Source organism: Pseudorasbora parva, chromosome 23 (assembly GCF_024679245.1).
Source record: "Pseudorasbora parva isolate DD20220531a chromosome 23, ASM2467924v1, whole genome shotgun sequence".
Lineage (NCBI taxonomy): Eukaryota > Metazoa > Chordata > Actinopteri > Cypriniformes > Gobionidae > Pseudorasbora > Pseudorasbora parva.
The window spans coordinates 22,711,759-22,855,937 of record NC_090194.1 but is presented as its reverse complement, the minus strand read 5'-3'; the positions used below and the strand labels follow the sequence as shown (position 1 = coordinate 22,855,937).

At 39.4% G+C, this 144,179-nt stretch overlaps 1 protein-coding gene across 1 annotated transcript; it reads right to left on the bottom strand.

The window, feature by feature from the left end:
• Positions 1-27,417: 27,417 nt before the first annotated feature.
• aldh7a1 (aldehyde dehydrogenase 7 family, member A1) lies at positions 27,418-128,302 on the bottom strand. The gene is made up of 18 exons (XM_067432737.1): positions 128,070-128,302; positions 109,623-109,676; positions 109,438-109,503; positions 104,228-104,308; positions 100,642-100,765; positions 100,420-100,552; positions 100,279-100,323; positions 95,267-95,344; positions 94,989-95,086; positions 77,402-77,443; positions 76,664-76,758; positions 76,455-76,539; positions 57,872-57,978; positions 30,807-30,923; positions 30,625-30,722; positions 30,184-30,257; positions 27,813-27,888; positions 27,418-27,690 (listed from the first exon to the last, which is right to left on the bottom strand). Exons 1-18 carry the CDS (start codon positions 128,271-128,273, stop codon positions 27,636-27,638), a joined length of 1,632 nt encoding a protein of 543 aa, XP_067288838.1. The 5' UTR covers positions 128,274-128,302; the 3' UTR covers positions 27,418-27,635.
• Positions 128,303-144,179: the final 15,877 nt, after the last annotated feature.

Below are 144,179 nucleotides of genomic sequence, written 5' to 3'. Positions count from 1 at the left end.
TCACCGCAGGAGAATTCTTGAGCGCAGGATTGACCGGGCAGGTGGCTCTCAGATGTCCCGCCTCTCCGCAGTACATGCAGAGATTATTACGCCGTCTCCTCTCTCGCTCCACCATGGAGAGACGTGTGTAGCCAATCTGCATGGGCTCCGGCTCCGCGTTGGGGAAAGCACCCTCGACTGAGCTGGGTCTGAGAAGTGTGCGTCGGGAGCGAATCAAGTTGTCAAGGCGGATGGCGAGCTCCATTAGTTGATTCAAGGATTTCCCGTCGTCGCGGCATGCCAGCTCTCCCTGGAGATTCGAGTTCAATCCCTTGCGGTACAACAGTTTGAGAGGTCCCTCCTCCCATCGAGTCTGGGCTGCCAGGGTCCGAAACGAGAGTGTGTAGTCCGCTGCAGTAGAGTTTCCCTGACGCAACGTGAGCAAATAGTTCTCCTGGATCCCTTCCTCCCGCAGAATGTTCAAACACCTCTCTAAATTGAGTTAGAAATTCATCATAAGAGGGAAAGGAGAGCTGACCTCCATACCAGAGTGCAGTAGCCTACTCCAGAGCCCGGCCGGTGAGTAGGGAACATATGAAGGATACGCGACTTGCATCCGTGGTGTAGGACTGTGTCGGCTGGTCAAAATACAAGCTGCACTGCAACAGAAATCCCTTACAGGCGGAAGGTGAGCCATCAAATTTTTCGGGAAGGGATAATTTAGGGTGGTTGGAATTGTTACTCACGGCTGGTGGCACGGAAGCCGGTGCGGTAGGATTTGGAGCTTGATCCTCGGCCGCGCTCGGCGAGGAGAGGGCTCGGACAGATCTCACAAGCTCCTCCGTGAGAGAGGTTAGTTTCACCAGCTGCTGTTGATGGGCAGTCAGTACCTTAGCTTGAGCGGAAACCTCAGATGCCAGGCGAAGGAAATCTGCTGGATCCTGTTGTGGTGAAGTCTTCTGTGACGAAGAGACTGAGGCTTTCGGATCCATTTGCAGTAATTTATTAATACAGCAGTCAAGGGCAATCCAAGAAACGTAGGTCAAACAGGCATAGGTCAGAGGCAGGCGGCTTAGGTTCAAAAACGATATCACAGTCCAAGTCAAAAATACAAGAGCTAACACAAGAAATAAGCTAGAGACAGCGTGTAGGTAAATCAAGACTTCACAACTGAACAAAGAACCTAGTAGTCCATATAAAGGTGAGCTGAGGGTACACAGGTGAAAATGATACAGAGATAATGAGTTAAATGGGAGCATGCAGTCCTAATACGCAGGAGAGAGGGATCTGGTGAAACCAGGAGGAGGCGCAGTTGAGCGTTCTGTGACAATACTTATAATAAACGGTACTTCTAAAGCATTTATTAATCTTAGTTAATATAATAATATCAACATCTACTAATACATTATTAAAATCAAAAGTTGTATTTGTTAACATTAGTTAATGCACGGTGAAGTAACAAGAAATGATGATCAGCTGTATTTCTATTAACTAAAGTAAGCAAAGATTAACAAATACAGTAACAAATGTATTGCTCATGGTTAGTTAATACTACAGTTAACTAATGAACCTTATTTGGAAAGTGTAACCAAATAATGTCCTAAAATACTTAAATACTTAATACTTTAAGTTACTAAACACAGTTACAAATTAGATTTAGATTTATGCATTTGGCAGACGCTTTTATCCAAAGCGACTTACATTGCATTCAAGGTACACATTTTTACACATTAAAATAAAATAAATTTTTTTACAAAAGAACTACATTTACCTTGTTAAATGTTAATGTTAAAAAAAGCCAATTAGTATAGTCTTTTTTTATTACTTAATAGTATTTTTAAGGCAAGTTATTTTAAGAAACCTGACTGAACTAATTGTTACTAAACAAAGTTACAATTTATCATTGTGCATAATGTTTTAAAATAGCAAGGCCCACAGGGTTAACACTCTACTATTTTTCCTTTAAGTTAGCTCAGCAAAAAAAAACTTTTACCACCTTTACTAGTGTTGTTACATAGCTTGTTACATAGCTTTACATAGCTAGTATTGTTACTTCAACTAATTTGTTTAGCATGGTTTCTAAAAATATATTGACCTAAACATTTTTACGTTACTAAAAACAATTACAACTTAATTGTGAATAATGTTTCTTTTAAAAGCAAGACACTCTACAGTAGTTCAATCGAATATACAACCCATATTTAGTGTTAACTGAGTCAAATTGCATGTAAACTTTTTTTAACTTCAAATTGTTGAATTGGTTTCTTAAAATATCTTGAAGTTAGCAATTACAATTTAACATTGTGAATAATATAAAATAGCAAGTCAGTATCAACAGTAAATCAAGTAGTAAAAAGAGTAAATCAAGTAGTAAAAAGCCTTACCTTTGCGATTGAAATCAGCGTTGGCTACGGAAATACGTCATCATTACGCAAGATTTGAAATTTGCCATGTATTGCTCTAGATGCTATAGGCCTATATTATACATTGAATAAATATTTATATTAAATAAATAAATAGTTTTAAAGCCGTCATTGGAATAAAAAAATCGATGTGTGCAACTGGTTTATCTGCATATGGCCATTGGAACAATTTTTTGAACACTGCTATCACTTATGCGATTTAGCTTTAAAACATTAAAAAAAACAACAGTATAACACTAGAATAACAAATCGTTCTAAAACTTTGATAGACCTGGTGTTTTCTAACAAACCAGATTGAATAATAAAACCTTACAATTTCCTGACTGGCTTGTCTGACCACAATGCCATATTCTTTTCTAGAAAGCTGACTAATAAACGATTGAGAAGTGTCAGTAAAAACATTAATATAAAACAAACGTTTATTCCAAAGAGCCAAGAACAATGCTTAATTGCAGCTCTAAATACTTTTGATTGGTCTAGTTTAGTATTATGTGATGACACTAATCAATGTTGTGATTTAATATACTCTACTATTAAAATGGTTCTGTCTCAATTTCAGAAAGTGGGACATTTAAAGAAACGAGTTTATTCCTTGCCTTGGATCAATGAGTGTAAACAGCTTATGATACATAGAGATAAATTACTAAAAAAACCATTACAATCTGGATTAACTACTGATCGATTACATTTTGTATCCGCAAGAAATAAAGTCACACAAACCTTGAGAATGGCAAAAGCAAATTTCTTCATGTCTGTAATAAATGGTGCCAAAGGAAATTGTAAGTTGATTTGGGAAAATATTAACAAACTCCTGGGTACAAGTAAGCATATTGCTGATAAAGACTTTGAACTGAAATTTGCTAATGAATTGGAATCAGAGGCTCTCAACCTAGCAACTAAATTAAACTATTATTTTCAAAATACCATTGATGAGATCACTCAATTGTTTTCTAGCTCTTGTGACTCTCAACAAAATATGGCCCACATTGACCTGTAACAAAAACGACTATGTGAGTTTAATGTCTCGGGGAATAATTAACTCAAAAGGGATTTAATATTCAATATTCATGAATTTATTAATATAATTTGCTAGTCGTTCATTACGTATTAAAATTTTCCGATAAGGAAAAATGTTTAATTAAATACAAGTAACCCTTTACGGAATTGCTTGAAATTATCTTACTAAGTTTGTCCTGCAAATTAGTTATAGACTTTCAAATCAATTCTCAATAAGGGATTACTGCTTTACGAGCGCATAAGAAACATTAACTTTACTGATCAGGACAAAATCAGTATTTCAAATGGTCGTACAAGTTACTTTACTAGAATAGTAGCATAAGCAGTTACGTAACGTTAGATCGTAAGTTTTATTGACTTCGTGCATGTGGAAGAATAACAGATTCAATTTATTAAATGTCTTTTGGAAGTTTAATAAACACAGACTAAAAGTAACACTACAATTCACACAGAAAGTACCCACTAAATATGCATCAAGAGAGTAGAAATATAGATAGTAAACGAACGAATATGGTACATAAACGAAAATAATGAATAGACTAAAATTAGAGAGATAAAGAGAGATAGAAAGAAAGATAGAGAGAGAGATAGGGAGAGACAGGGAGAGACAGCGTCACTTCAGTTCATCACACAGATCTCAACGGAGTTAACTTGTCCCAACGGGAAATAGCACAACCCTTTTAACAGCAGTTTGGATTTTAGAAATAAGAATACTTGCTTTAGTTTTGGCTTCTCGCGTGTGTGCGTGTGGGTACGGGTATTGCTGAGCATAGGTTGCAAACCGCAGATTCCCTCCGTGTTGTCTCGGAGGAAAGGTTTGCTTGGGCAGAGATAATGAATGTCTTTGGTCAGGGTGCACATGTGTAGGTTTGGGGCTAGGTACAGCTGTGTGTCGCTGTCATGGTACGCGACTACCTGAGGAGTGCGCACCTTGAGGTGAGTGTTACCTTTCCAAAAGCCCACATTAATAATGTCTTTGAGTCGGTAGATTCGGCTTGACTCGATGATGGCTAAATTGAGGAGGAAACCCATTTCTTTCTGCTCGGGATCCACGTGAAGGGGAATGGCGCTACCCAATGAGTAGGCTAGGTGTATCTGCAGCGGGTCAGTGGGTGCGTTGATCGCAGATGCCAACACGTTTTGCACAAGGCTTAAGGGTATCAGGTACGGTGGGATTTTACCCATGGCTAAGCTGTCGATGGACGAGCTTATTTCCCGTAACATGTCCGTCATTAAGGCGGTAACTAGCTGCGTTTGGGCAAAGTCATTTTGGAAGACGGTGAATAACTGTTTCATGGAGTTCACGGTCTGGTTTAACAGGACACTGTGAGTGTTTAGAATTACCACAGTTCCTCTCAACGTCTTGCCGCTAGTCTGTAGAGCTGCACTCTGTGTGGTGAGTTGCTCTTTGAGCTGTTGAAGTTCAGATTGGACACTGGACATACCAATGTTAAACAGAATCCCGACTGCGGCAGCGGCTCCGAGCAGCGCTCCCAGGAACCATTTGGGGCGGCGGTTGTGTCCACCTAATTCTGCCTGGGTGACGGTCATCTTCTCTAGTTGGTTGAGCATGTGCGTGATATCAGCAGAGTATAGTACGTGATATCAGCAGAGCAGAGTACAGAGTATATCAGTGAGAAAGTACTTTTTGCCTTTTGTGGACCTGGGCAGGGATTCTACCCGGTCGATTTGTAGGTTTGACCATGGGAACGTGATCCCTCTGTGTTGCAGTGGGGCTCTGTGGTTCGGGTTTGCTGGTTGGAACTGGCAGCGAACTAGCCATTCTCTAACATACTCTGCCGCATCTTGATGCATCCCAGGCCAATATGCCACCTGTTTCAGTGTGGCTCTGGTGCCGTGGTGTCCAGCACATGGTGTGTTGTGGGCATACATTAGCATCACCCCCCTTTGTGACCGTGGCACCACAAGCCGTGGCGCTGTGTTGCCATCGGGTGCAAACCAGAGAATGTTGTCCAGAATACGCATCATGTGTCTGGAGTTATGTAGATGTCTGTGGCTAGAGTCATCAATGAGCTCAGAGTCAGTGATAGGGTGGTTGGAGGGGTCTGAGAGGTGGTCAAGAATTGTCTTTATTGCAGTGTCAGAGGCTTGCATATCTGCAATATCGTTGTTGGAAATCTGCGGAGTTAGCGATAGCAGCTGCAAGGCAGGCATTGTAGCCTGTGTCGATCACTTGCTGTGGGTTAGCACTGCAACAATGGGGCTGGATGTGGGTTTTGGAGGTGCCCACATGTCGCCGTGTGGTGTGTCTTTACTGATTGCATTGCACAGTGAGAGACTTTTGGCTGAGTTGTCTGCCCACAGTGCAGGGATACTGTTCGTTGTGGTGATGTCATTCAGCTGTAGGTCATTCATGACCTGAGGGCAGAAGGCATCAGAGTCTTTGGTTAGCTGAAATGTGCAGAGTAGCGAACTTGAACTTGGCTTTGGGGCTGAGGCTGTGTTTTCACAGTGTGCTTCAGGGGGTCCTGTGACCTTTGTGACCTGGCAGTCTGGCTCTGTGGGAGTTCCCGTGACCTCTGTGACTTGACACTCTTGCTCAGACGATGTGTGTGTCTGAAGGGGCAGAGGGTCACGCACTTGAGCCCAGACTTTCAGCTGTTTGAAGTCCAGTACGGGTTCGAAGCGGTCCAGCAGGTCTTTTCCGATGAGAAATGGATAAGTGTTCATAGGGGAGACATAGACGGGGTGTATAAGGCTCATAGGTCCAATTGTCAGGTGGATGGGAGCTACGTGCTTGAGCTGGATGTCGTTTTGGCTATACGACTGCACATTTAGCTTACAAGTGTGAAGGTTAAGGGTGCGATTTTGCCTCTGTGCTTCAAATCTGAGTTTTTCAAACAGTTGGGCGGATATAAGCGTGAGGTCGGAGCCAGTGTCAACTAGGGCTTCGAGCTTAATTTCCCTTTCCATAGTGATGGTCAGATAGAGTTTTCAAGCCATTCCCTTCTCGATCAGGTTTCCCAGGAGTCTTGGTGTGGGGACCTGTGTGTTGCTTGATAAGCCGTCGGGATATGTTTCGAGTGTCTCATTGTGAGTGCAAATAATCAAAACAGCGCTTTCTGGTATGCTGGGCTGCCCCATGATGCTGTCTTGATCAGAGGCTGTTGCTGTCAGCTGTAGTGTGGGTGTGCTGCTGACGTGTGGGGGTGCAACAGTTAGTTCACTAGTCTGTGGTTGGGGAACAGTGTTCAGGGTGGATGATTCAGTTGCAGGAGGGTCGGGAAGGTTGATTTCAGGTATCATGTCTAGTCATGCTGTACCTGGTCCGTCCTTCTTGTCTTCCTTGTGAGGTTTCTGTCGGAGGAACTCTTTCAGGGTTTTTATGAGCTCTGTAACCTCAGAAGCAGCTGCACTTTCTTTGCCAGATGTGGGTTCAGGTCTGGGCCTACCATTGTCCCGTCGAGGGTGGCCTCTTCGCTGGCTTTCTGGGCTGGGTGGTCCCGGAGGTTCGTTTTGGCTCCGTCTGGGTTGTCGGCCAGCTTCCCAGGCCCCTTTTGGTTGTGAAAGGAGCGAGGCGGGTCCCAGGATCCTTCAGAGCGATCGCTCTGGTACCGTGGACGGTCGCCATTATGACCACGCTGCCCTCTGCTGGCTTGGACTCTCTGTTGACGGGTCGGTAACTGTTGTTCTGTTGGGCGCCCTCTAGGGTTAGCTCTGGGCGGTGCTCAGAGACAGGGCAGATGGTGGGCTGTTTTACAGTCTTTTCAGAAATGGTTTTCTGTTTGACGTAAGCTTTGTGAGCCAAGTCTCTTAACTGTTGCGTGTCCATGCTGCGCGGGCACGCCAGCACCCCCAGGTGGTGACTGATGGTAGGGTGCAGGTTTCGGAGGAAAAGAGTTTTGAAGTTGATGTCCTCCTCCATGCCTGGGTCGTTACGTGCCCCAAAGTAAGCACGTCGCAGTCTGTTATAAAAGTTTTGTGAGGTCTCGAGTAGGGCTTGCTTGAGGTTCATGGCAGTGATGAGCCCCTGGTCTGACTCAGGGTTGGAGTACTCACGAATTAGAGCTTGTCGTAGATGCCAGTAGTCCGCTTTGATGGCCTCTGGTTGTCGATCCAGAAAGCGCCGTACGTCACGATTAGACATGGCCCTGAGCAGGTACAGTCTGTCCCAGTTGTTCGCGTGAGCGACAGTTTGTAAGTAAAAGTCTATGTCTTTTAAGTATGCGTGGACGTCGTGTCCTCCTGCCGGGTCTGGGCTGAAGGTAGGAATATTTCTAGCCAGCTTGTCAAGGTTCTTTGAAGCTTCGTGGCTGTTGACCTTGACTTCCTGGAAGGGCGTCCTTTCCTCTGCTGCTGACGGGGATTCGTGGAGACTGGCGGGTGACCTTTTAAACAGGGGGCTGTCGTCTCCCTTTGTAGCTCTTGCTTCTTGGTAAAAAGGTGCGGAGTAATCGGTCAGGGGAAACTCTGTGTTGTGTGTTTCCCCCTTCCGGTCACATTGCACTTTATATGATTGTCTCAGTTCTCTGTGCACCATGTCAAGTTCATCTTTGAGCTTGTGTCTTTGCTGGATGAGCTCGTCGAGCTCGGCTTGTGCCGACTGCAAATGTTTTGCATAGGCTTTAGCTTTAATGTCTCTGTCTTTAAGTGCATCATTGGCTCTCTCCAGGAGGGATTCGCCACGCCGAAGCTGTTCATCAAGGTTTTTCCTGGCGTCTTTCTCTGACTGTACTCGTCGGTCAGCGTCATGACGGAGCTCCTCCAGGGTCTTTTGAAGTCTTTCTATTTCTTTTCTTTGTTCTTTGTCTGTTTCGTCATCTTTCTCTGTGTCTAGAAGCTGATCTAGACGAATCTGGGTGAGGGCTTGGTCTCTCCGGGCCTCCTCGGCTTGAAGCTTTAGCGTTGCTGCCTCCTGTTCCCGATTGGCGTAGCTCCCTTCGCTTAGACGTGCCTGCGCGATGAGGACGTGGGCGAGGCTTCCGAGGATCTTGGCCACTTCCTTGTTAGAGTAGCTTTGCGTGGGATCATGTGTCATCAGCTGGTCTAGCTCGGTGTCCAGTTGCTCCTGGCTCAGCTGCCCCAGACTTCCTTGACTGGTGGCCGTTAGCGCTTCCAGCCATGTCGTTAGGCGATCCCACGGGACGGCGGGATTGGATGACCGGGACATTACTGTGGACGAGAGAAACACAGCACACACACACACAGAGAGAGAGGCCAATGCAAGCTTGTTCTAAAGCTGACGAGCTATCGTACGGATAGCTGGGAATTTTGGCTAACTGATGTAGACAGTTAGATAATTAGACAATTTAGACAATTAGGTGGACGGTAGCCCTGGGGGGTCACTTGGTGAACCGCTGCTCGGTCGCCCCGGACTATCTAATTCTCCTTGGGGTCTCTTGGTGAACTGAAAGAAACACAATCGTGATAGTCCAACAGTGAGGATAGGAAAGAGCACAGTGAAAACAAACACAAGATGAATTGGTCTGTAATGAAAGGAATGTCAGCGTGCGCGCCGGGAGTGTTAGGGAAATTAATAGGCTAAATGCTCAAGATATACTAAAATTCGGCTTGTACTATGGGTTATCCCATTTAGCTCATCCGGGGTGAATTGAGGTCGCTCAAGTGGAAAACCCAGCGGTGTGGTCGGCCTTTCAGACGTTTCCAAACACCCAACTGCCGTGTCCCCGGTCCCCTGCCACTCTGTGTCGCGTTGCGCCCACTCAAACAGCTTATGACTTTAAACACAACCCGACACACCAGTCCATCAACCGCCAGCCCGCACAGCAAAATCGGTACGTTCCCCAGAACCCTCTCTTTCGAGAGTGGCCCCCTATTAGGCCCTGGTTTGAGTATTGGTCCCAGAGATTGCCTTGCGTGCGTGAGCTGGACTGGTTGACTTCTTTGGAGTGTCGAATTGCTGATGTCGCCACTGCGTGCCGCAGCCGCGGACAGAGATACAAGAAACCGAGACTCACACACAGCCGGTACTGGTTACGTCAGTCGGGCCACCACCCCTCTGGAGACCAGCCTAAGACGATTCTAATGCACCACAGACGCGTGAGCCCTACAATGGATACACAAAGAGGGTAAACAGGTGGAATTAAAATGAATTAAAACTCTCCTGTTCACCGGATCAAAGGCCTTTTGATCGTAGGCGAGAAGGAAGTGGAAGATTAAATATCAAGAGCAATTTAGAAAAAGGCAAAAGTTTCTGTCAAGTAATGATAAAACAAAAAGCACTTTTGATACCATTTGTAATTACCAGACTGAGCTTTATTCCCAATGGGAGGGGAAAAGAAAAAAAAAACTTTTGCAGAGAAATTTTTTTTAATTAAATAAATAAATAAATAATATATATATATATATATATATATATATATATATATATATATATATATATATATTTTTTTTTTAATTAAAAAAACAAAATTAATTGAAATAAAAAAATTAAATAAAATAAAAATCATAAATAAAAATAAAACCATAAATAAAATAGAAAATTAGAAGCTCAACTTAATTCAAATTACATTCAAAGCAAGTTTAAATGAAATTTAAATAAGCCTGTAAGGAAAATCAAATAAAAGAAAGCAAATCAAAAATCCTATCCTATAACGATTAATCTCTAAGTGGGAGTTATCCAAATAAAAGAATTAATCAGAAAGCGAGTAGGGATTTAGTGTTGCGCTGACTTAACAGGGTATAGCCACACGGTGGCGTCCTTCCTTCCAATTGGACTGTCTGTGATTTAAACCTAATTTCACTTTGAGTTAGAGGAAGTTATGTTTCTTTTTAAACTTCAAATTCGAATAAGGGTGTTTAATCAGCGAGAAAGGAGACTTGGTTGTTGCTAGAAAAATTGTATAAATGAAACTGTGTACAACAGTAAGCAATAAACAATTTATAGGCTCAAACTTATTTTGTTAAGGCAGAATAAAATAGCGGCGAGTGAAACTATCCGAATTTATCCACACGATGGCGCTGTTGCGCCCGTCCTAGACTAGAGTTAGTTAGGCGGAAATGCTCACCAGATGGCGTTGTCTGGTTTTAGAGTCGCCCTCTGGCATTCTGCAAGCGGCGTTGCAATTTTTGAGTCGCCCTCTGGCGTTCTGTAAACACTTTTCTTGGTCACAACCACTCAAAATGACTTTGGTGCTGGGCACGAGAAACGAAGCGGGTGAAGACAGGAATTTACCGTCTGTCTATTCACGCATTTACAAGGACTCCAATAGACATTTATCAATATGGCTGATGGTTTTCAGCATCTTTGATTCAAATGTTTTAGGTCTCAGGTCTTTGGTTAGCTAAGCCAGACTTAAACCAGGAGTTATCGTTTATCTTAACGATATAATAATTATTCTTTAGGCCTATTATTGTGCAGGAGAGTCTCGTCCTGTTACAATCTTCCGCAAAGATAGAAACTTTTTCGTAGTTCAGATCAAGCGGGATAACGTACGTACATGTCTACAGACTTCATCAAAATCTCGTTATTTTGATGGAATATGTAATATAAATCACGCGGATAACCCTATTGCGCCTACGGCTGCAGAGGTTTCGTTTCAATATTGGATTTACTACCGTTTATACTTTCATTAATATAATCCGGCTCCTTGTTTCAATATTGGATTTACGTGCCGTTTATACTGTCATTAATATAACCCGGCTACTTCAACATTTTTCAGCATCTGTTTATGCTTGGGTTCGCTTTGCGCGGTACCTCACAATTCACAAAACAAAAACAAAACAAAAACGCGCGTGCGGGTTATTAATACCCCAAAAATACACAATGAATAGAATATGAATATCGTTCACACATACACAAACGTTTGAAACTTGCTCAGTAATTTCTCCACCAAATACTGTAACAAAAACGACTATGTGAGTTTAATGTCTCGGGGAATAATTAACTCAAAAGGGATTCAATATTCAATATTCATGAATTTATGAATATAATTTGCTAGTCGTTCATTACGTATTAAAATTTTCCGATAGCGAAAAATGTTTAATTAAATACAAGTAGCCCTTTACGGAATTGCTTGAAATTATCTTACTAAGTTTGTTCTGCAAATTAGTTATAGACTTTTAAATCAATTCTCAATAAGGGATCACTGCTTTAAGAGCGCATAAGAATCATTAACTTTACTGATCAGGACAAAGTCAATATTTCAAATGGTCGTACAAGTTACTTTACTAAAATAGTAGCATAAGCAGTTAGGTAACGTTAGATCGTAAGTTTCATTGACTTCGTGTATGTGGAAGAATCACAGATTCAACTCATTAAATGTCTTTTGGAGGTTTAATAAACACAGACTAAAAATAACACTACAATTCACACAGAAAGTACCCACTAAATATGCATCAAGAGAGTAGAAATATAGATAGTAAACGAAAGAATATGGTACATAAACGAAAATACTGAATAGACTAAAATTAGAGAGAGAGAGAGAGAGAGAGAGAGAGAGAGAGAGAGAGAGAGAGAGAGAGAGAGAGAGAGAGAGAGAGAGAGAGAGAACAGCTTCCACTTCAGTTCATCACACACCTTCTTGAGGCCTCAAGAAGTTAACTTGTCCCAACGGAAAATAGCACAACCCTTTTAACAGCAGTTTGGATTTTAGAAATAAGAATACTTGCTTTAGTTTTGGCTTCTCGCGTGTGTGCGTGTATTCTGAGTTCAAATGTCCTGCGTGTCCGGCGGTTCTTTCCGAGGTCGGTGTGGAGAGGCTGGTCGCTTGAAGTGTGCTGATTTCTCCTCCCTGAAGAATATGCCCTCGGGGGGGCTAGGTAGATCGCCCTGAGGCGTTGGATGCGATGCAAAAGTGAGGAGAGAAAGGAAGAGAAGAGGGCCAAGAAATGTTTCCACTTGTCTTTTAAGACAATTAATCCACGCCCCTTCTGGGTTAGTTTACCCAATCCAGAGGGTGAATTCTGAGCGGGAAAAATTCTCTTTATCTCAGTTTACGACCTGCTTTGCATGTTTTTTGAGGTGTCGTAAAGGGTGTCGATTTTGTACAGTTTTACTCCCAAGTGCTAAACATATTAATGATACATTTCATAATCCCATTTTGTGCATCATTGAGTAAGGCAAAGAAATAGGAATATTTAGATATCAAACACGTTATGGCTGGGAGATATTAAAGCAGAGATACATTCTTACACAGGAATACAAGCATTAAAAATGAACTTACATTGTTTCTACATCATGATAAAGTGGGTATGAAATAAGGAGCATGCATACACACAAAGGTACATCGTATACAGTCTAGAATAGTCTTAATTAAAGCTTCATAAGGAATGTGTGTGTGTGTGTTTGTGAGTCTGTGTGTATTGAGAGAATCTTGGCGTCTCTCTGTCTGGGAGAATGTGAGGGGGGGGGGGGGGGGGGGGGGGGGGGACAGGGTTCAAGTCACGTGACCAGATCACTGCCTGTTTCATTTCGACTGGGTCATAAAAGCTGTCTTAGGTGTCACTTGCCCAGACTCGTTGGCATCGGGCCCCTAATTTATATGCGGCTAAAAGCTATCCCCCCTTTACATCAACATTGACTCATCTTTGATCCTCATTGTAAGAGACCACAGATGCTACATTATTAATTTTTTTACAGTCTATATTTTTCACTATGTAAACAACCTGACCGATTACTTTTAAGTGTTCGTCCTTACATGACGTGACAGCGCGCGCCGCGCTCATGTTGACAAGAGAGGAAAGCACATTTTTCTGAGGGGTAAACTTTTTATTTTGTGAGTTATGAAGATAATGTTGGAATAATGACACAGCGTATATTGCCCTAGGCAGTTTTTACTTTAACTGCGCCTGACAGAAGATTTTTTTTCTGAGATGATTATTACACTTTACAACAAATAAATATTATTATATAATTATATAATACTGTATTGGTCCTGGTGGCCGTTAAGAGTTGCTATGGCTACAGTTAACACATTCCAGCTGCTGGAGAAAACAGCGTTGACATTTTTGATGCGGCAGACAAACTGCATGTGACAAAATGATTCCGATTGAAAGTCATCACATGTAAACACGATCGGTTTAGAAAACATCTCATGTAAACAGTCCACTAAATCTTTCAATCGGTACACACAAAAATTACTTTCCGTCAGTGACTTGGAGGAGCAGTCACGCAGTCCTAAATCACCTGACTGTAATTTGCCTAATCTTCACGGAACTTTATCGCGGTGGAAACGCAGACAGTTGCAGGTCTGGGGGAGGGGGAGGGGAGAAAAGTTCCTGGTACAAAATGTTCCGGGTAATTTTGGTGGAAACGGGGCTTTAGTGTTGAAATCTGATGGCTCAGAAAGGTCTTCATTGGCAACAATGTCATTTCCTCTCTCAAGACCCTTAAGGCACTAAAGACGTCGTTACAAAGCCCATCTCGCTACAGTGGCTCTACAATAGTTTTATAAAGCGACAAGAATTTCGTTTTTGTGCGGAAAAAGAAACAGAACACCTTGTATAGTGATGGACCAATTTCAAAACAAAGCTTTGACCCGTTATGAATCAGTGTATCGATTCGGATCGTATGTCAAACCGCCAAAATCACGTGACATTGGCAATCCGAATCATGACCCTTTAAGTCTTGATAGGAAAATGATAATGGTTATTTAATTTTTTAAATTTTTTTGGTAAAGCCGCAGGTCACTTGTCATAGTCGTCCTGACATGCAGCATTTTGCACAACTTCTAATTTCCTTAAAGGGGGGGTGAAATGCTGTTTCATGCATACTGAGCTTTTTACACTGTTAAAGACTTGGATTCCCATCCTAAACATAGACAAAGTTTCAAAAACTAATGTTGGACGTTTGATGGAGTATTTCTGTGTCAAAAATACTCCTTCCGGTTTCTCACAAGTTTCGGCGAGTTTTTTCGAGTATGGGTCTACTTGACGTTAATAAGAGCGGAAGGTCCTTGTATGGGCCGTACGGGCTCTTCTCCCAGTAGGGTGCGCGCGCGCGTGACTAGAGCACGGCGTAAACAGTCTCTCAGATGCAGATCCAGTCGTCCGTGAACACTTATGTGGCGCCGCGCTTCTCTTTATTCCTATGGGTGACGTCGAGCGACTTCAACGCTTCAGCACAGCATTCTGGGAAGGCAGCGCTCCATTTGAACCGATTTGAATGCAGAAATGACGGGAAGCTTCACAACATCGTTTCAGTTGCGTCTCAAAATGGATTTACACGCCACTGCTGTCAGGACTTTACCAAATCATACCAAAGAAGTGTGTTTTTGACGGAGCAGTCCCAGCGATAAAGCATGGTCCTGCTTTGGAAGCAGCCGGTGAGTTAACTTAAACTGCTTCAAATGTCTCTGCTTTTGGCTACGGACGCATGAGTAAACATCAGTAAACGACACGATCGCGTGCTTCGTCATTCAAATGCGCTAACGGTTACTCCATTGTTGTTCTCTGTATAACGTTACAGTATTCTGACGTGCAAAACCGTTTTGCTTGCTACTTCTAAGGTCTAGTCGCATACAATAGTCCATAAACCGAATCATGTCCTCATAAACTGCGAGTAAACACACAGAAATGTGGAGAGGCCATTAAATACAGTAACTTACATACCACAGAGACGGACAGTTGAGTTAAAAATCTTAATTTGTGTTCTACTGAAGAAACAAACACACCTACATCTTGGGTGCCCTGGAGGTAAGCAGATAATCAGCACATCTTCATTTTTGGGGAACTATCCCTTTAATCATTGGTTAATTTTATATAAATTATTTTTTCACTTTCACAGATCCTGTGATAAAGAAGTCTTCAAACATTAGTGTCTGAATCGCAAGCCCTCAGTTACATAAAATGCAAGTCGTACTCAAAGAAGTGATCGTCCACTTGAAGATGATGCGGGGTGGCATTTAAACTATTCTGTTTCTTTGTTTGGTTAAGACATTTGCAGGCTTGATTGTAAAGACAAAATGCACACCTCTACACTCCCAGGTGAAAAAGACATGCTTTTAAATGTTTTAAAAGTGTACTTAAGTATTCTTTTAGTACAATTCAAATATAATATTAAAGCTGCGAGCAGCGATGACGGGCCCAAGCCGGTGGCACCACCACCCCGGTGGCTTCAGGCAAATTGTGCAAGACAGGCAATATGCATTTAAACAGGAGAGTATTTTAAAATCGCTCAAATATGCCACATTTACCGCAGCAGCTGGTGCCGCTATGACCACAAGCCACACCGTGGAATTTAAATATAGATGAATTCTAATGTAATATGATATAATAGGTAATTTTCAAATATGTGCAAAGTTATCTTTTGCAGCTCAAAATTTTGTAAGTCCAGAAGGCCAGTATTTAATTCATGGTCTTTTTATTTTATTAAAACAATTGTTAAACGAATTATATAAAACTATATTGTTAGTGCCTTACAAATGAAGTTGGATTCACCACATTAACTGCAGCAGTTGGTGCTGCTATGACTACGAACCACAACAGTCACATCTATGAGATCAATTCAATTTAATGAATCAGTTTCATGTCAGATGATGTCACATCGATTTTAAATGAGCGCAGAATACCGTCCGAATGGTGATATTGTATTATCCTAACACTTCTCTACATGTGTTTTTGACCTACCTTAGCTATTTACAATCTTATGCAATTAAGCATGCTTTCCTTTCAATATTTGTAGCATCCAATAAAAAAATGTTAATTACAAAATTACCAATTGGAGCCAAATCACAGAAACTGCAGCAATAATTTTAATATTAGTGTCAGGTAAGAGTAAGATGCGCGTCTAAATTTTATGGAAGTTTATTATAAACTTTATTATAAAATTTACTTAGACTGACTGGGTAAACCCAGCCTGATCTGCCAGCGATTTGACTTCGCCCTGCAACACAGTCTGAAAACCTGTACATTCATTTCTACTGCTTCTGTTACACTTTTGCGGGAACAAATCACAGACTAACTTATTCACCTGGCACGCTATTGGCAAGTTTAGTAGTCTGTTTAGTTGACTATCCAATTGCATACAGAGTCATTCAAATAATGCTCATTGATCACATCTTAAATTGAGCTTGGTCTGGTGATACCCAGACAACTTATAAACTAGAAAATCATGTGAAATTTACTTTTTAAATCAATTTGATTTTTATCAGTAAATAATTAATTTTAAGACATGTGTCTTTTCAAAAACAGAATGACCTTCTGTAAAGCCCATGTATAGAAAACACGCACGCACGCACGCACGCACGCACGCACGCACGCACGCACGCACGCACGCACGCACGCACGCACGCACGCACGCACGCACGCACGCACGCACACACACACACACACACACACACACACAATTTCAAGCATGCTAAGTCTCAAAAACACCCAAAAAATAATTAAAATGACACTTTGCCATAGCAACAGTTTATAAAATATCAGGAATCCATTCGTATGTCTATATCTGTCATGTTTTCACATTATACTGATGAAGTTTGAAGTAAATCGGGTGAAAGTAAGACAGTGGTTTAAATTTTTTTCAAAAAGTGACACATCCTGCTGCCAGTTGGTGGCGCTATAACTTTGACTGAATATTGGAATGTAGATGTCTTCAGGCCAGGACTCTTGTCAAACATGTGAAGTTTGAGGCAGATCGGACATTGTATGCCTGAGGTACAACAAATTCCTGTGTCATGGCGAAACATCAACATTTGTGAGGCCGCCACAGACACACCCTTCAGGGAAAACTCAAGATCTTCCCAATTTAACACCACAAAGGCCTTTAGATTAGACTGTGCAAATACGATGTTGATATGATTAAATCTCTAGGAGGAGTTTGTTAAAATACAACGTCTGGCAATGGCAAAAACTGCACCAATTTACCAAAGAAAATTCAAAATATCTCACTTCCTGTTGGTTTTTCAGATTTGGCGCCTTGGGTCTTTTTTGTAGGTATTGGGCTGCTGAATGCGTCTACTGAATTTTCATACTCATACATAAAACGTAGCGTGAATGACGCTTAATTTAAATTTTGTAGGTGGCGCTATCGAACCATTTTGCCACACCTAATTCTGAAACCCATATCAGATGTATGTTTTCACCACTTCTGATGCGTGTGCAAAGTTTCATGAGTTTTCATGCATGTTTAGGCCCTCAACAATGTAATTCATTTGGGAAAAGAAAAATTATGGTTTTAGCAATTACAATAAGGTCCTCACACCTTAAGCCCTAAATATCTGAGTTCCTGTTCGTCGGAGCTAATGACTGTAAATTAGAAAGTTGTTCGGCTCAAAGAGAACAATATATATACAGAGTTTGGTGACTGAAGATAAAACTAACCCCCCTACTTTTGACAAAAGATTGCATTACTTTTGTCAAAAGATGGCGCTACTGAGCTCCTCCACCATGCCCGATTTTAAGTCTTTGCCCATATCTACTGGACAGCATGTCTGATGTGTGTGTTGAGTTTCATGTAATTTGAAGCATTTTAAGAGTCTCAAAAGCAGCGAAAAAGAATGTTATAGTTTGATGTGTTGCCGAAGAAAATTCAAAATATCTCACTTCCTGTTGGTTTTTCAGATTTTGCGCCTTGGGTCTTTTTTGTAGGTATTGGGCTGCTGAATGCGTCTACTGAATTTTCATACTCATACATGAAACGTAGCGCGAATGACGCTTAATTTAAATTTTGTAGGTGGCGCTATCGAACCATTTTGCCACACCTAATTCTGAAACCCATATCAGATGTATGTTTTCACCACTTCTGATGCGTGTGCAAAGTTTCATGAGTTTTCATGCGTGTTTAGGCCCTCAAAAATGTAATTCATTTGGGAAAAGAAAAATGATGGTTTTAGCAATTACAATAAGGTCCTCACACCTTAAGCCTTAAATATCTGAGTTCCTGTTCGTCGGAGCTAATGATTGTAAATTAGAAAGTTGTTCGGCTCAAAGAGAACAATATATATATACAGAGTTTGGTGACTGAAGATAAAACTAACCCCCCCACTTTTGACAAAAGATTGCATTACTTTTGTTAAAAGATGGCGCTACTGAGCTCCTCCACCATGCCCGTTTTTAAGTCTTTGCCCATATCTACTGGACAGCATGTCTGATGTGTGTATTGAGTTTCATGTAATTTGAAGCATTTTAAGAATCTCAAAAGGAGCGAAAAAGAATGTTATAGTTTGATGTGTTGCCGTGGCAACAGTATATACAATATCAGGAAGTGCTTACCAGCTTTATATCTGCTATGGTTTGACATTATACTGATGAAGTTTGAAGTATATCGGGTAAAAATAAGATGGTGATTTCAAAGCATTTTGAAAGTGACACACTTCCTGCTGCCAGTTGGTGGCACTATAACTTTGACTCACAAAAGTCATATCCATGTGATCAGCCTCTTACAACGAACACACAGCTGAAGTTTCATCAAAATGAATTAATGAATGCAGAAGTTATAACACACTTCCTGTTTCCCTTTTCTCGCCATAAATTCGTCTCCTCGCCACAGCCTAACCGTTTGAGATATCAAAAAGTTGCTCGCAATTTAGCATCCTCAGTGTCTTGACTTCATGCTGACCGAGTTTGGTGCTGATCGGGTGAATCGTCTAGGAGGAGTATCGCAAATTCCAGAGCATGCGTTTTCCGAACAACCCATAATAGCTCACTTCCTGTTGGGCTGACACATAACTTAGAGCACGAAAGTTGTTCGGCCCGATGAGCTCTATATGTGTACCGAGTTTCATACATGTGCGTGCAAGTGTGTTTGATTTATAGACCATGTTTTCAGACCCCACTTTAGGGGGCGCTGTCGAGCCCCCCTGCCACGCCCAGGTACCAGCCTCAGCCCGGCCCTGATGGCCGCAGATTCCGATGTGTGTACAAAGTTTCAAGAGTTTTCGAGCATGATAAGGGCCCCGAAAGTGCCCGAATAGTCGAAAAAGCTAAATTGTCCTTAGAAGAACAATAGGGCTCTGCGCCCTTTCAGGGCTTGGGCCCTATTAAACATACTACTTGAATTTCAAGTGCATTTTTTTATACATTTAATAGTACATCCTTTTCAACCTGGGCTTTGTTCTCCAGTAACTTTTATTCAATGTCATATTCCAACACAATCACATGAGTTCAAATGAGTTGAGCTATATTAAGTTCAAACATTGTAAAATTATCATCCAATGCAAATAAACCATCCACCCTTTTCAGCTTTATATTCATATTCCCTCTGAGTGCAAGGTCTTTCTGTTGTTTATGAGAATCAGTAAGGTGATCACCACTGTGCACTTCCACAAAAGCCCTACCTAATACTGCTGCCTTTTCTTTGTCAGACACTACCATATTTCAAACCTGGAATTTTCAAACCTGGAATCAAACCTGGAATTTTAACAGCTTTCCTTTTTCCACTCATTCGCTTAAACATAGACCATATATCCCCTAACTCTACTCCTCTACCAATGGTGGAACAAAACTTTCTTCAGTTACTCTTTTTAGTATATTTAATTATCATACACTGTAAAAAAGGACAAATTTTGAACTTTTGCAGTACAATCGACTTGGATGTTTAAGTTATTTCAACTGTTAAACTGACTTAAAAAAATGAGTTACATCTTGTTTAACTAATAAAAACAAGTTTAACATTTCTTAACTTATTTTGATGAGTTAAAACAATGTAAAAACATGTTGTCATAACTTATTGAACATATAATTTTTTACAGTGTACATGCCACTTGCCATAACATTCTCTTGTGACAGAATCTTCTTCAATATTCGAAACGCCTTGTTTCACTCTTTAAACTGCTCTTCTACATTCCTCATTCCACCAAGGAACTACTTTCTTCATACTATTTGTTGTTCTTTTTGGAATACTCCAAATTGCTGCATTTAAAATGTGTTCAGTAATTTTCTTTGTGGATTCCTCTATGTCTCCTTCTAAAGTAACAGAGTTTACTGACTTCTCACAGCATGCCCTAAAATTTTCCCTGTCTGCTTTCTCAAAACACCATCTGTTTATTGTACTTTCTTCTTGTATACATACATTTATATTTATTAAATATTTTAACTAAATATTACCTATATTCACATATATTCTTGTACCCTGTCCATTATTAATGCAGACCAAGCATCTTTCTTCCATCATTTCCTCAACTATGTTCCCATTGATGTCTGTATGGTTGCTACCCCATAAGCTGTTGTGCGCATTAAAGACTCCACACCATATTTCTTTTATGTATACTTTTCCTTCCATTTCATTTAATATGTTAATACCTAAGCTTGTGCATGGATTATAGAAATTAATCGACCTAATATTTCCCTCTTTCCTTGTGCTGTATAGATCTCAACTATTACACACTCTGTGTCTTCTGGGCAGGGAATGTCCCTATAGGCCAACCCATCCTTAAGAAAAGTGATACACCCTCCACCATTTTGATTATTAGGCCTATCATACCTTATAGAAGCTGGTTCTGGTATCACAAAATCTAACTGGGCTTTTAGCCAAGTCTCTTGTACACATACTACATCTGGAACAACATCTAATTCATGAATGTATTTTTATATTTATTATATTAACTAATAATTAATATAGTAATTATTATATTAACCCTCAACTTATGTTTTCTCCATTTTCAGTTCATTTACAATGCATGAATCTGATCTGCTTTGACATCTCTCATGTCAAGGAATTTTCCTGCTGCTTCAACTATAGCCTTAATTCTGTCACTTTTCTTTTTAAACTCGGATGCTCTGATTAATAGTGTAACAAATGAAACCCACAACATTTACCTTCTTCACTATTAAAGTATCATCATCAACAACTTTACATTTGTGTTCACAACCATTCTGTGTATGGTCTGGACACTGAACTTGTTCCTGTTTATCTGGTGTAATGTTTCTTTGTACCAATCCACTGGACTTTCTGTCATTTGGTCCTGTTTCTCTTACTTTCTTTAATGCTTCTGCATATGATACTTTATCCAAGTACCTAACTTTCTGGGCTTCTCTCTGCACTTCACATCCTCCAAACACAGCACTAAGCTCTCCTCCACAATTACAGCATTTAACCTTTGCATCTTTTTTACATTTGCCATACTCATGTTGACCTCCACATCTTGCACAGCGTATATTTCCTTTGCACTGCTGTGCCGTGTGCCCCAATCTTTGACATGTAAAGCACCTTAGAGGTTTAGGTATGTACTCTCTCACATTATAATTTATGTATCCCATTTGGACTGACCTGGGGAGGGTTCTCTCAAATTGTATTACCAGAGATAACGTTTCTTTTAATAATTCATCTTGCTTAGTTTTTAGCCATGTAGCCTCAACTGCTTTGCCTCCCTGAATCTCATTTTTGATATTTTCCATTGACATACTTAATGGAACTCCTGAGATAACTCTCACCTTTGCCATTGCTCCTTGGATGTGTGCCTTCATCCTTTCCCCTTGAAGTGATGTCTATTGTAACTTTCCAGTCATTTCCTTGTGTTTTCTCTGTACTCTCAGGTTTCTGTTTCTCATGTTGATTAGCTCTCAGTTTTTTACTAAGGTTTTCTCACCAGACTCGCTATTCTCTGACCAACTTTTCCCTCTACTTCTTTCTCTCAACACCCTTTTTAGTCTTGTAGATTTTGACATTATCCAATCCATTTCATCCCCATCTGAACTATTTGACATATTGTTACATTCACTGCATACTATATACAGCTGAGTGGGGACTCTATTAACTGTAATAACTCGGTGTTGCAAGGACCAATCCGGTTCGTTTTCTTTCTATAGACTGTATTCACAAAGGAATAACGATCAAGATAAACGTAAAAATTCACTGGAGTTGTCCTTTAAATGTGCTAAGGTTTAGTTTGATGACACCATGAGCGTAGCATCTTGGGACATGTGGTCTTGGACAGCTGGTGGAATTATAGCTGGTGGATAATTATTGGGATACGACTTTAGCAGAAATCATGTTGATGGATGGATTTATTAACATTACTGTAGTATGACGCAGAGCAGGATCGAGTGTTGTGGAGCTGATCAAGGCCGCTGGAGCGATTGTTAATGAGATGAACAACACACTTTGGACTTTTATTATGACGGGACAGTCACCGGAAGCCGGCGCCATTTTCGCTTTTCCGGTCATTGGTATGAGGAAACTGGAACTGGAAACTGAGGGTAACGCAGATACCTAAGACACTATGCTCAGATGTTCCGGATCCTTGGTTAAAATAGCAATTCAAATCAGGCCAAACTGTCTACAACATGTTTAAACGTGTATATACGTATACGTTTATCATTTACATACATGTTTATCATTTATCATTATCATCTTTTAGAATCGTTGTATGTAACTTCAAAGGGTTTCCTGTACACCAAACAACAACAAAATGTTGAACTTAGACAACTGTATCACTGTTGAACCCATGCTTCCGCATGGTGCGAAAGCTTTAAAGACATCTGATCTGGATACGGGCCGTATCCAGATCAGATGGTGGACCTGCGCCTAGGCATGTCCAACGCATCCCTGAAATGTCTGTAGAGGCCGTGTCAATTAAACTCCCCCCTGTAAATGGCGCATCGACACAAATTCCTCATTAAAACCGTCTCTGGCGTGACAACTCCGATCTTTCGATCTAATATGGCTTCTGACCCGTAATGTTACCAGAATCAAAATCATACACTGTTTGTTCACTGGCCAGAAGGAGGTTCCTTGCAACTGTCGCCTTTTGCTTTTGGCTTGCTCCGTTGGGGACACTACATTTTTCTTTAAAGGGGTGGTTGCATGCGATTTAACTTTTTTATCTTTAGTTAGTGTGAAATATTGCTGCTTGAGCATAAACAGTATGTGTAAAGTTACAACGCTAAAAGTTCAATGAAAACAGAGATATTGTCTTTTAAAGTTATGGCAGTTTATTGCCTACAAAAACATCTGGTTTGGACTACAACAAGCTTCTTCCCAGGTTGGTGACATCATAAACCCTTGCTATTAACATAAACACTGCCCCAGGTGTGACTTCTGCCTGTAATGATAAGGGGTGTGGCGTTTTCGGACAACCTGTGCTTGGCACTTCAGCCAATAAAAATACATGAAACTACATTTGGCCATCTAACCAATCTAAGACCATTGCGTTTTTCGGAGGGATGGGCTTCATAAAAGCAGGAAGCAAATGAGCAGTTCAAAGGACAGTGCAGGCAGCGGTGTGGAATAAAGGTAAAATAAAAAGAAAAATTTTATAAGTATAAGTATTAAGACATGTTATACTGCGCCCCATAAACACAACCAAGCCTAGAAAAAAAACAGAACCACCCCTTAAATTATATTACTGATCTGCCCGCATTGTCACTATAATTGAACTGAGCTGAATGAATTTTCTCCAGAGCAGCTGAACAGCCGAATTAAATGCCATTGCATTATTCTGTTGCTTAACAGTGTGAAGCTGCTTTGGAAACATTTGGCACTGTAAAAAGCACTATATAAATAAAGGTGACTTGACTTGCATATATATTCTGCTCATTCTGCTGCTTTTGACACCGTTAAACACCAGATCCTACTGTCAACACTTAAGACGACAGGGATCTCAGGAACTGCTCTCCAGTGGTTCAGGTCTTACCTCTCCGGTAGGTCCTACAGGCTGTCATGGAGAGGTGTAGTGTCTAAGTCACATCATCTAGCTACTGGGGTTCCCCAGGGCTCAGTCCATGGACCACTTCTCTTCTCCATCTACAGTCTTGTTCAAAATAATAGCAGTACAATGTGACTAACCAGAATAATCAAGGTTTTTAGTATATTTTTTATTGCTACGTGGCAAACAAGTTACCAGTAGGTTCAGTAGATTGTCAGAAAACAAACAAGACCCAGCATTCATGATATGCACGCTCTTAAGGCTGTGCAATTGGGCAATTAGTTGAAAGGGGTGTGTTCAAAAAAATAGCAGTGTCTACCTTTGACTGTACAAACTCAAAACTATTTTGTACAAACATTTTTTTTTTCTGGGATTTAGCAATCCTGTGAATCACTAAACTAATATTTAGTTGTATGACCACAGTTTTTTAAAACTGCTTGACATCTGTGTGGCATGGAGTCAACCAACTTGTGGCACCTCTCAGCTGTTATTCCACTCCATGATTCTTTAACAACATTCCACAATTCATTCACATTTCTTGGTTTTGCTTCAGAAACAGCATTTTTGATATCACCCCACACGTTCTCAATTGGATTAAGGTCTGGAGATTGGGCTGGCCACTCCATAACATTAATTTTGTTGGTTTGGAACCAAGACTTTGCCCGTTTACTAGTGTGTTTTGGGTCATTGTCTTGTTGAAACAACCGTTTCAAGGGCATGTCCTCTTCAGCATAGGGCAACATGACCTCTTCAAGTATTTTAACATATGCAAACTGATCCATGATCCCTGATATGCGATAAATAGGCCTAACACCATAGTAGGAGAAACATGCCCATATCATGATGCTTGCACCTCCATGCTTCACTGTCTTCACCGTGTACTGTGGCTTGAATTCAGAGTTTGGGGGTCGTCTCACAAACTGCCTGTGGCCCTTGGACCCAAAAAGAACAATTTTACTCTCATCAGTCCACAAAATGTTCCTCCATTTCTCTTTAGGCCAGTTGATGTGTTCTTTGGCAAATTGTAACCTCTTCTGCACATGCCTTTTTTTTTTAACAGAGGGACTTTGCGGCGGATTCTTGAAAATAGATTAGCTTCACACAGACGTCTTCTAACTGTCACAGTACTTACAGGTAACTCCAGACTGTCTTTGATCATCCTGGAGGGTATCATTGGCTGAGCCTTTGCCATTCTGGTTATTCTTCTATCCATTTTGATGGTTGTCTTCCGTTTTCTTCCACGTCTCTCTAGTTTTGCTCTCCATTTTAAGGCATTGGAGATCATTTTAGCTGAACAGCCTATCATTTTTTTGCACCTCTTTATAGATTTTCCCCTCTCTAATCAACTTTTTAATCAAAGTACGCTGTTCTTCTGAACAATGTCTTGAACGACCCATTTTCCTCAGCTTTTAAATGCATGTTCAACAAGTGTTGGCTTCATCCTTAAATAGGGGCCACCTGATTCACACCTGTTTCTTCACAAAATTGATGACCTCAGTGATTAAATGCCACACTGCTATTTTTTTTAACACACCCCTTTCAACTAATTCAACTAATTGCCCAATTGCACAGCCTTAAGAGCGTGCATATCATGAATGCTGGGTCTCATTTGTTTTCTGAGAATCTACTGAACCTACTGGTAACTTGTTTGCCACGTAGCAATAAAAAAAAATATACGAAAAACCTTGATTATTCTGGTTTGTCACATTGTACTGCTATTATTTTGAACAAGACTGTACATGTCATCATAAGGTTCTCTCATTCAGAAACACGGCTTCTCCTATCACTGCTATGCTGATGACACTCAACTCTACTTCTCATTTCAACCAGATGATCCTACAGTCAGTGTTCGTATTGCAGCCTGTCTGACAGACATTTCTGACTGGATGAAAGAGCATCATCTTAAACTCAATCTTGGAAAGACAGAATTACTTGTTTTCTCAACCAACCCAGCACTTCATCAAAATTTCTCCATTCAGTTTGGTTCATCGACCATAACTCCATCAAGGACAGCCAGAAACCTTGGAGATGTGATTGATGACCAGTTAAACTTCTCTGACCACATTACTGCAACAGCCCGGTCCTGCAGATTTGCTTTATATAATATTAGAAAGATTAGACCCTTCCTATCAGAACAGGCTGCACAACTCCTGGTTCAAGCTCTTGTTCTCTCCAGACTGGACTATTGTAATGCTCTTCTGGCTGGGCTTCCAGCATGCACTATCAAACCCTTGCAGCTGATCCAGAATGCAGCGGCGAGAGTGGTCTTTAATGAGCCGAAGAGAGCGCATGTTACGCCTCTCTTCATCAAACTGCACTGGTTGCCAATGGCTGCTCGCATCAAATTCAAGGCACTAGTTCTTGCCTACAAAACAACCACTGGCTCTGCACCAATATACCTAAACTCACTTGTTCAGACCTACACACCCTCCAGAAGCTTGCGTTCTGCGAGTGAGCGGCGCCTTGTGGTTCCATCCCAAAGAGGCATGAAATCGCTCTCACGGACATTTTCCTGGACCGTTCCCACCTGGTGGAATGACCTGCCGATCTCAATTCGTGCTGCCGAGTTTGTAGCCATTTTTAAAAAACATCTTAAGACACATCTTTTCCAATTGCACCTGACCAATACAGAATAGCACTTACTGATCACCACAGCAACGACCAAAAAGCGCACACTCCTGGATCATATCTACATCTCTCATCCGGATTTGTGCCTTCAGGCGGGTAAGTTACATGGTTATCATAGCTATCAAAATCCAGTGTTCGGTATTTTGCGTACGTGAGTTTTTGTTGTAGATGGCTATTGCTGCGCGTTTAGCTAGAATGCCATACAAAACCAACCCATTGGGCCACTGAATCTGCATTAACGACATTGCATTAACGACATCTGCATTAACAGCAGGGGCAACAGCCTTAGTCCTAATGGGTTGTTATCATGGCTATCAAAATCCAGTGTTCTGTATTTTGCGTACGTGAGTTTTTGTTGTAGGTCGCTATTGTAGATGGCTATAAAAAAAAAAAAAAAAATAGTGTACTGTGCTAATTAATTGAGACTTCTTACAGCTCTTACAGGTTGTTGGCCTTGTTTGTTTCGTTGCTTCTATTGCTCTCCCCTTTTTTGTAAGTCGCTTTTGATAAAAGCGTCTGCTAAATGATTAAATGTAAATGTTTTACATGGAACATATTTTTCTCAAACAGGACTTCTCAAACTAGCTTGTATCAAACTTTGCTTTCTTTGATATAATTTGGAAGCATGGCATTAGTTTTCTTTTTTATGCATACAATGCAGCTCTAAATGTCATGCAGACCAGATGAAATCTTACCATTTCCACAATGGGGATTTGCATAAAATACTTTACATTTTTCTAAGTTACAATTTAGCATTGCAAGTGATTTGAATAATTATCCTTACCAGTCATTCTCAATTCTGCTTCTTAAATGTTTTCAACATGTCCAGGGCAGCGTTTCTCAAAAGCATTGCAAGATAGTTTTGGTTTTATATACTCATGCTTTATTGGTATTAAACAGTGTTGTGTCTTGAAGGGCAGTATGGATAAACGCTACAAAATGCCCTGCAATGACCAATGAGCTGTTTTGGATTATTTTATATGGCAGTACAAACATACATACATGAAACCAACATAGAAACAGTGTCTTATCTATTCAGAAATGCTATTTCATACTGCTAAATAGACAACATCATGGTTTATTCAAACTTGATCCCCTGGGCCAATGGCAGATCCTTGCTGTAGTTGATGGTGCTGCAAGATAGGCGCAAGTCACATTGACAAATTTGAATTGAATACAGGAAAAATCATTGTATAAAACTTACGTGATGGAAGCATACTGGCAAATTTCCTGAGGTTATGTTGAAGACACTCACCATGTGGATCTTCTCATGTACTGCTTCCATGAGTCACTCCCTGACTCACGCCCCCCTCCTGTGTGCTTCTCACCTCCTGTGCAGATACAACATCATCAAAAAAAGAAAAAACAGCAGCCAGACCCAAATAGATTTGTACAAATAGATTTGTATTTTTTCCGTTTGCGGCAGAGTTTCCAAAAATCTAAAGTACTTTCAGAATGGCCAACTACAATAAGGCTGATTTAGGATCACTGAACCATTTTCTATGTTTATTTTTCTGCTGTGTATAGAATGTTGTGGTATGTATTGATGTATTGGTATGTATACCGACTAGGCTACTAAAAGAGATGCTTCCAGAGGTCATAGATCCTCTGCTTATTATTATTAATTTATCCTTGACATTAGGATATGTACCGAAAACTTTTAAGTTGGCTATAATTAAAGAATCGAAAATTATGTTGGCATTAGTGGAACTGCATTGGCATGGTTTAAATCGTACTTATCTGACCGTTACCAGTTTGTAGCAGTAAATGAAGAGATGTCACACCGATCACAAGTTCAGTATGGAGTACCGCAAGGCTCAGTGTTAGGACCGTTGCTTTTCACCCTGTATATGCTACCACTGGGAGATATCATTAGGAAGCATGCCGTTAGTTTTCATTGTTATGCTGACGATACTCAGCTCTATATTTCCTCACGCCCTGACGAAACCTACCAATTCACAAGATTAACGGAATGCATAGCTGATATAAAAAATTGGATGAATAGTAATTTCCTGCAACTTAATTCAGATAAAACTGACTTTTTAAGTATTGGACAGAAAAGCTCCACAAGTAGTAACCTAGAATACTGTCTAACACTTGATGATTGCTCTGTCAAGCCCTCGTCGTCAGTGAGGAACCTGGGTGTGCTCTTTTATACCAATCTTTCATTTGAAAGCCACGGTTCTAGCATCTGTAAAACCTCATTCTACCATCTTAAAAATATATCTAAATTACGGCACATGCTTTCAGTGCAAAATGCTGAACATTAAGTACATGCGTTCATGAGCTCAAGGCTAGATTATTGTAATGCTCTACTGGGTGGTTGCCCTGCTCGCTTAATAAACAAACTCCAGCTAGTCCAAAATGCAGCAGCTCAAGTTCTTACTAGAACCAGAAAGTATGATCATATTAGTCCAGTTCTGTCAACACTGCACTGGCTCCCTATTAAACATCACATACATTTTAAAATCTTGCTTATTACTTACAAAGTTTTAAATGGTTTAGCTCCCCAGTAATTAAGCAAGCTCTTAACACATTATACTCCATCACTTCTATTGCAGTCTCAAAACTTTGGCCAGTTAATAATAACTAGAATATCTAAATCAACTGTAGGCGGTCGATCCTTTTCCTATTTAGCACCTAAACTCTGGAACAGTCTTCCTAGCATTGTTCGGGAAGCATACACACTCTGTCAGTTTAAATCTAGACTAAAAACACATCTCTTTACTATGGCATACGCATAGAACATTTTTTTAACTTTCATTATTCAAATCAATTGACTGATTGTTAGGCTGCATTAACTAGGTCAGCCGGAACCGGGAACACTACCCATAACACCTGATGTACTCGTTACATCATAAAAAGAGTGGCATCTACGCTAATGTTAGTCTCTCTGTTTATCCTGAGGTTTACCCCGGATCCGGGACGTGTGCGGCACGGATGGTGGACCTGCGCCTGGACATGACCAACGCATCCTGGAGTGTCTGCGGAGACCATGTCAATTGGTGTCTCCTGAATTTGCCTCACCGGCATGTCATGCTCATTAACCCGTCTCCGGCGCAATAACTCCGAACTTTCATGTATTCATACTCTTGTGTAATCGACGTACCATCCTGAATAAACCTGTTTCTTGCGTGATACCTTGAAATATTGAATATTCCGATCTAATATGATTTCTGACCTGTAAAGTTGCCTGAATAATAATCATACACGGTGTGTTAATAGGCCAGAGGAGAACTGGCACCCCGACTGAGTCTGGTTTCTCCCAAGGTTTATTTTTCTCCATCATGCCCTGATGGAGTTTTTGTTCCTTGCCACTGTCGCCTTTGGCTTGGCTTGCTCAGTTGGGGACACTAAAATTATGATCAAAGTTATTCAACTAATTATACAAATAACATTTATGAATTAGGTTTTAATTAAAAACTATAATACAGATCTGCCAACATTGTCGCTATATGATAAATTAAAATAAGCTGATAACATCATTTTCTCCAGAACGACTGTACAGCCAAATCTAATTTTGTTGCAATACTGTACTGTTTGACACTGTGAAGCTGCTTTGACACAATCTTGATTGTAAAAGCGCTATACAAATAAAGTTGATTGATTGATTGATTGATACGCACCAAATGCTCCTCCGATCTCAGCACCGCTAGTTGGAATGTTGACATTCACAATACCACAGTCAGATCCTTTCGGGCTATAGTTAGACAAACAGCTGTTACACACATGAATTCACCAAATGTTAAGTAAAGACACTTCCATGACATTCAGATCATCTATGCTGGACTCTTATGTAAAAATCAAATATCCGCTTCTATCATGCTCATTTTTGCAATGAAGCTAGTCAGCTAGCCTCATAATGTTGGAAATTTATGATGTTCTATGGAATGTTTAGGGTAGTGCTGCGGGGCTACTGGCCCAGCAGCGGAAATGCACCTTTATTTTGGCCTTACAGCTCCAGGTCTGAGGCTATTAGCACTGCCTGACACACGTTTGTTAGCACGTTTGTTGTTAAAAAACATTGTCAAATAACTTGTAAACAAAAAGCTGCATTGCACACATACCCTAACCAGCGGAACACTCTGCCCATGTCTTTAGTGAAGATGCTGCTAGAGAGCCCTTGCTTCACTTCATTATTCCAGGCAAATGCCTCGTCCTCAGTCTAAAACCAGAGAAAAAAAGGTTACAAGCAAAGTAATAATCATGTAACAAACTATGCAAAATAGAATACAATAAAATATACCACCTTGAATTTAAGCACGTAAAGGATAGGTACGAAGGTCTCTGTGTGAACAATGGGAGCATCGTGTTGCAGTCCAGTGATAATAGTGGGTTCCACATAGTTACCCGGGCGAACCATAATCTGCCAATCAGATTCAGTGCTTAAATTCAATGCATCATCCAAGAAATTAAGTTAAAAGGTGCAAAAGCTTAAAAGATGAGGCTAGGAGATTTATTTTTTAAACGATATATATCATCCCAATTGGGGGCATAAACATTTGTTAACATTTGCTAGAGGTGAAGCATTGATTGACTGATAGACAACTACTCTGTAAGTATTTGTAACTTTTCTCATTTGATTGTTTGTTCATTTGTTGTTGGATAAGTGTGTCTGTGTAGTGCAGTGGTGTGTATTATTAGTTTTGGTGTATTCTCACGGTGTGTGTGGGAGTTAGCATTTGTTTGGTCATTGCCACGTTGGGAGTGAGTTTGTTGGGGCGTGGCCAGCGAGGTATTAAAAGCCTTGTGTGTTTGTAACATTTGGCTAGAGGTGAAGCATTGATTGACTGATAGACAACTACTCTGTAAGTGTTTGTAACTTTTCTCATTTGATTGTTTGTTCATTTGTTGTTGGATAAGTGTGTCTGTGTAGTGCAGTGGTGTGTATTATTAGATTTGGTGTATTCACGCGGTGTGTGTGGGAGTTAGCATTTGATGAGTTAGCATTTGTTTGGTCATTGCCACGTTGGGAGTGAGTTTGTTGAGGGCGTTCCCAGCTGCTTTCAATAACGATACTCAGGTGAGTATAAATAGTGTGATAGTCCGCGGAAGCGGCAGTGTGAAAGCCCTCCTTGTGTGAAGACTTCAACTCTTCCCTGTGCAAGACCAACGAGTGTAAAGACTTCAACTCTTCCCTGTGCAAGACCAACGAGTGTAAAGACTTCAACTCTTCCCTGTGCAAGACCAACGAGTGTAAAGACTTCACGGCACGGCACTTGAGTATCATCTTCCTTTTCATTATTTGTGTTCAGTTCTTTTCTAATTCCTATCTGGCCTTTTCTCTGATCTGTATTCACCATGTGATTTCAAATCGCTACTATTACTACAAGCACTCGTAAATCACGCTCTGTACGCATGAGACTCCGCAATCCTAATAATTTGCGCTATATCCTAACTACGTCTCTTATCCGGATTTGTGCCTTCAGGCGGGTATGTTACATAGTTATCATAGCTATCAAAATCCAGTGTTCTGTATTTTGCGTAAATGAGCTTGCGCTACTGAGCCAGGCAAAAGTATAAACAAGCCTTAAGTTGGGACTTTTGAGCCGTGTCTGTCTTGTCACTGTTTTTTCATGTTTTTGCATGTCATTTTGGAATAACTCTGCTGACCATAGATGCAGGTTATTAGAAACAAAGTTATCCCTTTTCTTTACTTTTTTATACTTTATTTTTATTATTATTCTAATTTACAAAATGTATAATGAAAATAATACACAATATTAACCCCTTAAGCCCTGAGGGTAAAGTTTTTTTTTTGTGATATTCACAAATTTAAAGACTCATAACTCCAAAACTATAGCAAGGAGAGTCAAATGGTATCGTTTGTTAGCAAAAGTTTTATATTTTTAGAAAATATAAATTTTAGTATATTTGGACAATCTAGTGTTGAGAAACTGCATATAAAATACTTTTTTTTTTTTTAAATATATTTTTTAATATTTTACAAATATTTTTTATTTGATATGCAATAACTCTAGCCTGGATGCCAGCCGAATTTAGCCCCGCCCACAAAATTTTTAGGTCGGGCAATTCGGTCTGGCCTTGCTCCATAGAGGAGTGATTATCCCCGAACAGAAACTGTTCGGACCAATGAAATCATCAGGCGGGCTTTAGACGATGACGGACAGATGATCAACAGTAACGTAATCATGCACGTCATCAAAGGGGCTTGGATTATATTTGTTTAAATCCTAAACGGAGAGCTTGTTTGTATATGCATTCACCATCACAATTTCTCTCAGAAATGATGATCATGTTGGGTAAGTACTCTGTGTATTATTAAAAAGATTGTGTATTCCAGCCTGATTTCAGCGCGCGTGCAGACAGGGTTGCTAAGTTTTTACAACAAAACACGGCAACTACTAGGGGGGTTCTCCGGTGAAAAAATGGCGTTTGGGGGGTAAAATGTGTGTTATTTTGGCAAGGTTGCCTGCTAAAATTCGCACTCCAGGGTCTATATATCACATAATAGTCGCTTCAACCCGCAGACATAGAAAAGAACCAGCGGAAAAAACGCGGACTTGCATTACAGTGCAATTGAGCTCTGTTGACATTTGACAAGTAAAGTTATGCATCCCTTCGTTGCTCTGATTGGTTGTAGGTCTGTCCAATTGATGTCTTTCCTAGTTCGGTTGAAACACGCCTCATAATCACAGCCCAATGGAGCAGTTTCAGACTCATATTCTGACTAGAATTGAGTATGACCACGTCAGGCTACAATAACTCAGGTAGGAAATCCTAATTCTTTTTTGGTGATGTTCCCCCATATGTGTTCTGTATCTGGATCAAATTTTAGCCCCGTTTCCACCAAAATTACCCAGAACAATTTGTACCAGGAACTTTTCTCCCCCCAGACCTGCAACTTTCTGCATTTTCACCGCGATCTAAAGTTCCGTGAAGATTAGGCAAATTAGTCCGGTGATGTAGGACTGTGCACGACTGCTCCTGAAGTCAGTGACGGACAGTAATCATTTTTGCGTGACACTAGCCACGTTTACAAGCACACTTTTTTTGCCATTCCGATTAAAAAATGTAGTGGCCTGTTTACATGAGGCGTTATCTAAACCAATCTGGTGTTTACATGTGATGACTTTCAATCGCAATTATTTTGTGACATGCAGTTTGTCTGCCGCATCAAAAATGTCAACGCTGTTTTCTCCACCAGCTTGAATGTGTTAACTGTAGCCATAGCAACTCTTAACGGCCACCAGGACTAATACAGTATTATATAAGCTATTTATTTGTTGTAAAGTGTAATAATCATCTCAAAAAAAAAAAAAAAAATCTTCTGTCAGGCACAGTTAAAGTAAAAACTGCCTGGGGCAATATACGCTGTCATTATTCCAACATTATCTTCATAACTTACGAAATAAAAAGTATACCCCTCAGAAAAATGAACTTTCCTTTCTTGTCAACATGAGCGCGGCGCGAGCTGTCACTTCGTGTAAGGACGCACACTTAAAAGTAATCGGTCAGGTTGAACATGGTGAAAAATAGACTGTAAAAAATAAATAACGAGTATGGAAGAGATTCAAGCTGTGCTACTTCTGCTGGTTATGTATAGGTTTACTAATTAAAAACGACAGAAAAGAGCACAAGCATATTCAGAAAGCTTGTAAAGCTAGATTTAAAATGACAATGTATATTATTATCAGCTACAGATATTGGACGTGAGATGGCTGAGATGAACGCGCGCCATCAGACAGAGAGCAAGACTGATATTTACTGAACGCAGAACGAACCTCGCAAAAGACTTTTAAAAATGCGGGTTGAAATAAAAGGCTGCGTGAGCTAACCAATCAGCATGGTCAGCGCCCAAGTCCCACCCTCGAAAGTTTCTGAACTTTGAAAAAGTACTACCTCGCGAGCAGGGCCGTTTGGAGGGGGAAATATTTACCCGGAACTTCATTTAGACCTTAGTTCCTGCGGTCTAAACACACCGAGTACCACCCCAAAGGTCCTGGTTCCTGGGTAAAGTTCCTGCAGTGGAAACATGGCTTTTGTGTTGATAAAAGCCCCGTTTCCACCACAGGAACTTTACCCAGGAACTTTGGGTGGTACTCGGTGTGTTTAGACCGCAGGAACCAGGGTCTAAACAAAGTTCCGGGTAAATATTTCCCCCTCCAAACGGCCCTGCCAAGTAAACCTATACATAACCAGCAAAAGCAGCACAGCTTGAATCTCTTCCGTACTCGTTATTCATTTTTTTTACAGTCTATTTTTACCATGTAAACGACCTGACCGATTACCTTTAAGTGTGCGTCCTTACATGAGGTGACAGTGCGCGCCGTGCTCATGTTGACAAGAGAGGAAGCTCATTTTTCTGAGGGGTAAACTTTTTATTTCGTAAGTTATGAAGATAATGTTGGAATAATGACACAGCGTATATTGCCCCAGGCAGTTTTTACTTTAACTGACCCTGACAGAAGAATTTTTTTTCTTCTCAGATGATGATTACACTTTAAAACAAATAAATAGATGATATACTGTATTAGTCCTGGTGGCCGTTAAGAGTTGCTATGGGCACAGTCAGACCACAGTTAACACATTCCAGCTGCTGGAGAAAACAGCGTTGACATTTTTGATGCGGCAGACAAACTGCATGTGACAAAATTATTCCGATTGAAAGTCATCACATGAAAACACCAGATCGGTTTAGATAACGTCTCATGTAAACAGTTCACTAAATCTTTCAATGGGTACTAGGGATGGGACGAAATATCGTTTGACAAAATTTTGCGATACAAAACGTGACGAAACGCATCGAGGTCGAAAAAAATGGATCGCGAAATAAAGATAGATGGCACTGCTGCATGATTTGCGTAGAATATACATAATTTAGTGTATTATATGTGTGTGTGTGTGTGTGTGTGGGTGTGGGGCAGACATAAAACGCAGCGCGCATTTTCTGTTTGATCTGAGGCATAGTTGGAAAAAGTGAGAGCAGTCAGACGCGATGCAACAGCAAACATTAAAAGGGAAAGAAAAGGGTTGACATTAGCATTAATATTCTAAACCAAAAATGCAGTTATTGCCTACATAAGCTACCATATTTTCTGTTTAACTTTTATAAGACTCCAGAAAGAAAAGTGTGTTTTTTCACTGAGCACATTCTCTGCAGTCTGAGCGCGATGCACTGCAGCTCACTCTCGCTCATGTCTGAGGTAAATCATTAACACCATAACCCCTTACAGAACACGTGTTTTATTGAGCTAAATATATTACAATCGGCTAAAACTAATGCACAGGTTACTTTCCTGAACAAGCGCGCTCCCGAGTCATCCGTGTTCTTCACACTGTCCACGTGAATCACGGCCCAGTTCGGCGCGCACACGCAAAATACCGGCAGTTCAATAGGGAATGCGGATCTCTTAAAGGGGCCACACTATATTCCTCCTCGTGTAATATGGACCTCCTCCAGGTATGGTGTGGTTCTGGTTTGCTCACTGGTACACATTAACAACTTTTCATACGAACTTTTCCCTGTTCTGAATTAAACTGCCAGTGTAAAAACTCCCTTTTATATTGTTAAAATGAGAGAAATCACTACTTACTCATTATTTTTAAGTTTAGGCTTAAGAGACATGAACAATTTCTTAGATAAACATATCTATGACCTTTGATATGTCTAGTCTTCATGCTATATTGATTATTATTGAATAAGTATGGTTTCACTAATAATAAATGTACATTTGCATAAAGCATGCATATTTGTCCATACCTATGTTGATTAGAATATTAAAAACTTAATTTAAACTTAATTTAAGATACATTTACAATTGCTAAAAAGGTGTGATTAAATTGCGATTAATCGCGAGTTAACTCATGACAATCATGCAGTTAATCGCTATTCAATATTTTAATCGGTTGACATCCCTACAGTGCCCTCCATTGGCACCCCTGTTTAAGATGTGGTCGCGGACTTCTAAAAATTCTCCTTTTTTTTTAAACAACATAGAACCAAAATGCAAAAAAAGAGAAAAATCCTACCTTTCGTTTTAGTACATTACTTTGGTGGTTAAAAAAAAAAAAAAAAAAAAAAAAAAAAAAAAAGACTTTTTTTTTTGATATCGTATCGTGACGTATCGTATCGTAACCCTGGCATATCGAGGTGCATCGTATCGTGAGTTTAAGTGTATCGTCCCATCCCTAATGGGTACACGCAAAAATGATTATACTTGGAGGAGCATTCGCACGCAGTCCTACATCACCGGACTAATTTGCCTAATCTTCACGGAACTTTATCGCGGTGGAAACGCAGACAGTTGCAGGTCTAGGGGGGAGAAAAGTTCCTGTAAAAAAGTTCCTGGTACAAATTGTTCCAGGTAATTTTGGTGGAAACGGGGCTAAAGTAATCAAAAGTTACAGCATTGGGAACAAATGTAGCAATTTTTGTTCAATAATTGACATTTTATAAAACTTTTCTGAGTGACATTCACAACTTTTAAGACTCAAAACTCCAAAACTATAGCAAGGAGAGTCAAATGGTAGGTATTATTTGTTAGCAAACTTATATTTTTAGAAAATATACATTTTGATTACATTTGGACAAAATAATGCTGAGAAACTGCTGATAAAAGACAAAAATAGTATTATTGTTTTAATAATTTTATAAATATTTATTATTTGACATGCAATAACTCAGGACGGAAATAAGGTATCATAAAAAATATTTTTTGGTGATGTCCCCCTATATGTGTCCTGCATCTGGATCGAATTTTGGGATGATATCATAAAGTAAGAAAAAGTTACAGCATTGGAAACAAAGGTAGCCTTTTTGTTCAGTCCTAGACATTTCTAAAACTGTTGTTTTCTGAGTGACATTCACAAATTTAAAGACTCATAACTCAAAATATATATAATTTGTTAGAACACTTTATATTTTAAGAAAATATCATTTTTTATTACATTTGGACAATCTAATGCTGAGAAAAGCCATATTATAGTATTACAATATTATTTATATTAAATACTATATATAATAACACAAAATAGATGTCATTTTAAAGCTTAGAATTTCAGCATGTCAATGCATCTATCCTTTTTGATCAACTCGTGGAGTTATTTATCTAAACCGGAGTGTACCGCCCACGGGCGCCCCCTGGCAGCTATACAAATGAATGGCCATGTTATTTAGAACTCCACTGATCAACCCAACATCGGTGAGGAATATTTCGAGATCGACTCAATGGATCATGTTGATTTGGGACTCATTTCAATCGGGAGCATCCACTGTAAGTACTGATGTCTCTTTTTAATCGTGAGAGTCTACTGTAAATATGGATGTGCACTTTTCAACGATTGTTCGATTACGGTGACTTTGGTCACTTTTTAATTGCGAGAGTCTACTGTAAATAAGGATATGCACTTTTCAAAGATGGGAGCATGTTTCATGAAGTTACAAGTATGGCTGTGCGATTAATCGAAATATTAATAAAAAAATCACGATTTGAGCATGTGCGATTTCTACATCGCTTCATAGCACGATTATTTCTGCTCCTGGCCCCAACCTCCCAGTATGCTAGCCGAACCAATCAGAATGCAGCATGCCTAAAATGAATGCGAGACCAGAACAGACCGGGCATAACACATCAACATATGAAATAAATAAAAAATATTATAGGCTAGGCCTAATATTTAAACAAACCCTAATTAAATAAGCTAGGATTTCTTTAACCCATGGCCGACGAAGTCGGCGCATTCTGATGGACATTGTCCTTTAGCCTATGGCAGCGGATATAACTCGTAGTACATTTTTAGTTTTTAGCATATGTGCAAGACATAATTATAAACAATAAACTGTCTACTTTTATTTGTGTAGCCTACACTCACAAAGGCCATTGATTCAGAGAACAGATTATTTTGCATGCACTCCGTCAAACGCCGTCATTTCAATAATTTATTTTGTTTATTTTGTTTCTAAATTCAGTTCATATTAAAAAAAAAAAAACGAAAAGAAAAGTAACGAAATCTAACAAAATTCAAAGCCAAAATAACGGGAAAAAAAGAAAAAAAACCTTTGAGTTACCACCATGCAAAATCAAACATTTCGTTCTTCTAATTTTAATTAATATGTGGATAACAGGCCTAGCCTATATCCTTCCTTCCATTAAAAATAATTTCTATTGCTGCACTGGGAAACTTACCAATTTTGTAGACTTTAGTCTTGGTTGTTTTTTTGTTTTTGTTGTTTTGATTACCCACATCAGTGATGCGCAGGTTGATCCAAAATGAGCGAGTGACTGCGGTCATCACCCACGGACGAGTCATCCAAAAATTTAAATTTTTTATGATATTCGGGTCGCAGTCGGTCAGGTCGTTTGAAATAAAGATGCCAATTAAAACATTGTAAAATATATAGTAGCCTACTAGACACAATTTACTATGAAATCCATTGATAAGGAGGATCCTCTGCGTTCCAGCATCAGTGCAGCCAGTAAGCGCACGTTCAGCTCCGCAGGTCGTGTCATAGAGGCGAGAATTAAACCGCCTTAACCCAGGGACGGTCGATTCAATATTATTTCTACACAGCGCAAGGAAAGCTAAAAATAAGTAGTCTAATCTACTGTTTTAGGCCACCAACGGCACCTTATAGCCTTACCACTAACCTTATATTAACTCCTTTTCTGACGCGGGACAAAATGCCTTATTGGCGATATCGTTGCAATGCCATTGTACCATTTTAATAGGCTACTTTTAAACGCATAGCTCAGTAATGTCAGATTTATGTATTTTAGAGCCCTGCACGAGCCTCATATTTATGTATTTTAGAGCCCTGCACGAGCCTCCCTAGCCGGCCTGTGTCCGACAGCTTATCAAAGTTCTCGGCCTGAGTGGGACTGGAGCCGTGTTTTTTTTTTTTTACATTGTTGCAGCCATTAAAATAGTTCAGTTTTGTTTTTAATGTCAAAGTAGTTATATTTAGTGTCGATTCTTTATTAAGTTAATTTAGAAAAATGTTTAGAGCAATTTTTTGTTTGTTAAATTAAAGTTTACATTTTTTTAAGTGAAGGCCAGCAACCGACAGAGTTAACCGCATGTTTAATCAATTTAGCCTCTAAAATCAACTCTTGACTGGTCTTGCCTATATAAAATCCATAGATATAAAACACTTCAAGCATCACAATGTTAGTTCATTTAGCCTACTATTACCACCACAGTAAAAAGCATATTTGACAAGCTGAGGCAGTCTGATGCTCCTCGCAATGGCGCTTAACAAATAAAACTAAACGAGCTAAACAAATAAAAATAAAAATCTAATTTAATGGAGTTCACATCAACGAAAGCAAAAGTTTCATGATACATTTTATTCAGCAGCTCATTTCAAATTCAAAGACCGCAATATGAGAGTGCGACCTAAGCACTGGTAAGATCATTTAGTCTCATTAAAAAAATAGACTATTTATATATTTTACTAGAGACGTGTTAACTTTTCGATAAAGCTCTAATTTGTTTCCTTTGGAAATAGGTTTCAAATTCACACAGAATGCATTTATAACTGTAAAGCATGTTTGTTTGTGTCAAAATCGTGATTAAAATTGAAATCGGGATTTTTTTTTTTTTATACATTTAAAAAAAAAAAAAAAAATTGTCCATATCGCACAGCCCTAGTTCAGGGTATATGCAGGAATCCTGAAGTTAATTTCAATACCTTTTTAAGACTTTTTAAAGACCTTCTCAAAATATTTTAAGACCTCATCGCACTTCAAGTTCTAATCGGCAACAAACCTTTAATAAACAGTTGTAGTCGAATGTAGACTTAAAATCTCTATCGTAGGCCAATTTTGTATTGTTTATATTGCATATCTGTTTCGCAACGTATGGAGGGCAACATTACCTAACTGCGCATTTCGCAAAATACATGACGTCACCCGTAGACAGCTTGTGCCAGGGATGAAAATTAACTTTTTTCAAAGTCTACCACTCAATGTTTTTACCAGACACTTTTTTGTTTTTAACTGACAATGTGTAACTGCATGTGAAAATTAATACTACAAGCTCTACAATACTTAAACAGTTTATTTAATCTCAAGTCTCAATGAAATACTGACATTTTCACAATGATTTGTGGTCTTTTATGGCTTCCAGTTTTATGGTTTTTAGTCCCATGAATGAAACTATTCGTTCTGGCATCTTTGAAGCGTGTTGACAACATACTGAGCAGAATATTATCAGAATGGGATGCACCGAAATCAAAATTCTTGGCCGAAACCAAAAAAGAAGAAATCAAAAAATAAAATTCAAACTAAAATGTTTAACTCGACCTCACTCATGTGTACATTAAATAATAATGTACATGCCTACTGGCCTGCAGAAAGGTACAGAAATTGAATAAAGTAATCAAATGTAAAATAACTGCATATTTAACTGTTTAAATGAAAGATTAATCCTTATTAAACTTACAAAAGCTATTCAATCAAGAGCTTTGTTTAATGTCAAACTAAATATAAGGACATCACTCAGCAGCAGTAAAGGCTACTGCGCCTTTAAGACCTGAGGCAGGGATATGCTCGTCTTTCTCGACTGTGCATACTATACAGTTCACTTAAGGCATATTCAGACTATGTCTGCTAGGATACTCATCAAGATGGACATGTTGACATACTTCTTGTGTGAGTTTGTCCGTGTAAGCGCAAGACTTGAAAGATAACTCAATATTTGCGCGCTGTGAGACGAGCACGCGCTCTCGGTTGATGCACAGCGTCAGATCTTCTCTCAGCGCGCGCGAGTCGAGAAGGGGTTCAATCTTCAACTGGCTGGGAGGAGCCGCCACTGGGTGGTCATGTGACCTGTCAGTGGGTGGTGGCAGCTGCCAGTCTCATTCTGGGTGGTCACGTGATCTGCCAGTGGGCGGGCTGGTGGCTGCCTGTTTCAGCCGCTGTTGAGCTACGAGTATAAAATGTTCTCTTTCACTCTCGCTGTATGGAAATACAATATTTTAATGTTATGAATATACTCGTAGGAATCTATTATTTTGTATGCTTGATGTTTTAGATGGGTTTCTCACTATTAAAGCAGTCAAATGAGCGTGATCAGGACTGGGTGCTACTGACTGGCCGCGTCCAACCAGCTGCTGTTGAGCTACGAGTATAACGCGTTCTCTATCACCGAAACTAAAATGAAATACATTATTTTATTACTGTCAATATAATCTTAGGTTTATGTTGTTGTGTATAATAGACGTTTTAGAGGGGTTTCTCACTATTAAAGCAGTCAAATGAGCGTGATCATGACTGGGTGCTACTGACGTTTGACTGGCCGCGTCCAACCAGCTGCTGTTGAGCTACGAGTATAACGCGTTCTCTATCACCGAAACTACAATGAAATACATTATTTTATTACTGTCAGTATAATCTTAGGGATATGTTATTGTGTATAATAGACGTTTTATAGGGGTTTCTCACTATTAAAGCAGTCAAATGAGCGTGATCATGACTGGGTGCTACTGAAGCTTGACTGGCCGCGTCCAACCAGCTGCTGTTGAGCTTCGAGTATAACGCGTTCCCTATCACCGAAACTACAATGAAATACATTATTTTATTACTGTCAATATAATCTTAGGTATATGTTGTTGTGTATAATAGACGTTTTAGAGGGGTTTCTCACTATTAAAGCAGTCAAATGAGCGTGATCATGACTGGGTGCTACTGACGCTTGACTGGCCGTGTCCAACCAGCTGCTGTTGAGCTACGAGTATAACGCGTTCTCTATCACCGAAACTACAATGAAATACATTATTTTATTACTGTCAGTATAATCTTAGGGATATGTTATTGTGTATAATAGACGTTTTATAGGGGTTTCTCACTATTAAAGCAGTCAAATGAGCGTGATCATGACTGGGTGCTACTGACGCTTGACTGGCCGCGTCCAACCAGCTGCTGTTGAGCTATACGAGTATAACGCGTTCCCTATCACCGAAACTACAATGAAATACATTATTTTATTATTGTAAATGTAATCTTAGGAGTATTGTATTGTGTATAATAGACGTTATCGGGGATTCTCACTATTAAAGCAGTCTGTTATGTCAGTAACGTAGGAATTTATTTTATTGTCTTAATTTGTGTGGATTCTGTTTTCTGTTTTCTGAGTCTCACAGCGCGTCTTCACGCGAGTGATGACGGAGAAAACGACTGGTTATATGCGCACATTCGGCAGCACTCGCATGCATTGAACAAAGTTTACAAAGAGGTGAAAAAGTTCGGTAGGTGAAGCGAGTTTACCCGCCACAGCTCAAAATCAGCCGCATTTGGCTGGTGGCAGTGCTAATTTCCATCCCTTGCGCGCGCGCTCCGAGTCGATCTCAGACTGAGCACCCCGTTGTTTTTTAATACTTATGGGGATGAAAATAAATATATTCATAAATACTTTTTGGAGTCAAACTCTTTTGACAAAGCTTGAACAAAATACTTTCAAAATTTAAGACTTTATAAAGCCGTGATAAGACTTTTTAATACTTTATAAGGGTCTTAATTTTCCCAAAATTGATTTATCACCTTTTAAGACTTTTCAAGACCCCGCGGATACCCTGTAGTTACAAGCCTAAACGCTACTTGAGCACTACAAAAAGTGTATTAGCATATGTGCTCCTGTCTGCTTAAAATGTGTTCTAAATCCTTCTGGGAATATTTTAGGATCAAAGTGACGGATTGTGGTGTCCTTTGTCTCTTTTTAATCGTGAGTGTTTGCTGAAAACGATTTTTAACGATCAGAGCATTTTTCATGGAGTTACAAGCCTAAACGTGACTTCAGCGCTAAAAATGCCAATTTAGCTTGTGTGCTCCTGTCATGTTAGGTGTTCTGAATCTATCTGGGAATAACTTTCGATCCTTATGATGGATTATGGTGACTTTGGTCTCTTTTTAGTCATGAGAGTCAACTGTAAATATTGATTTTTTGATGTTTCATGAAGTTACAAGCCTAAATGACACTTTAGCGATCCAATAATTTATGTAGCTTCTGTGCTTCTGTCAGTTTAAAATGTGTTCTAAATCTATCTGGGAATATTTTACAATCAGAGTGACGGATTGTGGTGTCCTTGGTAATCGTGAGGGGTGAAAACAATGATGTGCCATTTTTAACAATCGGACCATGTTTCATGGAGTTACAACCCTAAACGCTAAGTCTAAGCAAATGTTATTTTTCTTCTCCGCTCGTGTGTGTCTGGGCTGTTTTTTGTGTGTTACATTTCATCGAGGAATATCATTAGATCTAAAAGACGGATTATGGTAACCTTGGGCTCTTTTAATCGGGAGAATCTGCTGTAAATAATGATATGCGATTTTCCACGTTTCATGAAGTTATGATTGAAAAACGCCACGTGAATGCCGCAACAGTATATTATTTACATATGGCTCTTGCTGGACTTAACTAACAAAAACTCGCTCAAGTTTAGTCAAAGGCCAAAACAATTTCTTGTTGTGTTCTACTTCGTGAGACCTTTCAAATGATATATGACACATGATTATCTGAATTGTGTGATGTGATTGACACATTGCAGTACATTATAATCCCCCCCCCCCCCCAAAAAAATAAAAAAAAAAATAATGATTTTATCCCCCCAATTTATTAGCAAATAACGTATCACTACTTTAGAGATACTCGTAATCGCTACATTCATTGTAAAGGTTGGACTCTAAGCTTTCCAATGACACCTATTTTACAGGTCCTTCTCAAAAAATTAGCATATTGTGATAAAGTTCATTATTTTCCATAATGTCATGATAAAAATTTAACTTTCATATATTTTAGATTCATTGCACTCCAACTGAAATATTTCAGGTCTTTTATTGTTTTAATACTGATGATTTTGGCATACAGCTCATGAAAACCCAAAATTCCCATCTCAAAAAATGTGCATATCATGAAAAGGTTCTCTAAACGAGCTATTAACCTAATCATCTGAATCAACTAATTAACTCTAAACACCTGCAAAAGTTTCCTGAGGCTTTTAAAAACTCCCAGCCTGGTTCATTACTCAAAACCGCAATCATGGGTAAGATTGCCGACCCGACCTTGTCCAGAAGGCCATCATTGACACCATCAAGCGAGAGGGTAAGACACAGAAGTAAATTTCAGAACGAATAGGCTGTTCCCAGAGTGCTGTAAAAAGGCACCTCAGTGGAAAGTCTGTGGGAAGGAAAAAGTGTTGCAAAAAACGCTGCACAACGAGAAGAGGTGACCGGACCCTGAGGAAGATTGTGGAGAAGGACCGATTCCAGACCTTGGGGGACCTGCGGAAGCAGTGGACTGGAGTAGAAACATCCAGAGCCACCGTGCACAGGTGTGCAGGAAATGGGCTACAGGTGCCACATTCCCCAGGTGAAGCCACTTTGGGCTACAGAGAAGCAGCACTGGACTGTTGCTCAGTGGTCCAAAGTACTTTTTTCAGATGAAAGCTAATTTTGCATGTCATTCGGAAATCAAGGTGCCAGAGTCTGGAGGAAGACTGGGCAGAAGGAAATGCCAAAATGCCTGAAGTCCAGTGTCAAGTACCCACAGCCAGTGATGGTCTGGGGTGCCATGTCAGCTGCTGGTGTTGGTCCACTGTGTTTTATCAAGTGCACGGTCAATGCAGCTAGCTATCAGGAAATTTTTTAACACTTCATGCTTCCATCTGCTGAAAAGCTTTATGGAGATGAAGATTTCGTTTTTCAGCACGACATGGCACCTGCTCACAGTGCCAAAACCACTGGTAAATGGTTTACTGACCATGGTATTACTGTGCTCAATTGGCCTGCCAACTCTCCTGACCTGAACCCCCATAGAGAATCTGTGGGATATTGGACCTCATTTATCAAAAGTGCGTACACCAAATTTCCAGCGTACACCTTGCGTACACCCAAACCCACGGTGACTTTGAGATTTATCAATACGGACGTTGGCGTACGGCACGCTCAAATCCTACGCCAGCTCAGGAGGTGGTGTACGCACGTTTTGAGTTAGTGCAAAAATGCGCAGAAAAACAATTCCTAACACCACAAAACGCACTGACAAAGATATGCTATATTATGACGCACTGTAAACAACAACAACAACAACATAGTAATTATAAACTTCAGTGTTTATTTTTGTGCAACGTATTCAATGTTTAATTTGTGTGACTATAGGCTACCAAAGCATTTGAGGCATGTATTCCTCCAGTTGCGAGCCTGTGGGGCAGCTGCACACGGACTGGGACTGAATAATTCAGACTGACAAAATAATAAAAATGACATTCTTCTTCATTTAAATAATAATAATAATAATAAAATAATAAAGGCATTCTTCTTCTAAATAACAATAAGCATCATTAATAATAAAAATCATAATAATAGTAATAAAAAGAATCTTACAAATTGTCATGCAATTATTAATGTGAATGAATGGTAGGCTACTCCACATCACATCATCATCATCATCATATCGTACACCCCAATACATGTGCCGTGATACGAAATTAAATGCTAATTGTTTCAAAACATGTTCTGTAAAATAATGCATTGTGATGGTAATTTCTCATCCAAACAGCAATTTAAACTGCTGGAGTGCGCTTCACAACCTTTACACTATTCACAGTACTCGTAATTTAGGCCCATATTTTGTTTTTGTGGGTGCCTTTAATCCCACTCTTTAAACTCCCAAATAAAACAATTTCGTTTTTTTCCACTTCCCTGGTGATGGTCTCGATTGGGTCTCAATCATCTCAATAGTTCAGTAGTCAGGGCACTGATCAGGGAGTCAGCCCATTGACTTATGTCTCAGTGCCCTGACTAGTGGACTAGTAAAATGATTGAGCCCGATCTCCACGTCGGAGAAGTTTCGGGAGGCGGAGACTTGAATATATAGGGGCGTGTTATTCTAATGACGATCGTTTTCAGCCGCGGCATTTATCAAGGGCAGGTATTGCGTACACCTGGATTGCAGAGGTGTGCACAGTTTCATAAATCAGGCGATGAGAGGAGTGTAAGCATAATCTTACGCCAACATATACGCCCGTTTCTAGGCAAGATTGATAAATGAGATTGATAAAAAACCCCGCACTATGTGGCAAGGTCAGGGGCGTAGTTTATAGGGGGGATGGGGGGGGAGGTAAAGGCCCCAATATTCAAATCCATCAGTTACAACCCCCCCAATATTTCAACATGAAAATCACAGTAGATCAAATGAACAATATGTAGAATTAATTTATTTTGTAACAATAATTGTGTTCCTAATCAAATATGAGTTTGTCATAAATCAGACACAAATACTCCCCTCCATTGAACCGATTGATAACGCCCAACCAACGAGTCCCACTTTCACCATAGCAACGCGAGTGGTGTTTGTTTGAATAGGAGAGCACGGGTAACATCATAAATAAAGAGAAGCGCTGCACAGCGTACTTTATTTAATTGCTGGTCAGAGAAGGATGCAAAAAAATAAAGCATGTACTGAGAATGAGGTATGTATGACGTTATTGTGTAATAATAGCTAAGTACACACCACATATTTTAGCTAGCTAATCCATTGCAATGTGTTTAACTATAACTATCAGTATAACACGTTACAAAAGCAGCCATCTGTTTTGCTAGTTCATTTTTTAATAGTGTCTGTAATTATCAATGACAAAAGTATTCACATGTTTTCTTCCTAAATTAATCTGACTTTTGAACGAATTGGATAAATGAATGATTTCAGTGTCTCACTCATTAAACAGTGAATCGCTGCCAACTACTGGTGGTTTCAATACTTCTTTTCTTTCTTTTAATCATCTTTACTATGTTCGAATTTTATGAATAATTATACACACATTTCATAAAGTTATGAGGTTTATAATCTCTTAACATGTTTTTATTAAAGATTCAAGGTAAATATAGCAGCAGGGTAGAAAAGATAGCAGGGGGAGAGGAGGAGCAGGTGATCAGGTAAAGATGATGCCATTCAATCAATAAAATAAAATGGGAAAGAGTATAGAAAAAACACCAGCTTTGTAAAGTTAGACTATAATGTTTTAAAGACTCCAGTAAACAGCTTTATACTAAATCAAGATCCTAAGGCTGTCAGGAAACTTTTACATTCCAGCTTTTCTCTATCTCAGTGAGGAACAGGGACAACAGTTCAGACAACAGTTACCCGTTCAGACAAACGGGTAAGAAAACAGGGAGGGGTACAGAAATGTTCAAAAATGTTTGATCATCAGATTATTATAAATCTTTAAAAGTATGCTGTAATTTTTATGATTTTTATTTAATGAGGATTACTTGGTCAATTTAAAATAGTCAAATGTTTTAAATAGATATTTAGAATAGATGGTATATGGTGTGGTTTAATAATTTGTTAGTTTTTGGTGGTTTGGTTGTATGTCTTAGTGGTGTTGTTCTTATATCAGATCCAATGTGAAAGTAGTAGCAGATTAAACCAAAGAAGGACAGGAAGAACATCTGAACAGGTAATGACATACAAACACTAATGAAAAGTTCATTCAGTCAATAAAACTGGCTAAAACTGTAATATGTGTACATCACAGTGAGGGACAGGGTGAGGACAACAGCAATTTCAGATCAGCAGGTAAGAATAAAACATTTCTGATAGGGAAGAATTTTTGATACGACAAATCAAATTTTCTATACTGTACACAATATACTAGGGAGCTATTTGGTGTGTAACAGTGTTATAATTTCAGTTTCAGAATAACCCTAATGTTAGAGAGCAGCTGAGTTCAGACAACAGGGACAGAGAAGATTCAGAAATCATCAGTTGCTTAAAGCCTGCATATCCTGATCCCAAGTTTATAGAAGTAAGACTAGAGCAAACTATGTGCTACACTTACAGCAAAAATGGTTTCAGATGTTCCCATGGCTGCATTACAGTACCACATTAAAAGGGGTTTTATGCTTTTATTGTGCAAAAGTCCACTCAAAGAAGACAATGCTTGCCTCTAAGATGGATCCTGCCGGATGGCAGGATGGGCAAATATCTAGCAAATCAACTAAAGCGTAAACAAGAAAAGGCAATCATTCCATCAATATTAAATGAAGCAGGCAGAATAACCCAGAACCCACAAGAAATTAATAATGTATTTCGAACATTTTATGAAAAATTATACTCTTCAAATCATAATACAGATGTCACAGAAATAGATTATTTTCTAAACAAACTAAAACTACCAACAATATCAAAAGAACAGGCAAATGCACTAGATGCACCACTCACTCATGACGAACTCCATAAAGCACTACATAAAATGCCAAATAACAAATCACCTGGACCTGATGGACTTCCACCCGAATTCTATAAACACTTCTGGCCATTATTATCTCCCTTATTCCTCAAATTAATCACAGAAATCCAAACTACATCCACAATACCCACACATATGAATACAGCAGTTATGACACTTTTGCTAAAACCAAACAAGGACCCCATGTACCCTTCCAGTTACCACCCTCTCTCATTAATAAACACAGATTTAAAATCATTTCCACAACTTTAGCTACCAGAATAGAAACAGTTATCCCAATGTTAATTCACCATGATCAAACAGGTTTTATTAAACACAGGAATGCTTCAGATAATATACGTAGACTATTCAACTTAATTACCCTCGCTCAACAAAAACAATCCAAGACTATAATTGTATCACTTGATGCAGAAAAAGCATTTGACAAAGTTAACTGGACATTTCTTTTCAGCATTTTACATAGATTTGGCTTTGGAGAGTCATTCATCAACTGGATAAAAATACTATATACTTCACCCAAGGCCACAATAATCACAAATGGGATCACATCACAAAATTTCACACTTCACAGGACCAGACAAGGATGCCCACTCTCTCCTTCTTTATTCGCCATATTTATAGAACCACTTGCAGCAGCAATACGACAAAACAATAATATTAAAGGGATACAAGACATCAACACACAGCATAAGATTTGTCTCTATGCAGATGATTTATTGTTGTGTCTGCAAAACCCCTACAAGTCACTTGAAGGAACCTTTAAAATTATTAATACTTTTTCCACAATTTCTGATTACACAATAAACTGGAATAAATCAACAATACTACCCCTTTCTGAGGATGCCTGGGATTCTACAGCTCATAATCCACCTCTTCCACTCCACACCGGCAACATTAAATACTTGGGCATCAACATCTTCCCCAGACTGTCAGAATTGTTTAATCTCAACTATACCCCACTTTTAAGAAAGATTGGAGAAGATTTAAAACGCTGGACTAACCTACCACTATCACTTATCGGCCGGATTGCTACAGTTAAAATGAAAACTTTACCACAAGTCAACTATCTCTTCTCAATGCTTCCAACAACACCCACTGATAACTGGTTCAAATCAATCAATTCATTAACCTCTCACTTTTATTGGAAGAACAAAACACCAAAAATATCTCTGGAAAAACTACAAAGGACAAAGTCACAAGGTGGCCTAGAAGCTCCAAATTTTCAATATTACTTTTTAGCAAACCAGCTACAATATTTATATAAATGGATCAACAGAAACAATCACAATAATTTATGGATTGAATTGGAACAAAATCAATGTAAAAATACTTCTGTTTCAGACCTCGCCTTCCTACCAAAATCAATCACGAAAATGCAATTTCAACAATATTACAATTGCATCAACTCTGACAGCCTGGTGGAAAGTAAACAAAATTAATCATTCACTACTAACACCATGTAGACACACCCCCATCTGGTCCAACCCTGATTTCTTACTATGCAATAAAACTATCAATTTTCCATCATGGCAACAAAAAGGAATTACTCACCTTCATCACTTGTTTGAAAATAACCAATTTGCATCATTTAAAATACTATTTTCCCTCAACACGGACCTCTGGAAGGAAATCTGTAACAATACATTTTCAATGACTAACAACACAAACCTCCAACTCATACAGTTTAAGATTATTCACAGAACTCACATCACCGAAAGAAAGAAGTTTAAAATGGGCTTGAGGGACACAGATATTTGCTCACAGTGCACATTGGGGAGCACAGATGACTATGTTCATGCTACATGGACCTGCCAACCAGTTCACTCATTTTGGATATTAGTGACTATAAAATTCTCCATTATCATGGGCTGCAGAATCCCTCCATCTCCATCTCTGTTTACTCAATCACAGCTTAGAAATCAATAATCTCCCAGTCAAATATAAAAAACCACTCCTCATTTCACTAACTATCGCCAAGAAAGTAATTCTGCTAAATTGGAAATCAAAAAATTGCATACATATCAATTACTGGACCAACCTTCTTACAGAATATATCACATTAGAAAAAAATAGCCTACACTAACAAAAATTATATCTACATTTATTGATACTTGGAAACCATTCCTAACTCTTCACATAAATCACTTGGAAACTGACCCACGCACTCTCCCAACCACATGTTCACAAACTTATAATAAATAATCTATTATTGTATTACTATTGAATATGCTATTATTATTTGAATATTATTATTGAGTATCATTGAATGAATACATTACTCTACAATTATTTATTGATAAGATCTATATATGTAAAATCTATATATTACTATTTTACTTTTGTTTGTGATGATGGTAGTAGGGATGGTGGTATTGGTATTGACATTATACATTTATCTGTCATATCTCCTTTGCTTAGTCTAAATAAATAACATTTCAGAAAACATATAAATATTTACTATTTGTATACCCTTTGTAAAATGGTCTGGGTCAGGCCTGTCCTAGATACTGTCAGTAATAAAAAGCTGCTAAAGTGTTACCCAAACATATCTTCTGTTCTAACAGGTCACAACCAGACTAAGAGAGCTTGGTTTGGCGGTGCCTGTTGCGGTGCCCCAGCATACTTGGTGGAGGAAAACACAGCAATACATGAGAGGGTTAACTGCTGGGTTTGGGAGTCACTGGCGAGGAGGAAAGGGGCTGGGGGATGAGGAATGGAGAGAGGGGACCATGTATATCTTAGGGATGTCTGTTGGTTGTGCTCACTGGCAATTGTGGAGTCGTTCCCAGATCTATAAAATAAAATTAAATAGTGTATATCTACAATAACGTTACTGGCTATTCTGTTATTATTCTTATCATTATTCTTCTTCTTATTATTAATAATATTACTGTTATTATATATTACTAGTACTACCACTACTGCTATTATTATAATCATGAATACTACTATACTTATACTTGTCATCACTACCTCTATCACAACAACTACAACAACAACTACTACTACAACTATTATTATTATTACTAATACTATTATCGTTATTATAATTCACAGATGATACAGCTACTATTACGATTGTTAACATGAATACTATTGCTATTACTACCACCTCTGCTACTATTATTTTCGTTGTTATATTTATTATTATGATGACTACTGCTACTAAAACTCTATTATTACTATCCCCCCCCCTTTTTTTTGTTTTTTTTCCTTTTTTTTTCTCTCCTCTCTTTCTCCTCTTCTGTAAGTGTATGTATATCATTGATCCCCTACCTTGTAAAATTTATTATTTTGTAAATTTGCAATTTTGCTCAATAAAAAATAAATAAATAAATAAATAAAATAAAAAATAAGATGGATCCTGCCTTTGTGAGTACTGGTTTTAGGAACTGGAAAAAGGCAGTTGAAAAGTTTACAGCCCATGCTAGAAGCCAATCCCACTGCCATGCAACAACTGTGTATGCTCAGGAAACTAACAGCATTGCATCATGGCTTTCCTCAGTTGTTTCTGAACAACAGGAGGAAGCAAGAAATGCATTGCTAAAGATTGTAGGATGTATTCAGTATTTGGCTCGACAAGGTATTGCATTGAGAGGCCATGCTGAAGAGAGGGGGAATTTTTCCCAACTTCTAAAATGCATAAGAGCAGATGATCCAGCCCTTGACACGTGGCTAGCACAAAATCATAATTACACAAATGCAATTACAGTAATGCAATTACTCAAATTCAGAATTAACTACTTGGCATAATGAGCAATGACATCATCAGAGGAATAGCTAATAACATTCAGTCCCTTACTGTTACTAAGTTTTCCTTAATTGTTAATGGAACACAAGATGTCTCAGGTACAGAGCAAGAGTCTATTTGTCTTCGTTATGTTGACCATGACTTGATTCCTCATGAGGAATTCATTGGTTTTTATGCAGTGACAGAAACTACAGGAGAGAGTCTTGCAAAAATGGCAATGGATGTACTCTCTCGATTACATTTGCCATTATCTGGATTGCATGGCCAGACATATGATGGTGCAGCCAATATGTCTGGCAAATACTCAGGAGCACAGGCTGTAATTAAAAAGAAACAGCCTTTATCTTTATATGTGACCCTGTCTGAGAAAACCCTCCTAAAGTCATTTTTTTTGTGATTCACTGTTTTCTACATAAAATCATTCTACATAATGTAAAGAACATTCTGTTAAAATATTACCTTGACATGTCTAATATTAACTGAGTATGGCTATGTTAAAGATTTGCTGAATTTCAGGCTCAGAAAATCATGTTTTTGAGAAATTCCAATGTAAACACAAGCTTATACCATATACCACATTAAAAGCTGAGATTCTCCCATTTTCAGTGATATAGGACACATTTATGGGAAAATTCTTAAAGGTTTGTAAAACAGGACTATTTATTTTAATTGAAATTATTTGTTTAACTTTATTAATAAAATGAAATATCCATGGAAAAAGTCATTAATATATAAATTAATTAATATATTAAATTTCAGTAGAAAATCTCTAACTTAAATTACTTTACTGGGCTACTATGTAGCATTAAGTACAATACTGGAGTAAAAAAAAGAAAGAGGGATAGTTCACACAAAAATGAAAATTCTGTCATCATTTATTTACCCTCATGTTGTTCCAAACCTGCACTTTCTTCAATAAACCCGGTTATATCATTATTCGGGGTAATTCCACCGAGATTAATATCGGAAAAGCTGTTTAAGCAATCATCTATTTTCTGTTCCTGCTCGCGTTTAAGCGCTGCCATGTCAAATAGCCTAGATAACTTAATTCATGAATCCAGTGTTTCCCAACCTTTTTTCAGTCATGGCGCCCTTTGAAAATGTTCTAAATTTTGTGGCACCCCCTCGCATAGATTACAGTAGGGGTGTAACGGTACAGATTGCTCACGATTTGGTTTTAGGTTTTAGGTTCACCGTTTCAAGTTCACAGTTTCGGTATGGTTCGGTATTTGCTATGTTCATGGAAAAAAGGACTACTGTCAAATAAAAATAAAGAAAAGAACATAACTTAAATACAAGCAGCAGCACAAATAATTACTATTGAGCAAAGATAATAAAATAATGCTTTTTTCTTTTCTTTTCAGGTAGGTCTAACATTAGTTTTAGGTAAATAAATTGAATAAAGTAATCAAATGAAAAATTACTGCATATTTAACTGTTTAAATTAAATGTTAATCCTTATTAAACTTACAAAAGCTATTCAATCAAGAGCAGAGAGTGATTCCTTATCTTCTTTGACATTAAACAGACAGCAGTAAAGGCTACTGCCCCTTTAAGACCCAGAGGTATCGCTTTCTCGACTGTATGTTAACTTAAGGCATATTCAGACTATGTCTGCTTGCATACTCATCAAGATGGACATGTTGACATCGGCTACTACTTGTGTGAGTTTGTCCGTTCAAGTGCAAGACTTGAAAGAGAGCTCAATAGTTGCACGCTGCGAGAGGTGCATGTGCGCACTTTCGGATGACTGCACAGAGAAGAATCTTCTCACATCGCGATCGCACGTGAGTTCTCAATCTCGTCTTCTGGCTCTACACCCCTATTTATATTCGAAGATACGGCAGCACTCACATGCATTGAACAAAGTTTACTAAGAGAGACCGTTTGCCCACATTTTTCTTTTATTATCGCTGTTGTTGTAATGTATAACTGAGGAGCCAGCACGTGTATCCATCAACAGAAACATTATTTTCAACTTACAACCTATATTAAAGATGCATCATCAGATGTGAGATGAACCGCGATGCAAAGTCCGTGTAGAAACCTTTTACGCGGCACCCCACGCTCCCCGGTTGGGAAAAACTGCATTAATATGACGCACAACCATCCACAACATGTTTTATATTGACACATAGCAGGCTTAATATGACTAAATTAAGATGGTTATTATTGGCACAATGCTGAGCTACAAAACAAAGAAGAAAATATTTAAATTTTGGCGATGACACACAAATATCTCCTCAGACATCTGAACCCGGCTTAAGTCGCAATGACCTGTTTTCAGCACGTGCCGTTTGATATTAATGTCTTTCTCTTCCTAATGGTAAAAAAAAATAAGTTCCTGAACCGATCTATCATACGAATCAGCTGGTGTTGTTGTGATGAAAACCCCGAGATGATTAAATTCGACGTTTAGGGAGCCCACATCCGATATTTTTTTTGTGCAAAAGTATAAAGTGTAGTGTCAATAAAATCACTAATTTCAGTATTTATAATGTTATGAATGATAAATTGAGTATTGTATCTCAAACCCCTTGGCATAATTTATACTTTACAGCATAAAAACAAATTACCCATTTTCGTAATTTTTATGGCTATGGCACTTTGACGATCAAAATCTCATAATTAAATGTTGCGACTTTAGCCGGGGTTTCACAGACAGGGTCACATAGGTGCACTGTGGAGCACATTGGGTAAACCTAATTACCCAAAAGGCATACACAGCTTCAAAACTGCTGCAAGATTCTCTTGATTGGGTGCATCAGCTAGGAAATCTGTATAGCCTGTCTGCTTAATTCAAAGAAAAGTTTAACCAGATTGCTAGGGCAGATCATGGTATTGCAAGCCCTCTAAAGTTTCCCTGTCAAACACAATGGACAGTATGACACGAAGCAGTAACATCTGTTCTCAAGCAGTATGATTCTGTGCTCACTTCCTTAAAGGAAATGTCAAACAGCAATACTCCTAGTGCAGCCACCGCCAATGGCTTACACCAACAATTTCTCAAAGGTCAGACCTTACTGGGTCTTGTGTTGGCAGGAGCTGTGATTGGAGAATTGGAGTATTTGAATGCTTTTCTCAAAAGAAGGATACAGACTATCTCTGGCATGAAAGCTGCCATTTCTTGTGCTCACTTGAAAGACAAAAGAAATGAAGATGTCTTTCAACGTCTTTTTGAACAAGCAAATGTGATTGCAGATTCTCTAAATCAAGAGCCTATCAAAGTTGCAGAACCAAGGCGACTTCCTAAACGTTTTAGTACAGATGCAAGCACATACAAGCCAAAAACTGCAACAGAGTATTACAGAGTTGAGTTTTTTCAGGTGCTTGATGTTGTTGAGTCAGAGCTCAATAAACGTTTTCATCAGGAAGATCTGCTGACCTTGCAGAAACTAGAGGACACTCTGCTCACTAGACAAATTGATTCAGTGTGCCGATTCAGTGAGCCAGTTGCTTGCTGTTCCGTTACCAATGTTTAGGCATAACTACCCATTTGGATCCAGTATGGAGGCAGCAAACATTCTTAAAGGTTTGTCAGTGGAAGTCCATTGCCTTTTCAGTGAAGTGGAAACTCTGGTCAGGTTGCTTCTGGTTGTACCAATGTCATCTTCTGAAGCAGAAAGGAGCTTTAAGCGCCCTTAGAAGGTTAAAAACTTGGCAGTTTGTCATGTCCACCAAGACAAGTTGGACCTCTTAGACAACAATTTGTTGTTGGTTGTGAGATGGATGGATGGATGGATGGATGGATGGATGGATGGATGGATGGATGGAGAGAGGGAGAGGGAGGTGTAAGGAACATCACTGACTATAAGAAGAGCAACAGCCATCCCATCTCCACTGATCCCTCTCTTCCTGATCAGCTAAACACATTTTTCGCTTGTTTAAGGGATACTCCAGTTCCAGCAGGAGGTTAGACGCAGATGCAGACACCAACTTTCCAGAGAGTGACCAGACATTCACTATCCAGAACTTCCTAAGTTGAAGAGAGTACTATCCAAGATCAACTGCAATAAGGCAACAGGACCAGACGGCATCTCAGGGCGAGTACTGAAGGCATGTGCTGATCGCTGAACGCTGTCATACCTGGGCTACGTGCAATAACAGACTATATTGGACCATGTGCATTAATGAATGATCCCCATGGGTAAAAATGTATCTTAAAATTTGGCTAATGGGCTCAGGACACACAATCTTTGTGCAATAACTACCAGTACTGTAGTAGTAAATAGTACTGTGTTGTTATAGATTGTTTTCCTTATGTGTATATGTCTAACAGAAACATACCTTTAGTACGCTGGACTCAGACATGTATGGACAAGGGCTCGCAAAGCCCGGCAGGCTGATCAATCATTATATTCTGTTCTTGTTCTGCTATTCTCTCTCTCAAGTTGACATCTGAAGGGCGGCGCGTATATGTGCATGCACACGCTTCACGCTTATATCGTCCGATCTTACGGGCTATGTGTAATATAAAAATAATAGTCCAAACAATCGCCTATAGATGAGAAATAAAACATTGTTTGTTTGATTAAGACAAACAAGCCCTGTTTTCGAGAAAATCATTCTGGTTGCTGCTGCTCCCTCATTTTCTCCTCTCCGTCATGTGGACTGACAGCGGAGCTTAAGCTCATTAAATATACAAATATTATCTAATCCTAGCCGTGGGCGTTTACTTCCAAGTTTCCAGTGCTGCACGCCCATCAGAACCCAGCGTTTTGGAGAGAGCCTCAAAACCAGTGTAGAAAATAGCCTGTAACTTATTAGTTATGATGTTTTTGAATGTAAAAACCACACGAAAGTCATTAGTTGACCTCAGACACCTTTAAATTTTGCCATCTCTTCACTGGATCCAGGAAGTACTCAAATTTAGACAACATCTCTACTGTACTATTAAACATCTCTTTCCAATAAAACAAATGTATTTATTAAAATATTTTTCATTATGCATTACAAATGTATAATGTCAACTTAAATTTTTAATTATTCAACTCACATTTGTAAAATTTGTAATTAAATGGGAATAGCCTTCATGAAGAGGTAAAGTTGCTTGCTTTTGTTTTAAAACGTGACACTGCATTCCTGCAATGCACTTCAAGAGCACAAAAAGGCAGTTGGAATTTGCCTCATATGTTATGCAAAAAAAAAAAAAAAACATTGTCCTGAATAAGAGCAATTGATTAAAACTTATAAATGTAAACTAAATATTAAAGGGCTGAAAAAGGCATACCGATTAAGAAGAACGGACCTAAAAGGAACACTAACATGTAGCACAGTAACTGTCAGAAGGCATCCTGATTCTGGTGTAATAATGAAAATCATACTGCTACTATTCACAATGCATAAAATGTGTTACCTTTCCCCCACACACAAGAGTGCCGCCCTGCTGCTTTGCTTGCTCTATGGCCGCCAGATACTGTTGAACAGCCAGCTTGGTGTGAAGAGGTCCATAAAGAGTGTTTGCTGTTAACAAATGCAGAAGAATTAATGCAGGGTTGCATTTCAAACAGATGTATAAAACATTGGATATCATTCACTATGCGTGCAAACATGTTTAAATAAAATTGTATTTAAATATTTAAAATAAATAAATAAAAATAAATATATAAATCACATGAAATCAGCTAGAAGTCTCTGCAGTGTGCTATCATAACAGCACAGAACATATATAAACACTTGACGTATGTTTATATACAAGCATATCTACCTGCTCAGGATCAAAGTTTATTAACAATAACAACGGCTGAAGAAAAACTGTGCACTGGCATTGCTGCTGCAGGGACACACTGTTTGCGAGGCAGCCAGGTTTGTTGAAGTACTTTGTATTTTCTGTCTACCAATAAAATCAGATCCTCTGGTGGAGTTCATGACTCCATCCAGGGCTGTTCACAATCGCCTTAGCTAGACCCTCTGTAATCTTGACTGCAAAACTGGCTCAGCATAATGGGACAATATGCACATATTATTAAACATGTTTGATGATTGCACACTTGCCATTGTTTGTTGAGGACCTTGCTGGTCATGCTCTCAGATAAGACTGCATGTTTAGGAAACGTCATGTGTGTTTGGCTGTAACGCAAAGTTTGTGCAGAATGTGGAGATAGTTTTATGCCAATTACCTATGGAGCCAGATCATCCTCAAAAATAAATATAGCTGCAATTATCGGTTCCACACACACAAATAAGACAACAATATATGCCAACATGGCTGGGAGTGTCAGACCAGCTGCAACAATAAGCCATTAAAGACCTGTAAACCCTCTAGACCCCAAGGCTAATTTGTGGCCCTGAAGAAGTTTGACATGCTCTGACATGTGTTTTTTTCAGTTGCTTTAAAGCATATTAATGGCTAAAATCTGATTACGCTGTATTCAGCACAAACAGGGCTACAATAATATGTGAGCAAAATGCACATATAAGTTTGTGGTTCTGAGAAAATACGGTCGCTGTTGAAGAGAAAGATGAAGAACGCTTGATGAAGTTCCTCGTATGGATTCTAAAGATGTGGATTACACAGAACAAATTAAATTAGTGTCTTTTGTGAATTTATGTTGCGTTTTGGTGTACTTTCTAGTCACTGTGTCCCATGGCAAGCAAAATAAGTATTGCATAATGGTTAAATGATTACAGAAATCTTATTCATTTTAAGATGTAGTTTTGTTTAATGTAAATCTGAACAGAGTTTACAGCAGAATGTTTATTGTTTCTTAAACAGAACAACCTCCTGGATAGCAACCAAGCCGGCTTCGAAAGCGGCCACTCGACTGAGACTGCCCTGCTCTCTGATGCTGAAGCACTGAGACTGGCAAAAGCAGCTTCCAAATCCTCAGTACTCATCTTGCTGGATCTGTCTGCTGCTTTTGACACAGTTAACCACCAGATCCTCCTGTCGACTCTTAAGAAGATGGGCATCTCAGGAACTGCTCTCCAGTGGTTCAAGTCTTACCTCTCAGGTAGGTCCAACAGGGTGTCATGGAGCGGTGAAGTGTCTAAGTCACATCATCTAGCTAATGGAGTGCCCCACTTCTCTTCTCCATCTACATGTCGTCATTAGGATGTGTCATTCAGAAACACGGCTTCTCCAATCCCTGCTATGCTGATGACGCAACTCACTTATCGTTTCAACCAGATGATCCTACAGTTGGTGTTCGTATGAATGGATGAAAGAGCATAACCTTCAACTCAATCTGGCAAAGACAGAACTACTTGTGGTATTAACCAACCCAGCACTTTATCAAAATGTCTCCATTCAGCCCGATTCATCAACCATAACTAAATCTAGGACAGCCAGGAACCTCAGAGTAGTGATTGATGACCAGTTAAACTTCACGGACCACATTACTGCAACAGCCCGGTCCTGCAGATTTGCCTTATACAACATTAGGAAGATTAGATCCTTCCTATCAGAACAGGCCGCACAACTCCTGGTCCAAGCTCTTGTTCGCTCCAGACTGGACTATTGTAATTCTCTTCTAGCTGGCCTTCCAGCATGCACTATCAAGCCCTTGCAACTGATCCAGAATGCAGCAGTGAGAGTGGTCTTTAACGAGCCTAAGAGATCACACGTCATGCCTCTCTTCATCAGACTGCACTGGCTGCCAATGGTCACTCGCATCAAATTCAAGGCACTGGTGCTCGCCTACAAAGCAACCACAGGTTCTGCACCAATATACCTAAACTCGCTTGTTCAGATTTACAAACCTTCCAGAAGGTTGCGTTCTGCAAGTGAAAGACGCCTCGTGGTGCCATCCCAAAGAGGCATGAAATCACTCTCACGGACCTTTTATTGGACTGTTCTCACCTGGTGGAATGACCTACCCATCTCAATTCGAGCAGCCGAGTCTAGCCATTTTCAAAAAAACATCTTAATACACATCTTTTCCAGCTGCATCTGATCAATAAACACTAGTGCTTAACCATTTAATTCAATTTTCTGTTTGTTTATATATATATATATATATACACATATATATATATATATATTAGGGGTGTAACGATACGCGTATTCGTATTCGGTACGAGGCTTTCGGTTCGGTACGCGGTACGCATTATGTACCGAACGGTTCTTGGTCTAATTAATTAGATTTGGAAAATAAAAAAGTATGTAAAATATAATATGCGTTCAACAAGGAAGCCAATAACCAAAACGACGAAACAGGCAATGCCCCTGACTAAGAGAATAAAAAGAAAAACATTTTTTAGACTGTTCAGTCAGGTGCTTGCTTACTCAGTACACGCTGAATGCTCATTGCAAAATGGCTATTGAGTTTAACAGACCAGAAATAGAAGATCCTCCAATAACCAACGGGTCTGGTGTGTTGGTGAACTTTGGATTCTCTGTAAGCTATGATGATGTTGGCAAGAGTGATGGATTAAAAAACTACGGTATGTCGCATTTGCTACATGATGGTACAGCAGCGGGAATAACTCATGTCATGTCAATCAACTCATTTACGCCGACAACAAGACGATAAAAAGAATAAACAGCCACAAACTATCCCCGCAGCATTTAGACCGACATTTCCAACTTATAAAAGCATAACTCCGGTGAGAAATGAACCTAGGGGTAATTAACAGATGGTTACAGAGCAGATCGTTCTCTGGGATGCGTTTTCATGGAAATCGAATGTAAAGAGTTTTATCTTTAAAAACAGATTAGCTTATAACACTAGTCTATGGGGCACAGAGTAGTGAAATTAAATCGCTAGTTAATACCACTAACAAGGCTAAAAATAGCCTCACACTAACACAGTAGCATAATGAGGGTCCCAACATGCAAACCGAAGCATTGAGAACTTTGTAAGAGTACAAACAGTTTAATAAGAAAACACTTTATAGACATAGTGCATTACGCGTTCACGGACAGGCGCCATCTTGGAAAACAGTCTCGACTCATCGAGTGACGAGAGCTCTGCTAAGTGATGAACTGTGACTTGGAATCTCATATGGTCCGTTGTTTCCGGAAGAAAACACTGAACACAACAGAGAAAATAAATAAATAAAAAAATGTCCATGTTATTACATTTCACAAACTTAATTCCTTTTTTTTATTTTTTTTTATTTTTTTATTATGCAAACAGACAAGTACAATATTTACAAAAGAGAAGTTAGATGCAAAATACAAATATAAGGGCCAACAAAACATAACATGCCAGTACGATGTGTGCGTGTGCGTGTGCGTGTGCGTGTGTGTGTGTGTGTGTGTGTGTAACTGTGAGTGTAACTGGTGTGGGAGTGGTAATGTATGAATAAAGAATCATGTAGGGAAGTACAACAGACATAACCAAAAAATATGTGTATAAATAAGGAAATAAAATGGGGTATGAAGAAGGTGACAACAGCAATAGTAATAGCAATATTAATAATAATAACAATAATAATGATAAATCCAATTAATTAGAGAGAGAGAGAGAGAGAGAGAGAGAGAGAGAGAGAGAGAGAGAGAGAGAGAGAGAGAGAGAGAGAGGAGAGAGAGAGAGAGATTTAAATATAATCTTAGAAGCATTTTATTTATTTAATAATAGTCTGTGTTGCTACCTCTTCCTGAACCCGCTCCCCCCATTATTGATGGTGTATCATTAAGGATGGCTTCAGACAAAGAAGGTGAGTGGATTCATGACTGTTGGAAGTTAAACAGAGCTGACCAAGAAGGGTGTATTTTGAGTAGAGGTAGACAAGTTTTCCATGGAGATGTACTCTATTAGTAAATTTTTCCAAGTTGTAATGTGTATGGTGTTTCTTGATTTCCAGTTCATGAGGATAGTTTTCTTGGCGATAGTTAGGGCCACTAGGAGTAACTGACTGTTTGTACTGTCTAAACTGATTATGGATATGTCACCTATTATACAGAGAGAGGGAGATAGTGGAATGTGACAACCCATAAGGTTGGATAGTGAGTCAGTAACGTTCTCCCAAAATGTTTTAACTGAGGTGCAATGCCAAATAGCGTGTAAATAGGTGTCTGGGGTGTTTTGTGTGCAATGAGAGCATGTTTTTGAAGAAAAACCCATTTTAAATAATTTCTGTCCAGTTAGGTGGGATTAATGAAGAACTTTATACTGTATAAGTTGTAAGTTGGCGTTTTCTTGTCATGAAGTAAATATTTTTACAAATTTGTGACCAGAAAGCGGCATTGGGAGTAATGGATAAGTCTGATTCCCATTTAGCATTGGGTAGGCTTAATGTGTTGTCTGATTTGGATATTATTTTATATATTTTGGAGAGTAGTTTTTTGGGGGATGTTATATTAATTAGCTCTAAGATTGGAGGGGGAAGATCTAGGTTAATTGTCTGAGTGTCGATTTTTGATTGAATAGATGACTTGATTTGTAAATATTCCAAAAAACAATTACTCCCAATGCCGTACTTCAGAACTAAGTGGGAACATGGTGCCCAGTTATTATTAAGGAGGATGTGTTGAACTTGTGTGATGCCCTTATCTACCCATGTGCGTAAGTTGAGTGGCTTCTTGTTAACTATAAAATCGGGGTTATTCCAGATCGGGGTGTATTTAGACGGTGCAAGAGGAGTGTTTGTGATTTGATGAAATTTCCACCAGGCTGTCAAAGCTGCGGCTATTGTTGGTGTTTTAAAACAGTGATGCTTTTTGATTGTCTGAATATGGAAAGGTAGTTCTGAAATGTTAATGTCTTTGCAAATTGACTGTTCAACATCTAGCCATGTGCTTTCTGATGGGTTAGGATGAATCCATTTGTATATATTTTGGAGTTGATTGGCCAAAAAATAGTGGTAGAAATGTGGTGCTTCCAGTCCTCCTTGTGTTTTTGGTTTCTGTAGAGTAATCAATTTAATTTGTGGGGTCTTATTTTTCCAATAGAATTTAGTGATGATTGAGTCTAGTGATTTAAACCAAGTGAGGGTGGGTAGTGCAGGAGTCATTGTAAATAAATAGTTTAATTTAGGGAGTATAGTCATTTTGATTACTGATATTCTGCCCATAATGGATAGTGGTAAATTCATCCAGCGGTACAGGTCATCATTTATTGTTTTCAGTAATGGTGTAAAGTTGAGTCCAAACAGCTCTGACAGCCTAGGGGAAATATTAATGCCTAAGTATGTGATATAGTTGGTGCACAAAGGAATAGGTGGTGTCTGGGATGTCACATCCAAGCTGTTGGAATGTAATGAGAGTATAGCAGATTTACTCCAGTTAATCGAGTATTCAGAGATATTTGAGAATGAATCAATGAGTTTAATCGTTTCTTGTAGTGATGATGGAGGATCTTGTAAATATAGCAATATATCATCAGCGTAAAGACTAATTTTGTGGTGCATGTTTATTGTTTGAATTCCTTTAATGTAGCTGTTTTGACGGATAGCTGCTGCTAATGGCTCAATGAAAATGGTAAATAATGAAGGTGAGAGTGGGCATCCTTGTCTAGTCCCCCGTTGTAGTGTGAAGGTGCGTGATGTTAATCCATTAGTGATGACAGTGGCTGAAGGTGATGTATATAGTATTTTGATCCAATTAATGAATGACTCCCCAAAACCAAACCTCTCTAATGTGGAAAACAGGAACTTCCAATTGACCCTATCAAAAGCTTTTTCTGCATCGAGACTAACTATGATGGTTTTGGTTTTTTGAGTTGCTGAATAATGCATTAAGTTAAATAGTCTACGTGTGTTACTGGATGAAAGTCTACCTTTGATGAAACCGGTTTGATCTGGATGGATTATAAATGGTGTGACTTTTTTTATTCTATGCGCTAGTGCAGAGATGCCCAAACTAGGGCCCGCGGGCCAAAGTTGGCCCGTGGTAACCTTTGATTTGGCCCACCGAGGTCCGAGAGAGAGAGAGAGAGAGACTACATTTTGAAATGATAAACGCTTAAACATCATAATAAGCATGCATGTTTATTTTCCGTCAGTGAAACAACTCACTGCAGCCTGTAAAACAATTAAACAATTATCAGTAAATAATGGTAACCCAAAGAGTATAAGAAAATTAATTATTAGTTAAAAAAAGATTTGTAGATAGATTCCTAGCCTTTTCCCCCTTAAAGATGCGTCCTATGCCGGTCTGCGCTTTGAGATGAATGTGGGACATGAGCTGGATAGACACCTTTTCTAATATCTTTGTCTTCATGATGTTGCAAAGCAACACTTGTTGTAAAAGGGCTGAAGAGTGAATTTTATCTTCCACAGGGCCAAGACATTTAGGCTATGTTTGATTATGCACCGCTAGAAAAAGCGAAAGTAAAACCGCTGGGTGCACGTGAACTGCGCTATTCAAATAAACTTGACGCGCCTCAAGTCTAATAACAAGCACAAACATAAAATGTAATAAAATAAAATTTGTCAAAAGGTATTCATCCTACAGTCTTTACCATAGATGTGAATGGGTATAATATACTTAATTATACGCAAACGAAAGGAAGAAGCATTAATATTTTCCTGTGAAAATGAGTGCGACGCGAGTGAAGATTTGAGAAAAGAAACCAGATGTCCATCAAATCGGGTGACCAGAACGCAAAACAGAATTAAAAAGCTGGCAGATCTTAAATTGGGCTCAGCCCACCTCTCTCATCCAGGGCTGCAATGTTACATCTGCGAATTTATTTCCTTTTTAAACAAAGTTTTGTGCTTTTACTCCTGTGGTAATATTCACGTAAAACAGCATTCACATACCAAACACTGGGTTAATGACAAAGATAGAGCTTTAAGTAGAAAATAGTTTTTATGTAAAGAGATAAATTAAAATAAAAAGTGCACAACTCTTCTTAAGTGGAGGGAAGCTACCTTTTTTACCCATCACGTGGAAACTTGTGCGGGTGAGTCCTTATTTGGGTTAATAAAATAATGAAATTATAGTTTTTAAGTAGAAAATAGTATTTATGTAAAGAGATATAATTTACTATACTCTGTATTTTATCTTTTTATAAAAATAAAAATAAACGACGATATCATCGTCCATTGCGATGTTTTACTGTAACCATTGTCAACTGCCAATTTAGGGGATATCGCCCAAACCTATTTGCAAACAGTCTGTTCCTTTTTTTAAAGAGTAAAATATCCGTCAACATTATGAATCTGGATCATTGTGTATTTGACATTGAACCGTATTTTACATTGAACACTTGGGGATTGTTGCCCATTTAATTGGTCATTAAAATGCAACACTTTACAAATAAAACTGCATTAGTTAATCAGATTACATTTGTTTTATATTTATTGTAAACATTATGAAATGAATAAACCCATAGCAACTTTAATGTAGGCCTAATACAGTTTGATTTATGATTTTTTTTAAAATTAGTTTCGGCCCACGTCTCTCAATCAAGTTTGATTTTTGGCCCTTCATAGGAAAAAGTTTGGGCACCCCTGCGCTAGTGCTTTAGTGATGATTTTAATGTCTACATTGATTAGGGAAATCGGACGATAACTTGAAGGTAATGTTGGATCTTTATTTGGTTTAAGAAGGAGTGAAATTGTGGCAGTGTTTATACTATCTGGGAGTTTTGATTTTTGTTTTGATTCAGTTATCATTCAAATGAAGAGTGACGATAAAGTTGACCAAAAGTGTTTGTAGAACTCAGCAGGGAATCCATCAGGGCCTGGTGCTTTATTGTTTGGCATGAGTTTAAGGGCAACGGGAAACGGGAAAAGCCGTACTAAGAGGGAAAATAATTTCATTCTCTGTTTACAAAAAAAAGGAAGGAAAAGGACAAACAGGTAGAATTGGAACAAAAAATTAAACAACTAGAAGACATTAACATCAATAACCCAACAGAAGAAACACAGGATTCATTAAGAAAATATAAACTCAAATTGAATGAATTAATCAATAAACATACACAATTCCTAATTCATAGGCTAAGGCAAGAAAACTTCCATCATAATAACAAATCTGGTAAATTTCTGGCAAATCAAATCAAACAAAATAAAGAAAAAGCTACAATACCAGTGATTAGAGACACAGCAGGGAATTCCACCAACTCACCAGAAGAAATAAATCAAATCTTTCACAATTTTTACAGTAAATTATATTCCTCCGATAAAGACCCAGATCAGAAAGAAATCAACTAATTTCTCAACAATATCAACTTGCCTCAACTCAGTAAAGATCATATAAATACTCTTGAAGCACCCATATCAGAATATGAACTTTTGAATGCCCTTAAACTCACAAACTTAATTCCTATCGACCAGCTCACTTAGAACAGTGCTCGTAGATCAATTCATCGAGACTGCTTTTCGAGATGGTGCCTGTCCGTGAACCCGTAAGGCACTATGTTTACAACGCATCTTCTTATTAAACTGTTTGTACTCTTACAAAGTTCTCAATGCTTTGGTTTGCATGTAGGGACCCTCATTATGCTACCGTGTTAGTGTGAGGCTATTTTGAGCCTTGTTAGTGTTATTAACTAGTGATTTAATTTTACCATCCTGTGTCTACCCTGTGCCCCATAGACAAGCATTATAAGCTAATCTGTTTTTAGAGATAAAACTCTTTACATTCGATTTTCAAGAAAACGCATCCCAGAGAACGATCTACTCGGTAACCATCTGTTAATTACCCCTAGGTTCATTTCTCACCGGAGTTGTCCTTTAAAATGGCAAAAGACATTTATAGCCCATTTCACACAAACTCCGTCTGCAGTGCGTAGCCTATGCGGTGCGTGTTTTTTCTGTACCCATGTTAACGGTTGCGGACTGAAAACACAACATATGTGAAAGGACAACAGGGTGTGCGGCTCCTGCACCGCATACGCACTGCAAAACGCACCGCATACGCACTGCAGGCGGAGTTTTAAGAACGTGCTTAAAGTAATTGAGCCCCGTTACAATGTTCCTTCATGAGCCCATTTCAGCCAGTAATTTCTGCTTTGTACTAAAAAACAAAAGCCCAAATAGAGAACCAATTGGCCAAAGCAACAGCGGTTGCTCTGACAACAGACGGCTGGACGTCAAGGGCTACACAAAGCTACCTGAATGTAACGGCACATTACATTACCGATGAATGGGAGCTGAACAGCCACGTTCTTCAGACACGCCCCTTGAGAGTCACACAAGTCAAGATTTGGCCAAAGGGATGACAGAAGCAGTAGTGTGTGAAAAAAGTGTGGAGAGAGCTATTGTAAAGAGCTAATGTCTATTTCTGTAACTACATAGAAGATGGGTAAAGTATACAGGGAGTGCAGAATTATTAGGCAAATGAGTATTTTGACCACATCATCCTCGTTATGCATGCTGTCTTACTCCAAGCTGTATAGGCTGGAAAGCCTACTAACAATTAAGCATATTAGGTGATGTGCATCTCTGTAATGAGAAGGGGTGTGGTCTAATGACATCAACACCCTATATCAGGTGTGCATAATTATTAGGCAACTTCCTTTCCTTTGGCAAAATGGGCCAAAAGAAGGACTTGACAGGCTCAGAAAAGTCAAAAATAGTGATATATTGCAGAGGGATGCAGCAGTCTTAAAATAGCCAAGCTCCTGAAGGGTGATCATCGAACAATCAAGCGTTTCATTCAAAATAGTTAACAGGGTCGCACGAAGCGTGTGGAAAAACCGAGGTGCAAAATAACTGCCCGTGAACTGAGAAAAGTCAAGCGTGCAGCTGCCAAGATGCCACTTGCCACCAGTTTGGCCATATTTCAGAGCTGCAACATCACTGGAGTGCCCAAAAGCACAAGGTGTGCAATACTCAGAGACATGGCCAAGGTAAGAAAGGCAGAAAGTCAACCACCACTGAACAAGACACACAAGCTGAAACGTCAAGACTGGGCCAAGAAATATCTCAAGACTGATTTTTCTAAGGTTTTATGGACTGATGAAATGAGAGTGAGTCTTGATGGGCCAGATGGATGGGCCCGTGGCTGGATTGGTAAAGGGCAGAGAGCTCCAGTCCGACTCAGACGCCAGCAAGGTGGAGGTGAAGTACTGGTTTGGGCTGGTATCATCAAAGATGAGCTTGTGGGGCCTTTTCGGGTTGAGGATGGAGTCAAGCTCAACTCCCAGTCCTAATGCCAGTTTCTGGAAGACACCTTCTTCAAGCAGTGATACAGGAAGAAATCGGCATCCTTCAAGAAAAACATGATTTTCATGCAGGACAATGCTCCATCACACGCGTCCAAGTACTCCACAGCGTGGCTGGCAAGAAAGGGTATAAAAGAAGAAAATCTAATGATATGGCCTCCTTGTTCACCTGATCTGAACCCCATTGAGAACCTGTGGTCCATCATCAAATGTGCGATTTACAAGGAGGGAAAACAGTACACCTCTGTGAACAGTGTCTGGGAGGCTGTGGTTGCTGCTGCACGCAATGTTGATGGTGAACAGACCAAAACACTGACAGAATTCATGGATGGCAGGCTTTTGAGTGTCCTTGCAAAGAAAGGTGGCTATATTGGTCACTGATTTGTTTTTGTTTGGTTTTTGAATGTCAGAAATGTATATTTGTGAATGTTGAGATGTTATATTGGTTTCACTGGTAAAAATAAATAGTTGAAATGGGTATAAATTTGTTTTTTGTTAAGTTGCCTAATAATTATGCACAGTAATAGTCACCTGCACACACAGATATCCCCCTAAAATAGCTAAAACTAAAAACTAAAACTTCCAAAAATATTCAGCTTTGATATTAATGAGTTTTTTGTGTTCATTGAGAACACGGTTGTTGTTCAATAATAAAATTAATCCTCAAAAATACAACTTGCCTAATAATTCTGCACTCCCTGTAGCTCCATCTTTGTTCAATGTAAAAAAAAAAAAAATTTTAAATAAAAAAAGGTCATTTATCTGCCAATTTTTTTATTTCTGCTGTATCTAACGTAACGAACCAAACCGTGACACCAGTGTATCGTATCGAACTGAACCGTGAATTTTATATTTTATAGAACAGGACAGGACAGGTTGTTCTGTTTATATATATAAACAGAACTCTTTGATTAACTGAGACTTCTTACAGCACTTGCAGGCTGTTGCCCTTGTTTGTTTAGTTGCATCTCTTTTGCAAGTCGCTTTGGGTAAAAGCGTCTGCTAAATGATTAAATGTTAGGGTTGTAACGATACACTTGTGTCACGATTTGATATGCATCTCGATACTGAACTTACGATACAATATGTATCCCGATATTTTAAGGCAAAATCATTTATTTTACTTTTTAATTTGTACTCTTTTATTATTATATATTATTATTTGTGTTTTGTTATCAGGACCCACAAATATTCCCCCATTGCATTATTATACACTATATTCAACATTATGTATAGTTGTTGTATGATTATTAATGTATTGTCACTGAAACTCTAAACTTAAATTTTTTTCCCTCACGCATTATTCAAACTTTTAATGCAGGCAGCATCTCTTCCCATGCCTGCTATACCGTGCTTCTCCCGCTATTAACCCCTTGCCTGTCATCCCCCGATTTGGCAAATGGAGCATTTAGACATGCTCATAGTAAAAAGACAGCTGCTAAGTTATTCTGAATATACAAATAACCAATATATATTTAGAAAGCCAACACTTGAGAGTTTACAGCTGAATACTCGGAATTACTCATACAGTTATTAATATAGAGATATATAGGATAAAACAAAACATAAAAATGTAAATATTTTTCTTCATGTATAAAAATTAGTGGTGGGCGGTTATCGGTGTTAACTTGCTGCGTTAATGTGAGTTTCTTATCGGGCGATAAAAAAATAATGCCGTTAATCTATTCCCAAAGTTGGGTTGGGAGCTGGGTCTATACCAGCATTTTCCAACCAGGGTGCCATCTGACGTGAGCAGGGGTGCAGAGCAGGGGTGCCATGTAAAAAGTGCACCGTGGTTCATTTCACATCTGATGATGCATATTTAATATGGGTTGTAACTTAAAAATATTGCTTTATGTATGTTTCTGTCGATGGACACACGTGCTGGCTTCTCAGTGATACATTACAACAGCGATAATAAAAGAAAAACTTAAACCTACACATGTAAGCAAACAATCAACTACTTCAACTGCGCCTGACATTAGAATTTATTTTTTCTGAGATGATTATTACACTTTACAACAAATAAATAGCTTTTATAAAACCGTATAAGTCCTGGTGGCCGTTGAGAGTTGCTATGGCATCCGTAAACAAATTCCAGCTTTAGAGAGGACTGCGTCGACAACTGATGCGGTAGACAAACTGAAAGCTGTAATGATTGCATAGTGGCACTTCATATCGATTAAGTTTCAAACATAAAGGGGGGGGGGGGGGGGGGTGCAAAGCAGTGACGTCCTCAAGCGCGGAGAAACTCATGGCTATCGGGCTCAGCTAATAGATATATGATCCAGAATCATTAGGAGGCTGAAATAAATTGAACAGGAGAAACAGCAACAGCAGGATGTCTGTCTCTGTGGTATGTACTGTATTTAGAGGCCTGTCAACATTTGTGTCTTTACTCGCAGTTTATGAGGACATGATTCGGTTTTGGACTATTGTATGCGACTAAACCTTAGCAGTAGCAAGCAAAACGGTTTTGCACATCAGACTAGTATGACGTTATACATAGAACAACAATAGAGTCCGTTAGCGCATTTGAATGACGAAGCACGCGATCGTGTCATTTACTGATGTTTACTCACGTGACGATAGCCGACAGCATAGACATTTGAAGCAGTTTTACTCACCGGCTGCTTCCAAAGCAGGACCGAACCTTTATCGCTGGGACCGCTCTGTCAAAAACACACTTCTTTGGTATGATTTGGTATCGTCCTGAAAGCAGCGAACGGTGGAGATCCACTTTTGTGACGCAACTGAAGCGATGTTGTGAAGCTTCCCGTCATTTCTGTGTTCAAATCGGTTCAAATGCAGCGCTGCCTTCCCGGAATGCTGTGCTGAAGCGTTGAAGTCGCTTGATGTCACCCATAGGAATAAAGTGGAGCATCAACTGGATCTGCACCTGAGAGAGTGTTTATGGGCGTGCATTTCCTCTCTCGCTCTAGTCGCGAGCGCGCGCACCCTACCGGGAGAAGAGCCCGTACAGCCCATACAAGGACCTTCCGCTCTATTAACGTCAAGCCGAGCCATACACGAAAAAAAACTCTCCAAAACTAGTGAGAAACCAGAAGGAGTATTTTTACCACAGAAATACTCAACACATCAAACGTCCAACATTAGTTTTTGAAACTTTGTCTATGTTTAGGATGGGAATCTAATCCCCCTTTTAAGTTAACAATTTATTTTTCCATACAGGCTGTGGCCTGAGTCCTGTTTATGACTGTAGACTGTTAATGCATTTGTGATTGAATCTCCGTATATAAATAAACTTATAGCAAGTACCTAATCAGTGTCTGCTAGTTTATTCAAACTAAGTTGTCCTATAACAGACAAATATCATCATCATCATCATCATCCCCCCTCCCCCACCAACGGTTATGTTAAGAACCGTCACATTTGACTCGCCATCACCAAACCTGAAACCGGCACATCCCTACAGCCATTATTCAAATACATTATAACATGTATGCCTGCCTAAATGGCCCATTAACAGTGCAGTATTTCATTTAGTAAGCTACAATAATCTAGAGTCTTTCTAAAAGAAAAGAAAGAAAAACTAAACTAAAAGCACATTATGTGAATTATTGTAACCAGTTGAATGTGCTAGTTGACATATTAAACTTTCCTCGTATACGGTCGGCAAAACTAAGAACACATTTTCCAGAGTCGTGGTCAAAGCTAATTCGAAAGACCAGCGTTCACCAGTATCTGTGTTTACTAGTAGGCCCGACCAGAGTTTGGCTTTTATAGCTCAGAAGTGTATTGAGAGTTGCTAGACGGCACACGCGGCAGATTAGATTTGCTGCCGCTAGGGTGCGTCTAGATTTCTAGGCTACCCCAGTCATCCTCTCCTTAATACAGTGCAGTTGCCCTGTCCCATGTGCAGAAAAACACCACCAAAGCATGAATGGGTGAATGTGAGGCAAAAATGTAAAGCGCTTTGGATGGCCATAGGGTCTGTCAAAAGCGCTATATAAATGCAGTCCATTTACCATTACCAACAGTTACCTTGGAACCGGTGGTCCCAGCTCTTTTCATGTCATTGACCGTGTAGTTCTGGGCTGATTTCTCACCTTTCTTAGGATCACTGAGACACCACGAGGTAAGATCTTGCATGGATCCCCAGTCGGAGGGAGATTTACAGTCATGTTTAGCTCATTCCTAGGGGTGTAACGGTTCACAAAATTCACGGTTCGGTTCGATACGATACACTGGTGTCACGGTTCGGTTCGGTACGGGTCGGTATGTTTTAGATACAACAAAAAGAAAAAATTTGCAGAAATTACCTTTTTTTAATATTTTTTTATTAAAACTAACAAAGTATGATTTTTTTTTGTATGATTTTACCCATCTTCTATGTAGTTACAGGAATAAGACATTAGCTCTTTACATTAGCGTGTGCGGTGCGTGTTGCGTTGCGTGTGCGTTGCAGGAGCCCCACACCCTGTAGTGCTTTACATATGCTGCGTTTGCAGTCCGCAACTGATCCGCTGTTGCATACCACAAACACAGCATTTATTCATTATTTTTTATTTAAAATCCAAAAGTTTTTACTGAACATGCCTCGTCAGAATTCCAATTCTCTTTGTTTACTCTTTAATAGAAGTAAGGTTACGTAGCCTACTACATTTAAACAACATTTTATTAGATTCATTTATTCATATTTATATACTTTAGATTTAGCTCACACAAGTGGCAAAACATTTAAACATAGTTTATAGCCTTAAATCACAAACATTTTAAATTAGAAACTTACAATAGTCTATTCAAAAACAGCCGACTCTCGTCTTTTCTTTCGTTTTTACACCCTTTTAAAAGAAATCCTGCAGGTCAAAAAGAACTTTGCTTTTCACCTCCAAGAAAGTATACGAGTGCTCTCCATTATGGCACTTTTTTTTTAACCTAAATGCCAGGTAAGGTGTCGTTTTGTTGCTTTACTTGAGAAAAAAAAAGCCACGTGTTGACTTTGAAACAAGAGTATATTTTAAATGATATGCATCTGTGGTGAAATTACTAGATTTTCGCGTCAGTACATGTTTATTTTAATGCGAACAATGTTCTGTCGCTTTAATGCAGCAACGCAGCGCAGCAAAAAATAGACTCGGTACGCAAACGATCCGTGCACTGCTGCAGACGCACCGCTCCTGGAACGGACTGACGGACAGCACCCGCGTGCAGTTTGAAAGCTGTGATCCGTTAACATGGGTACGGAAAAAAATACGCACCGCACACGCACTGCAGACGGAGTATGTGTGTGAAACGGGCGTTAGGTCTCATATCCGCGGCTATAACGTTAAATGGACCACTCGCCGTGGTGATGTCTTTTGCCATTTGAATAAGTTGGAAATGTCTGTCTAAATGCTGCGGGGATAGTTTGTGGGATAGTTTGTGGCTGTTTCTCCTTTTTATCGTCTTGTTGTCGGCGTAAAGACAACAAGATCGTCTTGTTGTCGGCTTTGATTGACATGACATGAATTATTCCCGCTGCTGTACCATCAGTAAATCCGACAAACCGTTGTTTTTTAATCCATCACTCTTGCCAACACCATCATAGCTTACCAAGAATCCAAAGTTCACCCAAACACCAGACCCGTTGGTTATTGGAGGATCTTCTATTTCTGGTCTGTTAAACGCAATAACCATTTTGCCACGAGCATTCAGCGTGTAGCCTACTGAGTAAGCGAGCACCTGACTGAGCAGCCTAAAACATATTTGGTGTTTTTTTTTTTCTTTCACTTCGGCGGTGTCAGGGGCATTGGCTGTTATGTCGTTTTGGTTATTGGGCTACCTTGTTGAACGCATATTATTATATTTCACACACTTTTTTATTTTCCAAATCTAATTAATTAGTCCAAGAACCGTTCGGTACATAATGCGTACCGCGTACCGAACCGAAAGCCTCGTACCGAACGGTTCAATACGAATACGCGTATCGTTACACCCCTACTCATTCCATTTTCTAATGATTTCTCCAACAGTGGACCTTTTTTCACCAAGCTGCTTGGCAATTTCCCCGTAGCCCTTTCCAGCCTTTTGGAGGCATACAATTTTGTCTCTAATGTCTTTGGACAGCTCTTTGGTCTTGGCAATGTTAGTAGTTGGATTCTTACTGACTGTATGGGGTGGACAGGTGTCTTTATGCAGCTAACGACCTCAAACAGGTGCATCTAGTTTAGGGAAAACTCACAGTGGACATGAACCTATGATGACAATTTCAGACCCCTCCATGATTTCCAAGTGGGAGAATTTGCAAAATAGCACGGTGTTCAAATACTTATTTTCCTCACTGCATGTTACTTATGTGTCTACTCAGAAAGACTTGTAAGCACCAGCCCTTTTATTTGGTGTATGTCAAAATGCCCCATTTGCCAAAATGGGAACACTTTAGCAAATCACAGGATAAATGGGGGATAAACAATCAATAAAACAACAATTTCGATGATAACTATCGAGTAATTTTAAAAGCGATTTGACCAGCTAGGGATGCTAAGGATTATCCGATATGTTTTATATTTAAAAAAAAACACGTGGTACTGAATTTCGACCCCCTGCCAAATTATTACCCCCCTCGTTAAAGTCACTACCTGATTGTGTTTATCCCGAATAGTAGCAGGGCCCGCTTTTCTGGATCGCTGGCACCATTTGATGTGATCGTCGGCTTGATCGGGATGCAAATTAATAAGCTTGTGGTCATTATGCAGGTCATTAATAAATGCATACAAGGTTTACATAACAGTCAGTTATGTCTCAAGGCAAAATGTAAAATCGGCAAGTATTAGATTTGTGTAGGTGACAGCAGTGCAGCCATTCTGCTGTTTGTCCTTAAAGGGACAGATCACATCAAAATGAAAAACTGATAAATAATAACTTATCTTACTGATAAAAAGTCATTATTTATTTACTCTAATGTTGTTCCAAACCTGTATTAATTTCTTCTGTTGAACACGATGAATGTTACATGTTAACCAAACAGTTGATGGTAGTGATAACTTCCAATGATTTTTTTCCTATACAATGGAAGTCAATGAGGACCAGCAACTGTTTGGTTAACAACATTCTTCAAAATATATTTTATGGTCAACAGAAGAAAGAACTTTATTCCGGTTTAAAGAACTTGAGCGCGAGTAATCAATAACAGTCATCATTTTTGATTTAACCATCCTTTCAATGTTAATAAAACAACATAAGACAAAGAGAAAATCACTCATTGCTGAAAAAGAATCAATGTATATTTTATCATGATGCCTATGTAGTGTTTTATTTTTACATTTAGCCATTCAATTTCATATTGAATGCTGCTGTACAGCTCTAAGCTGTTGCCTAAAGCCCCATTCACACGGGACTAGTATTACCTCTGGTGATTTGTAATAATTGCAGAGAATTTCTGTGATTTTAATCCTGTGCGAATCGCCCATGTCTGTAATTTGTAAAGTAAAACTGGTCTGAGCTTAGTTCATGGCGTCTGTTCGCTAACTGAACAAAATTATGTTTATTTATTACTATAAAATAATCAAGACGATATCGATGCCTGTTTATGATTTCATACAGCTATATCTATAACGAAGTCTTGTAATCATATCTGGGAGAAGTCAGTAAATTCGAGTAAAATCACAGACTTTGCTTATCCCGTGCAAATGCACCACGCAAAACTCAGATGTGGGGGAGTAATTTCTCAATCACAGAGGTCCCTAGATAATACTAATCCCGTGCAAATAGGGCTTAAGAATATATTAACAAAAACACTGATGTGTTGCCATCAGAACCGAACACCGCGGTTAAAAACCGAGGTATGTATGAACTGTGGACTAACAGCATTGTTGCAACTCTAGTGTATATGTTGGAACGCATGTTGGAACTTTTTGGGAAAAGTTCTCCTCTGCAAATAAGAAAAATCCACCTAATTATTAGTGAATGAGACCCATAAATCTTTACAGAACTTACGGTCCCAGGGTTCACCGATGCGTATCTGCTTGTATGCTTTAGCGATTCTTTCCACCACCTTGTCATGTACACTTTCATGCAGCATCTAAATCAGCAGGAAAACAGATGAATAACAATTAGACAGATGGATGCAAAAAGGAGAAACTAGTAAAAAAAAAAAACAAGACTTTTGGTTAAACTAGTGCTTATCTTTAGCACACTACACTAACCAGTCGTCTGGTAGTAGTGCATCGCTGGCCAGCCGTTCCCACAGAGGCGAAGACAGCAGAAGGCACAACCAGATTAAGATCAGCATCCTCAAACACTGGGGGGGGGGGGGGGGGGGGGACATTATGCAATGACTTTTTGGATTACATAAACAAGGAAAGACTTCTTTAAATTAAACAAAGAGATACCAAATTCTCTTCTATTAGAAAATGTAAACATTAATTTATATTAGTTGGAAAGTCTATTTGATGTAACGTAACTGACGTGGGATGATGACATGCTTTATATAGCCAATAAGCTTTGGTAACTGTGATCAGCTCTATGACAGGCCCTCAATTTGCCCAGGTTTGAGTGATATAATGTAATTTACCTCACAGGACTTGTACAGTCTGCTAAATATAATGAAGTGAATAAAAGACTAGTAAGTAAAAATAAAAAATAATAATAAAAAAATAAAAAATAAAAAAAATCACATTTTACACTGAAATAATGTCCAACTTTCCAAATTTCCAAGGCCGATTCACAACAAAAACAATAAAGACAACCATAAATATAACTCTGTTAGTGTCTCAATATTTTTATTGTTCATTTGCTGAAAAAATAAAAATAAATATGAAAGTGATTCCAGCAAAATTGTAGTTATAGTTGTGTTGTGGACTTAAAGTTACAATTATTGTCCTGGGTGTGAGCGGCCTTTTGACAACTTTCAAACAATTTTCAACGAATTAAATGCAACAAACCTATGATGGCGTTATTTCCTCCCAACTCCAGCAGCTGACGACCTGTACAAAATCAAAATATTCACTTTAAAACCATAAGTCAATTCAGGAACCAGCAACACGATTCTGGATAAATTGAGAAGAAAATCCCAATTTTTTTTCTTTTCCAAAAAGTGATTATGACGATTCTGAGCAGAAAACCAAACAAAACGTAGTTTACTAGAGGTTTAGACAAAATATAAATTGCTGCAGTCTATTTAAAAAGAATTTTTTAAAAAATGGTTTAAGTGAATGATTCATAAATCCTTCACTTGTTTCATTACTGGATGAATCTGCATTTTTGATCAAATCTCTAGAATGAATGATTCAATTACAAATACAATTTAACCTCTTGTCACCAACTTTTGATGTAACAAACTAATTATATAATAATCGTTATTTTATATTTAATTATTTATAATGAAAAGAAAGGTGAACAAAGACAGAGTCACTTTTCAGGTTTCATCTTGAACAGTTGTTGCAGAATGCGAACATCCCTTCCTCTTTATTACTACGATAAAGAACAAAAACATGAATTACACCTACATGTCACCAAACGCATCAGCTTAGACTTCTCATGTTAGTTTTCATTTTATTCTGAAAACTTAAGAGAGTTACTTCAGCGATTAGCATATGGCTTTGTATCAGTAGAAACCCTGGAGTACATCCAAATGATTGTGCTTTTTTATTTATTTTTTATTTTTTATTTTTGAGTATATTCAAGAGATTTATGCAGTCTATTTCTGGAAAAATTCCTCCTAGACACAAATTGACGATATTTGCATCATAGGAGGAATGTTTGGCCAAATGCTAAAGACTACAGGCACTCATTTAAACTAGGGATGCACCGAATCCAGATTTTTGAGGTTCGGCCGAATACCGAATCCACTGGTTAAGATTCTGCCGAATCCGAAACCGAATACCGAATCCAATTCCCATCCTCAGTCCATTATCACAGTAAAGACATTAATGACATAAATAACATCCACAGCAGTGTATTTTTAATTTAATTTTAATTTTAAAAAAAGGCAACATTATGCCAGGATGACTGTGCCGTATTGCTGTCTGAAGATTCCTTCTTGCACAAAAAAAACGGATAAGGCCATCCTTAAAAATATTCTTGTTTGCCGTAACCCGATCAACCCTGTCGATTTAGGGCCGACTCATTTTTTATTTTATTTTTTCCTTTTAGTCCGACCGACTTAACGGTTGTAAATTTGCTTTAAGACCGACCAATTTATTTTTTTACTCTTCAAACAACTAATACAAAAGTAATAAAATAATATGAATTATATTTTAGTAAGTATTATAAATATATAAATTGCCTAGGCCCACATACAAAGAAAGGCTACGTTCTTTCTTTTATAGAAAAACCTGTCACGTCATCTATGTTTACACTATGGTTAACGGATGTCACACATGGCCAGTGCGTTCGTTTGGTTTCGGCTCATACTCTCATTCACTGTAACGTTAGACTACAAAATTAGAACATTTTCCAAGGGTGCCATGACTGAAAAAAGGTACCTACCTCCGCAGCGGTACCTACCAGTCTGGCCTGAAATAGTCCCAATATAAATACTTATTATAACGGTACCATAATGATTCAGGGTAAGACAAAAACACGGTTTGGAAAATGGATTCATGTTTTACATTCTCATTATATAATTTTTGTAAATCTTGAACACAAAAAAAGTTACGGACAGCAGCTTACAACTTGCAAAGGCATGAACTGAAACGCACCAGACTGAACTCGCGTTTTGAATGTATGCCGCGAGTGTAGTCGCGATTACCTCAGCTCTCATTATGAGCTCATTTAGCTTATTTATCTCACTCCTGCAGTTAGTGCTCAGTGCTGTGATACTCGCACGGTGACCCATTCATTATATTGACCAGACACGTTCAGTTTTTAATTGTATTGTCTTCACCAACTCAGTCACAGTAATCAAGTAGGTGGCTTTGGGAATGGCCTCACAGGGCAGCGAAGCATTCTGGGAATTGTAGTCTTTCATCCCCATGAGACAAAAATACATTTTCTGTCTTTTCTCAGTCTAGAAGGCACCAAATTCAAAAATAATTTCACATTTCTACTACATTGATGTTTAAGTTTAAATACAGATTTATCTTCCCAGCGCTCTGCTGCCACACTGGTATGCACTTGCACCAAGTGGACAGGGGAAGGACTTAGTTACAATATTTCACCCTCAGTGTAATCTATCAAAATGATGGACTGCCTTCAGATATTTCTATCACTGCTAAACAAATTCTGCCAATTGTTAAAGGGTTAGTTCACCCAAAAACGAAATTTATGTCATTAATGATGTTTATGTCACTAATGTCGTTCTTCACCCGTAAGACCTCCGTTCATCCTCGGAACACAGTTTAAGATATTTTATATTTTAGTCCCAGAGCATATGCAGTCTATGTGCATTTTACTGTCCATGTCCAGAAAGCTAATAAAAACATCATCAAAGTAGTCAATGTGTGAATTCAGTTGATTGATTAGAATCTCTTGAAGCATCGAAAACAGATTTTGGTCCAAAAATATCAAAAACTATGACTTTATACAGCATTGTCTTCTCTTCCGTGTTCCTCAAAAAAAGATTCAAATGGTTCATGAATCAGTGAATCAATCAATGATTCGGATCACCAATGTCACATGATGTCAGCAGTTCGGATCGTGTGTCAAACTGCCATACTGCTGAAATCACGTGACATTGCCGAGCCGAATCATCTGGGACTAAAATATTAAATATCTTAAACTGTGTTCCGAAGATGAACGAAGGTCTTATAGGTGAGGAATGACATTACGGTGAGTCATTAATGACATAAATTTCATTTTTGGGTGAACTAACCCTTTAACATAACCTCTGATAGGGACACATTTTTTAAATTAAGATTAATCCCAATCAACTTGAATTTACCCTATATGACAACTGCCCAATCTCCAGACCTTAATCCAATTGAGAACTTGTGGGGTGATATCAAAAATGCTGTTTCTGAAGCAAAACCAAGAAATGTGAATGAATTGTGGAATGTTGTTAAAGAATCATGGAGTGGAATAACAGCTGAGAGGTGCCACAAGTTGGTTGACTCCATGCCACACAGATGTCAAGCAGTTCTAAAAAACTGTGGTCATACAACTAAATATTAGTTTAGTGATTCACAGGATTGCTAAATCCCAGAAAAAAATGTTTGTACAAAATAGTTTTGAGTTTGTACAGTCAAAGGTAGACACTGCTATTTTTTTGAACACACCCCTTTCAACTAATTGCCCAATTGCACAGCCTTAAGAGCGTGCATATCATGGATGCTGTTTTTTTTTTTTTTTTGACAATCTACTGAACCTACTGGTAACTTGTTTGCCACGTAGCAATAAAAAATATACTAAAAACCTTGATTATTCTGGTTAGTCACATTGTACTGCTATTATTTTGAACAAGACTGTAAATTGATACTGAATCAAGATCGAAAGCATCATGCATCATGCACTGAATCTCTTAACAAATTATACTCCATCACGTCTATTGCAGTCTCAAAATTCTGGCCAGTTGACAATACCTAGAATATCAAAATCAACTTGCAGGCAATCAATCCTTTTTCTATTGGCACTTAAACTCTGGAACAGTCTTCCTAGCATTGTTTGGGAAGCAGACACACTCTAGACTTTAAATCTAGACTAAAACACATCTCTTTACTATTGCATACACATACCATTTTTTAACTTACAGTATCTTATTCAAATCAATTGACTGATTGTTAAGCTGCATTAAATTTATGGATCCTAAATAAACCCGTTTCCAGAGTGATGACTTTGATCCTTCAAATATTCATATTTTTGTGTAAGGGACACGTCATCCTCAATAAACCTGTCTCTTATGTGATACCTCAAACTTTTGAATATTCCGATTTAATATGATTTCTGATCTGTAAGGTTGCCAGAATAATAATCATACACTGTTTTTTAATAGGCCAGAGGAGTACTGGCACCATAACTGAGCCTGGTTTTTCTTAAGGTTTATTTTTTTCCATAATGTTCTGATGGAGTTTTGGTTCCTTGCCACTGTCGCCTTTGGCTTGCTCAGTTGGGGACACAAACATTTTGAATAATTATTCAAATAAAATTAATTACTAAATTAATTGTATCAACTATATCACTGATCTGCCCACATTGTTGCTATATGATAAATTGAATGAGCTGATAACAATTTTCTCCAGAGCAACTGTCCAGTCGAATCAAATTTTTCCTGTTTAACACTGTGAAGCTACTTTGAAACAATCGTCATTGTAAAAGCGCTATATAAATAAAGATTACTTGACACTCTGATGATGGCGCAGTAACTAACGATACGTCCAGTGATAACAGTCACTGTGTCCATTAGATTGGGGAAATTTTCCCGGTAATGAGACCAAAAATATTAAGACCCATCGAACCTGAATTTAAGAAATTAAGACTTTAAAGCCTTTTTTAAATGTCCCGTTCTTCACGTGTTTTCGAAGCTTTGATTATGTTTACAGTGTGCAATATAACATGAGTTCATGTTTCGTGTGTAAAAAAACAGTATTTTTCACACAATTTACTTATCTGTCCACAGCTGTTTTCTCAGTCCTAAAAACGGCCTGATGATTTCCTTGTTTTATGAAGTCCCTCCTTCAGAAACACGTAACGAGTTCAGGTTGGGCCAGCTGTCCAATCACAGTGTTGTGATTGGACAGCAGCTTAGCGCACTTTGCCCGGAAAGGTCCCGCCTCTTACCATAACGGGGAGATGCAAGCGCTGAATGCGCGCTCTTCTCCACGTGGGAGAGCAATAAGACCATGCCCCCTATTTTGCGTGTTCTTGTGGGCGGAGGGTTAGTCAACAAACGGTTCTAGTGACATCATTCCTGAAGGAAGTGCAGGGGTGTAGTCCAAACCGGCCTTTCGCTGTAGGCTTTGAAAGGCAACTTTTGTTAAATAAAATATCTCGCTTGGCATTGAACTTTGAGCTTTATAATTTTACAGGTATTATTTATGCTCTAACAGCAACATTTCACACCAACTAAAGTTTGAAAGATGGAATCGCAAAGAACGGGACCTTTAAGGAAAACCTTATTTAAGACATTTTAAGGACCCACGGACCCTTGATTATATTAACGCACAAACAAACAAGGTATGTGCACTCAATCACTAGACGTTTAATGTACAAGCACATTTCAGTACATTTGTGTCGTGTCCACACACACTGGATAATGTTTGATTTGTCATGTGTATGTTGCTTTGTTTAAGGCGGGCATACACTGTGCGAATTCGGACACTCAGGAGGTCATGAGATATTGCAGAGTCAGTTAATTTGATCATCACATCAAATCAGCTGGTACACGACTCGACTGTTTGCAACACGAGCCGACCACGATCACACAAGCTTCTGTGTGTACGCTGTATGGTTGCAGCCACTGAACTATAGCCTAATAATACTCATAGATCAGGTATTTGCTCTGTACAAATACTATACACTGTGAATTCAGATTTTTTTTTCTGTAATGTTTTTCATTGATGCTTTGGTATGCACAAATGTATTATATAATAGAATTATACAGACTTCTAATCATTTGGTTATTTTATGTCCTTTTGGAGTCTCCAAGAGTCTTTGAAGCTTTGAATTGATTCAATCTGATTGTTTACTTTGTATTATGTTTAACACAATTTTTTCATCATTTGCTATATTCATCAAAACAAATAAATGAATGAAGCAGGTGAAATTGTGTCACACAGTTAGATGATCTTGGGATCTGAGTTTATCATATTGAATAAAACTTGTTCCCTGCCAACTTTAATGGGCAACAGAATATTTTGTTTTATATAAAAAATAAAAAAATAAAAACATTTTGAACAAAAAGCTGAGAATATTGTTTTTCAATAGTTTAGTTTTTTGGTTATTCATTTACTTATTTAGTTATTTACATACATTTGTTACCATGGGAAAATGAGAAATCTTTTGCAGGCATAGATAGAATTGGTGACGAATATGTCTCATTGCATCGAAATATTTCACCCAAAAAGACATATCAAAGTGGATATCGCATTATGCTGGTGAAGGAGTCTCAAACCACAGTTAATTATTCCCTAAAAATGAAAGCAAAAAAACGTTTTGTAATCTGACGCTGCACAGTACATTAATTAAAAAATAAAATTCCTTAGTACAAAAACAACATTTTTGCAAATATATATTGTAAAAGAAATAGCGGTATTAAAGGTTTTTTGCATATATTTTCAGCATTTTAATAATACTGTGAAGTTAAAGGAATGTAGTACTCTAGAAAATAGATTTTTGAATTTTATCAATCGATGCGAATCGGTAGAAGAATCATGATTTATGTGAATCATTTTCTTCCATGTCCCTACTAAAGACCAAGCTTGCAGCATCCCTCTCAGAAACTGAAGCTTTCGCACCTCGATTGCCCCCCGGTGACCGGTCCCAGTATAGCCGCCCCTCGTGGTTTCCAATGGACGCGAGGCAAACTAAACAATAACATTACACCTCAAATATTTTTCCCCCAAAGTTAGTTTGTCATTGAAGGCAGTTATCATCACTATTTAATTTCAAGTGTTCGTTTTTAAAATAAGTTATTTGATGCTATAAAAACGGGAGGTGTGACGTCATGATCAACAGCTGAGATTGTCTTCTCTGAATGTCACTGAGGCGCTAACTAAGGGTGTCCATGGTTAACAGATTAACCGTTAAAAATTGCGTAACCGAGTGAAACATTTTGCTCGGTTAAGTGGCGTGTCAATGACGTGCTTTGAATTTAGCAGTCAATGACGTGCAAAGCAGTCAATGACGTGCTTTGAATTTAGTTGTAATATATATTTTTTGCACCGCTAGAGACCGCCAGAGCGCTCCCAGGCATTTGTAATATCCACAAGAAGAAGTCATGACCAGAGACCAGTTTAGTTTCTAACATGAAGCGCGCAAAGAAAAGTACAGCGTGGGAGCACTTTAAAATTGAGAGTGACGGGGCTAAATGCAAGTATTGCAATGCAGTGCTTACCGCATTTTTCAGGCTATAAGTCGCTCCGGAGTATAAGTCGCATCAGTCAGAAAATGCGTCATGAAGAGGAAAATAACAAGTTGCACTGGCCTATAAGTCGCATTAGGGCAGAAGCAGAGCGGGAGCCGCGCGCGCTGTGCATAACGGAGCAGAAGAAAGAAAGTTGGAAGTGAGAAACTTGTGAGGGAGTAGAGAAAAGCAGAGGTTTACTTTAATTGTAAAGAAGAAAACAAAAAAGAGCTAATCGCGGACTGAAAGCAAGATGGCCAGAGCTGAAGGAACGAGTCCACAGATGTTTGAACTCTCTGCCGGGAGAGGCTCAGCCACGTGAGTCAAACGCTGTGTGAATCATTCTCGGCTGCATATTTTACTACATGCCCTTACCATGCAGGCACCCTCGCGGCCACTTGCATTGCTCGTGAACTAGAACGCATCTCATCCTAATTTAACGAAACTCAGCGTAGGCCTCACAGACATGAAATATATCTTAAGAAAGCTTGAAATGTCTTTTAACAATTTAAAACGAAAAGAAATAGGCTACTCTCTGATTATGTAATCCATGATGTGCATTTCTCTCTATAGGCGCGTTCACTACGGAGATGGCGGTCGTCAAATTAATAAACTAAAAATAATAACCCTGACGCACACTATGGTTAACCGAGTATTAACCGCTAAGGGCCTCGGTTAACGGTTAATGAAAAACTTGAAAACGTGCAGCCCTAGCGCTAACAGACTTTTTTTCTGTATTTTTTGGAGCAGATTGGAGCTTTAGCTTTTTAGCTTTTTTATTTCTACATTTCCATAATTGTTTATTTCACACCAACATAATTAATTGTTCTGCATCTGTGAGAATGTGGGCAGGCTTTTGATATCGCAGTTGTACTTCCTGCTCTCTACTGCGCAACTCCGGTCCCAAGACGTCAGAGCCGTGCAGGCCGCCTGAAAGCTTCAATTCTACCAAGCGGAAATGGATGATGTCACGTCGTCCATATTTTTTTACAGCCTATGCTAAAGACTGTTATAAGGCCTATATAATTTTAGTAATATTATTATTCTACTATTATTACTACTATTATTAATAATAGTTTTTACTTGTAGTATTATTAGTGAAATTGTTGGGACAGTAGCTCAGGCCAGGCTTGGATTGGGCTGCTCCATCAGAACAAGCTGGAAAAAAGCTGACCCAAAAGGAACACCATGGCATAATGTAGAGGGAGCTTTGCAAAGCAGGAGGAAACCTGGCATGTCAAGGCTGGTGCCATGAAAAAGCTGGACAGGATGGGAGGGCATAAGAAAAAGAGCCCTGATGTGTTCTTGATGTGTTCTGTTTACAATCTCCTGCCTAACTCCATCAAACCTCCATATTTGAGGGATTGCAGAGACCCAGCTGCCTGCTGTGTGGAAAGCCAGACAAAATTGAGTATGTCTTTTCAACATACAGTCAAGCTTATTAGATGGGAAATTGTGTCTTGGATGGCGAATGGTGTGGAACAAGCAAGGAAGATGGATAAACATTAAAAAGGGCACCCATTTTGCCAGGACAGAAGAGAGCACTGGAGCGGGATAAAGAAGCAGTCGGTTACTGGCCTCAGCAAATGGCTGGGAGATGGGGCAGACCTAAAGAAGCAGCTCAAATTTCCAGAGGAGATAGGTAAGGTAAGGTAAGGTAAGGTAAGGTAAGGTAAGGTAAGGTAAGGTAAGGTAAGGTAAGCCTTTATTTGTCCCGCAGTGGGGAAATTGCATTTAGCAACAGCAGGGATACAGGGATAAGTAAAATAATAATCTCACAAACACTAAAACATCAAATAACCTATGAATAACTAGATTAAATTATGCCCATCGGTATTGCACATTACAAGTTATTGCTCAGTCAAATAGCACATTACTTATATAGCCAAACATAAAAACATAAAAATGTAAAAAGGAGTTTTCTGTTAGGAATGATCATTGTATAGCCTGACTGCAGCAGGAAGAAAAGACCTGCGGAATCTTTCCTTCACACACCGAGGATGGAGCAATCTGTCACTGAAACTACTCTCCAGAGCTGACAAAGTATCCTGCATGGGGTGTGCCTCATGGTTCAGCATGGATGACATTTTTGCCAGGATCCGTTTGTCACCCATCTCCCGCACTGAGTCCAGAGGACAACCAAGAACAGAGCTGGACTTCCTGATGATACTGTCGAGCATCCTCCTTTCCCTCTCAGTGATACTGCTACTCCAGCAGGCCACACCATACAGGATGGCTGATGACACCACAGAATCATAGAAGGTTTTCAGGAGCGCCCCCTGCACTCCAAAAGACCTCAGTCTCCTCAGGAGGTAAAGCCTGCTCAAACCCTTCCTGTACAATGTCTCTGTATTGAGAGTCCAATTCAGTTTATGGTTAAGGTGAACACCCAGGTACTTATAAGAGTCCACTCTCTCAATGTCCATTCCCTGGATGTTCACCAGTGAGGGAGCAGACCGGTGTCTGCGAAAATCCACCACCATCTCCTTAGTCTTCCCTGCGTTAATAAGGAGGTGGTTTGGCCGGCACCAGTCCACAAAGTCCTGCGTCAGTCCTCTATACTCTGCATCATCGTCATCACTGATCAAGCCAACGACCGCAGAGTCGTCAGAGAACTTAAGCAGGACACAGCCATCAGTGTTATATCGGAAATCTGCAGTGTAGAGGGTGAAGAGGAAGGGTGTCCGTACCGTGCCCTGAGGGACACCCACACTACAGGCCACCTGATCAGACACACAGCCCCCGGCCCTCACAAACTGAATCCGGTTTGTCAGGTAGTCCAGGATCCACTCAGCCAGATGCAAATTCACATCAGTCTGCACTAGCTTGTCCCTCAAAAACACCGGCTGAATGGTGTTGAATGCGCTGGAGAAGTCAAAGAATAGAATTCTCACAGCGTTGCCGGGCTTCTCCAGGTGACTAAGAGCACGATGTAATAGAAAGATAACAGCGTCTTCCACTCCAATCCCAGGCCGGTAGGCAAACTGCAGTGGGTCCATTGCTGAGCTCACTTCTGAACGGAGGTGAGCCAGCACCAGTCTCTCCAATGTTTTCATCAGATGTGACGTGAGAGCCACCGGCCTGAAGCCACTGAAGTCCCTAGCGTGTGGTGTCTTTGGCACTGGTACTACACAGGAGGTCTTCCATAACTGTGGCACAACCCTCAACTTGAGGCTCAGATTGAAGACATGCCCAATAATCCCACATAGTTCATCTGCACAGGATTTCAGCAGCCTGGAGCTAATGCCATCTGGTCCAGCCGCTTTCCGTGCTTTTATCCTTCTCAGCTCTTTTCTCACCTGGACCGATGTAAAAGTTAGGTGTGCGCTGAGAGGGTGGCTGATTCCATGGGACAGTGAGGAGGTGTTGAGGTGTGTAGGGCCAGAGCTGTAAAGGGCTGGGGGTGTGTGGCATTGTCCCGGTGACAAGGTATGGACCAGCTGCGGGGGAGGAGGAGGGGGTGACTGGTCAAAACGGTTAAAATAACGGTTCAAATCTTTAACCCATTGCAAGTCACCCACAGCCTGTGAGTGGTGTGCTTTGAATCCCAAAATGGTCTTTAAGCTCCTCCACACACCCCTGATTTCTGCTCCTGCAGCTGCTCCTCCATCTTCCTCTTATAGCTGGCCTTACCCTCCCTGATCTTCCGTCTCAACTCCTTCTGTACAGCCCTAAGCTCCTCCCTATTCCCTGACCTAAAAGCTCTCTTCTTCTCCTTCAGTAGAGCTTTGATATTATAGGTCATCCACGGCTTGTTATTTGCAAAACACCTTACCGTTTGAGCGCACAGTATTTTCAAAACAAAAATTAATATAGTCTGTTATAGTGTCTGTGATCACATTAATGTCCTCTCCATGTGGGTCACAGAGCTCAGTCCACACAGTGGTGTTGAAGCAGTCCCTTAGAGCTTCCTCACTCTCAGTAGTCCACCTTCTCACCACACGGTGCTCCACAGGCTGCCTATGCACTACAGGTTTATACACAGGCTGTAGATGGACCATGTTGTGGTCAGCTCTGCCAAGGGGAGGGAGAGCGGATGAGGAGTATGCCTCCTTGGAGTTGGCATAAAATAAGTCCAATGTTTTATTGTTTCTAGTGGGACAACTGACATACTGAGTAAATGTTGGCAACACAGAGGAAGGGGGTGCATGGTTGAAGTCCCCAGAGATGAGGAAGAGAGCCTGTGGGTGCTGTGTCTGCAGGGTACTAATAACTGAGAACAGTGTATCACATGCAGTATCCGCTTTAGCAGAGGGTGGCACATATGCAGCTAACACCATAACATGGGTGAACTCCCGTGGCAGATAGTATGGTCTCATGCTAACGACTAACAGTTCAATGTCCCTGTTACACAGATCTATTTTCACTGAACAATGTCCTGGCTTACACCATCTCTCATTGACAAACACAGCCAGACCACCTCCTTTCCTCTTACCACTGTTCTCAGTCCTGTCCGCCCGCAGCAGATGAAAATAATCCAATGTAATGGCTGAGTCCGGGATGTGAGGGGTTAACCAGGTTTCCGTAAACACAATGACGCAGCACTGTCTATACTCCCGCTGATGCCGGATAAGCGCCGCCACCTCGTCCATCTTATTAGGAAGAGATCTCACATTTCCCATTATGACGGAAGGGAAAGAAGGTCTAAAGCGCCTCTTCTTTTCCCGGAGTTTCCTTCCAGCGCGACATCCTCGGCGAGTCTTCCGAAGTAGCTCAGCAAGAATCACATGTTTGTCCTGAGGGAGCATAACCGCGCTGCTCAACGCGATCAGCTGTTCCCTGCTATAAACAATGTGCACATGGGCTCCGACGCACATTGTGATTCGCGTGAAATGTCCACACTAAGCAAATGCAGTGCTAAATATTAAATAAATAAATAATATACAACTTAAAACGTCTAAAAAGCTAAAACTTGGACAAGTGAGGTGAAGGGTGGGGGGTAAGAGCTGTTGCAGCCGGCAGCCAGCTTGCACCAGCGCCGGATGGCAGGATGCACACTAGGCTCAGACCAGATTCTTTTGGGAACTAGAATTAGACCCCATTTACATGCATTTTACGAGCAACAGTTGGTGTTAAAAAACTTAATTTGTGTTCTACTGAAGAAACAAACACAGTGGGAAAATGCACAGAAAAACAATTCCTAACACCACAAAACGCACTGAAAAGATATGCTATATGACCCACTGTTAAAAACCACAACAACAATATTCAGTGTTTATTTTTGTGCAACATGAACGTCAATGTTTAATTTGTGTGACTTTACCAAAGCGTTTGATTTGTAGGCATATATTCCTCCAGTCGCGAGCCTGTGCGCTTTACCTGACGTTTCAGGCCCGCCTGGCCCGGCAGCTGCACACGCACTGGGACTAATATAATTCAGACTGACAAAATAATAAAAATGACCTTCTTCTTTTAAATAATAATAAAATCAATAAAAACGACATTCTTCTTCTAAATAACAAGCGTCATTAAGAATAATAATCATAATAAGAAGAAGAATCTTACAAATTGTCATGTAATTATTAAAGGGGGGATGAAATGCTGTTTCATGCATACTGATCTTTTTACACTGTTAAAGACTTGGAATCCCATACTAAACATAGACAAAGTTTCAAAAGTTAAGGTGGACGTTTGATGGGAGTATTTCTTTGTCAAAAATACTACTTCCGGTTAGTCATAAGTTTCAGCAAGTTTTTTTCGATCATGGGTCCACTTGACGTTAAAAGGTCGGAAATTCCTTGTATGGGCCGTACGGACAATTCTACCGGAAGAGCGTGAGAGAGGGAGGGAGAGTGCGAAAGCAACAGGCTACGCCCATCAAAGCGCTGGCTCGTAGGCTGCGCTGCACAGGTGATGTGACTTCAAGAAATTAACAATGTCACCAAAAAAAGTGCGTTTTTGGTTGCCAGACCAAGACAGTCCTGTACAGATTGCCAAAAAACCCCGCGTTAAGGCAACAGTGGATGTAATTTGCTTTTCCGGATCAGCAACTGAGTTGCGCAAAGGTTTATGTCTGTTCACTGCATTTCGGTGCCGACTGTTTCATAAACAAGGCCCAGCTCGACGCCAGATTTTCCGATCGCCTAATGCTGAAGGATGGAGCAGTCCCAACGATAAAGGTCCCAACGTTAGAACCGCAGGCGGTGAGTAAGACTGCTTCAAATGTCTGTGTTTTTGCCTATGCTCATCAAGTAGCCCAAACATGATCACGTATAGTTAATTGATCAATGGAGCATGCGATGTGTAGTGCGTGTACATTTGTTTAGCTGGCCACTATATGTGTAACTTTATGTTTGTGTATTGTAAAAGCACTCCAAACAACAATACACAAAGAGTGGGGAAATATGTTGAACTAAATAAGCGCGCTTCTTCATTCAAATGCGCTAGCCTACTATTCCATGTCTTTCTATGTAAACACTAACTTAGCCTGCCGTGCAAAACCAGTCCGCTTACTAACGTTACAATTGTCTACACAAACCACGCGTAAACACACACACACACACACACGTGCACTTCCCACATGTACACCTTCAAAGACAAAAATACGACGATATAATTCAAGTATAAATATGTAAATAACACAAGCCGCTAAGCATATTATATAGTTAGTGTATAACTTGTACCACATAGAGACGTCCTGCTCTAGTCGTTTTTGCTGCTGCTCCTGTTCAACTGCAGCCTCTGGGTCTGATTCCGGATCATAGATGTATGGCTGTATCTGATTAAAAGCCATATTTTTATTTTGAATAAAGTTTTTTCCCGCTGTTAGGGATGACACAGCTTTACGACGCACTCAACACAACAGCGGCGCGCACACGTCATTATTTAGCTCCGCTCACACGATACGCCCCCACCCGCTCGGCTTTTTTCGGAAAGACTCGGAACAGCGCATCTTTCTTATATAATTATAAAAAAATAAAGACTTTTCGGAGATATGCAGGATGCAATGCTACTCTATAGGTACTCAAGATTGACATGACACTGACTGAAACTGAATGTTTCACCCCCCCTTTAATGTGAATGAATGGTACTCCACATCACATCATCATCACTATCGTACACCCCAATACATGTGCAGTGATACGAAATTAAATGCTAATTGTTTCAAAACATGTGCTGTAAAATAATGCATTGTGATGGTAATTTATCATCCAAACAGCTATTTAAAATGCTGGAGTGCGCTTCTCAACCTCCACACTATTAACAGTACTCGTAATTTGGGTCCATATTTTGTTTTTGTAGGTGCCTTTAATCCCACTCTTTAAACTCCTAAATAAAACAATTTCGGGGTTTTATTCCACTTCCCTGGTGATGGTCTTGATGGGTGCGTCTCAATTATCTCACTAGTTCAGTAGTCAGGGCACTGATCAGGGAGTCAACCCATTGACTTATGTCATAGTCAGTGCCCTGACTAGTGGACTAGTGAGATGATTGAGCGCCCGATCTCCACGTCGGAGAAGTTTCGTTTCTTTGCCGTCTTCTGTTTGTCCATGGCGTAAAATGAGGGCGTGGGGGAGGCGGAGACTTGAATATATAGGGGCATGTTATTCTAATGACGATCGTTTTCAGCCGCGGCATTTATCAAGGGCAGGTATTGCGTACACCTGGATTGCAGAGGTACGCACAGCTTCATAAATCAGGCGATGAGAGGAGTGTACGCATAATCTTACGCCAACATATACACCAGTTTCTACGCAAGATTGATAAATGAGGGCCATTGTGTGTAATTGTTGAAAAGGAAAGTTCAAGCCAGTTCAGCAGAGGGCGCCAACAGACTATTATCATATGACTGCCCGAAAGACTATTGTGTTCAAGAATTAAAGGCGTACTTCAGTGCTGGGAAGATTAATCTGTATTTAAACTGGGTCATTAATGTAGTAGAAATTTTTAATTTGGTGCTTTCTATACTGAGAAAAGACAGAAAATGTATTTTTGTCTCATGGGGATAAAAGACAACAATTCCCAGAATGCTCCACTGCCCTATGAGGCCACTCCCAAAGCCACGGCTACTAGATTACTGGATCATTTTCACTTTCCTACCGCGACGCGTTCATTTTCATAAAATCAGTTTAGTTAGAGCGCTAGAACGTGTCTGTTCAATATGTGATTTAGCCGCTGACGGAGTGTCACAGCGCAAAACGCTGCAAGAGTCAAATTACATACATTCATGATGAGCTGAATAAGGACTCGTGATGAGAGCTGAGGTAAATGCGACAGCACTCGCGGCATAGAATCACAGCGCGTGTTCAGTCTGGCGCGTTTTCCGTACATGCCTTTGGAAGCTTAACTTTCATAGGAATTAATTTGAGAAGTTGAAACACTTATTTTTTCCGCCTGCCGTACCGTTTACATAAATGCCCGCAGCTGCTAGCTGAGCTGTGAGTGCGATCTCCCATCCCCCATGTGCGAGTTGAAAACGTGGAAATGGCTCCCTCTGCTGGCTGTAGTCTTAGCCTCTGGCCAAAAATTCCTCCGATGACACAAATTGACGATATTTGCATCATCGGAGGAATTTTTCCAGAAATAAAATGCATAAATCTCTTGTCTCAGGGGGATATGAGGAGGGGGAGCACAATCATTCGAATATACTCCAGGGTTTCTACTGATACAAAGCCATATGCTAATCACTGAAGTTACCCTTTAATTTTTTTTGTGAGGTGATGAGCAAAAGGAATGCCAGTACTTAAAGTTGTGTTTACAGAGTTAAAGGCACAATATGTAATGTTTCAGCATTAAAAATATAAAAGATCACTATATCTATGTTATATATTTTTTAAAGTTGTGTGTTTACATTATCCCGACAGTTCCAATTAACTTCTAAATCCAGAGAAATTAATATTTTAATTCGAAGACACGGACCGTGTCTTTATTTCCGTTATGTCGCCCGTCTTTCACGTCATATCCACGTTTGCGTCTTGCTTCCTGCGGAACTTCGGCGGAACCGCCAAACTCAAAGAGGAACACTGACAGTATAAGGGGAACACCCGTATAAAAAAGTCTGCATGATAATGGATCATGACTACTCTTTGCCTGTACGTTTTGCCAGCTCAACAAAGCGCAAACGTACGGGTGAAAAAAAATGACCCGAGAAGATTTTGGGACAGTAGAAGAAGCAAGAGACGTGTAAACCTTGGAGAAGCCTTTGAAAGATGGCGAAATCTTCGTGACAAGCTCGGACTGCAGAGAGATATGCTGATCTCGCTTTCGTTTTAATAAACAGGTAATTTAAGTAACCATTCAGCTAACATAATAATCATAACATGCTGTATGTTTGCATATTGCATAGCGATCTTGACCACATTGAGACGCGTTTAGCTGAATACGTATACATTTTGTATTGTATCGGCTTTTCAAACAGGCGGATTCTGTGTTTTTGGAGACTGAAACTGAGACTTTTTAAAACTGATTCAAAAGTATATTTATATCCGTATATTTGGTGACACGATGATGTCATGTGTAAAACGCAGATGGACTAGCTATTATTGGTTTTATATGTAGCTGGAGAAGGTAACGTTAGCTTCATAAGGTAATATGCCACTATCTTGGTCAATTAATATAAGGTGACCGTCACTTTTATCATATGTTAATACTAGCTACATATAATATCGATTTAATAATGATCTACTTATTCATATATCTCTGAGTTCCAAAATAAATGTTTATTAGAATGATTGATGAACGTGGGGAGCGACACAGCGCGTGTTCCAATGAACAACGTATTGCTGGTGCTGGTTCTCTCAATTACTATGTTTTATGTTGGTAATGATAAACTAAATTGAAATGTATTTCCTTATTGAACAGTTGATATACAGAATGTTCGACAATCGCGGATGCCATGTCAACATATCTATAATTTGAGTAACTCAAATTATGATGCGCGGTTAATATGTCAACATAGCCTACCAACTTATAGGTGTGTTGACATAGCGACCGCCCGCACAACATTCTGTCTCACACATTAGCTAACGCTACTGATAAGTTTGTTAAGTAACGGTAGCTCGCTGCTATTTCATTAGATTGACATTATATAAAGTGAAAAGCCGTAACTAAACTTAACAATAATAGAGATGTAATATAACAATTACCTTGTCAGTGAACATGTTTTCTGCTGGAGATGCCAGATTCGCTGGTTGACAGTGACAATGACAACAACTCCCATGAGCCCACGCACTTTCCCGACGTCATCAAAGTACGTCTGTTGTTATTATTTTGAATGAGTGACCCCTAGTGGCCAAAAGTTGCATACTGCACGTTTAATCTTGCTTTGATGGATTTGTGTGTGCAGAAAATTTTAAGTATTGTCATATTTACGCAATATATGTCTGCTTTATATATAATATATGTAAGGATGGCTTCGCTATCAAAGCTAAATGCATGTCTCGGAGCAATAGCCTTGTGGGCAGTGCTCCAATATATGTGCCTCAGGACAACCCGAATTTGTGGCCCGGTTCAATGTCCTTTTTGCCTGTCCTGTTCCATGTGAGTGTATAATGTTGTATGATTTGATGTGTGATATAAAGAATAAAACTCACCGAATCGCTCTTGTACCATCATGGCCACCTGTTTGCCCACATGAGTGCTGCCTGTGAAGGACAGTAGACCCACTCGCTCATCTTTGGCCATGGCCATGCTGTGTAAACACACACGCCTAAATGCTTTTCTCTGTACAGTAAGAGTATGGTACCAGAATAATTGTCAAAATGTTCATGCTGTATCTAGTGGTCATATGCGACTCAGGTGTTAAACTAATAAGAGTACAAATGTGCTTTAGTGCAAGTTTTTATTTCAATTTCATGTATTTGTCACATACCCGATGTCGGCGCCACCGCACGTCATAGAACAAATCGCACCAGGAAGTTGATTGTGCTCCAACACCTCAGCTACAATCCTATACAAGAACATGGAGGAAAAATATTTATTCTGGGTCCAGATACATGAGAAAACACTACAAACTATGGTTGGGGTTCTGAAACCCGGTATTAAAAGGGCCCCAGGGCTAAATGAAACATTAACAGTTCTGCTGTTGGTATTAGAAAACAACAACAACAAAAAAACACATACTATTATTTATTATACCTATATAGGTGTTATCTTGCAAATTCCTTCCCTTCACAGCGGTGTGCTGACATTTCTCTCTAAAACACAAACCAATCAGATTCAACATGATCTGTGATTTTTGTAAAATTCTTGCTAAATGTTGCTAAACTATAGGACGTGTTTAATAATATAATTCCTTTAATTATTATGCTAATTATAATTCCTGACAGATCATTTAATGTACCATTTTGAAAATGCCAATGGTTAGGCTTGAGAAAAATGTGCCATTTTCTGTCTCTTAAATGCAAATGAGCTGCTGCTCCCAGCCACAGAGGGCGGAGCCTTCACAGCTTGAACATTCCAATGAAAACTGAATGGGAATGAAAAGTTTTCCCCCTTTGGGGGGAAAAAATAGCTCAACGGAAGAAAAAAAAATAGCTCAACCTTAAACGGTTGAAAATGTGTATAAAACCTAACCATAGGCCTGTATTTTAAATACTATAAAATAAAGGTGTTAGATTAAAATTATTATAATATAAAAAATGAAAGAAAAATATATTAAAGTGATGTAAAAATGCGCGTTAAACTCACAGCTCGTGCTGTGATGGAGCGCAGTATTCTGAACAGAAACGCATGAGCTACTCGCGTCAACACTGCACTTTGCTTAATTAAATATTTTAGTTTCGTTTAAAAGTGGACATAAGCTTTCTATACGCATATTTCTCATGTCTGTGAGGCAAGTAGCCTGCTGCGTTTCGGTTTATTTATGAGACACGCCCTCCAGTTCATAAGCAAAAAGCGATCACTCCGGCGACTTCGACACGATTAATGTCTGCTATTAGCTTATTATTTATTAAACCCAGACAATTGGCCAAAGAAACCTTTATTAAAATTAATATACAATTTAAACAAAACGAAAGAATGCTTTCTACAAAACAAAACTTAATATTAAACTAAATATAACCACCAAAATCATTTCTGACTGACTCGCATCTTTGCACTTATAATCAGATGAAATGTAAAAATACTATTATAATAGGCCTATTTAAACATTATATGCAAAAAGAAAGAAGACAAACATTGTTTAATGGCTACAACAAAGTAAGCTACAGATAAATGTCTAAGCTGGATTTAATTATTTTACAGGTGAGCGGTTCATGAGCGCGCGCCTGCGTATTATTGAGCTGAGTCAAGCCAAGTCAGCTTTATTTATTATATAGTTCTTTCTTTTACAATGACGATTGTTTCAAAGCAGCTTCACAGTGTTAAACAAGACAATTTTTCAGCAAAATTTGATTTGGCTGTACAGTCGTTCTGGGAAAACAGTGATATTATCAGCTTATTTCATTAATGTTAGTTTTAACATGAGTCACACCGGTCCGCATCGCTCATTACAGGCTCGTTCTCATAATTACAGTTAATGTGTCGGGCTGGGGCGGGCTCGCACACAACGTGCACTGGCTCCGGTAGGGTCGGGCTTGATTTTTTGAGCACGATCTAAGCTCTAATTTAATATTTAAGGCGTCATTGCTGCTCGACCACATATCTGTCGTCTTTGAGAAGCGGCTGCAGAGCAGGGCTCAAATGAGGCCGCTACTGCTGGGTGGTGTATGTGGATATGGCTGCGGAGATTAGTGGTCTGCGCATCTTTAACCTTCACTTTCTTTCTCTTTTTCTTTTTTGCACAGCCTGCAGATAGCCTCTGTTGGATCCTATGGTTCTCCATTTGCATTTGGTTTAAATCCATAATACCGCAAAATTACTGATGTACATCTTTTCTTGGATATTAAGCCGTTGTACTCCATTTTATGCCTGGAAAAATTTTGTAGTGCGCGCAGGGGATTGGGCGGGATCAGTGCAGAGTAGATGATATTATCGGATATCGCGATATTTTTGAAGCCGATTATCGCCCCCAAAAAATTAACATATCGCCCAGCCCTATTGGCTACATTACTCACGGAGGCGAAAACACGTTGGAAATGTAATCATTTGACGAGTGCAAATACAGATACAGACTGGATTTTTTGCTAGCTCCTTTTCGCTGATAATATGCAATTATTACGAATTCTTACAGAGGATTACATATCCTAGACAAGCAGTTATGTGCAGCGTTTCACTCTAAAAGCAGAAGCTGCAGCAGTTGGCAGTGGTTTGAGGGAGAAAATTACACGCTATTATCAGGTCTGTCTCAAGCTCAGAACGGCGATGACTATGCGGTCCGTGGAAAAGCCTCCCCCTACGCCCCCTTCTAGCGCGGGGCCTGGTTTTGTGAGTTTTCGCTGCATTCGCGCTGTAAACCAATAGTGCCTTTCAGTCTTTCTGCCACTCAGCGGGGCGTAATCACAGTCACGCCAGCTGACGATGACGTCACATGCATTCCCTCTATACCTTTACTACCTTTCTGGGCCTTGAAAGTTGCAACGACATTCCTGCCTATGGATGGTTCAAAAACTTCTCAGATTTCATCAAAAAAATCGTTATTGTTCCGACGATCAACAAAGGTCTTACGGGTTTGGAATGACATGAGGGTAGGGCTGGACGATATGGCCAAAATTTATATCACGATATATTTCTTAATTTTGGTTGATACGATATAATTTCGATATCGATATGAACTATATAAAAGCTTTAGAAAAACTACCAAGAACTGCCACAAAGGATTTCTGTACCTACAAACTTCTGAAAAATGAATTTGCCAAGTCTATGAAACCTCCTCCTATAAAACTATATAATATTTTAGAAATAAAAACGGTACAAATAAATTAATGTTCACCTTTTATTTGTATTTAGCCTTTATACGAACAAGAAATGTGAAATCACCTTCAAATAAACATAAGACTCTCACTTCGCAGACGCAGTTTATTGAGCATTTTCTTTTAAGTTTTAAATTTCAGTGAAGAACGATTCATAGCGCTATATTCTCCTTTTATGCAAAACTATACCTTTATCTACTGATGCACACAAAATAAATAAAAGAAGACTCAATTCAGTGGCCTATTTGTGCTCTGTTTGAGATGAGTGCACGCTTCTTTTTGCAAGGCTTTAACAGGAGCAAATGATACGATTTTCGTGAAGCCATGTCTGACCGTCTTTCACAAGCTTTGAAAGGTAATTTAAACAAGAATGAACGCATTGGTGTTAATACATGTCATTGTGTGCAAATGTGGAAAGTATTAAAACAAATGTGCCACTTGCCTCTTACATAAATAGTCTACATGGATTATTTTTAACGCTTGGCATCGTATTGTTAGACATTATTGATGCATCTATGTCGATGTATTGTTACACCCCTAGTCGGCACCTCTCCGGCACATTTTGCAGCACACTGAAACCTGAAGTTTAAAATCAGCCCCATTCGCACGGGATTCGTATTATCTGGGGACCTCTGGTGATTTGTAATAATTGCAGAGAATGTCTGTGATCTTAATCCCGTGCGAATAGGCCATGTCTGTTATTTGTAAAGTAAAAACTCCCCCGCAAATTACCTACCATATTTCGCCGAACACCGAGGTCCTGTGATAACATTAGTCCCGTGCGAATCGACATCTCTGTGATTTGGCCAGGATTAGGCGGATTGTATATACTTTTTGCAAGCTTTTTTTCTTCCGGTGAGCATTTCTATCTTTATCTTTCACGAAGAATAAAGTCTGCATTCATAATGCGCACCGTTCAGTCATTCCCGTGCAGCCGCGCCCACACGGATTATACTTTCACTTTAGAATGAGTATCAATTTGAGAGTAATCTGATTGAATGGTGTTTTAAACATTAACATCAACACTGTTCTTAATGAAAAACATAACAGAACAGTATAGTACAATGACAATCTTGTTTAAATAGGCGCTTTTACATTTAGTTTTGAAACTGAATCTTCCGCCGTATATTGTCAGCTTCTCCTCGTGATAAATGAAATCTGATTCCTGCCGACTGAACGAAATTATATTTATTTATTAGGCTACTGTAAAATAATCAAAACGATATCGCCTGTTTATGATTTCATACAGCTATCTATAACTAAGACTTGACATCATATCCGGGAGAAGTCAGTAAATTCGAGTAAAATCACAGGCTTTGCTTATCCCATGCGAATGCGCCACGCAAAACTCAGATGTGGAGGAGTCATTTCTAAATCACAGAGGTCCCTAGATAATACTAATCCCGTGCGAATAGTGCTTTAGATAGACGAACCACTTCCACGCCACTAAAGAAAGTTAGTCTTTCTCCTTACTTGTGGAAGCTCGTTCAGTCACATTTGTGTTGCGGTCAGGGAAACTCTTTTTGTAGCTAAAACGTGCCGCGTTGGATCTATCAGCCTACTACTGCTGAGCACTGGCTGCGTGTCCGTGGTGTACGTCATCACGCAAGAAGCCAATCGTGTTCTGCTCTTTCTGATGGCATGTGCCCTGAACGCCAGTCATATCGAAATATAGGAAATGTGTTTAAAAATCATATCACCGTTATTGAAAAAAATTATATCGCGATATATATTGATATTGAATTATTGTCCAGCCCTACATGAGGGTGAGTAATTAATCACAGTTTTTTAATTTTTGGGTGAACTAACCCTTTAACTTGCTCTTCATGTGATAATGCTGACGTATGAAAGGCTGCACTGCAGTTCAGCCAGTTGCTTTTAGATCTATTCAGAATGCAACCCTTCTCACAGTAAATTCTTACCAGTAGATAAAAACTGCCCTTTTCTTATGTAATAGCTATTTAATAACTCTGAAATGCATGTGAAAAAAGAATTGGGGTGGGGGGAGGGCAAATACATGTAAATTACGTACTTCGTAACAGCAACACTTGTGAGGGGTGTCGTCGGAGCTCCTTTCCTGTGCAGAAAAGAATAAGTAAAAATTCTTACATTAAATGTCATTACTAAAAATCCTGCATCCAGCTGACACCCAAAGAGAAAAGCGAGGTCTAACCAAAGACAGACGTTGCCGCAGATGAGAGCAATGGCATTGTTCCAGCCATATACAGCCACAGGAAAGTTAAAGGCAGTGATGATTCCTACCAAGCCTACAGGATTCCACTGCTCGATCAGTGCATGACCTGGCCCTTAAATCACAAGTAAAAACACTCAGTGTCTAAAAAGATTGATACAACCAGTCTTGTTTATATGGATGTATAATGTGAAATCAACTCACTTTCAGAGGGTAAAATGGGTCCACCGATCATACGGGAAAGTCCTACAGCATAGTCACACACATCCACATACTCCTGCACCTCACCAATACCCTCCACATAGATCTTGCCCATCTCCAGAGAAACCTGCACACAACACACTCATGTCACAAGGCTTTGCTATCACACATTTGTGTGGTTTTCTAGTCGTTCTAAAGGGTTAGTTCACCCAAAAATGAAAATTCTCATCATTTATTCACCCCCATGTTATTCCAAACCTGTGAGTTTCTTCTGTTGAATACAAAAGGTAATATTTTGAAGAATGTTGGTAACCAGACAGTTGACAGTAAACATTGACTTTCATAGTATTTTTTTTCCTGCTATGGAAGTCAATGGGTGCCAATTTAGGTTTCAGCCGATGGGTACCCACAAGGGATGGAAATTAACTTTTTTGTCCACCGGCCACTGTGGATGGTGGATTTCAAAATCTACCAGCCACTCCATGCTTTTACCAGCCACTTTCTTGTTTTTAACCGACAATGTGTAACTGTATGTGAAAAATTAATACCACAAGCTTTACAATACTTAAGCAGTTTATTTAATCTCAAGTCTCAATGAAATACTGACATTCTCTCTATCTCTCTTATACACACACAAACCATGAACTGATATACATTTCATTAAATGAGTAGGGCTCTGTGCTCGGAGCGCTTTTTTTTTACCTGGATGTGGCATTTGGATGATTCGTGGTCTTTTATGGCTTCCAGTTTTAGGTTTTTAGTCCCAACAATGAAACTATTAGTTTTGGCATCTTCTGAAGCGTGTTGACGACACACCGAGCAGAACATTGTCAGTAGGGTTGCACAGAAATAAAAATTATTGGCCGAAACAGAAACACCAAAAGAAATTATGACAACTATTAGTACCATTGCATTTATGGCTAATGCTGTGACTGTGTAACTTTACTAAAAATCAAGGCATTGCAATTGCATACATTAATATTAAAGTTTCAAATGTTAATCAATTACAAATTATGCAAATATTTATTTAGCACATTGCAACAATCCACAGTATAAAATACAATTCAAACTAAAATGTTTAACTTGACCTCACTCATGTGTACATTTAATGATAGCTAATGTACAGGCCTAATGGCCTGCAGAAAGGTACAGAAATTCAATAAAGTAATCAAATGTAAAATAACTGCATATTTTAACTGTTTAAATTAAAGATTAATCCTTATTAAACTTACAAAAGCTATTCAAGAGCAGTGAGTGATGTCCTTTTGTTTGACATTAAACAGACAGCAGTAAAGGCTACTGCCCCTTTAAGACCTAGTGCAGGGATATGCTCTTCTTTCTCGACTGTATAACGTTCACTTGAGGCATATTCAGACTATGTCTGCTTGGATACTAATCAAGATGGACATGTTGACATAATTTTTGTGTGAGTTTGTCCATTTAAGCGCAAGACTTGAAAGAGAACTCAATATTTGCGCGCTGTGAGACGAGTGCGCGTTCTCGGATGATGCGCAGTGACGGGTCTTCTTTCAGCGCACGCGAGTTCGTATTCGCGTCTTCTGGTACTACATCCGGGTAATGACGGCGAAAACCACTGGTCATATTCGGACATACGGCCGCACTCGCATGCACTGAACAAAGTTTACAAAGAGGGGAAACGGCATGCTATTTTTATTTACCCGCCACGGTGGCCGGTAGGTGAAGCGAGTTTACCCGCCACAACTCAAAATCACCCGCATTTGGCTGGTGGCGGGTGCTAATTTCCATCCCTGGTACCCACACTCCATACACCCTGACTGCAACCAAATATAAGGCATTTATATTCACCTCTCTTTCCATGATAATAACTGGGCTAATTATAAGCAAGCAACGAATGCCATGGAAAACATTTTAACACACTTTACTAAGTAATTAATAATAGCCTCGTTTTTCAAGGCGTAAAGGTTACCTAGGCTACTGTAATTTTTTTCCATTCCATGGTGCGCTTGATGAATGAATTACAAAAAATTATTTTCGTCTCGCAAAGAAAAATCAGAGCCGGAATAAATAAACTAAGTGGCTGTTCAGCCAAAAAGCACATGAATTGACTTTATGATGGCCTTAAACAACTAATAAACTTAGTCATCAACTGTATTCAGCCATCGGCTGAAGAGAATGTTCTCATATGTAGAACATATGAGAATGTTCAGATCATTACTCCAGTGTCATTCTAATATGGTGATTTGCTGCTCAAGAAACATGAGACATCAGTTGATCAACACCCGTGTTGAAACCAGTTGTGTAATTTTTTTTTAGGATTCTTTGAAAGCTTTCCATTTCAGATAAATGCTGTTCTTTTGAACCTTCTATTCATCAAAGAATCCTGGGGAAAAAAGTTTAATTGTAAGCAAATTTAGCATAAAACTTATTTTAAAAACATTTTAAAAAAATCAAACATATCACAGTCTTAACTGTAGTATTGTTAGACTTTGAATGTTAAAAGGGGGGGTAAAATGCTGTTTCATGCATACTGAGCTTTTTACACTGTTAAAGACTTGGATTCCCATCCAAAAACTTTTCAAAAACTAATGTTGGACGTTTGATGGAGTATTTTTGTGTCAAAAATACTTCCGGGTTCTCACAAGTTTCGGAGAGTTTTTTTTCCGAGTATGTGTCCGCTTGACGTCGTCAGAGCGGAAGATCCTTGTATAGGCCGTACGAGCTCTTCTCCCGGAAGGGTGTGCGCGTGTGTCCAGAGGCAAGAGAGCAAATGCACGCCCATAAACGCTGCTCTCAGGTGCAGATAGTCGTGTAAGTAAACAACACGATCGTGTATAATGTTAGTTAATTTATCAATGGAGCGTGTTTAAATGCATTTGTTTAGCTAACCAATATAGGTGTCAGTTTATTTATTGTAAAACCACCCAAACATAAACCTAGCGTTCTCACAAAGCGTGCTTCGTCATTCAAATGCGCTAACAATTACTCCATTGTTGTTCTATGTATAACGTTACACTAGTCTGACGTGCAAAACCGTTTTGCTTGCAACTGCTAAGGTTTAGTCGCATACAATAGTCCATAAACCGAATCATGCCCTCATAAACTGCGAGTAAACACACAAAAATGTTGACAGGTCACAACATACAGTACATACCACAGAGACGGACGTCCTGCTGTTGCTGTTTCTCCTGTTCAATTTATTTCAGCCTCCGGATCTGATTCTGGATCATATCTGTAGTAGTTGAATCTGATTGATAGCCATCATAAGCCATGGTATATTTAGGGTAGCATTTTCTTCTCCATGCTTGAGGACATCACCGCTTTGTGCGGAATTGAAAAAATTAACTATAAAAATGAGATGAAACTCATGTCTGAAAGCTGGGGTTGTTTTTTATTGATTAAAATTAATGGAGAATATGTTGCATTTTTCTGTGGGTGCAAGATCATTATTACGGGATTGCCACCTATGCCATCAAATGCCAACATCCTTTAATATATATTTTGTGTTCAACAGAAGAAAGAAACTCATACAGGTTTGGAACAACATGAGGATGAGTAAATGATGACAATTTTCATTAATGGGTGAACTATCCGTTTAATGCAATCTTACCAAGCTGCCGAGAGCTTTAATCTGTCTTCTTAAAGCCTCTCCAATCTGCCGGACTATTTCACCTCTCTTTGGAGCAGGAACCTGAATGACACATGGTGAAAAGAGTTCAGTGGTTTATATATACCATACATCTGTGGATCTCTTTCATCAAGAATTAAAGGTGGGGTAAGTACTTTCTGGTAACCGTTGTTGATATTTCAAATCACCAAAACAAACACGCACCTACCCCCAAAAGGGTCTCTGCCCCTCAGCCCCACACATACGTAACCCAGGAGACGACTATGGCAAAATCTGTGTAACTAATCCAGGTCAAATATTTAATGAAAAAGTCACCCCTTCCATCAAAAAAAAACACAAAGCGTTCTCATGAACAACATGATAGAACACGAGCAAGACAGTCCAACTAACGACATATTAAAATTATGACAAGATTAGAGTTATAATGGTCACAAAAACGTTAATGTAGCTAGCTACTTTTTGATCGTAACTTGTAGTGTAGCTAACTACTTTTTCAAAATGGTAGCTTGAATGTAACTTAACTACTTTAACTTACAAGTAGCTTGTAAAGCTACCGTTTCAGAGTAGCTTCCCCAACACTGCTCATTTTACTACGCTTTCCCGCCTAGTGGCCAGGAATAAGCGCGGCCTTTGCGGCCTACTCCGAGCTCGTCGACACACGATTGCTTGGCCTTATGTTCCCATGAGTCGCAATCTTCTAAGCTCAATGAGAGATTTCTAAGTGTGCTAGTGCGTATCGCACGTTGACTGTCGTTTTTCAGCGATCTGCACAACTAGGTCTCCAGATCCTGAATGCAGCCATTTTTCCGCCCGCCTTCTAATGCAGTAGCTGCTCACTTCACCATCCTCATTGGTTCTGTGGAGTGCGGTTATTCCGCCATTTCGGCAATCTAAGTCACACAGGCCTCTCATCTTAAGCTGTTTAGAGCTCCGCATAGCCAAGGATTTTGGCCTTACGGTCTACTAAGCACAGTACGCGGTAGGGCGCTCGATGGCTGGTCTAGTGGCCACTTTACGCCACCTTTGGTTAAACCTCACTGAGATTCGCGACAAGGAGAAGGTTTTTCCTCCTCGACGCGCTCTATGTCTCAGGGGGATTTATTGGGAGAAAGGCAGTTCATGCCTAGGAGAACTAGAGTTTCTTCTAGCACCTCTCCTTCCCAGCCTAAAGAGCGCCCTCCATCCTAAGGAATTTCAGGAGTGACCAGAGCCACCCCCCACCTGCCACGATTTGGGGAGCTCGTGGTCGCTCCTTTTCACGACAAAGACCTCTTCGGTGCAGATGAAGTGGCCTGGCAGTAGCTTTCCACTCCTGCTCCGCAAAGTCGTTCCTGACCCTCCGGGCAGGGAAAAGAGTCGCGCTAACGTTCGGGGCTGGGTCAGACTGCGCAAGAGTTTCTGCCCGCCTCCTGGCCGTTCTCTGGGTCCACCGCTTCACACTCGCCGCCAATGCGTCTCGAGGGGCAGAGTCAGCTCAACCTCTCGCCACTCCCACGCCAGGGAATGGAAACGCCTTAGGCGGGTTTTTTTACGAGTGGCCAGTATGGCTCAAAGGTGATGAGCTAGAGGGGCGGCGCTGCGCCATCAGCCAATGAATTGGTGTGATTCTATAAGGGCTTCAGACAATCGGCACGCCAGGGGCGTATCCCAATATGCGTCACTCGCAGCGTCTCGTTCCCTATTCAGAGAACATAGGTTACACGAGTAACCTGAGACGTTTGTTATTCCACTCGGCCCGAGTCCTTTTTCTAAAACGTTTTGACACTTACACCACCTTTAAGCATCTATATCTATATATATCTATATCTATATATGTGACCCCGTCTATGAAACCCCGGCTAAACTCGCAAAATTTAATTATGAGATTTTGATCGTCAAAGTGCCATAGCCATAAAAATGAATTTGTGTTTATTGCTGTAAATGATAAATTATACCAAGGGGTTTGAGATACAATACTCAATTTTTAATTCATAACATTATAAATACTGAAATTAGTGATTTTATTGACACTACACTTCATACTTTTGCACAAAAAAAATATCGGATGCAGGCTCCCTAAACGTCGATTTTAATCATCTCAGGGGGTTTTCATCACAACAAGACCAGCTGATTCTTATGATAGATCGGTTCAGGAAATTAAAAAAAAAAAAAAAAAAAAATTACCATTAGGAAGAGAAAGACATTAATATCAAACGGCCCGAGCCGCAAACAGGTCATTGCGACTTAAGCCGGGTTCAGATGTCTGGCGAGATATTTTCATGTCATCACCAATATTTTAATTTTTTCTTCTTTGTTTTGTAGCTCAACATTGTGCCAATAATTACAATCTTAATTTAAAGTCATATTAGGCCTGCTATGTGTCAATATAAAACGTTGTGGATGGTGGTGCGTCAGATTAATGGAGTGTTTCCCAACCGGGAAGCCGCGTAAAAGGTTTCAGCGCGCAGTTTGCATCGCGGGTTAACTCACATCTGATGATGCATATTTAATATAGGTTGTAACTTGAAAATAATGCTTTATGTATGTTTCTGTCGATGGATACAAATTATACATTACAACACCAGCGATAATAAAAAAACGTGGGCAAACGGTCTCTCTTAGTTAACTTTGTTCAATGCATGTGAGTGCTGCCGTATCTTCGAATATGAATACGGGTGTAGAGCCAGAATACGCGGTTGAGAACTCGCATGTGATCGTGATGTGAGAAGATTTGTCTCTGTGCAGTCATCCGAAAGCACGCACATGCACCTCTCACAGCGTGCAACTATTGAGTTCTCTTTCAAGTCTTGCGCTTGAACGGGCAAACTCACACAAGAAGTAGCCTATGTCAACATGTCCATCTTGATGAGTATCCAAGCAGACATAGTCTGAATATGCCTTAAGTTAACATACAGTCGAGAAAGCGACACCCCTGGGTCTTAAAGGGCCAGTAGCCTTTACTGCTGTCTGTTTAATGTCAAAGAAGATTAGGAATCACTCACTGCTCTTGATTGAATAGCTTTTGTAAGTTTAATAAGGATTAATATTTAATTTAAACAGTTAAATATGCAGTAAATTTTCATTCGATTACTTTATTCAATTTATTTACCTAAAACTAATGCTAGACCTACCTGAAAAGAGCATTATTTTATTATCTTTACTCAATAGTAATTATTTGTGCTGCTGCTTTGCATTTAAGTTATTTGTTCTTTTCTTTATTTTTTTTGACAGTAGTCCTTTTTTCCATGAACATAACAAATACCGAACCATACAGAAACCGTGAACCTGAAACTGTGAACCTAAAACCTAAAACCAAATCGTGAGCAATCTGTACCGTTACACCCCTAGCGTAACCTATGCGAGGGGGTGCCAGAAAATTTTGAACATTTTCAAAGGGCGCCATGACTGAAAAAAGGTTGGGAAACACTGGATTCATGAATTAAGTTATCTAGGCTATTTGACATGGCAGCACTTAAACACGAGCAGGAACTTGATTACAGTGACTGAGTTAGAGAAGACACTACAATTAAAAACTGAACGTGTCTGTTCAATATAATGAGTGAGTCACCGCGCGAGTATCACAGCAAGCTGAGTGTAATCTCCCATCCCCCATGCAGATTCAAAACATGCGGAAATGGCTCCCTCTGCTGGCTGTAGTCTTTAGCCTTTGGGCAAACATTCCCAAATTTTGGAATGTTTTGAAATGGAATTTTTCCAGAAATCAAATGCATAAATCTCGTCTCAGGGGGATATGAGGGGGGAAAACACAATCATTTTAATATACTTGTTTTTGTGCTTTTTGGACATACGCATCATAATAAATAGGCCTGTTTTACAAACATTTAAGAATTTTCCCATAAATGTGTCATATATCACTGAAAATGGGAGAATCTCAGCTTTAATGTGGTATATGGCACATATGCAGGATAATTATGCATCAAATGTATTGCAGTATTAAAAATAAGCTTGTGTTTACATTGGAATATCTCAAAAACATGATTTTCTGAGCCCGAAATTCAGCAAATCTTTAACATAGCCATACTCAGTTAATATTAGAGATATCAAGGTAATATTTTAACAGAATGTTCTTTACATTATGTAGAATGATTTTATGTCGAAAACAGTGAATCACAAAAAAATGACTTCAGGAGGGTTTTCTCAGACAGGGTCACACATATTTATATATATAAACATATAAACAAAGCACTGAGCTAAGTTGATCGTAGAGACCATTGGTGCCAATCTATTATCTACTTAGGCTTATAATGCTTTTGAGACATGCAGCTTAGTACGCTTTGTGAACCACTTCAAAAGATTGGAAAGTACAGAAGCAAAAACACAAAGCAAAAATATTTTGTTACAGTCCATTATCGCTGAAAACATGCAACTAGAGTACACCCTTGCGTACAGTGGTTAGTTACACCATGGTATTAGAGATGATTTTCTTTATTTCCACCAAATGGCACAAATATGCCTTCATTCATTACTCTAGTTCTGACTTAAAAAATGCATACATTGGAAAATTAGGGTGGCAGTGGCTCAGTGGTTCATGTAGGTTGTCTACAAACCAGAAGGTTGGTGGTTCAATCCCCGGTTCCACCTGACCAAGTGTCGAAGTGTCCATGAGCAAGACACCTAACCCCAGCTGCTCCTGACGAGCTGGATGGCGCCTTACATGGCTGACATCGCCGTCGGTGTATGACCGGGTGAATGTGAGGCAAAAATGTAAAGCGCTTTGGACAAAAGCGCTATATAAATGCAGTCCATTTATATAAATGCAGTCCAAAATGATTTTCTCTCTAATATTTGTATTTAATATTTAAGAAAAATAAATGGTGAACATTTCAGAGGTGAATATTCTTGTTTCTTTAGTACCATAAAAAACCCTCAAAATACAAAGAAATTAAAACTAAAATATTGATTTAATCCGTTACACAAGGTGTTTGGTGTCACTTGTGTGACCCTAAATGAGAAGCACTAGAGGGTCAGAGGGTTGCTGTACCTTTCTTCCCAACAGAAGGTAAATGTTTTTTTAGATACTGGTTTAAGAAAGTTACAAATTGTATATGCAATCAAATATATGCAATTGTTCATGCAATTAAATTAGAGGCATTCATCAATTGTGTCAGTTTTTCACATTATGATGTTTACCCTATCACCAGGTAGCTGATATTACCCAGTCTCACACAATACTTAACAAAATGAAAGCTTACATCTGCCCACACTTTCCACGCATCTTGTGCTTTCTGTACAGTTTCCTCATATTCTGCTACGGTTGCCTGTTTAAAGACAAAATTCACCCAGGAAGGAATCATGCCTCTTAATATATGCTTATTAATTGCATTGTTTAATAAAAAAAAATGTTAAAAAACAAACAAAAAAAAACAGTTTCTGTTACCTGACGCACTCTGGCAATGGGCTCATTGTTCGCTGGACAGTATGAAGTGACCACCTGTATGAAACATAATTTATTAAACAGCATCCTGTACAAAGTACACAAAAATAACTTACTGTAAAATGCAACAACTGACAAAGGATAACTATTTTAATGTTTCATTAACCTCCCACAGTAGTCTTGATTTTTTTTAAAGTTAACCTTAACTTTACATTGCTTTCTAAACACACAGCTCACTTCAGAGATGTGAGTTCAACGTCAAGGATATCCGTCTGGCACATTACCCTTGCTCTCTGCTGCGCTACAGCCCTCCCTCCACAGCTCCTCCCCATCACAAAGAAGCTGGCTGTGAACGCGCAGACTAGTAAGCAAAAGCAGGGCCACCGATGACGGCAGATAAACAGTTATGGCACATTCACTGGTACGGACAAATCATCACCAATATGATTTACATTGACTATGGCCTGCCCATACTTTGAATAAAAACATGGTCCTCAAAACATTAAGTATTTTGGAATACATGTGACATTGCACTCTCTATAAGTAATAAATAGTTAGTAATAAGATAATATAACGGTAACTAACAATCAATATGTAATATGTATCAATATGTAATGCTAAATAAGGTTTGCTAGAACATTATTTCAGCAACATGAACAGCCAGTGAATTAGTAGGTTTTAATAGTTGCTTTGCACAGTGTGTGACATTTTATCTGTATGTTATGCGGCTAGAGTTTTAAAACTGAAAAAATTCACATGCTTGCTACACATTGAATTTGACCAATCAATCTTCAAAGCTTTAGCCTGTAGCTTTAAACAGCAGGCTACTCATACATTGGTTTGTTTAATTGTATAAAGGCTTGAGATTTCGAAAGCAGAACTGCAGCTTTTGCCCCTAAATGACACAACATTACACACAATTTTATAAAGTTGTCCCCTATGGGACTCGAAGCCATAACCTTACGATCCAGTATCTTATGCTCATCTCATTGCGCCACAGGGAAGACATGTTCACTGACATGTCATTGGTCCATAGTTCAAATTAGAAATGAACTCTTTGGTCAATTGGTTTAAATAATTCTCAGAAGTATTTAATGTCTGGAACTGAAGCAAATTTTGCAAATAACCATTTAGAATGCTACGCTAACTAGAATAAATACACAAACACAGCTAAGACTAATTTCTCACACTGTAAAAAAAAAAAAAGTTATTGAAGAATTGTGGAAACTGACAATTAAATATTGACTCAACAAATTGCTTTCAAATAATTATCCCCAAACAAAAAGATGCATTGGGGTAATTTTAGCTTATGGTGTAAAGGTAAAATAAAAAAATAGATTCACTGAACATATTAAATTGTGTTCAGCCAATTAATCAAGTAAAAGTGAAAAATCTGTGTTTGCCGAACAAGCCTTGCGGAGAAAAACGACACGCGCATGTACCTGAGAGACACCTTTGGATCCAACGTGGATTCAAATGTATGTGCGTGGGAGAGTGAGGAGACTGAGGAGTCGATGCTGAAGTACAACGACAGAAGTTCAGACATCATTTCCAAACTGATTGTTCTTCATTTAAGTTATGGTCAGTACTGAAATATGTTTTTATTAAGTCTTGTTTGCGTTAAACTGAGTGCAGGTCTCAATGTTTCAGCATAAAACCATAAAACATGGGCATTAATGTTACACTACTGTGGCCAGTAGACTAGCAGATTAAACAAATTAACGACTCTCCGAATGTTTTACTTGAGGAGGACATAGTATATTGTAATGTCTGAAAAATGACAGACAAGGGAAACTCTATTTCCGAACTTTTAATCAGAACGAAGAAAGTCTATGAGATGAACACTGTCCCGGCCCTCCGAACTTACTTTGTTAACCCTATCACTGCCGGTGCAAAACAAACAGCAATTTCACAAAGAAGAGTGTGCGCTACAATATTTTCCATAACCTACATAACATTGTATTTATCAGAATAACATTGTATTCACGCCTTTAGCCTTTCATAAACTAATTTAGCCCGATAATATCTCATTTACTATTTATTGAACTAAATAACTTTATCAGACTATATTGTGAGTGTGCAGAGGTGGTAAAAGTACTCAAAAGTTCGAGTGAAAGTATATATACCTAAATAAAAAAAATACTCCAGTAAAAGTAGAAAGTCCTCCATTCAAACATCACTTGAGTAAAAGTACAAAAGTATCAGATTTAAAACTTACTCAAGTACCGAAAGTAAAAAGTAAATATTCAAATTAACTGTAAATATCAATAATTAAGCAGATAAAATCTTTTGGGACTGATATGCAATGCTTTAATTGAACAAATGATAAGATTAGATACTGCAATTAAGAATGTTAGATTTGCAATTAATAGGAGACAATGAAGCACCTTAACGCAGTATAGGGGTTAAACTTAAAATAGACAAGTTCCATAACATTAGCTCCATAAAACAGACGAGGAGCAAGATACTATTAACTAATTCAAAATTAATTCAAAAGCCATAACCACAATGACATATTACGTAACAATTAGTTAATAGTCATGTGCCACAACAAGTCAAGTCATACTATAATTTTGCCAATTGTTATGATTAATGATTAATTAAACAGACAACAGAGTCGGAATGCATGGCTTTAAATGCATGAATTTACATTATTAGTTAATGTAATATGTTATTAGGGAATTAATGATGTCATATTTAATTAATAGCAATTCATATATTACTTAATCTATTAATCATAGAGAATGTTCATTAGTTGCTGATTCAGTAATCATTAATAAATGGTAGGCATGTGCCGATATCAATTTTTCATGTTGCGATTAATTGATGAAGTTATCACGATATACGATATCACGATATTGAAATAAGTTGCAAAAAAAAGTGTTGCCATAGCATAACAGCTTTAAGAACTATTTTTGTATGAACAAAAATAACTGAATGTTTAAATACAATAATGCACCAAAAAATATACAGCAAAAATATATACAACTCTGGAAAAAGAATTAAGAGACCCCTCATTGAGAAATCAATGTTAATTGTGGTCTCTTGATATTTTTCAGAGCTGTAAAAGTACAATTTTCAAGATTAAATTGCAAAAGAATTAGGCTATAAAGAACAACAGGTAGGCTTACAAATTACAATAAGGTCTCATTATTTATGTATTAACTAAGATTGAGCAAGCTACATTTGCTGCAGAAAGTATAATGGTTTTGGTAATGTTAGTTAAAAAATACTGATCATTGTTAGTTTTATCTTAGGTCCATTAAAAAAGTTGTTTTGATTTTGACATAGAATGATTAATTCTTTATAAGTATTTTGTTATTGTCAGTTTGGTAATAATGAATTAACATGTTAACTAATGAAGTCGTATGTCTCAAAGTTTTACTGAACAATAACAAATAATCAGAACAGTTCTAATTATTAGGGCATGTTGTAGGCCTAGTCCATATTAAAACATGAAAATGTTTAAGTTTGAAAATAAATAGCCTATTAAGTCTTTAAGTATTAAGTATTTGAAGCTGTGATGAACAACATTGAGATTACAAAAACGAATGGCTGTTTTAAAAACTACACACGTTTTTTGTTTGTTTGCGGGGTTACCGGGGTAACCGCAGCATTCTGCAGTTCATCAGCGCCCTCTGCTGTCACTGAGCGGCACTTCAGCAGCGCGTCTGCTTCACCGGTTCAGTCATGTGCAAACGCACGTTGGGCTTGTTTATATCTGAGCGCGTCCCTTTGACGCAGAATACAGCAGTGTTGATACAGCATTTATACGGTTGATGGGCAAAGTATTCTTGAGTGCATTATAAAAAAATTATAAATTGTTAATAAATTATTATTTACGATATTTTAAAGTGCCCACGATAACAATATCGTGCATATTCATTATCGTGATAAATCGCATTATCGAAAATCGGCACATGTCTAATAAATGGTTTAGTTCTTCATTAGTAATACATTAACTCATGCTTATCTGTGCATTATTAGGCATGACTTATAATAGTGCACCTGTATTGTAAAATGTTACTGATGTTTTCATAGTAAATTGTGTGCCGCAAAATAAAAAAGTTGGGGAAACACTGAGCTAACGTTAGTGTGGCAAACCTGACTTGTCAGCTTTTCCAAGTCCAGGGTATATGCAGGAATCCTGAAGTTAATTTCAAGACCTTTTTAAGACTTTTTTAAGACCTTCTCAAAATATTTTAAGACCTCATCGCACTTCAAGTTCTAATCGGCAACAAACCTTTAATAAACAGTTGTAGTCGAATGTAGACTTAAAATCTCTATCGTAGGCCAATTTTGTATCGTTTATATTGCATCTCTGTTTCGCAACGTATGGAGGGCGACAAATTACCTAAATGCGCATTTCGCAAAATACATGACGTCACCCGTAGACGGAGTGAACCAGGGATGGAGATGAACTTTTTTCAAAGTCTACCACTCAATGTTTTTACCCGCCACTTTTTTGTTTTTAACTGACAATGTGTAACTGCATGTGAAAATTAATACTGCAAGCTCTACAATACTTAAGCAGTTTATTTAATCTCAAGTCTCAATGAAATACTGCCATTTTCACGATGATTTGTGGTCTTTTATGGCTTCCAGTTTTATGGTTTTTAGTCCCAACAATGAAACTATTCGTTCGTATCTTTGAAGCGTGTTGACAACATACTGAGCAGAACATTGTCAGTAGGGATGCACCGAAAACAAAATTCTTGGCCGAAACCAAAAAAGAAGAAACCAAAGCCGAAAACCAAAATGTTTCAATTCAAACTAAAATGTTTAACTCGACCTCACTCATGTGTAGGCTACATTAAATAATAATGTTCATGCCTACTGGCCTGCAGAAAGGATTGAATAAAGTAAAACAAATGTAAAATAACTGCATATTTAACTGTTTAAATGAAAGATTAATCCTTATTAAACTTACAAAAGCTATTCAATCAAGAGCATTGTTTAATGTCAAACTAAATATAAGGACATCACTCAGGCAGCAGTAAAGGCTACTGCGCCTTTAAGACCTGAGGCAGGGATATGCTCGTCTTTCTCGACTGTGCATACTACACAGTTCACTTAAGGCATATTCAGACTATGTCTGCTTGTATACTCATCAAGATGGACATGTTGACATACTTCTTGTGTGAGTTTGTCCGTTTAAGCGCAAGACTTGAAAGATAACTTAATAATTGCGCGCTGTGAGACGAGCGCGCGCTCTCGGATGATGCACAGCGTCAGATCTTCTCTCAGCGCGCGCGAGTCTCACAGCGCGTCTTCACGCGAGTGATGACAGAGAAAACGGCTGGTCATTTGCGCACATACGGCAGCACTCGCATGCATTGAACAAAGTTTACAAAGAGGAGAAACAGCTCGGTAGGTGAAGCGAGTTTACCCGCCACAACTCAAAATCAGCCGCATTTGGCTGGTGGCGGTGTTAATTTCCATCCCTGCCGCGCGCGCTCCGAGCCGATCTCAGACTGAGCGCCCCGTTGTTTTTAATACTTATGGGGATCAAAATAAATATATCCATAAATACTTTTTGGAGTCAAACTCTTTTGACAAAGCTTGAACAAAATACTTTCAAAATTTAAGACTTTATAAAGCCGTGATAAGACTTTTTAATACTTTATAAGGGTCTTAATTTTCCCAAAATTGATTTATCACCTTTTAAGACTTTTCAAGACCCCGCGGATACCCTGAAGTCTATACCCGACTGGATCATCCATGACCGACCAGACCGGTTTGGAAATCCAGTGTAATGAATACTTATTACTTGGAGCGGGCATGGGGAAATGTATTGGAGTAAAAAGTAAACTTTGCCTTTAATATTGTAGTGGGGTAAGAGTAAAAATAGATGCAAATAAAATATACTCAAGTAAAGTACAGATCCCCGAAAAAAATACTTAAGTAAAGTATCAAAGTATTTTTACTTGATTACTTACCACCCCTGTGAGTGTGTTAAATGTATGAGACACTAGGTATGCGAGAACCTTGTTGGTTCTAATATTTCGAGCAAGCATACTTGAGCTTCCTTGATCAAATCCTTCCTTGTAAGCTGACCAGTAGGGTTGTGACAATACAGGGTTAGTTCACCCCAAAATTAAAATTATGTCATTAATTACACACCCCCATGCCGATCCAGATTCGAGTCTCTTTCGGATTGTACCACAGACAAATATAATATATTCTTGAAGTGGTGAGCAGCAACAGTTCCACTTCAAGATCCCTCTCCGATGTGACGTCATGATTGACAGTTGAGATCAACGTCTTCTCTGAGTGAAGTTGTCACTGAGGCACTAACAGACTATTTGGGATTTTTGGGAGCAGATTGGAACTTTAGCTTTAATTTCTACATTTCCATAACTGTTTATTTCACACCAACATAATTAATTGTTCTGCATCTGTGAGAGTGCGGGCGGGCTTTTGATATTGCGACTGTACTTTCTGCTCTACTTCCTGCTCTCTATTGCGCAGACTCAGTCCCAAGACGTCAGCGCCGTGCAGGCCGCCTGAAAGCTTCAAATCGTCCAAGCGGAAACGGATGATGTCGCGTCGTCCATATTTTTTACGGTCTATGGTGCATTCATTGTCCTCTTTGGCATGCTCAAATATTTGTAAATGTTTTACAAAAATTCAAGTAAATTTACACTGAATATTTAAAGTAGCCCTCTCCTGTTACTTGCATTTTATGTTGTGTTGACATTTTTGCACTTTAGCAAATATTAACATAATATTTTAAATTATTCAAATGTTTAATATTGTTAGTGCAGTTTCATAAATGTAGTATCTAAATACCAAAAGTGTCAGTGAAATTTCTCTGAACACTGATAATACATGTTTTTAAAATATTTGTGGTTTTGTTAATGTAAGTTCTAAGGTCTAATGAGTTTTGTGTATCTTAGAATCCTGAATATCATGATTTGTATCTTTTTAAGATTTTTATCTACTAAGCTATTTTCACAATACTGTTTTAATAAAATGTGGCAGTATGACTTGAGTGTTTAATATATTATATATATATATATATATAATTAATTTTTCTTTTGGGGGAATGGTGAATAAACAATACAGAGAAGTTGCTTTACTAATATAAATTTACCAAAATACATTTTTAGTTTAGGTAAAACTAAAAAGGAATGCTACTACAATTTAAAATGTACAATTGGGCCAATAACATGGGTTGGTAAACTCATTTATTTTCAATTGTTTTAATTAATTTTTTCTCATTGGGCCGATGTTAGCAGACTATTGCTACAATTGATAAAATTACATTTACAGAATTTCACTTGGGCCAATTGAAAATTTTAGATGCGACCAGTCACTAGAAGATTTTGAGTTGGGAAGATTATAATTTTTTTACAGTGCAGGAACGGTAGCGAATATCAAAAATCTGTTCAGTCATTTCTGTGCGGCTCACTCCAAAGTTCATGTGAGCCAATTTTGTAGTTGTAAATGAGTAGCGGAAAAAACTTTTTCACTCGTTTCAATTAGGCATGTGCCGATATCAATTTTTCATGTTGCGATTAATTACGAAGCTTTTATCACGGTATACGATATCACAATATTGAAATAAGTTGCAAAAAAAGTGTTGCCCTAGCATAACAGCTTTAAGAACTATTTTTGTAATAACAAAAATAACTGAATGTTTAAATACAATAATACAAAGCACCAAAAATATATACAGCTCTGGAAAAAAATAAGAAATCAATGTTAAGTGTTCTCTTTATTTTTCCCATAGCTGTAAAAGTACATTTTTTCAAACAGATTAACCCCTTCAGCTCTGCACCCCCTCTTGGACCCACCGGTGGGTCCAAAATTGCATCATCATAATCTTTTTAAAAAATCTATAACTCGCGCACCACAAAACTAGACATATATGGTATCATTTGAAAGATTAGAACCTCAGCTTTCTTAATAACCCAATAACTTCTCCATTTAGATTACATAGAAGAAAATAATACGGTCTGAATTCGACCCGCCCGCAACGACCACCCCTTGAGAAAATCATGCAAATAATATAAAATTTCATATTTTTAATCACACAAACACACCTAAAATACACAAGTCATATATCAAATGAAAGCTATCGGCCTCAGGAATATCGCTGAGCAGTTAATTTCACCGATCCAATAATTTACAGTAAATTTATTATCAAAAGAATCACAAAGATGGAAATGTCTCCTTTGAACAAGCAAACACATGAGTCATATTCCTGTTCGGATCACAAACTCGTTGTAAAGCTACTAGCCTCAATTCTATATCAGCTTGTTCCTTAGGTTGTTTGCTTCAAAATGAGACTATTTTTACATGTCTGTGAGCAAGTATGGCCAAATGACACTGTAAAATGTCACCGACCGATGTCCAGATCAAAACATGCGATGCAGACAAATCCTCTTATTATTGCTAGTTTTAATTGTCGGTGTTAGCCACGATTTTTGATGATGTCATCACATATTGCATCATGCTACAGAAAAGCTGAGAATCTCAGCTCTTTATAGACATGTGGATCATGATTCTAGACCAGGGATATTCAAATCTTACCCTGGAGGGCCAATGCACTGCAGATTTTAGCTCCAACCCTGATCAAACACACTCACCTGTGATTTTCTAATGATCCTGGAGACATTGATTAGCATGTTCAGGTGTGCTTGATTAAGGTTGGAGCTAAACTCTGCACTGCATTGGCCCTCCAGGGTAAGATTTGAATAGCCCTGTTCTAGACCAATCAGAGCCCAAGATCTCCCTTTACAAAGTTGAAGAGGCGGAGCCTTCTTTTCGATTTCCTAGTGGCCAGTTGATGTCAATGGAGATGGGTAGGAGTTGTTAGACACTTTGGTCAGATAAATCTCAATAACTTTTATTTCCAAGGAGATAAAGAAAATTCTTTTTTCCCCTGTTTAGTGGCAAATTATAGAATCAACTGAAACTTCCAAAAAGCTTGGATCCCAAAATGATAAAAAAAAATAAAGACTTTTAAATAACAAATTATTAAAAATAAATCAAAATATTTATTTTGTATCTATGTTTATCATAAGATTGTCAATAAATACAATATAATATAGGCAATACAATAAGGTCTCATTATTTAATGCATTAACGAAGACTGAGCAATAGCTCAAAGTATAATGTTTTTGGTCATGTTGGTTAAGAAATACTGATCATTGTTAGTTTTATTTTAGGTCCATTAAAAAAGTTATTTTGATTTTGATTTTAATGTTATTAAACAGTAACTAAGAAATTAACATTACTTAGAATAATTAATTCTTTATTAAGTATTTTTCATTGTCAGTTTGGTAATAATGAAGTAACATGTTAACTAATGAAATTGTATGTCTTTTGGACAAATAATCCAAAAAATTCGAATCATTAGGGCATGTAGTCCAGATTAAAAAATAATGTTTAAGTTTGAAAATAAATAGCCTATTAAGTCTTTAAGTATTAAGTATTTGGTGCTGAGCCTGTGATGAACAACACTGAGATTACAAAAACGAATGGCTGTTTTAGAAACTTAACTAGCGCGGTTGCTTTTGTTTGCGGGGTTTTCCGGGGTAACCGCAGCATTCTGACGTTCCATCAGCGCCCTCTGCTGTCACTGAGCGGCACTTCATGTCATGTGCAAATGCACGCTGGGCTTGTTTATATCTGAGGGCGTCCCTTTCACGATGCCATTTTATGATCATGCACGCCTGTAGTTTAATATGGTTCAGTTTAGGACATTACCTGCAAGCTATGCACTTGGTAGAAATGGAGCTATATAAAGGTAGCTTAGAAATCTAGATGTACCCTAGCGGCGGCAAATTTAATCTGCCCACAAGTGTCGTCTAGCAACTCTCAATACCCTTCTGAGCTGTAATCGCATAACTCTTGCCGGGCCTATCACATCATGTATTTTTCGGCCGAGGTTGCATTTGCATGCTTCTAGTAAATAGGGCTGGGCGATATGACGAAATATATCGTCTGGACGATAGAAAATGTCTATCGTTTTATATAAGGCTCTATCGCTTACGCCACGATAAGGCGTTTATGGCAGAATTTTACGTCAAGATGCACCTCACGCCACGGCATGCCCATGCACACTGCAATACATAAACACACAAGGAGGAAGACGGTAGTAGACGCGGTTCAGACCAGGGTAATTATCAGAGTAATGATGCCAGAGTGGTGGCAAAAGTGCTCGAAACACACTTCAGACACAGACGCTGCAGCGGGCTTTTACGCGTGGCACACCATAGCCATATATTGAAATATTTTAATGGCAGGTGTAGGGATGGCGAAAACTAAACATTTTCTTGACCGACCACCGAGCCTCATTAGCCGGTTGAAACCGGTTAACCGATTAGTTTAAAATAAGCTGCGCTATTTGAAATAACAGCCGCGGGCCGCGCTCCCTCTGTCTCTCGCTCTCTCACACACACACACGCGCTGCCGCCTCCCTTCCACTCACGTCACTTTTTTTAAATCCCCCACAGAGCGAAACACGAGTCCCGCAAACGCGCCGCAGAGGAGCTTGTTTGTAATCAGAGGACAATGGCTCCTTAGTTTCGAAATGGTTTGGTTAAGGTGATCGCGTTGTAAATAAAGGCGTTTGTCTAGCGTTAGAAGCTCATTTGAAACATTGCCGCGGCTCATTCAAGAAAATGACAGCTCCGAAGAGACGCCGCTTTAGCTCGAGGTAGTGCTGACAATAATAAAGAAAGATGATCAACACCTTATGTGTTACCACTGAAATGAAGATGTAATATATTTCCAAATGTAAGCCCATCTTATGCGGAATGACGCTTCATACTGTCGTCTGCCCTGACTCTAAGCTCGAGTGTTTACTTTTGGCAAACCTTGTGAGCGCGCAAACCCAAACGCTGTGACCTCGCGCCAAATGTTCTTATTGGTTTATTAAGTACAAACAGGCGAGTTATGAAGAATTGAGTGCGAGGGATATGTTCAATCACACAAAAGATTTTGGAATGAGACTGCTAACTGTAGCGTTTAGCCCACTGTATAATAGCCTAATTTAGAGATCACTTTTTTATTTATTTTAACCGACAACTTTGATCGGTTCACGTTGATACGGTCAGCCATCGGTCAAACGGTCATCGGTTAACATCCCTAGGCAGGTGATAACTTTACCAACAGTCTTGCTTGAAAAAAAGGTTCTAAATAAAATAAAAATGTAGTCCATACTACCTTTATTTGTTTTGTATATCATTTCAAACTGCATTTCCACATTGCAATTTTGTATAGACTATTCATAAACTGAATTAACAGAAAAATTGCTATATCGTTATGTATATCGTTATCGGGATATCAAATGAGCTATATCGGGATATGAAATTTTGGCCATATCGCCCAGCCCTACTAGTAAACACAGAAACTGGCGAACGGCGGTCTTTCGAATCAGCTTTGACCGTGACTCTGGAAGACTTGGAGTTAAGATTTTCTCTGAGAAAAGAACAAAGAACGGCACTAAAGTCATTCTTAAAAAGGGAAGATGTGTTCGGAGTTCAGCCGACCGGATACGGCGAAAGTTTAATCTATCAACAAGCTCTGCTTCACCTTCGTTGCTCTGGTTGGTTTTAGCGCTATCCTATCGCGTGCAGAGGGAGTTTGAAAGACAACCATTTATCCCGCCCCTCGGATTGAGCCCTGTCAATGGTGAGTTTCCAGGCCAAACATCTTGATGTAGGTCAGGCTTCTCAGGCTAAATTTAAAGGGATAGTTCATTCAAAAAAGGTTCATGTTGTTCCAAACCTGTTAGGGGTGTAACGATACGCGTATTCTTATTGAACCGTTCGGTACGAGGCTTTCGGTTCGGGTACGCGGTACGCATTATGTACCGAACGGTTCTTGGTCTAATTAATAAGATTTGGAAAATAAAAAAGTATGTAAAATATAATATGCGTTCAACAAGGAAGCCAATAACCAAAACGACGTAACAGGCAATGCCCCTGACTAAGAGAAAAAAACAAGTATTTTTTCTGTACCCATGTTAACGGTTGTGGACTGAAAACGCAACATATGTGAAAGGACAACAGGGCGTGCGGCTCCTGCACCGCATACGCACTGCAAACGGAGTTAAGAACGTGCTTAAAGTAATTGAGCCCCGTTACAATGTTCCTTCATGAGCCCATTTCAGCCAGTAATTCCTGCTTTGTACTAAAAAACAAAAGCCCAAATAGAGAACCAATTGGCCAAAGCAACAGCGGTTGCTCTGAAACAGACGGCTGGACGTCAAGGGCTACACAAAGCTACCTGAATGTAACGGCACATTACATTACCGATGAATGGGAGCTGAACAGCCACGTTCTTCAGACACGCCCCTTGAGAGTCACACAAGTCAGGATTTGGCAAAAGGGATGACAGAAGCAGTAGTGTGTGAAAAAAGTGTGGAGAGAGCTATTGTAAAGAGCTAATGTCTATTTTTTGTAACTACCTAGAAGATGGGTAAAGTATAGCTCCATCTTTGTTCAATGTAAACATTTTTTTTTTTAAATCATACTTTGTTAGTTTAAAAAAATAAAAGGTAATTTATCTGCCATTTTTTTATTTTTGCTGTATCTAAAACGTACCGAACCGTAAAACCAGTGTACCGTATCGAACCGAACCGTGAATTTTGTGAACCGTTACACCCCTAAAACCTGTGCAAGTTCTTTCTTCTGCTAAACACAAAAGAATGTTTTGAAGAATGTTGGTAACAAGACAGTTGACGATATCCATTGACTTCCAGAGTATTTTTTTTTCTGCTATGGAAGTCAATGGATACAGTGAACTAGTGCTGGGCGGTATACCGGTTCATTCCGAATACCGGTATTTTTCTATGTTATGATATTAATTTTGATGATACCGCAATACCGGTATGTCGCTTTAAACAATGTTTGGAACTCAGTGCAGCGTGACATTGTTTAAGAAGGGTCCCTTTTCCTGTTTCACACATACTCCGCCTGCAGTGCGTATGCGGTGAATGAGCCATCTGTTGTGTTTTCACATATGATCCACTGTTGCATACCACAAACACAGCATTTATTCATAATTTTTTAAGTTAAAATCCAAAAGTTGTTACTGAACATGTCGTCAGAATTGCAATTCTCTGTTTACCCTTTCATAAATGTCAGGTTAACATACTACATTTATTCAATTAATTAATTCCTATTTTTAGCCTAGTACTTTAGATTAAGGGTGCGTTCACACTTGTAGTTCGGTTCGTTTGGTTAGTTTGGTCCGGACCAAAAAACAAAAACAAACATAATAGTCCTGGTCCGCTTAGCGTTCACACGGGCATTTTTAACAGCGAACCTAAAGTTACCGAACCAAAGGCACAGGGAGACGCTCACAACCTGATTGGTCGGTTTATATGACGTAGGAGCTCGTTTACCGAACATTCAAAACAATGCTGTGTGCGGATTACACGTGCGGGCATTTTATGCGTGTACATATGGCATTATTTTTTACCAGAGAACTCATGAAGAGCTCGTGAAATGTTCACAACATTCAAAACAACGCTGTGTGCTGGATTAAACGCGATCATTTTATGCGTGTACACATGGCATTATTTTTTACCAGAGAACTCATGAAGAGCTCATGAAATGTTCAAAACAACGCTGTGTGCTGGATTAAACGCGATCATTTTATGCGTGTACATGTGGGATTATTTTTACCCGCTGAGAACTCATGAAGAGCTCATAAAATGTTCAAAACATTCAAAACAGCAGCAGGATTTCCTCCGTTGTGCAGAAAAGAGTCGGGCGTCTCTTATGCAAAAGAGACGGCCGTTCCGTCGTCTGTACCTGCTAATAATGGGCAACACAGGAACTTTGATGAGAAGAGCCAGGTATGCTTTTTGTGTGTTTTTTCTAGCATTTTCGAAACATGCTCGTCAGACCAAATATTGATGAGGCTCTTCCTCGTTGCTCTACGTTTGCCCTCTAACGTTAAAGTTACTCATTTTGGATAACGTACACCGATCTTTCCGCGTCGTCAAATCAGCTGCATTATGCGTGGCATCTTGTGACATTATACGTCCGGTTTTTGGTCCGTTTACATGTCTTTGGTCCGTGTTGCGTTCATATATCAATCGAACCGCACCAGAGTTCGTTTGGAAGCGGACCGAGACCCATCTTTTTAGCGGTCTCGGTCCGCTTGTTTGGTGCGCACCAGAGTTCGGATGGCAGCGTTCACATATGTTCAAATGAACCGCACTAACCGAGCAACCGCACCAGGGTTCGTTTTAATCGAACCAAACATGACAAGTGTGAACGCACCCTTAGCTCACACAAGTGGCAAAACATTTTAAACATAGGTTATAGCCTATAATCACAAACATTTTAAATTAGAAACTTACAATAGGCTATTCTAAACAGCCGACTCTGTTCGAAACATGCTCGTCAGACCAAATATTGATGAGGCTCTTCCTCGTTGCTCTACGTTTGCCCTCTAACGTTAAAGTTACTCATTTTGGATAACGTACACCGATCTTTCCGCGTCGTCAAATCAGCTGCATTATGCGTGGCATCTTGTGACATTATACGTCCGGTTTTTGGTCCGTTTACATGTCTTTGGTCCGTGTTGCGTTCATATATCAATCGAACCGCACCAGAGTTCGTTTGGAAGCGGACCGAGACCCATCTTTTTAGCGGTCTCGGTCCGCTTGTTTGGTGCGCACCAGAGTTCGGATGGCAGCGTTCACATATGTTCAAATGAACCGCACTAACCGAGCAACCGCACCAGGGTTCGTTTTAATCGAACCAAACATGACAAGTGTGAACGCACCCTTAGCTCACACAAGTGGCAAAACATTTTAAACATAGGTTATAGCCTATAATCACAAACATTTTAAATTAGAAACTTACAATAGGCTATTCTAAACAGCCGACTCTGTTCTTTTCTTTTGTTTTTAAACCCTTTTAAAAGACATCCTGCAGGTCATAAAGAACTTTGTTTTCCCTCTCCAAGAAAGGATGAGTGGTTTCCATTATGGCATTTTTTTAACCTAAATGCCAGGTAAGGTGTCGTTTTCCTTGATTTACCCAAGAAAAAAAGCCTTGTGTTGACTTTGAAACAAGAATATATTTTAAATGATATGCATATGTGGTAAAATTACTAGATTTTCACATGAGTACATGTTTATTTTACATGTCACATGTTACATGTAATTAAAAATTAGACACATTACGGAAACGATTGCTGCAGACACACCGCACCGGGAACGGATTGACGGACAGCATCTGCGTGCCGTGTGAAATTAGAAGAAAAAACGAATCTTGGATTTGAGAATTGATACAGTATCGCCAAACTTAATATCACGATACTTATGTGTATCAATATTTTCTTACACCCCTACACTGCACACAGATGTGGTTCGTCAGTTCATTCCAGGAGCGGTGCGTTTGCAGCAGTGCGGCGATCGTTTCCGTACCAAGTCTAATGTGCTGCATTAAAGTGACAGAACACTCTTTGCATTAAAATAATCATGTACTGACTCGAAAATCTATTAATTTCACTACAGATGCATATATAATTTAAAATATACTCTTGTTTCAAAGTCAACACATGGCTTTTCTTTTCAAGTAAAAGCAACAAAACGACACCTTACCTGGCATTTAGGTTAAAAACAAAATGCCATAATGCCATTTTGTAAAACAAAGTTCTTTATGACCTGCAGGATTTATTATAAAAGGGTTTAAAAACAAAAGAAAAGACAAGAGTCTGCTGTTTTTTAAATAGCCTATTGTAAGTTTCTAATTTAAAATGATTTTGATTTTAGACTATACCCTATGTTTAAATGTTTTGCCACTTGTGTGAGGTTAATCTAAACTAGGCTACTAGGTTATATAAATATGAATTAATGAACTGAATAAAATGTTTAAATGTAGTACGTTAACCTGACTTCTATGAATGAGTAAACAAAGAGAATTGCAATTCTGACAAGCCATGTTCAGTATCAACTTTTGGATTTTAAATAAAAAATAATGAATAAATGCTGTGTTTGTGGTATGCAACAGCGGATCAGTTGCACACTGCAAACGCAGCATATGTGAAAGCAAAGCATAACCGAGCGTGCGGCTTCTGCACCGCAACACGCACAGAATACACACTGCAGACGGACTATGTGTGTAACGGGCGTGAATCCGAAATCGCCCACTGAAGCATCATTATTCTCTACATTATCCATATTGTTCACTTGAAGGAGTGACTGAAAACGAGTGCGTGAAGTCGGACAGCCGTTGTGTGTACATCAGCTGTAGGCCTACACTCATTATTGCGGTGCAATGTGAGATTGAATGAGTGCACTCAATAACGTCCACTATGGTCACGGACACCCCTACAAATGGCTGTCCCCTCAAATAATGCTTATAGAGGGTGATTTCGGATTCAACCCTTGATTACAGCGGAGAATTCAAACTTCACGCGGTGCGCGCATGAGAGTGGTTTCAGTTCCTGAGAGCCGCGGTGGGAACGGCCCCTGTTTTCTAACTGAACAAAAAATGTTCTATAATAATATATCAAAACTGTGACATAACTGACCTGTGTGTTTTGTATCACTAGTGCAGTGTCCATTCTCAGAGCATATAAGCATGCCCAAGTGAGGAGTGCCACTTCTCAAGATTCCTGTTCAGCCCCTTCCCTCAAAGTGTCAAATATGTTAATTCACGAGTTTGTGTGCCCATATAATCTTAGTGAAAGTGGTAAACAGATTTGGCTTGCTGTCTGCTATAGAGGGGCTCGGAGAGGATATTCTACCCGAGCTCCGATTGCCCCCCTATAACAGGGAAATTGAATGAATAAAATAATGAATGAGTCATTTATATAGCGCTTTCATATGCACTACAGTATGCCCAAACCGCTCCACACTCGTGTCAGGGATCTCTCCTCAACCACCACCAATGTGGTGTACAAAAGGAGGATCAGGGGAGGAGGAGGGATGCTTCAGGAACCAAAAAGGGGAAGAGGTAAGCTGCTGGTTTTATACCTTGGTATTAATTGAAAGATTAGATGGGCGTACTCCTCCCAAAATTACGTTTATTAACTTCACTTACTACTGAAGCTTCGAAGCTCAAAAAATGCTATCGGACCAGCCCTTCTCACTAACGAGTTTATGGACACTGAATATGTGTCAGTATCAGTAAAACTTTGAGCTTCATTAGTTAACATGTTAATGAATTATTACCAAACTGACAATGAAAAATACTTATAAAGAATTAATTATTCTAAGTAATGTTTTCTCTCAGTTACTGTTTAATAACATTACTAAAATCAAAATAACTTATTTAATGGACCTAAGATAAAACTAACAATGATCAGTTGTATTTAACTAACATTAACAAAAACATAACACCTTAATCTGTAACAAATGTTAGTTATCTTGGTTAATGCATTAATAAATGAGACCTTATTGTAATGTGTTACCTGTTGTTCTTTAATTCTTTTGCACTTTAATGTACTCTTTTGCACTCTTTTGAAAATTTTACTTTTATATATTTTTGGTGCATTGTATTATTGTATTTAAACATTCAGAGTGATTTTTGTTATAACAAAGAGTTCTAAAAGCTGTTATACTATGACAACACTTTTTTGCAACTTATTTCAATATTGTGATAATACCGTATACCATGATAAAAGCTTCAGCAATCGCAACATGAAAAATTGATACCGGCACATGCCTAATATGACTTGGTTAATATTTTCAATGGAAAGGACCGTGATCGGCTATAATACTCAACGCAGTAAAATCATGTTACTCTTGTGACCCAAATAAAATAACCATATCAAGAAAAATATTAACGTTGTCTCTTATCTCTCCCCAGAATAAAATGCTACTAATGCACATACTGTGTTAATATTTCCCAGAGATCCACCAATGCAGAGGAAGCCATCAACAAATGCACAGGAAGCATTCACAAATTAATGCAATGCAGTGCTGTGTTTGTGACATAAAACATATGTGAATTTTTTTATCTTTTATTATTATTATTCACAAAATTGTCATTGTATTTATTTGTGAATCCAATTCATTTTTGTGAAACTCCTGAATACATTTTTGGATCTTGTTTTATTTATTTGTGTCTCATGTAGCCAACTACATCTTTACCGTTACATGAATTTGTGGATAATCTATTTGTTTGGAATAACACAACAAATCTACCCCCATATGGATGAGTTGGTTTAAATTGAGTTACAAATTAAACAAAAAAAGTTCTGGACCTTAAGTAGTTTAACTGTAAAGTTACATAACTCAGTCAGTCATGTGGATGCAGGTTTACAAACAATCAAAATTAATTAATTAACCAGTAGCCTTGACCAGAACATATTCACACGTTGTAGCTGTGAACACTTAATGGTTTCATATATCACAAGCCTTTAAATAAATACAAGTGGATAGTAAAATATATTGCAGCATGAAGGAATGAGATTGCTTCGGATTCACTATATTTAGAGAGCGTCAGACTCGTGAGATCCTCTTACCTCTCCCTGTCCCCCCCATGAGCCGTTATAAACGCCGTCATTGTCCTCATTAAGGCCTAACTCTTTCAACCAGCTGTACTTTGGTTGGTTAATGAGCAATGTTGACATGTTTGCTGCAGCTGGTCGGAAACTCAGCGAGAGTTTACTTCTCAGAGTGAAGAGCCGCACAAGTCTCAGAGTAACCACGCGCTGCATCATGATCATGACCGACAGGCAAACGCAACGCTCATGCGCGCCCTCGATCACATGTATACGGCACTTCTGATTGGTCAGGTCGCGACTCACCCCCTTCAGCTGTCCAGCTGCGTTCCAGGTTCGTTGCCCTCATAGACATAATATACGTAGACGCCCCATAGACTTTCGCTGGCTATTGGAGCGGACGTATCAGCGCGGCGCCATCTTGGATGGGTCCCCAATGCGCCGCCCCCCGCATTTATTTATAGCTACTGAGGAAATAAACCGGATTTTCACACGGTTTGGTTTGTTACAAACTGCAGAGACTTAGTTATGATACAGGACCAGTACAGGACGCTGTCACACATTGAAAAAATCTGCTTTCATGTACAAATACTTTGTATTACGAGCTTTAACTAAGACATATGGTAGACTATGACATATTGATAAATGTATAAATTAATGAATTTTATATATTTTTATATAGAAACCAATTTGATTGTTCATTTTAATTTATTTCTCTCACACACTCACACATATTGATAAATCTATACATTTATGAATTTTATATTTTAATAAAGAAACAAGTTTGATTTTTCACTTATATTTATTTCTCTCTCACACACACACACACACACTCACTCACCTTCTGTAACACATACAAACTCCCATACTATACCAGCTCAGAATTATTATTATTTTTTAAAGGCCTATAAAGTAAACGTCATAACTCCAGGTCATTCCAGCATCTTACATTACCCTGTCAGGCTTGCAACTAGGACTGGGTAGCTAAAATCCTTTAAAAATAACTGTTTTGCACAGCTTCTTGCGTATGCTTGCACTCTGTAACTCCAGGGTAGTTAATTTTGCGATGTGGTGAAGTCTTACTTTGTGAAATACAGACACCACAAATGGCACAAGCATGAAATGATAATGATGTATAAATTGTAAAATAGCCTAAATTATTCTTCAATCTTACTTGTGAAATGTAATCCCATGCGATCTGGTATTAATATTGCAACCGTAAGCTGCATAAAATACGGACATAATTGCTCGCTCTCCATTGACTCTGAATGCTAGCGTTGAGTGGAGAGACCCAACCAATATGGCGGCGACGCTGGATCACGCTCCAGCACATCATGGGGCGTCTACGCATATTACGTCTATGGTTGCCCTTGCCCTTCACTTGCTGACTTCCCTCCGTGTCGTTTAATCGGAGTGCCCACTACTGGCGGAACGCTGAACCAGAGGATCTGTCCTGAACTATTTTTTTTACGGTCTATGGTCCTGAAATGGAACGTCCTAAGCGCTTGAGCACTTCTTCTTCTGTTTCCTGGCGGCTGGCGCATTGTATCCTATGTGCATATCGCCACCTACTTTTGCTGTTATGCAGTCGCAGTTTATTTATCAGATTATTATTGTTTTTACTCTTTTCTATCTTTCCCACATATCTAAAATACTCATTAATCAATGTTCTGTCCCATTCCTTCTTCCCAGGACCAACCTGGCGCTGCGTGTTCTGCTCCTCCAGTCTAATTTCGTGGTCTCCTAAGATCCGGAATAGACTAATAGACCATCTGCATTCTAACTTTAAATTATTTTACTTAACCCAGAATTATATAAGTATTTTATTAATGCCATGTATCCTACTCTATCTCTATTAAAATCATATCCTAGTAGATATTCCAAATCCTTATTTACCTTTTTTTTTTTTTTTTTAAATATGAGATTAATTATGTTCTTTCTTTATCATAACTTTTATATTACTTGAACATAACTCAAATATCACATGCTCACACTTTCTTTCTCCCTAAAATTTTCACACAGACCAGACTCATGTATTCTTATTATGAACAATGAAGCATTCAACCCTATGTCTAAGTCTCATCCTATTACCTCTTCTTTCCTATTTCAACCATTTATATTTTTTTTAGTATTTACCACCCACACACACACACACACACACACACACACACACACACACACACACACACACACACATATATATATATATATATATATATATATATCTTCCCTTATTATCAGTATTTCATTTTTCCTGCCATTCTTTAATAATACTTTCCTTAAAGGGTTAGTTCACCCAAAAATGAAATTTCTTTCATCAATGACTCCTATGTCGTTCCACACCCGTAAGGTCTTCTCTTCCATGTTCCTCAAATAAAGATTCAAACGGTCATGAATCAGCTGATTTGAACAAGGGGGTAATCTAGCGCTCGGAAAGCGTTCCACCCCTAGGGGCTGCCATTGCTAACCAAGCCATTACCTGCTGTTAGCATCCCATTGACTCCCATTCATTTTTGAGTCACTTTGACAGTGAATAACTTTACATCAGAGGCGTTTAAAGACTCCATTTGTCCATTGTTTATTTCTAAAGAAACACGACAATGCATAAAAGGCTCCGTTACCTTGTATCCTACACTATCGCCCCGTAGAAGCTGTTTTTGTAAAAATAGGCTAACGATTGCGTCATAACCAACGCGACTCTGTCGCGCAGTTGAGAAATTACCGTATAGACCTGAGGAGACGCTCGCAGGCAATCTTTTACTGTCTATGAGACAGTCGGGGGGACGTGGAGACATAAAGTCTGATAAAGTCAAGGGGAAGAATGTGGAGAAGCCCATAGTGAGCCAAAAGCAAAGGGAGAAAATATTTAAACAACGTGATTCAGCTTTTTCTTTCCACAACTACTAGAAGACCTACAGCTGTCAGACAGGCTGCCCACGTCACATCTACGTCGTCAAGCTTAGTCTGAGCCTGCGCAGTTCGCTCAGCCATCAGGAAGTGAGTGCTCCTATACTGACATCACTTAATGCCGTAGAAGGCAATGGGGTCGCTCTGTCCATTTCTTTTACAGTCTATGGATTTGAATCGCCAGTGTCACGTGATTTCAGCAGTTTGCCAGTTTGAAACCAACCCTGCGTCCCAATTCGCATACTATCCATCCTAAATAGTATTTGAAAATAGAATTAGTATGTCCCAAATCGTAGTATGTTGAAAAGAGTATTCCAAAGATTCCCGGATGGTTTACTATTTCCGGTCCGAATTCACAGTATGGATCGATGGGCACTCTAACGGCTGATATTGCCCACAACCCATTGCGAGTTGGACGAGGATTCGATTAGAACTACAAACGCGGATAAAAAGCGTTAATAAACTACAAACATGACGGATGTGCGAGTTCGACGGTTCCAATTCCTGTTTCCGGAATCGACGGAGTCGATTCCAAGAATCGATTCTGCACTGTTGTTTTCGATTCCTTTTCGATTCTTCTTTTTTTAACAAAATCAATGGAGGAACCTAGTTCCGGAGTGACTGCAGGATACAAGGATGTAGAAAGTCCTTCTCCGAAACTTTATTTGTAAAACGATGATACATTTCCATAACTCTGATGAATTTTAAATGATGGATTCTCCTGAAATGGCCCATATAGCCCAGAAGTAAATGCGATTTAGCCTAATAAATAAAAAGGATAGCACATTATTCATGGATGTGCATTTATTGCATGTTTAAAACTACATGACATGTCTAAAATGCATGTGCACAGTTAAGTTGAATGGCTACGTTCAAATAAGTTCTTTTGCACAGAATGTACGAGGCAAAATAACCACAATATTAACGAAAACAATAATATAAGAGTGCGCAGTTTATTTGTCAATCAGATGCGCGAGCAAGTTGCGTTCATTACTATAGCAACATTAGACTCGGTCATTAAGCTGTACTCTCTAGTCTAGGCGCATTTTCTTTCAGTTATCAATGGATTAAAGAAAACAAAAGAAATAGAAAATTAAAATAAGACCCTCACATCTGCATCTGTAAGCAGCACTCAAAACCTACTGTTGTGGACAACAGAACTATTTCACAATTTAAAATTATGGAGTTTTTGTGTGCAAAATGTAGCAAACTTGTCCACGATGCAGGATCACAGAAGGAAACAATGACAATAAACACTATTAAACTAAGTGAATGAAAGGTATAGTAATAATCAGCGATATGCGTTCACATATGGCTTGATTTGGACGTTTCATACCATACAAATAAGTAGTTAGAATTACGTTCTAGGGACGTCATCACGCAATGACGCAAAAAAACCCAGCTGAATTGCTTTATTTTTAACTCGTTATTTGAAACTAACTGTTCAAAAGAACCTTTTGCAAAAATTAAATAGACTTCCAATCATTATTATTAAGCGAGAGACAAGTGAAAAAAGAGGAGTCGATTCCCCGCGATGGAATCGATTCCAAACGTTGGAATCGACTCTCGATTCCCAACGCCTTGGAATCGAGGAATCGATTCTTTTTGGAATCGATTCCCAGCCCTAGTTTCTTCTTCTCAGCGTCGCAGAATTGGGGCATTTCCTCTTTGAAATTCAGGTTTGTATGATTTGTTTTTTTTTTCTATATAATCATTACTGTGCTAAAAGGCATTTTATTTAATTCAAAACAACATACAGGGACAGTGTGAGTCACCTTAAGTTAACGTGTGGCGTTGGTCTTTCTTTGAAACGCCTGCTGTGTTGCTCAAAACACAACTTTATTCGGAAAGATAATGAATATAATGAATTTGGATGATAAAATCTTATTAAAACTGGGCACTGTTTGTTTATTGTCAGGTTATGGAGTCTGGCGCCTCGCAGCATCTTTCAGCTATATGAAACGCAGGACAGCGGTCTCAAGTTCAAAGTCCACCCGCAGACCGCTAACGTTAAAGTTAATCCATCTCAGGCTCGAGAAACAGAGCTGATACAGTGGAAATATTATAACAGACCGGTTGATTACACTTGAATTACTTTTAAATGTTTAATTTTTACTTCTAAAATGTTTGTTACATGAGTTTAAATGTTGTAAAATAACTGTTATTCTGTTACTGTTATACATGTCAAAACAGTAATATTGTCACAGAACGCTCACCTGCGCCTCCTCCTGGTTTCACCAGATCCCTCTCTACTGCGTATTAGGACTGCATGCTCTCATTTTACTCATTATCCCCATATCATTTTCACCTGTGTACCCTTAGCTCACCTTTATATGGACTCCTATGTTCTTTTTTCAGTTGTGAAGTCTTGATTTACCTACACGCTCTCTCTAGCTTATTTCTTGTGTTTGCTCTTGTACTTTTGACTTGGACTTTGATATCGATTTTGATCCTAAGCCGCCTGCCTCTGACCTATGCCTGTTTGACCTACGTTTCTTGGATTTCCCTTGTCTGCTGTATTAATAAATTACTGCAAATGGATCCGAAAGCCTCAGCCTCTTCGTCACAGAAGACTTCACCACAACAGGATCCAGCAGATTTCCTTCGCCTGGCCTCTGAGGTTTCTGCTCAAGCTAAGGTACTGACTGTCCATCAACAGCAGCTGGTGAAACTAACCTCTCTCACGGAGGAGCTTGTGAGATCTGTCCGAGCCCTCGCCGAGCGCAACCGAAGATCAAGCTCCGAATCCTACCGCACCGGCTTCCGTGCCACCGGCCGTGAGTAACAATCCCAACCACCCTAAATTATCCCTTCCCGAAAAATTTGATGACTCACATTCCGCCTGTAAGAGATTTCTGTTGCAGTGCAGCTTGTATTTTGACCAGCAGACACAGTCCTACACCACAGATGCAAGCCGCGTATCCTTCATATGTTCCCTACTCACCGGCCGGGCTCTGGAGTGGGCTACTGCACTCTGGTATGGAGGTCAGCTCTCCTTTCCCTCTTATGATGACTTTCTAACTCAATTTAGAGAGGTGTTTGAACATTCTGCGGGAGGAAGGGATCCAGGAGAACTATTGCTCACGTTGCGTCAGGGAAACTCTACTGCAGCGGACTACACACTCTCGTTTCGGACCCTGGCAGCCCAGACTCGATGGGAGGAGGGACCTCTCAAACTGTTGTACCGCAAGGGATTGAACTCGAATCTCCAGGGAGAGCTGGCATGCCGCGACGACGGGAAATCCTTGAATCAACTAATGGAGCTCGCCATCCGCCTCGACAACTTGATTCGCTCCCGACGCACACTTCTCAGACCCAGCTCAGTCGAGGGTGCTTTCCCCAACGCGGAGCCGGAGCCTATGCAGATTGGCTACACACGTCTCTCCATGGCGGAGCGAGAGAGGAGACGGCGTAATAATCTCTGCATGTACTGTGGAGAGGCGGGACATCTGAGAGCCACCTGTCCGGTCAATCCTGCGCTAAAAAATTCTCCTGCGGTGAGTTCCAAGTACACTTCTAGATTGTTTGAGGTGAATAGTTCTTTGAAGATTAATGGACAAATTCTAAACGTAAAGGCTTTGATTCTGGTGCCGCTGGAAACTTCATCGATCTTGCCTTCGCTAAAACTCACCATGTTTCTCTCCTCGCATGTGACTCTGGGGTAACCGTGGAAGCGGTTGGACGATGGACGCCCCCTGGGGTCAGGAGAGGTGCAATACACCACGCAACCTCTCACGCTTAGTGTCGGGAGGCAGCATTCTGAGATCATCCAGTTATTCACGATTCACTCACCCATGCATCCGGTTATCTTGGGGCTCCCCTGGCTGGAGAGACATAACCCCCAAATCTCCTGGTCTGAAGGGAGGATTTCCCAGTGGTCAACAGGGTGTCAGAGCCACTGCATGGTCGCTGTCCCAGGTACTGAACCCCACAACGCTTCCCTCAAGGGAGTTGAGTTTCAGAAAATTCCCCCCGACTATCATGACCTAGCTCTGGCTTTCAGTGAGACCGAGGCTTCTCATCTTCCCGCTCACCGGGCTGGCGACTGTGCGATTGAGCTTTTGCCGGGAGCGGTGCCTCCACGCGGAAGGGTGTACCCGCTGTCACAACCTGAAACGGAGAGCATGTACATTGCAGGCGTACATTGACGAACAGCTGGCTAAAGGTTTCATTACTCCCTCTACCTCTCCGGCCTCCGTCGGATTCTTTTTTGTCAAGAAGAAGGATGGGGGTCTTCGGCCGTGTATTGATTATCGTGGCCTGAAAGAAGTGATGGTGAAATATCGCTATCCTCTCCCATTAGTTCCTGCAGCCCTGGAGATGCTCCGCACTGCCCGTTACTTCACCAAGCTGGACTTAAGGAACGCTTACAACCTGATTCGCATACGGAGGGGTGATGAGTGGAAAACCGCGTTCTCTACTACATCTGGGCACTATGAATATCGGGTAATGCCGTTCGGCCTTTCCAATAGTCCGTCAGTGTTTCAAGCTTTTATAAATGTGGTTTTCCAGGACATGTTACAGCGGAAAGTGATTGTCTATATTGATGATATTCTGATCTTTTCTGATTCCCTCGAGGAGCATATCCAGGATGTCCGGGCGGTCCTCACGTGCCTGATTGAGAACCAGCTTTATGCCAAGCTCTCCAAGTGTGAGTTTCACCAGACAAGTATCTCCTTCCTGGGCTACATCATCAGTGCGGAGGGCGTCCTGATGGATGACAGCAAGGTCAAAGCCGTGGTGAATTGGCCCCAACCGACCTCGGTGAAAGAGCTGCAACGCTTTTTGGGCTTCGCCAATTTTACCGCAGATTTATCCGCAACTTCAGCGTCATTGTAGCGCCTCTCACCTCTCTGCTTCGTGGAGGGGAAAAATATTTCAAGTGGACAGCGGATTGCACCGTGGCTTTCGCCCAGCTCAAGGAGAGATTCACTTCTGCTCCTATTCTCCGTCACCCGGACCCGGAGAGGGAGTTCATCGTGGAGGTGGATGCGTCTAACACAGGAGTGGGGGCTGTCTTGTCACAGCGGTGTGGTAAACCTGCTAAAATGTTCCCATGTGCCTTTTATTCTCGCAAGCTTACCTCTGCAGAACGCAACTATGATGTGGGGGATCGCGAATTGCTGGCAATGAAGACCGCATTTGAGGAGTGGAGGCACTGGCTAGAGGGAGCTCATCAGCCTTTTACGGTACTCACGGATCACAGAAATCTTGAATATATTAGGTCAGCCAAGCGCCTTAACGCTCGTCAGGCTCGTTGGTCTCTATTCTTTTCCAGATTTGACTTTAAGATCACCTACAGGCCAGGCGCTCAGAATGGCAAAGCGGACGCTCTGTCCCGACAGTTTGACGGTCCTGGTGAGGAATCCAAGCCTGAACCTATTGTTCCCACAACCCTTATCGTGGCCCCTGTGCAATGGGACATCATCACGGAGATTAACGCATCCCTTAATCGTCATCCCGCTCCGCCCGAATGTCCCGCTGGTCGGCTTTTCGTTCCGCCTGGGCTCCGCCACCGTGTGCTTCAAAGGGGTCACTGCACTCCCAGCGCTGGTCACCCAGGTATCGCAGCCACCCTACAATTAGTTGCCAATCGCTTTTGGTGGACTTCTATCCAGTCGGACGTCATAAAGTTCATTCATCAATGCTCTGTCTGTAACACAGTGAAATCCTCTCATCTCAAACCAGCTGGACTATTACAACCTCTGCCTGTACCACAGCGTCCCTGGTCGCACATTGCAGTGGATTTTGTGACTGATCTCCCTCCGTCCCAGGGGTTCACCACCATTCTCTCCGTGGTGGATCGCTTCTCTAAATCCTGCCGTTTTATACCCCTGGTCTGCCCACGGCCTTACAGACAGCGGAGGCTCTTTTCAACCAGGTGTTCCGTCTCTTTGGTCTGCCCGAGGACATTGTCTCAGACCGTGGGCCTCAGTTTACCTCCCGGGTCTGGAGAGCGTTGTGTGGCAAGCTAAACATCAATGTCAGTTTAACATCTGGTTACCATCCCCAGGCCAACGGGCAGGTCGAACGTCTCAACCAGGATTTGATTCGTTTTCTGAGAACTTACTGCCATCAGAATCAGCAGGACTGGAGTCGCTTTCTGGCCTGGGCAGAGTATGCCCAGAATTCTCTGGTAAAACCGGCCACGGGTCTAACCCCTTTTCAATGTGTCCTAGGGTTCCAGCCTCCCCTCTTCCCGTGGGCTGGTGAGCCATCCGACCTCCCCGCAGTAGATGCATGGCTGCGGCGCAGCGAAGCCACCTGGGATGCGGCGCACGTTCACTTACAGCGGGCCATACGCCGTTTTCAGCACCAGGCAGATCGGAGGAGGCGCGAGGGTCCTCGGTATCGACCCGGTCAGTGGGTGTGGCTCTCTGCACGAGATCTTCGGCTCAAGCTCCCGAGCAAGAAGCTGTCTCCTCGTTTCGTCGGACCATTCAAGATCCTCCGTCAGATAACACCTGTTTCTTTTCGTTTGGCACTCCCCGCTCATTACAAGATCTCACCCACATTTCATGTGTCCCTTTTCAGACCCGCTGTTGCCCCCAGGAGAGAGAGGAGTCGGGAGGAGGTCGCTCTGGTGCAGACTCCCCCCATTGAGGTGGACGGTTCGGAGGCTTTCCGGGTGCGAGAGATCCTGAACTCCAGGCGTCACGGCGGGGGGTTGCAATACCTCATCGATTGGGAGGGGTACGGCCCAGAGGAACGCTCCTGGGTCAGGTCCCAGGATATCCTGGATCCCACACTAACTGCTGCTTTTCACCGAGACCACCCCGATCGACCAGCGCCAAGACCCCGTGGTAGACCCCGCCGCCGGCCAGGTCCTCGCTTCCGGAGCCGCTCGCAGGGGGGGGGCTCTGTCAAAGAACGCTCAACTGCGCCTCCTCCTGGTTTCACCAGATCCCTCTCTCCTGCGTATTAGGACTGCATGCTCTCATTTTACTCATTATCCCCGTATCATTTTCACCTGTGTACCCTTAGCTCACCTTTATATGGACTCCTATGTTCTTTGTTCAGTTGTGAAGTCTTGATTTACCTACACGCTGTCTCTAGCTTATTTCTTGTGTTTGCTCTTGTACTTTTGACTTGGACTTTGATATCGATTTTGATCCTAAGCCGCCTGCCTCTGACCTATGCCTGTTTGACCTACGTTTCTTGGATTTCCCTTGTCTGCTGTATTAATAAATTACTGCAAATGGATCCGAAAGCCTCAGCCTCTTCGTCACAAATATATGCTGTAACGTTATTGCTGTAACGTTAACTTACTCGTCGACAATAAAGGCCATGTCATGTATAAGTGTGTTTGTGTGGACTGTGGAGTATTTTACAAAGGTTTAGAGGAAATTAAAGTTACTAACTAACAGTTCATATTAGTCGTAAATATTGTTTTTTAAATGCTTTTTACCCAATTTTTTCTACTCAATTGAATTTGTTAATGTAACAAATGCAGTTACTCAGATCTACTTAATTTTTTTACTTACATTTACTCAGTTCTCATATGGTGTCTATAATTGATTTCACTGCTTTAAAATTTAACTGTTACTCAATTTTTTTAGTGTAAAAATGTTTCACCAAAAAAATTGAGTAAATCATAGTATAAGTTTTTAGAGTGTAGTTGAGGATCCAAAACAAAACCGTAAGAGAAGACAATGCTGAATAAAGTCGTAGTTTTCGTTATTTTTGGACCAAAATGTACTTTCGATGCTTCAAGAGATTCTAACTAACCAACTGATGTCACATATGGACAACTTTGATGATAACGTTCATATTCTGATGTGTTATTATGGAAATATAATCCCCAGAATAATCCCCCGCTGCTGGGATCGTATTTCATAAATAACGAATCATTAATAGCATATTTCATTAATAACGCATCAGAATATGCTGTAAGGCAGGATTTCGTTTGAGAATGAATTGTATTGACCTCCATATGTGCTCGGTCTTGATCATATTTGAAATAATAAATTAATCGATCTTTGGCTAATCTGTTACAAATTCTAATAAAGTAATATAATCGCATATCATTAAATCTCAGCTGCAAACATTATATAATGTCATATTTCTATGTGCTTTAAATATGTAAGACATGTATGTAAAATATGTAAGAGGTCAATAAAATTCTTTCTCAAACGAAATCCTGCATTACAGCATATTCTGATGCGTTATTAATGAAATATGTTATAAATGATTAGTTATTTATGAAATATGATCCCAGCAGCGCCACGCTCAGGTGACTGTAGTATGTATAGCGACATGTCATAGGCCCAACTGGAAGTGTCATTACTGAACACACTCGTTCTCTAAGGAAATCGTGAATTACAGCACATTCTAAGGGTGGTGATGTTCTGGGGATTATATTTCCATAATAACACATCAGAATATGAACGTTATCACCTCACATCCGTTCTGTTTCAGTGCCAAAGCTTGCATTTAAAATCCCCTCAAGAGTGCGTTTGCTCAGAAATATTAATGCCACTCAGGTAAGACAATCATTCCATCATTATCCATCATTATACTAAAACTACAGTTAAAATACTTATTATAATGTGTTCACGACACAACTCATGTGTCGGGACGCGGCAGATCAATAACTTTTAACACTCGCAATTGCGACTTTATATCTCAGAATTCTGACTTTATAACTCGCAATTGCGAGAAAAAAAGTCATAATTCTGACTTTATATCACGCAATTGCGACTTTATATCTCAGAATTCTGACTTTATATCACGCAATCGCGACTTTATATCTCAGAATTCTGACTTTATAACTCGCAATTGCGACTTTATATCTCAGAATTCTGACTTTATACCTCGCAATTGCGACTTTATATCTCAGAATTCTGACTTTATAACTCGCAATTGCGAGAAAAAAAGTCAGAATTCTGACTTTATATCACGCAATTGCGACTTTATATCTCAGAATTCTGACTTTATATCACGCAATTGCAACTTTATATCTCAGAATTCTGACTTTATAACTCGCAATTGCGACTTTATATCTCAGAATTCTGACTTTATAACTCGCAATTGCAACTTTATATCTAAATGGTAAATGGACTGCATTTATATAGCGCTTTTATCCAAAGCGCTTTACATTTTTGCCTCACATTCACCCATTCATACACCGACGGCGATGTCAGCCATGTAAGGCGCCATCCAGCTCGTCGGGAGCAGCTGGGGTTAGGTGTCTTGCTCATGGACACTTCGACACTTGGTCAAGTGGAACCGGGGATCGAACCACCAACCTTCTGGTTTGTAGCCAACCTACATGAACCACTGAGCCACTGCCGCCCTATATCTCAGAATTCTGACTTTATAACTCGCAATTGCAACTTTATATCTCAGAATTCTGACTTTATATCACGCAATTGCAACTTTATATCTCAGAATTCTGACTTTATATCACACAATTGCGACTTTATATCTCAGAATTCTGAGTTTATATCACGCAATTGCGAGAAAAAAAGTCAGAATTGTGAGATAAAAAGTCGCAATTATTATTATTATTTTTTAATTTAGTGGCGGAAACGGGCTTCCATAGTTTTCTCCAGTACGACTGTACAGCCAAATCTAATTTTGTCGCAATATTATCCTGTTTGACACTGTGAAGCTGCTTTGACACAATCGTGATTAATAAAGACAATCTATATAAATAAAGTTGATTGATTGATTGATTGCTTAAGTATTGTAGAGCTTGTAGTATTAATTTTCACATGCAGTTACACATTGTCGGTTAAAAACAAGAAAGTGGCTGTAAAACCATTGAGTGGCTGGTAGATTTTGAAATCCACCAGCCACAGTGGCCGGTGGACAAATAAGTTAATTTCCATCCCTGCTATGAAACTTTCCCAGTTGATTAAAGATGAGAAAAAAAAATATTTCATGTTTAAATATGCAAATTAGGCATTATCTAATTATATATGGGCTAATTTGCACATATTTAAAAAAATAAATAAAGCCAGATTCAAAATATTTTTTTATTTTTTTTAATAAAATTTTATATAAATCAGGTTAGGAATGATATATTTACAAATCCCTCTGTAAATGTTTTTATAATATAACTAGGTACAAGACTGGAAAGTTTGGTGTATATAGTCTACTGTAGTTGCTTCTGAAGTGGAGATTTCGGACTTGGAGAGAAAAGTCATTTTGAGAAAACGGGTGACAGAAATTTGCATCAGCCAATGAGATTTAGAGTTAAATCACCCATTTTACTTTCACGATTGGTTGCTGATAAAAAGGAGATGACCATATTTGGATCCGACAGCATTGTACAGAAGAGCGAGAGCTTTGTGTTGATGAAGACAGGGTGCAGACAGCGATCGCTTGCGATTGCATTTAGAATGTAAACTTTTGATGAATTTATGAGAAATCTACAGACGCAACAGGAAGTAAACCTCCCATTGATTTTTCTCCATAAGGATTTAGATTATCAGCCATAATGTCTAAAACATCTGAGGTAGACTGGCCACGAGTTGTGAAACGAAAGTTTATGCTTCTGTAGCTAGAGGTCTGTAAGAAAAACTCCACTACCCACAGTCCTAAGCTTAACAGCGACGCCTATGATTGGTCCAACTCGCTGTTACCTTAGAAACGTTTACCGTACCCGCGAACGGCTGTAGTGATGACAATTACTAGCTAGCTGACTAGCAAAGGGAGCTTGTTGTCACAAACTTTCAGTGGTTTAAATACCAGAGAACGCATATAATTACATCCAGTTATTTATCTGATAAAAATGAATTTTACTTGTATGCCTACATTGGCTAATGGGAAAAGGAAGAGATGACTTTTTGAGTCAGTGGCATGAATCTAACCGTGAACCAAATTAACCCCAAAAACATAAAGTTTAGTACTGTTTTCCGAGCTCACTCACTTTGGGCTTGTAGCCGAGCCCGTTTGCTGGCATTAGGAGGAGGGCTGCTGTCTTGACGCTTAAAAAATTGCCGGATATCCATTTTTGAATCTTTGCGTGTCGTTCATGAATGATTCGTTCATTTTGAACGAATCTTTAATATGACTCGGGACTACCGAGTTGTCCCAGTGATTCGTTCATTCGTTGACCGTGCATGCGCATTAAGCAACATATGGGTTCTGATTCTGAATCGACAGGTGAGATCCGAGTCTTTTGTTCTTCCTGTCAGTCCCATAGAGACAGAAAGAGAAAAGATTAGTTAATTTTGCTGAACGAGACTCAAAGATCCGAGTCAGTAAAATGATCCGAACTTCCCACTACTCACACTGACAGTTGCAGCGCAATATGAAAGACTTCATCTAACTGTACAACAAACAACCAATGAAAATGAACAATATGAAACTAAAACGACATAAGCTTAATTTAAAATGGCTTAGGAACTGTAGGCTATTTAGAGGTGGATAAACTCAATTTAGAGGTGGATAAACGCACTTTGGAGGTGGGTAAACGCTATTTCCGAATTTTGGGAGGTGCGTAAATGGCGTTTACGTCATTTAGCCTCCACTACATCCCTGCGGTGTCTAATGACAAAGGTTAATATTATTTTGTATGACAAAATACAACCATAGATACGTTGCTTACAGATCGTTCACTCGATCCTTCTAGCAAACATCACCTTTTCCATCATATAAAGCCGGGCATACACTGTGCGATTTTCGTCCGATTTCGAGCCGAATTCTGACTCGTGCGACTCTTTTTTGGGTCGGGCCGATTTTCAGGTTTATCGTGCGTCGTTTGTCGCGAGGTGTTCGTGCTGTGTACAGGAGGAAACGAGAGGCGACACACCTCTCACGATCGGGAATCGGATGGTCGGATGAATTTCTGGCGTGTCAGAAATTCTGCTCGCCCCTCGTGAGGTTATCGCACAGTTGAAGCAAAGCCACGAACTGACTGCCCTATTTCCCCTCACTGCGCCTGCGCGAAAGCAGAAGTTCAACCATTTAATTTTTTAAAGCATTAAGGAAAAAACGAAAAGGGGGAGATCTTTAATTATGTAGGCAGCTATCAAATAGCAGAAATTAAGTAAACTGTTGTGCCTCCAGTTTGTGTTGTATATATCCAGTGCATATTATTCATTTAGCTAGTTGATCATTAATTTAGCTAGGCTACTTGTTTAACTTTCACATTTTATTTTTATTTTTTAATATTAATTAATATTTAACCTTCTCCATCTTGACACAATGTCATGTTGCAATGTGTTCTTTTTCTTCATGAACGCGAGTCAGTGGATATCACGCAATGCGCAGTTTAAACGCAGTCAATTATTCACTACAGAAAGTGAAAGTAATCTGACAATCTGACAAGCTTTCGAAGCATATTCTCAGACAACGAGAGATAAATGTAATTCAACATACTGATAACGCATAGCCTATTGCCTTATTTTCTTTCTTATTTATTTTCTTAATATTTCTATTTTGGTCCATATTGTGAGAAAAAAAATAGAAGAGAAGTAGGCCCATTTTGTATTAAACAAGTTGTTTTTAGATAAATCTGCTCTTACTTTTCATTGAGACGGACATTATTATTGCAGTGTTCTGGCATTATAATCATATAATTAGACCTATAATCCATTGTTTAATCGGGCTAAATGTTTTTAAATAGTGAGGAGTAATCTATTATTTTAGTATGCAGTGTGTCGATTATGCATTATTGTTGGGGGGAGGGGGGCAAATTAATGTAATATCGATTTAATAATAAAAGTAGGCCTACTCTAATAATAATAACAATTTTATACATAAATTCTTAATACTCTTGATATCAATAGCTGATGCATTTGATAGGCTACCTCTCTTTAATACACCATGGTCTATCGTCGCCACGGGGGTTTTATTGCGCATTTTTCACCCGTACAGTGTGAGCAGTCAAGACGCGCTCGACGGTCGGACCGCACAGTGAGAGCACATCAATCGTGAGCTCTGGCTTTACATCGCATGCGATCTACTCGTACAGTGTGAGTAGGTAACCTTGCTGAAATCCCATAGAAATCGCACAGTGTATGCCCAGCTTAAGTTAAAACGACAGTCATTTGACAAGGCTATTCATTTAGTACAAATATAAATTATATATTTATATTTTTGAGAACTAAAGTAGGCCTTTGATGTTTTCGCATGCTTGTTCAGATCACAGTCACTGCGTAGACTACATTGTGACTAACGTTATATAAACATGCAATATCGTTGAGGAAAAAAGATAAGTCTAAAATGTAGACTGAATGACACTTTAAGCAGAACATCTCAAATGGAGATTGC

Bases quoted from the DNA above. Each gene is read 5' to 3' on its own strand.
- aldh7a1 (XM_067432737.1), bottom strand. From the start codon at position 128,273: ATGATCATGATGCAGCGCGTGGTTACTCTGAGACTTGTGCGGCTCTTC. The intron at 100,324-100,419 runs GTTAGACCTCGC...TTTTCTGCACAG, and splicing joins TGCGGCAACGTCTGTCTTTG to GAAAGGAGCTCCGACGACAC. The intron at 76,540-76,663 runs GTTAGTGTAGTG...CTGCTGATTTAG, and splicing joins GCACTACTACCAGACGACTG to ATGCTGCATGAAAGTGTACA.